This window comes from Dermacentor silvarum, chromosome 6 (assembly GCF_013339745.2).
Source record: "Dermacentor silvarum isolate Dsil-2018 chromosome 6, BIME_Dsil_1.4, whole genome shotgun sequence".
Lineage (NCBI taxonomy): Eukaryota > Metazoa > Arthropoda > Arachnida > Ixodida > Ixodidae > Dermacentor > Dermacentor silvarum.
In genome coordinates, this window is record NC_051159.1 from 94,174,160 (window position 1) to 94,299,177 (window position 125,018).

Consider the following 125,018-nt stretch of genomic DNA (forward strand, 5'->3'; position numbering starts at 1 on the left):
CACATGGGAAGAGCTTGAAACTTTTATAAATGCTGAATAATATGTGCAGCACACAGCTTGCCGTAATGGTCACTGTGCTCCACAGAAATTGTGAGTTTATCAACTAGGATGTCTGTATTGTGAACATAACTGATCATCAGGTTTCCTCCTTGAATCATATTTGTAAATAATTGAGCAATATTTTCTCTCGCAGGCATTACTTGATCCCTCCACATTTGGCACATCGCAGTAAGTGGCGGAGGAAAGGTGTCAAACTGCACATTTTCAACGATCACATATTTGTGGCCAAGCATATCCCAGGGTAAGAGCCTTACAGACATTTACATTCTAAACCACTTGCACTATCCCTTATATGAGGCAGTTCATGCACTCATATTGTTCATGTGTGTGGCAATAAGTGTCACAAATAGAACTAAACATGTAAATGCTTAATATGGCAGGTGATGATGCTAGCAGTGATGATGCCAATTGGAAGCTATTGCAAATGTGTACGCAAGGTTTTGCACAAGTTCTGGCAGAAACTGGAACTTGCCTGCTAATGTGCCTTTGATTTGTCAGTGTGATTCTTTAGCTTGCTTTCTTAGCCTATGAGGGAATTTACTGCATTTACTGTATGCTGTATTGTAAGAACCTGTTGTTAATAAAATTGTTGTACGTTTAACAGATTCTTATGATGTGATTAACATTGAGTGTCTTGATATGTAGTATTTTAAGCAAACATGGCAAGAAATTTCATCTCTGCTGTCATTTGTATCGATATTTGCATTTTCACTTTTAGAAACTGATGCCTGCTTAGTTTCTGAAAGTGTGACAATAAGAAATTATGGACTTAGGTATGCACATCCAGAAGTTGAAATGCCTAGAATAAATTTACTTCAAGAAAATTGGAAAGATCTAATATATTGCATTACCAACCAAAATAACATTGCTTTCATATTCTCACTCTTGCAGAGGAGTTCAGTGTCACGTTTGTTCAAGGCTACTGACCAGAAGGCTAGGAAAACAAGGTTACGTCTGCAGAGGTAGGTATTTCTGCTGTTATGGCCTTCTCTGTGTTAATGGGGATTTTGAAAGAAGGAAATATGGCATATTTGCTTTTTGCATGGTCTACCCTGCAGAGAGAAAGAGTACTGTGCGTCCTGTTCTTATGCCATGGCCTCTTGAACAATTTCAGGTTGTAACCTGCTTTGCCACAAGTCTTGCCATGTGAAAACAGAGAGTATATGCAACAACAGCTCTGTGGCGACCATGCAAATGTATGTATGAAATGCTTCCCTGCAATTTGACAAAATGACATTGACATTTTAAAGAGGATAAATATCAGTTGGTAACCTGTGTCTCTGCTTTGCAGTAAAATTATTACATGCAGTGAACTTTACAAGGGCACTTATTTTTAAGTTCTATCACTCACATTTAATGATGGCATTGACATAGTTCTAATCATCTTGAGAAATCAACCATAGCTTCGAAATTCCTGAGTTCAATCAAACAGAAGTTGAGCCTAGCAGTTGCTTAAAATGACTGTTTCAATTTCTTTCAACGCTAGAAAACATGTACCAGTTTTCTGTTAAACATATTGTAAGGGCTAACTCACAATCTGTACTCCCTTAAAACTGCGAAGAAAGATTAATTTTTCGGTTTCTTGTCACATACTTTATCACAAATGACATTTTATGTAGTGTACTACTACTCCTGCAGCCGATGAGGTATATGAATAAATATTCTCTTGTCATATGAAGGTACTTACATCCTGATGAGAGTATTTGCTCAAGACCTGCTAATAAAGTTAGCTTGTAATCATCAGAGCAGTCTAGCATAGTGCAGATGTTCCTGTGTATTTGTACATAGGAATGTGGAGAATGTATCTGCGAACAGCAGCCTTGGTGGCGATATATCTTGTTATTGTTATGATCAACCAAGAACCACTAGACATTTTTGTTGCATGAATATTTAAAAGAAAATTGCACAAAAATGTATTTGTATTGATTACGCCACTGCCACATGTTGATGCCAGCAGCTGAGTGGAACACACTCAGCAATTTTCGTAAAACTTGTGTGCACCTTTAATATACACATCACCACAGATCTCAAGCAACGCAGCTGTTTGCGTTTATGCTGATATACACTTGCAGTACCAGCATATTTGAGATTCAACTTCTTATATTGACACCACAAACACTGAGATGCTGAAGAACACATATGCTGAACACAATGCCAGGCTTTTCCTCATTGGCAGATTTTAGTGTCTATGTTGCTCCAGCATCATATTTCAAGCATTAAATTTTACAATGCAAGATTTGGTGGTTAATTTGCATGGTCCATTTGAAAGTTTTCTTCAGCATAAATGGGAAAACCTGCATATCACATCTGACAGAGTGTACATTATTTTACTTTCATTTGTGTATCTTTGAGATGTATTGATCTATGACTCAAATATCAATGTAATATTTTCACCAAGAACTTCTGCAAAGATGTCATACTGTAGCTGATCATAAGGCCTGAATTGTACAATAGGCACCAAATACCAGCGCCTCCTCTATTTTTTCAATGCCAGTGCAATCGCTCTCTGCAGTGAGAGCTGTTGGTTCGCCTTAGCTCAGTGAATTGCCGTGATGTGATGCTACCTGGAAGGCACGACTGCTAGCATCACGCGTGTGTCTGAGCGCACGCCACTGCCGTTCCGGACGAGAAGCTGTGGACACATCACGCGTCTGTCAGAATTACTTCCTCCGACTTCTGTCGTGAGGCGCCATTCAGAAGGTACTCTCCCCCACCACCGTAAAACAGGCACAAACGCTAGCTGACGGGGAGAGTAGGAAAGGGCGATCGGAGAGGGTGGTGAACGGTTGGATTGGTCACATCTGGCAGGCATTGAAAAAAATAGAGGAGATGCTGCAAATACTGTACTGCAGGGATCCTAGAGCACAGTGAGATACTCATGTACAATGTACGTTCAACATACATCTTTTTGTCGCAGCTATGAGTTACAGTTCTTTTATACTGCTTGTACCTTTCGAATACTATTGCTGTACAACTACTATCCAGGTATAGTAACTGGTAACTGTCATGAAATATCTTACACCAATTAATTTCACTGCTTGTTTAACAAAGCTTGGGATTTTAATTTTCTTTTCACAGGGATGTAAGTTGAAAATTTATTGCATTCTCTACGTATTTTGTTTTGCTATTTGTATATAAAGAATGCACTGGATGTTTAGCAATAATTATCTAGTGGTATAGAAGTGTGGTGCCTCAATACAGGGACGTGGACACACCTCTAGGCAACCAGTGTTCGTGACAAAAAAATTGGCCATCAATATAATGGGGTTATGCACCTTGCTTAAGTGGCTGCACTGCTTCGTGCATAAATTCATACTATTATTGAAACTATTGGAATATTCGGGTGGTCGTGTCAGAGCACTCTAACAGGGCCACAAAAATCTTGTAAAAGAGCAACTAAGCATTACTGCTAGCATAAGCGGACTTCACTGATGATAAGGAAGTGGGATCATCACTTTCATTCCCGTTTATCTTTTTGTTATGGTTTTTAAGTCGCTTTTATTCTGCTTCGTAGCTCAGCCAGAGCGCTCTGAAACAGCCACCCGAATATGCCATATGTGTGTGCAATATTTCGAGGAAGTAGCTTGGCTGATAACAGTCCCAAAATTCTGTCAAATGTGTGGTAGACAAACTTATATTGACGCCAAAAGTCTGGGAGACAATCATTCATTATACAGCATTAAAATTCTCGCATATTCCATAGAACTATCCCTGCCTAGCTGCCGCCGCACCCCTTATGAATTTGCTCGCATACTGTCCCAGTCATGCACAAGTATGAATATATTGCCTTTAATGGTATATTGTCCATATATAGTGTACTGTTTCCTAATATACTGCTTTAGGTATTATAACCTCATAATCTTATTATGACCTCTAGGTGTTATATGCCTCATCTCGCCCCTCATCAATAGGTACAATTGAAAAGCAGTTATGTTCTTGTCAGGCAATCAGTGAGCAGGTTTAAATTAACTTTGCTACATTTTTAAAGAATAACTGAGATTCGAGTCCTTGTCTGAGAAGATTTTTAATTTCGGTCCTGAATATTTCATCGAAACCTCTTCAAAATTGAAAAGTTACAAAATAAATTGAAGCATAATGTTTACTGCTCTATACCTTCTCACATCTCTTCAAGTGTTGTAAGCAAAACATATCAATACATTAATTTAGACTTTGTGTGCAACCGTTGTCTTGGTTATGTAAATAAAAAAAAATGTATTTTACAGCCACATGTAATGTGATAATTTTGTCTGCTTGAACACTCTTACATATCTCATTTAGTAGGTGACATCATATGTGTTTGTTGTGGAGTTGCAAACAAAGGGTTAAAATATACAATTTTCAAGATTTTTGTAAATTTTTGTGGAGAATTTGATGAGTCAAGCCAAAATTCTACTTCAAACTGTCAGGGAACCTAACATTATACTTTTTTCAGCGCAATAAATTTTATACAAATTGATTTATTGGTTGCATAATCATGGTATATCTGCATTTCATGAGAAGGACACAATGCACTATACCTTAATCTCAAATAACAATATCATAATCCTTGTTAGTGTATGGCTGTGTTGTTGAATGTGTTACATTCTGAGGTGCCGTGTTTTTCCCATTTCTCAACAATGAGCTGTTGATTACGGCAAAAACTAGGACCGCATTGCATTTGTGCATAGTGCTAGTTTGGGGTATCAATCTGCAGGCATGGGAGAGTAATCACAATTTCTGTTGATATATATATATATATATATATAAAGTCTACTTTCTTTTAAAACTTTGAAGAAATCAAGACCATTTCAGAGATTTGTCTTGTGAGCTGATAATGTATCTATTTTTGTGTACTGGAGCATAAACACTTATTGGTGCGGCTGAATTTTTTTTCTTAGGACTTAGTGCGCTGCAAGGATAAACTGGATATTGAGCCAGTATATATATATATATATATATATATATATTTTTTTTTTTTTGTATGTGTGTGCACACATATAATTACGGCACAGATATCTTGAGTTTGGGTTTGAAAAAAAAAAACATGTTACACTTTCTGTCCTTTTTTTTCTATTGTACTTTTGTAGGTTTAAGTTTTCATTTTTCTTTCGGGAGTCTGGAAGCTGCTGGGAGAAATGCACATGAATGATTTGTGACGTGAGGCAGGCTTACCTTTTGTTACCTGCACTTTTGGCCAATATGCAGCACGCTTATTTAAAAATCAGTACAACTGCTATTTTGCACTTCTTATATCATATTGATCTGTACTAAAGAACAAAAGGCTTTATCAATGTTCATCTTGTATATCATGTGGGACATTGGGGCATTGCTAATGCTAGCTACTGTATTTACACTTATGTTTATATGTGCATCCGTTTTGTTGTAGATTGAGGAATAAAATAAGATGTATACAGTGTACAGCTACTGTATTTCTTAGAAGCAGCATCAAATAAATTATTTTTAAGTTTCTTCCATGATTTATGTAAGAATTCTGTTCTCATTTTCTATAGTTCTTTATTTGATGCAGTATTTGTTTAGTGCAGAAGCGTGGAAAAATTTATGTAATAAAATATTTTCGGAATTGACAATAAGACTGTTGTGATGTTAACACCAGAACTCAATATGCTAATGCACTGCATATTTTTCTTTATATATTGCTTTGTTGTATGAAATGCTCACATACCTTTTAAACATGTGTCTGATTTGCAACTGCTGCCTTGCTATCCTAGTTTACAATTTCTGCATTCTCTCTGGTCATCTCTTCCCTTTTGTTGGGGGCTTAATACTAGCTGTCATAACTTGCAATTAGTTAAGGCTGTGTATGGACAAAATGGCGTGTATAAAAAGATTCTGCTATCTTTTTACAAAATACAAGAACTTGAAATATATATTCCTTTTGAAGATTGTGTCTCCTCGCAAATACTTATAGCTATACTTTTCACAGCACATCATTCCATTGATTTTAACAGCTTTCATGTTCTTGCAGTGGTCACCTTGTGTTCAGTGTTGCCAGGTTAGATTGGCAGAGTAGTATAGTAAATATGAACTTTGGCTATGATTAGAAGTAATTGGCATATTTCATTATTTTTTGGGCTCCATGTAAGTGAAGACAGCATGTATGCATGCTACCCATTAATTCAAGTTTGTACCGTTAAAGGGGTTGAGACACCAAATTTTGAGGCTATCAAAAGCCTGCTGTAGGCTTCCTCTGTATGCAAGGACACTCAACATGAAGTGCTGGACACAGCAAACGTTCAAAATATATTTTAATTCGCTTCCAAAGAGTGCCTAAATCCTAGTTCTCACGATCGAGACCCATCGCTAGCGCGATTGACACCGATGTCATTGTGTTGGAGGTGTAACGAAAGCTTTAGTGACGTCATACCACATTAGAGTGACGTACAATGAGCGGGGACCCACAGCACCGGGCAAGCCTAGAGAGCCTTGAATCTAGAGTGCAGTAAGCCGCATTGGACGTATTCGTAGAGTCGGAATTGGAGCTGCCGCAGCTAGTCATGACAACTGTAGGCGTGGTTTTGTTTGCCTGCGCTGGTACAGACCGTGTGTGCGAGAGTAGACGATGCAGAAGTGCGTGCGTGCCAGCTTTGTGGGTTCACGTGACCAAGTTTCTTAGACAATGATGTCACTGTTTACCTCGGCGCCCAGAAACCGAAACCGAAAATCGTTCACATAAATAATGCAATATTAAATTACTTACCAAGAATATATGAATCTTCGAGCATGTATCATGCTTCCTGGAGCAATAAGAAACGTTTGAAATAAAGAACGCGCAAGCCACAAATTTGATGTCTCAACCCCTTTAAGCCAGGCAGTAATGTAACCCTTTTCATTTAAGTTTTGTTGGGCGATACCCTAACTTGAGGATGCTAATACCACTTGATATATTGGCTTTAGGCCAACATCGACTCATTTCTTTTGGTGTTGCTTGCTTTGATTTATGAGAAGTGAGGTGATCCTTCCTAGAGGTGACTGGGTCATTCAGAATCTATACATGGGACTTGCACATATGTATGTATGTTGCCAACAGGTTTAAAGCATATAATAAAATTTAATAGAGCAATGAAGTGTTGGTAATGATGTTTATTCAAAGCCTTTACTATCTTAAGGATTGTGTGAGCATTGAATTTGTATGGAAATGAGAGCTAATTAACAAAGAATGGAATGGTGACGTTGAGCATATATTCGGTAGTGGGATATATTTCTGTTGCTTTTTTTATATTCTATCTTTGAATTTTGTTTTTTGTTTTTGAGCCCACCTTCTTATTTTATTTTGGCTGTGTTGTTTCAGGGAACCGGTGGAAGATACACATCCACCACACGTGAAGACAAGTTGATGCGAGCAATCAGAAACTGCTGCATAAGAACGTGACACTGCGCAAGACTTTCTTAAGTACAGAGCATGAAGTTACTTTGGTTGTTTCCATCCTCAGTTAAAGCGAATCACTTTGTGTTACTGCATTTTGCTCCATTTGTGGCCGTTTTCATTTACTGTGAACCAGTTTCCTTATAGCCTTCAGGCAGCTCCTGAACATTGACGCAAAAGGTTTTATGAAGTGCTTATCTTGAAACTATACGAAAGCTGGATGCCCGTCGATAGCTATTGATTTCAATCTGTAAGCATCAATGACGTGCACGAATTAAGTGTACTCAAACATCAAGTGTACTCAAACATCCACAGAATTGTGAAATTATTACAACCAGCCTTCAGTACCGTAAGAGTGCAACACTAAAGTTGCTCTCGATCTGGGAAATAAAAAAAAAAAAAACACTTTGATAAAATTTGTTCATTTCACTGAACACACGAGCATACAAAATTGCTTTCACATCAAATATTAACCATGAAGCACTGAAGCTGTAGACATTCGGAGTTTAAGACAACATGGTCAGATTGCTTGTTGGCCCTGCAGTGCCTTGAATAGAATGAGAGCCTTTGTAACACCCATCGTATCCACAGCACATGCTGATGTGTGCTGACTTGATAATCAGTCCATCGGCAAGATGCCCATGACATTACCAAATGGTCACCAGCTGCTAGGTCACCAGGCGCATCATGCTAGCTATCGTTATTGCAGTGAAGAGTTCCTCTTTTACTGCACACAATTTTTATTATGTGATGCGAAGGTCATTTTGCTGGCGCCAAGCCGGTCTACCTGACTGCAGCATGTTATGCACAAAGAATGAGCTTCTTTGTGTGATTGCAAATGTGACCGACTTGTTTCAATGTGATGACTGACATTCTTGGGTAATACGAAATCTGTGCAGCCCGGAAGCCCAACGTGAAGCAGTTCGATTTTCACCATGGTGGAAGCCATCAAATTAATTTCGTGCTCATTGCTTGCTTTTATGCATTCAATTGTTTTTTTATGCCAATTTTTTTTAACAGGTTGACTACACAGAGTTGTGTGATGACATACCTGAGACAAACTTGCAGTTGCTCATGACTGCCGTCAAGTCATAGTCGTGTACACAACATTCTCCCATCAGACATTTTTGCATTCATTGCCCTTTATAGGTCCTTCCCTGGACCTATAACGTGTAGCTTTGAAAGAGCAGTGCGAGGCCGCATATTTTGTCAAAGGAGGCTTGAGCGCATTTGGCATGATAATGTGAGCAATATCTGTAGTGCAATAAAAGTGTTGAAAATTTGCTAGTAAGGCATACTATAATGTGTTCTTTTATATATATTATATATATATGGATATTGATGTATATAAACTTAGCACGCTTTTTCGTTATCTTTAAAATGACAACAGCTTGTATGAATTTCACTTTATGTATGCCTGTTTATGTATGTGCTTACATGTTTTGAGACCTGTGTAAAATAAACTCAGGTGCAGTCTGTAAAATGTGTAATTGATTTAAAATGCTTTGACATTATTATAGCCTTTTTTTCCAATGAGAAAGCTATCGCTAATGATCTGTTACATTTTAAATTGAGTGAGAAAGCAGAAGGCAATCAGTCAATTAAAGCATTCAATGCAAAGAGAGAGTTTATTTTAGCAACATCTTATTTGAATTTGCATCAATGCAGCTATTTCAGTTTGCATGAGCAGGTATGTTCACTCGATTGGCATTACTTTGAGTAGTGGTTGCCACTGCGGTAAAAGCAAAATTCCAATACCATATCAAATGAGAACCATTTAGTCTAGTTTGGTTTATCTTTAGCTTATGCTGCTACTAATTTTGTCTGGAGCATGCTTTTCAGTGAATCACCAGTGCTCATGACTGGAGTTTCTTAATGAGAAATACATGTATAATGGATGCGCGCTGATAAAAGTTGTTGCACATGCATATTTCCTGTTGCAGAATAGCTGTTCAAACACACAAGCCAGGTGCATATTTGCAGCATTTTACTATGCCCTGTTTGAACACTGTTTTTGTTCAGGGTTGAGTATGTAGCATTGGTTGATTTGAACATGACTAAATTGTAGTGGGTTAAAAAAATGTTGAAAAAATGCCTGAAAAAAAAACTTATTTAGTGATATGATTTTTATAACTGGTTAACTATGGCAAATTTCGTACCAATGGTATGAAAAATAAATGTAAATAGTAGTAATATATATACAAAATAGCAACTCTGTGAGACATATTGGTATGCTAGCTTTCTGGATAGCATGGCATATTGGAAAAAGAAATGTGCACCTGGCCTAGAAGGAAGTGCCTGTAAGAATAGTAGTTCATGTTTTAGTAATTGCAGAGTTATAAGTGCAAACTCTGATGATGTGGTGTTATAAAGATACCTACCAGAAGAAGCATATGAGCTTAAGCAGACACGAAGAAATGATGAGAGCAAATTAATGGCTGTATCGTTCACCCTGTTGACCACGATTCAATAGCCATAGGGACTTACTACAAAGTTTGTATCATCGCCATGGGTGTGATTTAAACACACTGGGTAACATCAGAAATATTCCATGCTTATTTTGTCAACATTTTTTCTAGTCTTTATATGAAGTTAAAATGCCTTATTCACTACAGCAGTCATTTAATTCCTTCCATATAACCTCATATAAAGTGAGTGAAAATATCTTAATTGAAATGGCACACTTGACAACATTCCACTGGCTACTGAGCGACCGCACATGCTGGTTGTAATTGATCCATGTGGATGAATGTGCAACTAGCATTGCAAAAATTTGTTCAATAGCTAGAGAAAAGTTGATTTTGTGTGAAGAACAGGCATGGTAAAAAATTTCATGAAAGCTAACCCAATCGAAGAACAGTATAAGGGACTGTTATGAATGTTCAATAAAGTATGTCAATGTGTGCATGGAAACATAAAATTTCTGTTCAGGGCACTAGTTACACTTGGAAAGTGATGTGCTTAGGCTGCTCTCAAGATAGCTGACTTCTCGTTCGGGAACAATTGCTAGTGCTTTTTATTTCATTATTGCAATCGACTGCTTTTTAGTCGACGTGCGTAACTGCTGTGCATTTCATGAACAAAAGAATGTGTAAGTGCTATTTTAGGAGCTTGTTAATGTTTGCTCACGAGGTAAGCAGATAACTTTTCAAGAGCATGTTGCATAACTATCTATGCTGCTTTGTTAATGGTTCCAAAAATAAATTGTTGCACTGGTGCATACCATTCTCTGTCACTTCGCTTCCCCGAAGTGTATGTTTGTGAAAAATGTTCCAATATTTTTCACAGCCTCTAAATGTTTGTTACTTTTTATTTGCAATGGCCATATGATACTTATTTCTGTGAGATGTGTCAATATGTCAAGCGAACTGCGATGTTGTGATCCTGAATGCCACGTCCGGTCACCGGAAGAGTTTTTGGTGTGATTTTCCTTTTTGGTACTGCTACATCGAACGAATGTCTTCATGTTCGATTGAAATAAATAAGTAGGTTTTCATTTACTCATGTGACTGATGTCTCTGGACTACATTTCTTAAAACCAGAAAGGTTAATGAAAACTGCTTATTTACTTATGTGCTATGGCTCTCGTAAGAAACCTTGGCATATTTGTCAATTTTTGCTGTTTTGTGTTCGCATTCTTGTGCATGTCAGGTCCTAAAGTCCAGCAGCTTCGATGCTTTCAATATCATAAGAGGGTTTGGCCAGCTGCAAAGACTAAGATCCACGTGGTGCCATTACTCTTAATGCCTGTTCCATATTTGCAGCCATGGCTGTTAATATCACTTGCTGACACTTGCCTAACTAATAGATGAACGAACAGCTGCCATATTAGAACATCAGAGTGGCATACGTGTGATATGTAGACTGATTTTGCATGCTGCCAACAGTAAAATTTTCTTCTGCTTTCACTTAGGACAAAACTTATCCCAGACCTATAATTAATTTAAAAGTGCAGTCTAACTCTTTCATTGTCATGCCCATTTAAATCTATCACAGGCGATTGATGATTTCGATCACTGATTTCTGCACTTTGAAATCGTTTCTCAGGTACCTATGCTATCCAGAAGGTAGTCCAGGAAAAGGGCTCTAAAAATCAGGTTTAGCTTTGTCTGTGGCAGAAGTGAGTTGTTATGCTACATTTAGTAAATAGAGGCATGTGTGCTGTGACGAAAATTTTCCTTTCACCACATCTGAAAAAAGTGCATGCAGCTCGTGATTATGGTGCATCAACATCAAATTTTTTTGGCCATGGCACCAGTGGTAAGTCATGGGCGAACATTACAGTGTCAGTTTTATGGTCTTGCAGTGCTGAAGGATAATAATGTTGGCAGTTAAGGCTGAAAGCTGGGCTAGTTGATTTTGGTATGTTGACATATATTTACAGTGCGGGATAAACAAGCACGAAGAAGACAGGACAGGTGCTGCACAGCACCCAGATGATACTACACAGCACCCAGACGGCATGCACTGCCAGATGGCAAACACATGTCCATATTATCTTCATGTTGTGTGTTTTTGTCTTTAACATGATTAGTATTGTCTGGATACTTTTCGCACTTTTCAGTCTGCGGGTGTCCAATCAAAAGTATTCGGCAATTGTGCACTCTAAGAACAGTTGCACCCTTTGGGGCGTATTTTTGTCATAGAACAATAATCGTCATCTGACTTGCGTGGCTTTCCTTTCTTTAACGCTGTGCACCCGGCCCTTCTCGGTCATGAACGACAAGAGAGTTATCAGCGGGACACAGCGTTCTCGACAGGAAAGTAGCAAGTGCAGAGCTTTCAAGATAGGAAACGCAAGCAAGACAGATGACGATTATTGTTGTGTGGCAAAAATGCACCCCAAAGGGTGCAACTGTTTTTAGAGTGTGTGGGTGGTGCAGTCTAAAAATGTGGACCTAACCTCTTTCACAGCACTCTTCGATGAAACAAAAAATACTTAAAAATAATTTTTTGCTGCTGAGCAGAATCGAACCTGCGTCACTCAGGTGCTTCAAGCACAGCAGCCCGACGCTTTAGTATCACTGGAGGGATTAATACTCAGTGTTTGAACGCGCCTGTGCGCCACGCACCACAGAGGCCACGCATGGACTTCGCAGGCGTGCTGCTAGACGGCGCAGTGTGTCGAGAGGGAAGCGTTAGAGAGGAGCCCGACTGCGGTACAAGCATCGTACATGACGCGTTTCGGCGGCAGTACGGTGTGGCTACATTTTTCACTGCTAATCACATTAATGTTGACATTCATCGTGCGATGGATCCTGCGCGATTTTTTACGTGCTGCAATGTCAACATATCGGTTTAGTTTAGGTTTGTCCTGAGCAGTTTCATTCCTTTAAATTGCACTACAAAAGGTATGCCGAACCTCCAACATGCAAAATGGTATTTTCTTGATGCTTTAGAACCATTTGTCAGTTTGCCAGCTTTGGTCAGTTGTTCAGAATTGAGCTTGTCGAGCAGCTGCTGGATCTCGGCATACATCACGAAGATCTTCCTACGAAAAGAAATACCGGATTGAACTTCAGCACCAACCCAGGAAGATATAGAATAGGCGATACTGCAACATGTGAGCGTGAAGTCGAGAAAAAATTCGCAGTTTCGCCCGACAGGTGAAGCATTATAGTGATATCATGGTGTTACACAGCTACACGAAGTAAAATTCGTAGTTTTGTTGGCCGTATAAATTACTAGTAAACATTCCCTTACCAGAAAATTGGCTGTGGTTTAGGTCTGGTTAAACCTAGTCGAGTAGCGATAGCTACAGACCGTCGACTGCGCTTAGGCTTCGCTTGTAGTTAGGCATGTTGTTATTATACTTAGTGGTTTCCCACTAGGCTAAGAAAGGAGAGACGTTGTGGTCAACCAACGGGTAAAACCAACGGCAGGAGCTGTGACCGCGCGGCGACTGCGACGAGGCGAGTTGCCGGAGAATCGCGTCCCGTGGTGTGACGTCACACAGAGGGCGCGGTGAGCGCCGAACGGATTTACGAACGGATAGGAAGGGTGCCTCGATGCCAGCGCCGCCGTTCGAACGGACGAACGGCAGGAGCGGCGACCGCGACGAGCCGAGTTGCTGGAGAATCGAGGGCCGTGGTGTGACGTCACAGTGCGGCCACGGCTTGAAGTGCGGCGATGGCGAAGAGGCGAAAACCTGGCGTAATGTAGACAAAAATGTCGCAGTTGCGCCCGAAAGGCGAAGCAACAATTGCGATAGCAAATTAGTAGAGAGCTGTGCGGAGTAAGGATAGTTTTATCAGCAGTATAAACTTGGACATGCAGCAGCACCAGCAACGCGCAGAACTGTTGTCTACGCCGTCGGCGTTTTGCCCGCGTTCGCAACGAACGCGGGCGTTGCAATGGTGACTGTTACCGGCGCTTCTGGGGGCGGCTCGGAAGCTTTCGACGAGATCAGAACGGGACACTCGTCGAGCAGAGTCGAAGTATTTACCACCTTCTCGCCTCGGAACGTTTTTATATAAATATGCATTTGGTGCCGCAGCTAAACGTCGCCTCCCCCCCCCCCCCCCCCCCCCCACGGTCTTTCGCGCGACGGAAGAAGCCGCGTCTGCTCTCCGCCGTGCGTTCGCTCCCTGTGAAAGCGCGCGTCCCTCCCGCTCTTTCACTCGCACATACAGCATACGGCGCGCGGCGACGATTTCATCGCCGTTGGACTCTATACGGAACCTCACGGTGACAGTGACGCCAAAAATCCGCTCGGAGTGTCCATATAATTGCAATTGCTATCGCAATAATAAGCAAGCATGGTGTAAGGCAAACACGCACAGGCAAACATGAACAGAGCTCACTCGATTAGCGTCAACACTCGCTGTCACAAGGCGGGCTTGATGAAGAGCGCGAGCAAATGGGAGCGAACGCTTCGGCTGCCTCTCCCTTCGACTAACCTTCGACGCGTCTCCGACCCTTGGGATTACATGATTTCCAGCACTAGGCGTGCGCGAAGACAGCGCACATGTAGCCATATCAGCCATCTCAGCTCACCTCTATATTCGCCCTGCCGGATACTAATAAGATTGGGCACAGGCGGCGCACGGCTGGGCTAGAGGGGGAGGCGCACGCTCACCTGTACCCCCTAGTGCGCGAATTATCGCGTGACCTCGCAACATTAATTGTAGTGGTTTATTGAGGAAAATGACGCTTATTTCTGCTGCCCAATATGGGAGCACGGCGCAGCGTCAGGGGAAGGGGAAGTCGGAGATAGAGATGAGAGGAAGAGAAGAGAATGAGAAGCAGCAGGATTCTCATCCGATCATGGAGGAGGCCGGTGATGAAGGCGATGGCCTGCTGGGGGCGAGCGCTTATCAATGGCGATGATCCCGTTGACCTCCACAAACTCCCAGAGGCTATGGAGAGCTCGGAGGTGGGGAGGCGACGGGAACAGGAGGTCGCTGGTTGTCACAGCAGGTAGACCCTGTTGCCTGTAGACAATGATGACTTTTGAGCAGTCCTGTGCCAGCTGGCACTGGGCAAGCATAGAGAATGTGCTCGAGGGTCTAGGGGTCGCCGCAACGTTCGCAGGCCGGGGAGGTGGAGCGCCCTCTGGCGTGCAGACGCGCCGCCACCCAGACACAGCCCGTGCGGAGTCGAAGCATCGTTGCGCGTTCCCTCCTGGTAAGGCCACCATCTGGAAGTGGCCTGGGATCCAACATTGGGAGCGCATCAAGCCACCATTCTTCTTGGCTCACCCTCACATGTTTCCCATCGCAGCCACAGCGTACGGCGTGCAGAACGTCCTAGGTTCTAATCCTACTTAAACTTTTTACGGAACCTTACGCCAGCCACCCACCCAAGCAAAAAACACCGCATATCCACGATGTGAATGATGAGTGGGCGAAGCACCGGGGGATCCTTCGGGTAACCGTGAATCCCGCGTACATTGCCCACTCGAACATGCAAATGAGTGACTACACATGTGTACAGTATATAGAATGTTGTTTTATTGATCGTATATGGTATTGAGGTGCGGACTTCGTTTTCCTTTCATTAAGACTGCCTTGTGATCAGTGCAGCAGCACGGTGACGCCGGCAAGCGGACCCAGAGGCGGCGAGAGCGCGGGAAGCGGCGGCAAAACGCCGGAAGCGTTCTCTACCTAAGGTGGGTGGCGCGAGCTTCGCGTACACACACACACACACACACACGCACACGCACACGCACACACACACGCACACGCACACACACACACACGCACACACACACACACACACACACACACACACACACATATATATATATATATATATATATGTGTGTGTATGTATAATATATATATATATATATATATATATATATATATATATACTGTACATGTGTACAGCATGTACAGCGCTTATATAGCTCTTGTGCACCGCAGCGCCCCTAGCGGACTCCATGCAAACCAGAGCTACGGACAACTACGAGGGGGGGGGGGGGACAAGGCTCGGCCCTAAGGTGCTTCGCCCCTATAAAGGAGCTCGGCAGGACATCGGGCTGACGCCCATGGCCAGTTTAAGAGACGAAGGCCCGATCTCGGTCATCTGGGTCGGGCCGGGCTCGGTTTTTGCACGTGGCCAATGTCTGCCGGTGGTCGGCATCGGGCCGACGTCATGGCCACCGGTTACTTCATTGTGGCCGGGCTTGGCCGCCGTACGGGCTGACTACTTCCGCACGACGGTCACAACGCGGCTTGTCCACGGCCAGCATTCTTTTGCCGGCATGTATATGTGGGCTTTTTAGATGCGAAGCAGCTTATGGTCGGGGCTATGTCACTCTCTCCCTCCCTCCCTCCATCCATCCATCCGCCGTGCGGCGTCCACACCCGCACTGCGCATCCTCCTCCCCCTCCTCTCCTTGTCTCATCTCTCCTCTCGGCATTCCTCCTCTCCTCTCCGACGCTCCTCTCCTCTCCGGATTGCGCAACGAATGGCAACACCTGGGGCTGCGCGGCGCGTGATAATGCGAAGCAGCTCAGGTTAGAGGCGCGACGGTAGGCGCTGCATACTCCGCTGGGGGGCGCCACTGTAGCTCGCGGTATAATGACGCGCGCGCGCGCTCCGCTCCTCTAATTCTCCTCCCGCAACGCCGCGATGAGTGCCACGGACAGCGCCAGCGTCAATGCCAGTGTCAGCGCCGTGGTCGACCCCATGGGTGCTTCGCATACTACTCAGGGTTCCCCTACGGGAAGATGGTGGAATTTTTTGTTCTTTTATTGCGATAGCAATTATATGGACACTCCAAAGCAAATTTCTGCCGTCGCCGTCGCCGTCGCCGTGAGGTTCCGTATGACGTCAATGGAGATGAAATCGTCGCCGCGCGCCGCCGAACGCTGTATGTGCGAGTGAAAGGGCGCGAGGGACGCGCGCTTTCACGGCGAGTGAACGCACGGCGGAGAACAAACGCGTGTTCTGTGCCGTGCTCCCTCATGGGCTGCAGAAGTAGGCGTCTCTTTCCTCCTTTACCATATATGTAGAGCAAACGCGCCTTCTTCTGACGCATGAAAGGCCGTGGGGGGGGGGGGGGTATGGGGAGGGAAGGGAGGCGACGTTTAGCTGCGGCACCAAGTGCATATTTATATCAGAGGCTCCGGCAACAGTCACCAACGCCGCACGCATTTTGTGCGAACGCGGGCAAAACGCCGAGGGCGTCGACAACAGTTCTGCGTGTTGCCGGTGCTGCTGCATGTCCCAGTTTATACAGCTGATAAAGCTACTATCATTACTCCGTATAGCTCTCTACAAATTTGCTATCGCAATTGATGCTTCGCCTTTCAGGTGAAACTGCGACAACTTTTTTTTACTCATGCACTGAGTTCTGTTTTTTCTTATGTCGATTTTTAAGGCCCCTGGCGCAGATACCAAATATTCCGCTTCTTCAACAGAGTTACCTCAACTGCAGACATTACATTCTGGATAAGTTTCAAGTGCAGCAGCATTTAATTGAAAGTCGCGCTAATTATATTTTTAATTAATCGCTTTAGGGCACATGTCGTAATGGCGGAATGAGAGGCCGTCAGCGCGCAAGACTTATTCAGTCGGAACCATTTTTGTAACTATAGCACCAATTTCGAGATATACGAAGTAAAAAGTCAGCAAAATGAGTTGGTGTCCTGAATACTAACTACCCTCGAGCATTACATATATTCGCAGTGCAGCAAGAAAATACAGATGACACCAGGGCATTTTTGGCCCATATTTTGACGTATATATTGAAACTGGTACTAGTTACAAAATTGGTTCCAACTGAATAGGCCCTGTATGTTAACAGACTCATTTCCACCATAGCAGTATCTGCACTAAGGTGAATAATTAAAAAAATTGGCCCGATTTTGTAAATTAGTAACTTTGCACTACTACTCCTTTAGAAAGTAATGTCGACCTGTTAAATGCAACCCAGATGAAGAAACCGATTGCTGGTATCTGCAACAAGAATTAATATATATATATATATATATATATATATATATATATATATATATATATATGGTTTGACATAAGAAAGGGCACCCTGTATAATTCGCGTTTTAACTCATGCACACGTTTAGTGTCCTCAATCGCGCTATGTATATAGAAGGCGAGCGCTTTGTAGACAAATTATCGCTAGAGTACATTTCTGTTGACTTTTATTGAACTATTTAGATACAAACACAACAGAAACTGGAATACTTTGTTGTGAAATGCTGTAATAGTTGGTTAGTGGTTGTGACAAACATAACATGAGGATTAATCAATGACAGTCTTGTATGGGTACTTGAAAATGTCCTTCCTTGAATTGCGTAAGCCCGTTTACCAGAGAACTCTGCAGCCAGGTCACTTGACTGATTCTCCTATGGTCACGCTCTGGTATCTGAAATACAGACATGTACTACGTAAGTTTCAGAAATGGGGCATGTGTAACTATTGTTTGGGTGCTTGAATGTCGGACCAGATGCTTCGTGGCCTCTCAATAACTCTTTAAGCATTGTACTTAATTATGAACAGGTCCTGACAAATCCATGATTTTTCATGACAAAACCTAAATACGCATCGCCCATGCAAACGCAGTATCACATTATTCATCCTTTAAACAAGCGTCGCGAAAATCTGACGCTAGCGGAGCGAAATTCGCCTTTCTTCAAATTACCTTAGGCGGGTCACCACGACTGCAACGTACATACACCGTGCGCACGGCATACACAGGATGTCCCAACTATCATGCACCAAGATTTAAAAATATGCAAATGCCACGTAGCTGGACAGAACCAAGGTAATGTTGTTTGCCGTCGCTTGGAGATAGATACTCAGATTATTTTTTTGCATTCCGCCCAAATTCTGTGTGTAAGGAAGCCTGTTGCATCCTCGACTGCAAAAGCATCGCCACCCACACTCTCACGTGGTTCCCCGCTCACATGGGATCCATCATGGGAGGCTCCACAAATCTCAACGAGCTGGCCCTGGCCACTCCAAGGCGCGAGGTCTCGCTTTCCGCGACCATGGAGAACTCCCCGGCCGGCCCGCAGTGGTAGAGAACAGAGATCAACCGACAACATATAACGAAATTACGCAGCACTTTTATCTCGGCAGGAGAGACTTTCCCCTTCCTCACAAGAAGTTAAATAGAGCCCAGGCATTGACCCTCAGATTATTGCAAACAGGCTAGTATCCCAGCGCGGGAGAAAATCCCAGCGCGGGAGAAATGAGAGTGAGAGAAAGAAATTGCAGCAGCACGAACGAGGCAACGAGCGCCGCCCGCGTTTCCCCGTGTCCCCGCATTTGCTCCGAGCGCGTCCGGTGTCCGTGACTGTAGCAGGCGCCTCTGCCGTCGGCTCGGCAGGTTTCGACCAGCCACGCCCCGGCAAGTGTGGAGCCGCAGCTTGGCCGTGACGTCACCGGGGAGATAAAGCTCGGAGCTGCCGCGACGGCGGCAGAACTGAAAATTATGGGGTTTTACGTGCCAAAACCACGATCTGATTATGAGGCACGCCGTAGTGGGGGACTCCGGAAATTTGGACCACCTGGGGTTTTTTAACGTGCACCTAAATCTAAGTACACGAGTGTTTTCGCATTTCGCCCCCATCGAAATGCTGCCGCCGTGGCCGGGATTCGATACCGCGACCTCGTGCTCAGCAGCCCAACACCATAGCCACTGAGCAACCACGGCGGGTCGGCGGCAGAACTCTTGTTGACTCTGTGGCGAGTACACCCGTGAGCAAAAGTGTACGGACCACGGGTTGCGCGATAAAGGCGATTTTTTCCTCTGCCTGTGAACGCAACTTGATATTGAGCACAGCAGTCCAAACTTGGAATTGCTAACGTTTCAGTATACTTGTCAATTCCAGTTTATGCTCGTTGATTACGAAGAAATTCAGTTTTTTCGGTGACCCTGTGGTCCGTATACTTTTGCTCACGGGTGTACATGTACCCTTGACATGGGACGACTAAAGAAGATCCGGACACCCGAAGAAGAAGCCGTTCATCTTGAAGCGCGTCGCGCGGCCAAGCGAGAATCTGTGCGTCGGCGGCGAGCCGATTCGGAATACCGCGTGCCTAGCAGCACTTAGCATTTCCTAACAAAACTTAGCCAAAACCTAGTAAAACCTGAAAGAAAAGCTAGGTCGATCACCAGCTCCGGTGTTTACTACAGCCTTGAACCGCTAGTGCAAGCTGCCCGCGTTTTTTTTTTTTTTGTGTGGGGTTTATTTTTCGCACTGTTTGGTCATCCTGTATAGTCTTGCTTGCACATTAAGTGCGGATAATACGTGTACATTCGATCTTTGGGCAGTATTTTTCGAGTTGTGCGAAAGCTTATGTATATATGGGACCACAATATTGCAACTTTGTTTCTGTTTGATGAATTTGGGTGCGCCTTGCTTCTGGAACTGAATTTCTTAAGAATTCCCTCTGCTACAGAAACCAACACATGCATAAGTTACCTAGCCTGAGACAGACGGATGCGCTGTTGGCTAAGGCGATTGTCAATCAAATGGGGAGAAGATTTCCGCAGAGATATTGAAAACAAAGGTTTACGATTGCCCGCTTGACCAGTTTGGAATGTGAAGAATGATAGGTAAGCAATGGTTTGTTTTCACGAGGCTTGTAGCTCCAACAAACATAGCGGTCGCCAATGGTCAATTAAGTCCAGAAAATGTAACTTCCCTTCTACAGGCAGTTCATGAGCCACCTGTTGCGGCATGAGACACCGTTCAGCAACGTTAAGAACACTTTGCTTAAGTGGTTAGTGGAACAATCGCCAAAAAAAAAAATCAACATACAATTTGTTGCTTCCTTCTAGCAACGCAGACAGCATGTACAGAGAGGTATTAATCACTGAGAACAGGTGCGATGCACAACCGGATGTATATACCAGTTCTTTGAAGATGCGGCCTTCTGTCACATTTGGCAAACGTTGAGTTCAGATAAAAATGTAGTAATTCTGAAAATTCGCTGCCGGGTACACCGCTGTCGTGCGACAGTGCGAAACAAGCAGTGTGAAAGAACAGTGCGAAAAGAAGAACAAAAATAAGTTTGTTGATTGTGCGCAGTGCGTCATCTACCGCTTACCCGTGTCATGCGGGGGGTTCTGCGTAGGACAAACAAAGACGATGCCTGTATGATCGGCTACGGGAGCATAACAACGTAGGGAAATTTGACAGTGGGTGGCTGGCGTGACATTGTATAGAGTGCGGGCGCACGTCTCTGATTAGTGCAGTGTATCGTAGGCAGAGCCGGACAACAGCTGACGCGTGAGATAATAGAAGTTTTCATATTTGGCACTTAGCAGGTAGGTGCGGGAGCATTGCATCCTTGTCACTATCTCATAAGGAACTGGCTTATTTAAGAGGTCTGTACGCGTGCCGTCATATACACGAGGTCACACCTTTGTGGACATGCGCAGAAAGTCCATAAGAAGACATGGGCCTTTTACAGCGAAGCGGTTTACCTCTAGCCCCCGAATGCATCCCCGCATGCGGTCCCTGGGCGGCATGCTTCCGTATCGGCGACCGGAATGGAGACGATACGAATGCACAGGATTGTGTACATGGCCTGCGCTTCTGTGGTTACAACGTCACGCGCGTCACGTGCATGGGAGGTGCGGTGACCGCGGCGGCGCTTGTGCCGGGAGCAGTTTGTTCTAGGGAAACGAGATGGCGCTGACGGCGGCGCGCCATACGTCTCCTCAGCGACCGCGCACGAATACGAAGCCATTACCGCTTCCACCTTGCTTCTGTGCGATCAGCTGTCGGAAATACAATTGAGTTTTCGCTAATGCACTGCGCTCCATTCAGGCTGGTTTGAATCATGTAGACTGAAGACGCAGGGTGGATGGGAAGACGCAAGATCACGCAGGGTGGATGGGTTAACACGTGAGGCGCAAAGAACTACCGCTTGCCTGTCACGTGACTGTGGGGCATTTTTTTCGTGAGTTATTCTCCGTTGTATTTTTTAATTACTAGGCTTCATGATTGTCACGTGACGCTCCCTCCTGTAGTTTCTTTCCTCCATACCGACCTGCCGCAAAGGAACCATGACGTCAGGATCGCAGCGCCACTCGAGGGAGTCCTCACGGGCGCCGAACCCTTCAAGCCGAGGCACAGGATGAGCTGTCGTGGTACTTGCTGGTATCAGTTGACTACCTGTTGTCGCAGATGAAGAACCTTCGAGGGATTGAACCAACTTTTCCTCAAACACAACGCAGCAGTACCCTCAAGCGCTTCGGTGGAACGGCTCTGCAACATTGCCAACGAAGTGCTGACGAAAAAATCACCAGCACTTCCCCTCTCGAGAACATGGAGGTAAGCGAAACTTGTGGCAAGACCATGCTGTCGCAGGCGTTCAGCGTCGTTTGCCCTAAACTCAGGGTCGGCGGCTCTTCGCTGACGTTTGGCCTCAACATCGCGCTTCTGCAACTCGGGGTCCGCGGCTCTTCACTGACGTTTCTTCTGGGCTTCGGAAGCCCTCTCGCTAAAATCGACGCGTCAACGACGAGCCCTTTCACGAGCGAGTTCGCGGCGCCGTCGCTCAAACGCTGCCTGCTCCTCGGCGGAACACACCACGCGCGTCCTTCCCGTCCGGAGCCGAAACTGATATGAGGCGAGGGAAGCCCGGCGGAGCGCGCGCTAACCCCATTTCCTTTGCCTCCCAGCGACACACCAAACGACCCTGATTGGTCGAGAGCGTCACGTGATCCGGCGCCGGTGTAGCTTTCCCTGCACCAGCTCTACTATGGGAGCGGAGCTGAAATGTGCGGCCCCGGTATGAGCCACAAATGATTTCTTTATTTCTTTCTTCCTTTCTATCTTTGTTTCCTTCTTTCTTTCTTTCTCTCTCTTTTCTTCCTTCCTTATCTCTCTTCTTTGTTTCCTTCCTTCCTTAATTCCTTCTTCTTCCTTCCTTCCTTCCTTCCTTCCTTCCTTCCTTCCTTCCTTCCTTCCTTCCTTCCTTCCTTCCTTTCTTCTTTCTTTTTCTTGTCCCTGGCTCATATGCGCATATTCAACAATGCGGGTATGCGCCACCCGTGATTTTATTATTGTTAATCGTGACGTAACTGACGAGCATGTGATGTTATTGAAGTCATGACCTATCAGTCATGTTAGTCATACATTCGTACCATTCCATGCCAATTTGTTATTTAAACCAAGGGAACGAGACACGAGTCTTCGACACGTTTTCGATAGGGCTTTAGCGTGACACCACCGCCACCGCCGCCAAACCCTTGCGAGGCAACACAAGCTTCGCTTGAAAAACGTGTTTGTCTGTCAGGCACCAACATCGAGATGCAACTCTTGCTGAGTTTAAACAAGGGACTTAACTAAGTTGCGAATATGTGTTCTGGACATCTCTTTTTTCCACTCATACCGGAATATTGAATTAGCATTCATTAAACGCCTATGTATTGTTGCTTTCGATGTGGTTTCTTGTGCAAGAAATTTAATATATTGGTGCATGTAAGTAACTTCGTATTTGCACATCTGAAGCGCAGTATCCTGACTGCGCATTGAAGACCGAAGTAGAAAATGCCATATGTGTTGCACTTGTAATAGACGAGCACCAAAGTTGCCGCTAAACATGTCTGGAGTATGTCCGGTGCTCCCTGAAAAAATTCTTATAGGAGCGTTTCCTTGGATTCTTTTTATTTGCAGATAATCTGCTGCCGGCGATGTTCAAATTCGTATAATATACGTAGTTCGATATGAGTTTTAAATTGCTCATTTTATTTCACCTCGGGATTATCCGGCACTATATTTTAATTAAAGAATCATAAAATGTAACGTTAATGTAACGACACGTTCCAATGTTCGAAGTGTAACTGGAACGCGTTCCTTTCGGATTAAAGGAACTTGTAACGGGAACTCGTTTCAATATTTGGAAGGAACGAGGAACGAGCTTTCGTTCCTGTTTTAGAGGAGCGTGTACAACACTGCTTTAAAGTACCCATTTGTAACTAAAATGTTTGTTGTTTTACTATACGTGGTTCTATTTTTACTGAGTAATCGCGACGGAGCAGTTCGTGGATATGTGACTAATTTCGCGGTTAAATGATAGCGACATGCCCGATTAGTCAATAAACATTAGTTAAAAACCTAACAAAAGCAAAGAAACGTGTTTTCTTAAAGCATAAATGTTGCAAACGTTATACTTAGATGCTAGATGCCCTCGTATGTATGTTCATATGCATGTAACTTTTTACCTGAGAGTAAACTTGAAAACAGCAGCGCAAACCTGGAACGGTTGAAAAATTTGGTATCTCAATCAGATCACCGTGATCGTCGTTGCCGTAATCTTCGTCATTATCGTCACTGCTAAATAATAATCATCATTACTGAGACTCCGAGGTAAATTTAGCCCTGGGTCCTACAATTTCTTCTCCAGCGCTGCTTCTGAGGCACATATGTTACAAAAATATGTCAGCACATTTCCTGAATGCTAATCGCATTCTCATCTCACGAGAATCCCATCTCACAGCCACCGTGAGATGGGTTTCGCCGTAATTTTTTTCCATATTGACGTCATTATGGAACTATAGGTTTCCAATTCACTAGCATTCGGCTAGACTGAGGACGGAATAATTCTCACGGTAGGGTGGTTCGTAAGAATCAGCGTCGGCCACGCATATAATAGCGAACATATCATTCCGAAGGCAGATCTTGCGACAAAGCTTTGTGAATTCCGCCCAGGGATGATTCGGACGCCAAGATGCCCACGAACAGTGTATGAGGAGCAACTCCTAAGCAAGCCGTGCGCTACATCCCCTGCAGCAACAGCAGTTGCGACGACAGCAACCTCCCCGCTGTGTCGCCTTTGACAGTACAGACCGCAGGCAATGAAAAAGTACTAGAAAGGCTCGTCTCGAAAGAAGTTGGTATTGCGTGCCGTTCAACGTATCACGAACAGCTGCGCGAAAAAGGTGTCAGGACAAGCTGCTTTGCGGCTATAGCTTCAAACCTCTGTCTCTTACATGTAGATTTGTTTGATTCTTGATTTATTTTCTTTGATCCTTTTAGTCTTGTTTTTTTTTTTTTTTGTTTGCCACTAGTTGTCGAAACCGTTTCCTTTTTGCTCTTCCCTTGAAACGCTTTGTGCTGCGGAAATTGGGACTGATTCAAGTGCAAGCGGATGGGGTTCGACGCCGAGAATAGAACTGGAGTGTAAGGCAGCACGTTGTGATCGCAGCGCGCACTACTAAATGAAGCTATCGCTGGTAGTTTCCTGCGATCGGTGTCTAGTGGCAATTGTACTATGCATCACTCTGCTGCGATGAGAGTAAATCGTTGGAAAATTTCGCAAGAGGCTCTGACGGCGTTCCTCACAAAGGACTCATTTGGATTGTAGGCTGTTTCACTACAATCGCGGAATGCAGTGAAGCCTGGATTCAACTCATCATACATTGGCTGTAGAAGGAGCCTGGTCATACGCATGCGAAATGTTCGCAGCTCAGGATGGTTAACAGGTGCTTTGGCTATACATCGTATCGTTGAAATTGACAGTCGTGACTGACCAGTACAACTAGCTGCGCCATCCGGTTGCGAAACGTAATTGCCCCATGAAAGAGGTGATTCAATCAGCAGTTTTTCTTAATACAAAGAGTCTGCACGTAGTACGTGCTGTCTGTTGAAGGGGAACGGGCTACTGAGTGACAAGAATGAACAGCGGAAGGGAGACACACGATACCTGCTAGACAAGCGCTTTGGTCCAAGTGTTGTGTGTGTGTCTTCCGTTATTGGTTGTTGTGGCTCGTTTTCATTTCAGCATGCACAACTAACTAGCCCCAGTCCTAGCATGGATTGAGATCACGTGGAGGACGACCCTGACAGAACAAAACACAGAACAGAACAGTACACAGAACAGTAAACAGTACAGTAAACAGTACAGCGTACAGTAAACAGTAAACAGAACAGTAAACAGTAAACAGTAAACAGTAAACATAACAGTAAACAGAACAGTAAACAGAACAGTAAGCAGAACAGTAAACAGTAAACAGTAAACAGAACAAACAGAACAGAACAGAGAACAGAATAGAGAACAGAACAGAGAACAGAACAGAGAACAGAACAGAGAACAGAACAGAGAACAGAACAGAACAGAAAACAAAACAGAAAGCTTTAGGGTGCCTCCTTTTTCAGGGAGTCCCCGTAGCCGTCCGTAGCCGTCGCGGGCCGCACACATGTCGGGGTCGGAAGATCGTGGTCTTCCGCCCTGTCGCAGGCCCTCTGGACAGCCCGTAGTTGCTCCGAGAGGTCGCCTTAAGGGCTGCCTCCCAGTCCGTTAGAGTGGTAAGCGATGAGCTGCGTAACGCAGGACATTGCCTGAAAGCGCTCTGTACACATGCTCGAACAAAATATATCTGGTTGCTTTGGCACGCTATATATACATTATCCTCTTTTCTGGCATCCGCTTGCACCACAATTTCTATGTCCCCTGACAGAGATATTCGCACGTCGCACTCCTGCAGATCACTGGACGCCGTGAGCGCGAAATATTAAAGTTCTTCGATTCTGCAGTATATCGTAGCAGGGAATCCACATGGCGTGGCTTTCCATAATAACGGCGGGGGTGCAAGCTCTCATAAAAAAAGTATGCTTAAATCTCAACTTCTGTCAAAGCCTACATGTTAAAAAAAAAGAAAGTTGTCCTTGCTACCCAGTTGTCACACTATTTATTACCTTGGCACAACTGCAGTTGATAATGGTAGAGTTGAGTAGCATTACTAAGCAAGATAATCACTTTTATTAATGAGTTTCAGCTACCAGTTCTAAACCCAGTTAGCCACCACTGCAGACACAATATTTCTAGCCTTTAAACCCAACCTGGAATGTGCCATAGCTGGTCCTATTTACGCATTATGGGCAAGAATCTTTGTATCCGGGGATGCTAACTGCATTTGGAATTGGTAGCTGAAACTAATTAGTAAACGTGAGCACCTTTCTTAATCAGTAATTTTACCTAACTCTACCGTTACCAATTGCTGTTATACAAAGGTACTAAACAGTGTGAGAACTGGGTAGTAAGGAGAACTTCATTTTAAAAAAATAATGTACTCCCACCCCGCCTACCTACAACGAACCCGGTACTGGTGATGCCATTGTCACCAACATATACTATAGTTGACTAGTCCGAAAATTTTACCAAATATCTTTAATATAGCTGCTTCACTTTTCCAAGAAAGGAAGGCCCTTTTCTTTCTAATTTTTGCACCTACAAAGTGAATTTCGGAAAAATAAAGAGAGGGTTAAATTCGATTTCTATCAGAAAAGCTTTTCCGGAAACAATTTACAAAGTAAGATCTTGCTGAGTGATGCGCACCAGCCGATTTTAACAGTTCTGATTACGTTTTCAAGCGCTACTCTTCGAACACCACTTAATCAGTTAATTGAAGTGATCGGGCTAGAAATTTTTGTGCCTCTAGAGAGTGACGTGATCAGTGACGGTTTGTGATCGTCCTAAGTATCGCTTTCTTTTTTTCCTTTTCCCCTTCCGCGGTGCATTTAGCTGACAAACATGCTCCACCAGAGCTACAAACCAATATTTTCACATGAAAACCTTTATCTATGTACTGCCGAAAACAAACGTTTACGCACCACGGGATCTCATACAATGTTGAATTTCTGAGCAAAACCGGACACCACAATGTGGTTATAACATACTATAGTAGATGCTGGAAATGCGAATACCAGGCTTGCGTAGTGAGGTTGCGGATACATTCAGCTTTTAACACGAAAGTGTTTTATGCCGGGGTCCACCAAGACTTCACTGACGTATTTCCGTCACGGAAATACGTCATAGAACATAATACAAAGAAAGAAACCAGAAGAAAAAGTTCCACAAACATGCAAAATTTGGAAATCGAACCCACGACCTCTCGGTCCGCGACGATAGATCGCCGAGCGTTTAACCCATTGCGCCACAAACGCATTTGCAGAGAGCTACACAGACGCGCCTTATATATCTAACACTCCTCCGTGTACCCGCGCTCTTGCTCGGGGCGGTGCCGCCGCCTACGAGCAGAAAAGAGAAGTACTGCATTATGACACTAACGCGCACCGACAGTGAACGCTTCGGTGGTCTCAGCACTACGACGCCTCGATGCCAGCATTCGAAGGGACGCTGGCATCAAGAAGCACTACCAACGCCACCTAGGTGGCGTTCACCGTACTCAGCACAGCGGAGCGTGGCCTCCGCAATTAGCTCTCAAATGTTTCTTAAGTTGATCGCGGAGGCTGCAATTACGACGCGCTGTACGCGCTGATTTGACTCGGTGGCGATTCAGTTACGTGCTTTGTCTTGCGCGTTGTATTAGTGTGTCAGTTACGTGCTTCGTCTTTCGCGTTGTGCTAGCGTGTGCAGCGTAGTGCAGCTTCCATATGCACGACGGTTACTCATGGTCATCGACGTTGGTAGTCGTGATGGAGGAGACGTGCCACCAGGCGTCAGCGTGGGTGCATCAACGCCTAAGGGCGCTTTAGCCACAAAACACCAATAGACATTATATATCAATGTGCAATAAACATTACACTACTTCTGTGAAGACACGTTTCACTTTCGTGTTCTATACCGATTCCTATATAAGAGGGATCAACCACATTTTTTTGTCAAATCCAATGGTCCGTAAAATATAGTTGTGGACTATACGTGTGCGGATCGGCAGTGCGTACGCGTACATGCATGGTGCTGTGTGCGTTTTTATGTGTGTGCGTGTGTTGGCGAGCGAGCGCGCACGTCTCTTTATCTGCGTATATGTGTTAGGGCGTGTGCAAGCATGGAAGAAGGAAATAAAATATAGCAAGGAGCATCACAACAGCTCAGCCAGCCTTGGCAAGCCAACTCTACGTGAAACCGTTTCCTTCGCTTCTTCCCTCGAAAAATCTGCCCTACACGTGACCTCTGAGGCTTGGCGAATTGGCCGAGTATGTTTGCTTTCCAGCAGTTTTTAATCCATGCGCACTTGTTCGGCTGCTCGGCCTGCAGAGCGTCCATGCCGGGGACACTAAAACATACAGCGCACTCTGACGTGATGATCACGCATTGGGCCAACACGTGCGGCTCCATTCGTGTTGTGCAATGCACACTCCTGTAGTTCTTTCCTTCCTCCATGCCTGCAAGTTAGTGCAATCTTGAGGCTCAGCGCACATATGTTTGTTCACATGTGAGTAGCCGCTAGCTCCATTGGCGGACGCCAGCTCTTGCATCCTTATACGCCGTACTGTTTTGAAGACATCAGGTACACCTCTATCTTCACACGCTATGCACCGAAAGCCACGAGCTATGAAAGGGTGATTCATACTACATGGCACGGTTCCCAGCGTTTTTATCATGAGCATCGTTTTTCTGATGCCTGGTTAGCGCTGAAGCGAAATTGGAGAGCGCCTGAAAAGGACCCTTGTTGTGTAGTTTCTAAGGTAACACCAAAGAAAATGTTTTTTAGTATAGTCGGTTAAACTATCTTTCAGAACTCAATTTGCACTTGTTTGACGGAAATGAGTTGGTTATATCAGCGGAGAAAATTACAAGCATTATAAGAATTTAGTTCCCCAACCACGGCACGTGAAGGAATTCAAGGTATTTTCGCAGGCCAATAAGCTGCGTTAGTTCAGAATATGTTCTCGAAATTCTTCAGATTAAGTCCTTTGTTCCGTTAAAATGCAACTAAAATCTTTTTTTCATCAAATAATAAACAGCTTTGAGTAGACGCTGTATAACTCTCATGACGTTACGACCGGATCTACAAGGTACTCTTTTAAAGCGAAGCTTTATATGTCAGGTGAAATCGTATATGGCTAGGCTAAATCGCCTGTGTACAGAAAACTATCATCATCAGCATTGGATCGAGCGTCGTCGTCGTCTTCCGCAGCTAGATCGTTGGCGCCCCTCGGGTTGCGCTCGTGCTCGTGGTCGGCACGCGCTTGTGCCACTGCTCCCGCGTTCGTCGTCAGCTTCCACAGCTGGCTGCGTTGCCGCTCATCATTCCACCGTAGAATTCCACTTCTCTTCTGTCGTCGTAATGGGGAGACCGCTTTTACGAGGGTATGAGCCATTGCTTATAAGGGGGTATGTGCCATTCGTTGTCATACGTAATGGACAGATTTAATTTTGAAGCAATTTCATTTAGAAGAATCGCAAGCGGCAATGGCGGGCGAATGTTGCTAACCACGCCGCCAAGCAAACTCGAAAGATCGAACGTAAGCGACAGTTAACGGAGGACTGCGGGCATACCGTCAATGACGTCGTTCTCTCCGTCGCAGCCGAACGTGTGTGTAACCTCATAATTGAGAAATACTTTAATGAAACCTCGGGATTAACCCAGTGATAAACAGCGGGGACGTTTCAGCTTCGCTGGTTAACCATCTTCAAGGAGTGGAAGGGCCCACGAATTAATTTTTTTTCTTTAAACATGATATATATATGCACAGATGGCATTCACAGTGATGGCGAAAGGGGCGCCTTCAAAACTTGCGGAGACCTCGGTGTTTTGATGCGTCTTGCGAAGAGTGAGTGGACCGAACCATTCGACACTCACGCATCTCGCGCGCTGTACAAGGAACCGCGTTTGCTATGTTGGTGTGTGCGCCTAGAATTCACCGCCATATCAGTCGTGCTCGTAAAATGATCCGGCAAAACAGGTGTTAGAGCGGTCATCGACTCGGCGTCCGGGCGTACACACACACGGGGAGGCGCCCCGAAGCGCGCGCACATGCTCGCGAACACAACGGCTATTCAAACAAAGGTTGGCGATCGTATTTCTCGCCCGCGGAGCAGCCGCCTTCTCCCCAGCAGCGGAGGTGGTGACGGGGATCCGAGCGCGAGCTATATCGGGCAGCGTCCGGCACCGGCGGAGCTTTCAGAGCGGCGCTTGCGCGTTCGCCACTGATTCACGCAGCGATTCACACGGCCAATGGGGCAATCAGGCGCGTGTGTTGTATGTGCGTGTGTGTGCGCGCCTATGTGGACGCGTGCACCAAGTCCCTCTGGTCCTCATAATGGGGCAGAGATAAACGTAATCACCCAAGCCGCCTGCTGTATATTTGGGTGATGGTTCGATAGCCTTTCTGTATACCGTACACGTCACCGTGTGCTGCTGGAAAGTATACGACCAAGTGTGGATGCGAAAGAAAGGGACATGCGCGCGCGAATAACCTATATCGCCCGTGGGAATGGAAACGGAGTCCTGAGAGAACATCGCCACCCGGGGCGCCGTAAACGCAAACACGAGGGCCGCGCACCAAGGAGACTTCGGCACGTGCCCAGTTCTTTCTTTCGTCCCATGCCTGGCTGCCTGCCTTAAGAACAACATGTGGGCCCCGACAGCAGGGCGCCATCTAACGTCAACCGCGCCAAATGGCTTAACGCCCAAACAGAAGGGCGTTGGCAGTCGCTTCGTCGTCATGTCCCTATTTTTCAGGCGCAAGCATTTATATCCTGCAGCGTGAGGTGTCTTCGGTTTTCATATTTCGAAAATGTCGCGTGTGTTACTTGTTTTCACTTAGAGAAGAAAACTTCTGGTGTTTACTCGCGTTTTGCTTTTTCAGTAATAAATTTTTTCAAGGAAAAAGCTTAACAATTTTCCCATTTTTATTGATGCCCAGAAAAAAAACACTTCTGTGCCATCGGAGCTAAAAAAGACGGTATTTATACGTATTATAAACAATGCATTGATTCTGTCCATGTCAGGTATACAGGTATAGTTCCAAGCACTACATAGATCAGATTCACGCACGGATGGTTCTGTAATAAACAATATGTACTTGTTGATAAACAATCGCAACTTATTCCAACATGCTATATGCGTCGACAGCGATGATATAGGTAGCGCGTGATCGCGCTCTCATTCGCAGTATACACATTAGCAAGGGCGCTCCAGAGGGGAGGGAGTACACTGGTGGCCAGCCCCTCTTCCCTCTGCAAGATATGACGGCTGGCTGCAGTAGTAAGCGTGCAGTGAGCCCCCCGTCTCTGTATGATTTACGTTTTCTAATATTTAATATCAGCCAACTCGACCTTCATAGAGAATGCGTATCACTGCCAAAGCCACTTACAGGTGAAATCATTTCTTGTTTTTCCGTATAAATAAATAATGAATTAAATAAATAAAAACAAGAAGAAGAGGGGAGCGTTTGGTTGGCACAGCTTATGGAGGAAATGCCCGGAATAGAGTAAGGTCTTCGCGAGGAAGTTACCAGCTTTCACCCGAGTGCAGCTGCCCAGCTTCTACAAATTCGAGAGCTGCTTCATCGCGCTACATTTTTCTCGGCTTACGAAGCGGGTGCCGGCCTTAAGCAATGATCGCGACATCTCTCGCTTCGCACACAGCCGGTTTTCCGGCTCAGCTAACCAGCGTTGACTCGTCCGCGCAGCTACCAGCGCTTGAAGGCGCGCGCGTTTGTCTCTCTCGGTGGGCAGGAAATCCTGTCACACACCTCTATCCGGCTGCGTCTCAAAATAATCACCCGCTCAGACCGGACCCGCAGCGGGCAGTGCCAAGAGTTTTCATTTTTTTTAAATTCTTGTTTTGTTGGGCACGCACACATTTACGTTTATAACTATTGAGTTTTCTCCTGTGTCTGCGTCGTGACGCAAAGTCTCGGTTCAATCTATGGCTTATTCAGCTTGCGGTATTGCAGTTTGTTTGATTGATTATGTCGCTGCGTATTTTATGGCTTGCAGTCCACGTCGATTCGTAGACCTGTTCGAAGGAGGACAGCGCGACACAGGTCATCCGTGGGGGTCGCCTTGGGGCATCTCATCTTTTTTTTCCCCCCTTATGGCTCGCCGGCGTCGCTGGCTGAGGGTGTTCCTAAGGGCATCATAGAAATACCGGTCTCTGTGAACTTTGTTGGAAACAGTCCAGTCCGCAGTGTTTGAGTATGGACAACGCGTACCTAATCGTCTTGCTGGAGGGCCAGGGCCAGCTCATTTTACATTTCTCTGTCTAATCTAAATATCACTGCTTTGACTTTACTAGCATGCATATTACCAAATATGTGGCAAGACACGAATTTTCTCCCACGCGACTTCTTCACTGTCTTGAATTGCTTTTTCCAAATTTCTGGAAGAGATTTATTTAAGACAAGTGCTATTTGTTTCCGCTAAAACGTTTGGGTTGAACCACCACTTCTGACTGAGAATTTATTAAAACGGCAACGACTAATCTTGAGAAGGCATATCTTCATTGCTAAACTTCCCCAGCAAAACTGTGTTCTCGTAATGTTGCATACATCGGTGTAGATAGCTTCAATAAAATCACGACCTGTTAAGTTATATACTACACAGTTGCTCTTCTAGTGAGCTCCGGGACTTTCACAAATGTCACATTTTTCAAAAAAAAAATAATAATAAAAGAGCCGTCCACATGTCTCTCTAACCCCTCTGTTGCTTTGTAACGTCAATGACAAACCTGTAGCAATTGCAGATGTCACCTTTTCAGCCAGCTATTATGACTACATGCTTGTGCCACAGTTAGCATAATGTTCTCCTTATTCCTTGCTATCCGTGTCACGCTTATCGCCGCCCAACTTGACCTTTTAATGCGATAGCGTTTAGGGCCCCGTGTCGCAGAAAACCCAGCGTCGGCAACCGACGTGTGATCGCGGGTGGCAGAGAAAAATCATCCAGCCACATCGACGGCGCAGACCCTCCGCGTGGTGCAAGGTTTTGGTGAACAAAAATTGAATTTATAACAGTGAAATCCGTCAGAAAAATGGTAAAGTACGACTTTACCATTCGGCGTCGGATTCGCCGTTGGATTGTTTACCAATCGGCGTCGGATTGTAATTTGAATCTACGAGAAAACCTAATTCTGCTACGAGGAAACTCAAACCAGACCTGCGCGCGTCGGGGCAATAGCAAACAATTATTAAAATAATAAAGAAGGTGCTAGGGCCTTCACATTTTAATATAAAACCACTTATATTGCCCCTGGAAATTAAAACGTCTTTCCAGCAATGCATTTCAGTGTAAAAGTGAAGCCGACTTTAAGGGGATTGGTGTAAGCTTGGTTTTTGTAAGCTGGCTTTCCCACGTTCAGTGTTGCAGTTAATGAAGCCTACTTGCCGCAGAACGCGCGTTTCCTCTCCGCCGTGCGTTCGCTCCGCGTGAAAGTGCGCGTTGCTCGCGCGCTTTCACTCGCACATACAGCATACGGCGCGCGGCTGCGATTTCATCGCCGTTGACGTCATACGGAACCTCACGGTGACGGCGACGGCAGAAATCCGCCTTGAGTGTCCATATAATTGCTATCGCAATAAAACGTTGCGAGGCGAGAAGGTGGTAAAGACTTCCGACGCTGCTCGACGAGTTTCCCGTTCTGATCTCGTCGAAAACCTTCGAGCCGCCCCCAGAGGCACCGGCAACAGTCACCAACGCCGCGCGCGTTCGGTGCGAGCGCGGGCAATACGCCAACGGCGTCAACAACAGTTCTGCGCGTTGCTGGTGCTGCTGCATGTCCAAGTTTATACAGCTGATAAAACTACTATCCTTACATCGTATAGGTCTGCTCGGCCACCGACCACAGCGAAACGGCGAGAATGCGGCCAATGTAGCTCTCGCTACAAAAAATTACGCCTCCATTGCACCCTGTGAAAGTCGATGTACAGCAAAGCTGGTGCGGACGTTAGACGAGCACCACCACCACAAGCGACGTACGTCACGCACGCACGCATGTGTGCCGAAATGCAGCATATATCCATCCTGATTCTTCTAGGCCGTCCGGCAAGAGCAAGTGCCTTATTGAACTAAATTACTGTTAAAAATCAAATTGGGTCAGAAAATTCGTAAAGTATGACTTAAATACAAGCTGCTGACATGATAGTGTCGGATTGTTATTCGAATACAGGAGAAAACATAAATCTGTTACGTGGAAACTGAAAAACACATCACTTCAAACATAAATCCTCGACGAGGAGTCCAGGAGGCCGCTGGACTCCTGGACTGAGGGGACCACCCACTGCAGAGCGGAGGAGCTACCTACGCTCGCGTGCTCTTTGGATTAAAGTTTATTCTCTCTCTCTCTCTCTCTCAGTGCATGAATGAATAAGCATGGGTGGTGATTGTATGCAACGTATAGGCGCAATTTCTTTAATATTTGCTTTAAGTTTACTTGTAACACATCTAGTAGTTAGAAACCAAAGATGGCTTTTGAGCTTGAATTCATTTACAGGTTTGCAGGCAGTAGACAAGTTCTTGCTATGTTTAGACTAACTATCGCAGACCAACGGCATGACTGCCTGAGGCGCAAATAAGTGATGCGTATATCTTGTTGGAAAGACTTAGTTCCCACGAATGGCATTTGAAATACATAGAAAAATAAAAAAAAAATCCGGTACAATTAAAGCGATCCCACTTTTCTGTCTGATCCGTTACCTTGCTCAGTTCTAATTGGCAACGTTGACCTTTGAGTTGTCTACACTGCAATGTAATTAAACAATGTACTATTTCCTGGTACTTTCTGCGAAAAAAAAAAAAAAAAGTACGCAAGGTACACCACATGAAATTTGCTGCTGATGGCACTGTCGGTACAAATACACTGTAAAAAAATTATTGACGTGATGTAAATGGTTTCTAGTGCATCGGCGTTGCTTCCATGTCTGTGAATTAAGACCAAACAAAATAAATAACTGTAGTGATACGTCCCTCTAACGAGATCTACTGCGTCAATAATGCCGCATGGTGTGCGAAAACATTGTTTTAAACTCAGAGTTTAAGCTTTTCACATTATAAATGCAAGCCCGCAAGTCTCGTTCTGTTTCGTGTTTTTTTTTCTGCGTATTTTTATTTGACAATTTCGCTTCTTCAATCTCTCTTTATCGTTTAAAAGCTTATACAGTGCGGAAATTGGGTTTAATGCACAAGATTTACGCGGTGGACGCGAAGGGCGAGGTCGCTGTTTCTTGATGCTTGAGATCAATATTGTAAGATTTTAAAGGAAGCGTGTTTATGCTTTGTTTCACCAAAGCACACGCGCTTGCTCTAGAAGTTTTTTTGTGTGAAGCACCGCTTTCATTTCTTCCTTCAAAATTTCCGAGCATGTCTTTAGGGGAACGCGTAATTTAGTTAGACATTCGCGATACATCATAGATGGAGGCCTATAGAAAGAGCATTAATCTGTTCCTAAGAGTTCTTACTCATGCCTCAATCGCCTTCAGCTCAGGGACGCTTGCTGGCCAACAACACCGCCTTTATGCGAACGCGAGGACGCCAGAACGACGTACAGTGCTCGGGAAGATCAGTGGTTGGTCAACTGCTTCGGAAAAATAGCAGAAAGTGTGAAAGAGAGATAGAGAGAAATGATGCATGGAAAGGCAGCGATGTTAATCAGAGGTAGCTCCGGTGGGATACCTTGCATGGGGGGAAGGTGTATGAAAAGAAAAATAGTCGAATTGGGGAGGGAGAGAGAGAGACGAGCACATACAAAGTAACCGCGTACACTTAGATCGGTAGCGGGAGGCGCTTTTAATGTCTATCATGAAGGCCCGTAGACCGCAGGAACCTGAGTAGTGCGAATAACGCTTTCTGCGCGGAGTTTCATTGAAAGCGTGAAAAGGCCTAATATCACCCGGTAGTAAACGTTTTTTTTTCTTTCGTTCTTATTGTTTCTTTTTCTTTCTTGTTGTAGCGTTAACTTCAACATTTCAAACGAGAGAAGTGAATTGTGTTTATGGATGCGTTGTGATTCTGTCCAACATTGAAGCCCCCCATCCCCTCACATGTATCGTATTTTCGATAGTGTTCCTACTGCTCTGTTGCACCATGCTTTACTTGTTTACCATTTCTTGTGTGTGTTTCTATGGAAATTTTCCACCTGTTGTTTATATAACTTCTACTAAGCCCCCATTACTCAATGTCCCATCGGTACGTTAAAAAATAAAAATAAAATAAATTATGTGGCGCCGGCTACTCCTCTTCTCTTACATGATAGTTATCGCCGAGACTTGCCACTCGGTGGGACGCATGATCAGAAACTAATAGTCATACGAAAAGAATGCTTATGAAATACAGGCTTTGGGCGCCACAACATTACATAAGCAATTTTGTAGCTCTGCATTTGCTGTGCACAACTGGTGTTGACTAGTGTTTCGGTGCTTTTTTTATTATTTTTTTGTGCCGTATCTTGTTCGTTCCTTAGACATACGCAAACGCAAACAATCTTCGATCTTGCCGCGCCTTGATAGGCTAGTACCCTTTTACCCAGCTCACTTCAACATACCGTCGTAATTCAAGGGTATACGTCACGGGAGTGGAAGGCAAAACGCTGTGGCCAGCGCAGGGCAGAAAGCGATTGCACTTTTCCTTGTCCTGAAGAAGGGACTGACTCAGCACCGTATCTGTTCAGAATTCCTGCTGGATGCCACTGTAATGTAGTGAAGCAGAACGGCATAAAAAAGAAAACTAGGTATTTTTGTTTGTTTTGTTTTACAGTTTGTTGTTTCGACCTTCACAGCTCTCCACAGAGATACACTGGATACGAAAGACCAAACGAACACGCAGAAGGACGAATGATAGTGGGAGCCCAAATGGTAATAAACCAACTAGCGCATCGTATTGTCTCACGCCGGATATTTTAGTAGTGTTGGTGCTCTCACCCTTCTGCCCTCCGTTGCAAAAAAAAAAAAAAAAAAAGCGACCGCGTGTAGCAACGGGATCCATTGAAAAAAATATCTGAAAGTCCCGCATTTTCGGCCGGTACAGGATTTCTTTCTCGTTCAGGTTACTTTGTTGCATTTGTCATTGAAGTGACGGTAGCAAAAGTGCTCATTAAGGTGAAAAAATGGTGGCAGCGACTCTGCTTTTGCCCACAGTTGCCTTGCAGCACAATGGAGTGGAACTGTGTTTCTATGGTTCCGTGGTTGCGCTGCGGGCCCCTTCCGTTCCGGGTCAATGATGTCCGGGAGCATGTATCGCCGCAACATTTGCCCTATGTAACTACGCTACATCCAAAAAAAAAAAAAAGTGAGAGAGAGAGAGAGAGAGAGAGAGAGAGAGAGAGAGAGAGAGAGCGAAGAAGAAGCACAACCCCCTGTTGACGTCCAATTCATCACAGACCGCAGCTGCGTGTCAACTAGACGAGCGTACGCGATATGCGTCAGGACGAACGGGTTCAGCCAAAAGACAGGTCGCTATTCTCAGCTCTCTTCGCAACTCAATCCGCCGCATGGCGCACTTAATCAACTGAGTCCCAATTCAGCGGGAAATGGAAATGCATTCGCGAGTGCTGCCTTTTCCTTTTAACAAAGTCCAGAAGGTAGAGGCAATAAAGACAGAAAAACACAAAAAGTGTGGCATTTTCACATTTTTCACGGCAGGTATAGATCGAAGCACTTAACGCTGAATCTTTCCCGTTCTTATGGTGATGAAAACGCACCGTCCCTTACAGTGGATGCCGCTGTAGCGTCTCAAGCGCTATTCCTGGCGATTGCTTTGTATCTTCAGGCAAGACGACGTTAGACAAAAACAAACAAACAAACAACCAGAAATGATCAGGAGAGACCAGTTCATCAGATAAAATGTGTCGTCGAACAAGTGGCAATATGAGAGGCGAGACTGAGTCAGCTAGCAGCGTTTGACAGATGGTTGTATATGCATCACAGCGGATGAGAGAGTTAAAATAAAAAAAGTAAGAGTAAAATGTTCGAGCAAATAGCCAATCATGTGATGCGATGCCTCGCAGTCAACCCACCCGCTCTTTTCTGGTATCCCGATAGATTTGCTATGCGCTGCAGTAGCCGTGCATCGTGCTGCGTATAAGGACTGAGCGTACTACGTGCATTTTTGCATGTTTTTTTTTTTTTTAGATAAATGTACGGAGTTACCAACAGGCCCGTGATCTGCACTTTTTTTTTTGTTTAGATGCAGGGCTTGTGAACACACTGCCGCAGCATATGAAATCGATTTGAAAAATAAAATATCATAAATAACACAGCCAATGGTTGACTTCCTAACACTAGAGCAACTACGTTTGTAATCACACGAAAGCTCAAAAATACCAGAGAAAGTCTTTAACCAAAAGTTCGCTTATGATACGCCGATAGCTGAGAAAAGTTAGTATGAGCGACCAGTATATCACAACTGTGCTCTTATGCCTACCAACGAATTTGTCCACTAAGTGAAATGACGATGGAACATTTTATTCTATAAAGGTGTCACAATCTCGAACCACCAGTTGCCCTGAATGACCACATGCAAACAGCTGATATCACTTTGACGTTGCATGGTTGAATCTCGTCACTATGCGTATTGATTTAGCTAAAATAAACATTTCCTAATGATCCAAAATATAACGTTCGCAGACAACTTTACAATATACAATACACCATTCGGCATATGTATATAAAGAACGAGGAGGAGAACCTATGCACTCGATTTTTGTTAGTCCCAACCATACGAAGCCAATAGACAACGAAGCCAAGGAAAACACAGGAACAATTATTTGTAGTTTCAATTGAAGTTTCGAAATGATAAGTGAACGTGGCCGAAAAAACAACTTGCCGCCGGTTGGAGCCGAACCCAAAACCGGCGCCTTACGCGTGCGTTGTACCACCAAATGTGCTACGGCAGCATTGCCACTTAAACGCTCGATAACTTGTACCTTCAAGGCTGGATTGCTGTATTCACAGTGTATGCTCCTGACATCAGCAAGCTCCGAAGAAGTAGGCTAGCTGTGCCGAACCTTGTGCAACTGACGCAGCGGTTTCTTGTTTGAGATTTATTTCGCATCGCATGCCAACTGGCTTTAATCACTTCAGTGCGATATGCTTCCTAACTTTCGCTCATGCATTCTCGTGAAAATAATATTAGATTGGAAAGATTCCAGGTTATCGTCACGTACCAATACAAAAAAAAAGCAAAAAAAAAAAAGAAAACTGTGAAAATCACCACGTGTCTGTAGATAAAGACGCGTGCAGCAGATTCCTTTAATATTGCATGGCGTTTCGTGTGAGTCTACAGCCATTTAAGTCGATGTACTCAGCCTTTTTCTTGTGCTCTGGCGAAGACCGGGACCCAATCGAAAAGTTAGTACGAACTATTCATACGTGCCGTCTTGCTTTAGTGCCGTACTTTCACCGGATCCCAGGAATGTGTTCCTGGTTATTATATTGGCATGGATCTTGACAGCACCACTTTGTCTGAACATTTTGACCCGGGAAGAGTGGAAGCGCCAGCTTTCATCACGCAGACTGGCGCCGTCATTAGTAATATTGAACCAACGTCAGACCTTGTGCCTCAAGCAACCACTACGCTTTCTACATATCGGAACAAATTATCTAATGTCAAAGTCTGAAGAGTCAACTTTTGGAATGCACTGCCACCTCATAAGCCTTATTACCAAGCACTACCATTAAATCAGACGAATTCACGCAGTTCTCGTGCTCCGAAGAACGACAAACCGACGACGAGGCTACCGCAACTACGGCTCTGCCTACCATTTTCATCAAGAGGCTCTCCGATTTACCATTGCTTGTGCGATGTTTTCGCAGGAAGTCCCGCCTTGTGTACTTCCTGGACCATGGCTTTAAGTACTTGGGCGTAGCTCGTGTTCACATATAGCTGATGGTGTTCACCTTAGTGTCGAGGGAGTAGCGCTACTGGCTAGCCACACCCAAGCACTCTGCTTTAGGAAAAGTTTTGACATAACTACGTCATTCTGGTTGGACTCTGCACTTGTTACCGCCTCTAAGAGCGCCATTGAAGTTCTCGTCAGGTACCTTTTTTCTTTCTTTTCCTGGCCGGCGCTTTGCTTGCCAAAACCACGATCTGATTATGAGGTACGCTGTAGTGGGGGACGCCGGATTAATTCTGACCACTTGGGATCCTTTAACGCGTACCCAATGCTACGGTACACGGACGTTTTCGCATTTCGCGCCCATCGAAATCCCGGCCACCACGCCCGGGATTTGAACCCTCGACCTTGTGTTAAGCAGCACAACGTCATAGCCACCACGGCGTGTCCGTCACAAACCTGCCTTCAATTGACAACTTCTTTATTAACGGCCCCACAACGGAAAAGAAAATTTCCGACTATCTGTCGAAAAGTAGAGCGCCAAGAACGCCCCTTGCAGTATCAAAAGCAACCAATCCGCCGGCAACAAATCCAAAACACTCCCAAGCAAGACGCCTATACCTAGACCACCTGAGGTCGCCCCCAGTTTTTTTTTACCCCGGTCACCAAAGGGAACTCGAATTTCAAGCTCGCTTCGGAGCGATGCATGTTCTTCACCAGGATAACGTAAGGAGTGGTCGTCTTCGGTCCCCTCATGTCGTTACAGCTCCGGAAATAAACCCGTCAGGCAGTGCTATGCCCAACAAGTGTCTCGGGAAGCCATCGCCATGTGAGTATGTTTAACAACTCAAGAAACTTCCTTAGGATTAGAAAAAAATATTGGGCAAACACATTTTCTGTGAACTTGATGTTTGTGGTCTGAGCGGGTGCATGCATCTGAGGTTTCATTTGATTCATTTATTTTTTAATCAAGTGTGACATAACGTCATCCACCATATGATTCTTTTTCATTTTTTCATGTTAATCAGTATTTTTACAGGTGGGCGAATATCAAAGTTTTTCACTAAGAATCGAATACAAATAGCAAGTATCGTGTATCGAATATCCAAACGCAGACGCATAAAGATAAATACATCAGAAATGTTTACTTCTCTGTAATTAGGTACCACGCCTGTACTCACTACTAAAAAAAAGACACTTATTAGGGATAAAGAGTCAGTTTTAAGCACTAGATCAAATTGTCATCAAAAACTGCCTCTCAGCATCTTTAGCGTGTGATTGCAAACAAGCTTTTCAAGAAATAATGGCTGCTGTATGGAATGGAGATTTACTAAAATACTAAATAAATGGTTGCTGAAAAAGGATAAGAAGTTGGGGAAAAAGAAAAGGTGATCAAGGATTTCCGTGCCGCAAGCAGTTGTAACTGGGCCCATTGCAAGGAAAACACCACTGGCTGTACTGCAAAATATAAATATACTACATGACTGGCCGAAACCACATGTCCCCGAAGAGGACGTGAATTCCCCTGTTGCACCGAAATAACTTAGGTTAGTTGTTAAGCGAGCCATTCGAAATATTTCAGGCCGAAACTTGTCGATATGGGAGGATACCCTATAAAATTGGCATCCAAGGAACCAACGCGCATCGTAAAATAGCATGACATGTCATCGGCTAAGTTCCTGATCAACACAGAGAAGCATATTTTCGCTAAACACCAGCTAACTGAGCAGTCCTCGTTGTTGACCATGTATTAAAAAAAAAGTTGAATTTTTTACCACTAAATATCAGTTCTTGCATGATAACGTTAAACTGCAACGTCAGCAACCATGGAACATTTGCATGCATTGTAAGCAGCCAGGAATCTGACAAAAAGCATTTTTAATAACCCGTGTCCTAGCTTATGCGAAGAATAAATAAATGCATTATCTCGATGCCTTAGTTTCTGCCAAGCCACCCGTTGCTATAGCTAATTTCAATTGGCGAAAGACCGCGAAAACTTCGAACGAAATTTGCGGCAGCGGGGTACCTTTACGACCGACCTATTTTCGAAGAGAAGCCTAATAATTCACATCCAATTATACATTGGACTCCTCCTCCACGAACAAGACAAGTGGCTAGAACTTTAGAGGAAAGCCATGCTCCGGGATATAGATCGCGTCTACGAAAAATATGCGACGGTTAGATGTAGCCTTTACAAAAAAGAATCCGTAGCTATTAAGGGCGTGATCGGATATGCTCACGTCGTGCCGATGAAGAATAAGAAGGCACTGCCAAAGCCACTGGGTAAAAGTTAACTCTTTCAATAGTGCGTGTTGCTGGGCAAGTCGGTCGTACATCGTTAAGCGAGGTGCTGCGCGATGGACGAGAAAAGCACAAGGACGGGCGCCCTTGTGCGTTGTCCTTGTGCTTTTATCGTCCATGTTTGTTTCGCGCAGCACCTTGCTTAACGAGCTAACTATTTGTTGGGCGAACTTGCGCCCAGAAACACAAGTAATGCTATAGCATAACGATAGCAGTGAGCCGAATTGTCGGTCGTCGAGATCGGATCTACAGCGCATCGGCTATCTTTAGGTGACGCGTCGCGGATTCCAGCGTAATCGCTGGCACTCGCGTGCGTTCCAGAATGTACAGCACTATTCGCGTCGCGCATGTCATCTCATTACACGAGGTTCCGTCGCTATAGAATCGGCGACAACATTCGAGAGATTTCCGAAATATTAAGGACGCGTTTTGCGCCGAGCGGTAACTTTATAACATTTGTTAGCCGGTGAAAAAAATGACACCGGATAAACTGGCCAGCTCCCCCTGGCCAGTTTCTCAGGACCAATTAAAGTTCTTGTCACCGTCACCGGATAAACGGTATACGCGTGTCAATATAGTGATTAAGCAGACTAGCGAAGTTGATGTGATTGTTACAATGAACGAAAGTGAATATATCGCAGTAGCTCAGACGCAGTTGGTAGATCAGTATTTCTATAAGCGCAGGGGTTTTGATGCTATATTATATACAAGCGGGTACAAATGATTAGTTCAACAATCTCCTGAAGGTTTAGTTAAAGAAATGGTGAATGGCGAAACTATTCCATTCTATTGTTCCGCTTGGCCCTGTCGCCAGTCGTTTTTACCGGTTACCGGAAATTCATAGGACGTTGAGGACGAATAATCACGGTCGACGAATTGTTTAGGATATTGGTATAGTCACCGAAAATCTTTCCTGCTGCTTCGATACGTTTATTAACGAAATTTCGACAATCTTCTTGTTGTTTATTAAGGACACCAATCATCTGTTAAGATAAATTAATAATTTGAAAATAGCCAGGCTTGTTATAACGTATGTCGTAACTCTCTATATGAATGTCGCTCATGCTGATGGTATCCATTCAACTGTCAACGCTGTGAGGTTTCGGGCGCTCGAAGTGGTTGTGTGACGCCGTTCCATTGCGTTGCGTTTCCGAGATCTCTGTCTCCCGCCTCCCTGCCTGGACGGGGTGGCAGCGGGTCATAACACACTGTCACTCGGCTGTCATCCCGCCCACGGCAAGGTCAACGGACGTCCCCCATTGGCCGACCTTTTGGCGGGATTCGGGCCTTGCTTGCGTGCGTTCCGGGTACGCGGGCGCAAGACGGGGCCTGGGGAGGCCACATCCAGGCGTCGGAAGGTGCGTACGAGCTCCACTCTGCCGGCGGCGGCCCCCTTTGTCCGCCGCCACCCGATGGTTGCTTCGGCTAGAGTGTACTCTACTTCGACTCGTCGGGGTCCCGGCCTCGGCGGGTGCGCGCACTCTTCCATCGTCTCGATGTCCTGAGGCAGCGCATTCCTATCGTGCCCCCGTCTGTTTCTTTCTGTTTTCATTTCCTCTGCTGTGGTGGTGCGAGATGGCAGACGCTGGCCGAAGGATAGGGGGCCTCCCTCTGCTGAGTTCCTTGTGCTTTGTTTTCTCTGTCGCGGTGCGCCGTTGGCGGCCACCAGCGACCATCTGGCCAGGCCATGTTTTGTGTTGCAATTAGACTTATAGATTCGGGTGTGTTGTTTTAAACTTATGTTGTATTGAACCCCAGCTTAATAAACGTTCTTTGTTCCTTCTGGAGAGCTTCGCCTAGCTAGGGTCTCCCTTGCTGCGCGCGTGGGCTCGCCTTCCCCTAGCTGCATGGGACCGGCGGGTGCCAGCGCGCGCTGCGGTGCGTCGGCACACGGAGCGGGCCGGAGCACGTGTGGACGCGGCGCCCTACATGTATGCATGGCGGCTCGGAGTGCTCGAACCCGCGGTGGTCGTCGAGAGTGCGCGCCGTGAGCGTAGCGATGAGACCACAATGTGTACGATCCGCTCTACCCTGACAAACCTGTATGTCGTAGCACATTTTCTACACTTTCATTCATTCATTTCATTTCATTTTATTTCGGCATTATGGTACATTATAACATGTACAAAAATGCTGGGGGCACAGACTAAAAGCCAAGAAAAGGCTTGACGGGGTCTGTACCCGATAATTGCACTTTGACAGGGGCAACAACAACAACAAAAACGTTCCTAGCTTACAATGGCACAATGGCAAAACTTACAATGGTAAAAATATACATCGGAAAATAAAACTAACAGTGTTGAAATTAACATTGAAAAGCAAATATATACTTTTCTGCACGACATCAAAATTTATGAAAACTTGGAGAAACTTTCCAGTACAAAATCAAAACTTGATAGCAGCTGCATTACAGAAAACAATGCTGGTTGTTTAAAAGAGTAGGCAATGTATATGCGATCATTTGTCGGCCATAATTAGTACGGGTCCGTGGCGTAAACCAAAAAGTGATTCCGCGCGTGTCATAAACATGCAATCTTTCAGTCAAATTAGCAAGTTCTTTCAAGCACAGATTGTTTGTTTTAATGCCTTGTTTGTAGCGTTTTATTAGTAAAGATTCGTACAAGTCGTCAACAGGTATTACGTTTAGATTTTTACAGAGGGGCCTTGTGTGCGCGTTATACGGAGCATTGACAATCAAACGGACATCCCTTTTTTGTAATCTAGAAATCCTCAGAATGTTGGAAATTGTGGTGGTTCCCCAGACTAGGTAGCAATAGCACAGTTTTGAAAGGAAAAGTGAGTTATACAATAACAGTTTTACTTTCTCAGGTAAAAGAAAACGTGTGCGCGATAACATACCAACCGTGTGAGAAAGACTGGAACAAACAGAATCAGACTGCAAATCCCAGGACATGTTTTCATTAAAGAGTACACCAAGACATTTCACAGCAGGAACCACCTCAATTTTTGATGGACCAAGAAAAAGCGCTAAATCAAAGTTGACTTTCTTGCTTTTAGCTCTAAATAAAACCGCTTTTGTTTTTGACGTATTTATAGTTAGCGAGTTGTTCAAACTCCAGGTATGCAGTTTCGCGAGTACGTTATTTGCTCTGGTTTGAATTTCCGATAAATCTGATCCTAAAAAAAACAAACTAGTATCGTCAGCATAAACTATAAATTGGGTATTTTCATCTATTCTTACTACGTCGTTAATATATACATTAAAAAGTAGAGGCCCTAGGATGCTTCCCTGCGGTACTCCGCTTTTTAGGGACCGAAAGCTTGATTTATAGTTATTAAGTTGTACCTGCTGCTTGCGATCACTCAAGTAGCTTTGCATAAGTGTAAAAAATGCCCCACGGAATCCGTAATGCTGTAGCTTTTTTAAAAGTGTGGTATGATTAATCCGGTCAGAGGCTTTTGAATAATCGATAAATATTCCAACTATGTAAAGTTGACGCTCAAAACCACCTAGTATGATTTCTTTTTGAAGAAGTAACGCGGATTCTGTGGAACGTTTTTTACTAAAGCCGAATTGAAACGGCGTTATGATGTTATGGCGACTCAAAAAACTATTCATTCTTATGTGTATTAACTTTTCAATAGCTTTGGAAAAAATGGGCAGTATGGAAATAGGCCTGTAGTTTGATACATTATTTTTGTCACCGCCTTTGAAAATAACGGTAACTTTAGCAACTTGTAGCTGTCTCGGGAAATCGCCAGAAGAAAAGATTAGATTGATCACATGTGTTAGGGCTGGCGCGATGATGTCAAGTACGTACTTGACCGGTCGAATTTGTAGATCATCAGGGTCGGGGCAGTAGCTATTTTTGAGGGATAAGAACATTGCTACAACTTCTGGCTGGGAGACGGGAAACAAATACGCAGATTCACGTGTTCTCGAAGGCATATATTCCATGCAGGAAGTATTATGCACACTGCTTGCGACAGAGGCAAAAAAATTGTTAAAAAGGTCAGCTAGCTTACGGCCAGTGAATGTATCGTTATTTAATTTAATCTCAGTGGGGCCAGTGTTTTCTTTAGAATAACCTTCTAAGAAAGAATTCAGCCTTTTCCAGACAAGTTCCGGTTTTCTAGATACTTCGTGATTAAACAAGTTATAAAAGTATCGTTCTTTGTGTCTGCGCAAAAGGTTATTTGTTTTATTCCTATGTTTCTTAAACGCTTGTAAATCGGAGGCGCTTTTTGACCTAAGGAACCTTTGAAACAGTGCATTTTTATCGATGATAGCCTTCAAGCATTCCGAAGTAAGCCACGGCTTTCTTGCCTTACGGGGACGGGTCTTTTTGATGTAAGGAAAACTTACGGTGAAGGCTGTTTTAATTTTGTCTATTAGTAGTTCATACGCGCGAGTTGCGTTATCACTGCTGTGGATGGAGCGCCAGTCTGTAGCTATTAAAATTGAACGAAAACGCTGCAGTGTCTCCTGGTTTACGTTACGGTATGTGACAGACCTTTCATGTTTGTTTTTTGAGTTTGGTTTGTTAAAGCTTTGTATTATGTATATGGGCAAATGGTCACTAATATGTGATCCGAGAACTCCTGAGTCAATTGTCTGATTTTGACAGTTTGTTACAAAAGCATCAATACATGTTGACCTACTTAACTGTATACGTGTCGGTTGTTTTATCACGTTTACCAACGCATTTACTACGAGCATTTCCGTAAGTTGAGCCTGTGGCGCTGAGTTGCTCAAGAAATCAATGTTAAGATCACCTCCCAAAATTAGTTTGTAATTATTGTCGTTAATCCAAGCAAGAAATTCGTCTAAAAAAGATAAAAATGAAGGTAGCATCCCTCCAGGTGGGCGATACATAACTGATAAAATACCATATATGCACTTTACCGTAAGAATTTCGTAATCATCTGTAATTTGAGAATAATTCGAGAGCAGTTCGCTTTCAAATCTGTCTTGAACCATTAACGTAAGACCACCGCCTTTTTTACCGCGACGATTTAGAAAGTGAGACTTATAACCAGGCAATTGCAGTACCTCCAGTTCACTTGTATACCAAGTTTCGGTCATCATAATTACGTCAAAACGAAATTTAAAACTTTCTATAAAGGTTGTGATGACGTCTTCTTTGTTCCGGGCCGACTGGGCATTAAAATGAAGAGCAGAAATATGGCCGCTAACAGAGACAGGTATATTTAAATCACTTGGCGATTTTAGGGGCGAAGCTCCTTATAGCGGCACCCGTTCCGTCCCCGTCGTCGTAGTAGTAGTGTGTAACCAGTCTGAGAAAAATGAGAAAAAAAATTCCGAAGTTGTGTCCGTAGCGCGGAATCGAACCAGGGACCCCTCGCTTCCGAGCGCGCGGCGTTAGCCCACTACGCCACGAAGCGGACATGGACACACGCACCACGATGGCAATAAATACCCAACATTAACGAAAGGCCGCGTTTCTAGCGCGTTTCTAACACGTTTGTGCTAGCGCGTTACGGCCCGTGTAAGAAGCTGGTGTAAGACGCTGTGGCCTCTCCGCCTTACCTTCAACGCGTTTCGAACGCGCTGCCCAAAGCGGTGGCAAGTCAAGTTCAAGTCGAGGAGCGTTTATGAATACGGGGGGTATACTCTCTCAGCAGTCATGCGATGGCGTAGGCAAACGCGGTGCACGTTCCGGCATGTGTAAATGGCTGCGTAAGACGCTGTGGCCGCTCCCCCTTACTAGAGAGTACTGCACGTTTCTAACGCGTTTGTGCTAGCGTCCCCTTAAGCGGGAGATCCGATGATTCCCTCCGGAGCTTCGCCCACTCATCATCATTCACCCCGTGGATATGCTGTGATTTTTTTTTCAGCTAATTCTGAAGCTAAATAATTTTAGGTTTGACGGTGAGCACAATCCTCACGTTATTGATACATCGATCGGTATCAATATAGGGCCCAACAATGCAATTTTATTTATGGATGTTCTTGAAAGCGAGTATTTGGGTAGTCAGTCCTTGGGGAAATAATTCTCTACAAGTGCTTTATAGACAATATGTTTCTAATTTGGGAAGCATGGGAAGCATTATCTAATATTATTGCGATAGCAATTATATGGACACTCCAAAGCAGATTTCTGCCGTCGCCGTTGCCGTCGCCGTCGCCGTCGCCGTGAGGTTCCGTATGACGTCAATGGAGATGAAATCGTCGCCGCGCGCCGCCGAACGCTGTATGTGCAAGTGAAAGGGCGCGAGGGACGCGCGCTTTCACGGCGAGTGAACGCACGGCGGAGAACAAACGCGCGTTCTGTGCCGTGCTCCCTTAAGGGCTGCAGAAGTAGGCGTCTCTTTCCTCCTTTACAATCACCATATATGTAGAGCAAACGCGCCTTCTTCTGACGCACGAAAGGCCGTGGGAGGGAGGGGGGGGGGGCAGGGAAGGGAGGCGACGTTTAGCTGCGGCACCAAGTGCCTATTTATATCAGAGGCTCCGGCAACAGTCACCAACGCCGCACGCATTTTGTGCGAACGCGGGCAAAACGCCGACGGCGTCGACAACAGTGCTGTGTGTTGCCGGTGCTGCTGCATGTCCAAGTTTGAACAGCGGATAAAACTACTATCCTTACTCCGTATAGCTCTCTACTAAGTTGCTATCGCAATTGATGCTTCGCCTTTCGGGTGAAACTGCGACAACTTTTTCAAGACCGTCATCCTTCTTTATCAGTTTCGCATGAAAAAAATTTCTGGACGTCACTTTATCTCTTTCATTGAGAAAACTTAACGACTATACTTCGCATCAAAAAATGTCACAGTTTCGCCCTAAGGGCGAAGCAATGAATGCGATAGCAACACAGCAATGTCATACGAAGTAAGGTGAGCGGCTTTGGTAGCAACAACACGCAGAACTGTTGTCGACGCCATCGGCGTTTTGCCCGCGTTAGCTCAAAATGCGTGCGGCGTTGGTGACTGTTGCTGGAGCCTCTGATATAAATAGGCACTTGGTGCCGCAGCTAAACGTCGCCTCCCTTCCCTCCCCCTCCCCCACGGCCTCTCGCGCGTCCGAAGAAGGCGCGTTTGCTCTACATATATGGTGATTGTAAAGGAGAAAAGAGACGCCTACTTCTGCAGCCCTTAAGCGAGCACGGCGCAGAACGCGCGTTTGTTCTCCGCCGTGCGTTCACTCCCCGTGAAAGACGCGCCCCTCGCGCCCTTTCACTCGCACATACAGCGTTCGGCGCGCGGCGACGATTTCATCTCCAAATGACGTCATACGGAACCTCACGGCGACGGCGACGGCGACGGCGACGGCGACGCCGACGGCGACGGCGACGCCGACGGCAGAAATCTGCTTTTGAGTGTCCATATAATTGCTATCGCAATAAAACCGGTTGATCGGCACCAATACTTGCATTCCGAGAGCTGTCATTCTTTAAGCATTGCAAGACAGGCACACGTTATAGTCAGGCCTTGTGGTACAAGAGAATCTGCTCCAAACATCGGATTTCCTGCGCAACTGTACTGCCCTGTGGACTCCCTTCATTAAACAAAAATGTCCATAGGAAATCACTGATGACGCATTGCTGCGAGCGCAATTAGTGAGCCGCCTCAAGCTCGATCTCAATCTAACCTTGTTTTAACCTATTATGTTGGTGCACACAAAGTTAGGGCTAACAACACATTCCATTGGAAAGCGAACGGCTAGAGAAAATATTCGCAGCCCCACCCGGATTAGATTACAGAAGGCTTAAGAAATCACGGAGCTATGGTGACTTCAAAATAAATGTCGCAGTTTCACCCAACAGGTGAAGCATCAATTGCGGCAGCAAATTAGTAGATAGCTGTATTCGAAATAAGGATAGTAGTTTTATCGGCTGCATAAACTTGAACCCATTCGTTTACTAACTCAATGAACAAGCATGGTGTCAGTGCGCACAAGCAAACATGAATAGATCACACTTAATGGCCACACACAACCGCTGTCAAAACGCTGGCGTGAGCAAGCTCTCCAGCAGCAGCGAGCGAAGGTTCGTGCGGTCTATCGCTTCAACGGAAACTGAGCGGTGAAAGCGCAGCGCATACAAAGGTATGAGCCGTGTTGCCGATCGCTTTCAAGATACAGTGCGCGCGACCGCCCGCCGCCGCGCAAAGTAGAAGTACGCAGTTTGTTGCAGAGCAGAAGCCGCACCCCCTCCCTCCCGCGCTGCCTTCCTGCTTTCCTCCCTTCGCCTGCGAGATTCCTGTTCCCCTTGCGCCCAGTCGCAAGATAAGGATTTGGTGCCGCAGTACAACGTCGCCCACCCTCCCTCCCTCCCTTCCATCCCCCCACGGCATTTCGCGCAACAGAAGATGTCGCGTTTGCTCTCCGCCGTGCGTTCGCTCCCCGTGAAAGCGCGCGTCCCTCGCATGCTTTTACGCGCACATACAGCATACAGCACGCGGCGACGATTTTAGCGCCGTTCGACTTTATACGGAACCTCACGGCGCCGACGACGCCGACGGCAGAAGTCCGCTTGGACTGTCCATATAATTGCTATCGCAATAAAAACAGAGGCCTTTGGTGCGGTCCTTGCAAGAAGCCCCGGTGTCAAGTTCGTTATCAGATGGTTACAGCATTGCATCAAATTCTAGCTTGAAAACTAAAGGGAATTTTTATCGTGACAGATGCAAAGTTTTTTATTTACCCGAGTGCTTATGCTCTGAATTACAATGCGTTCGACAAACAAACATCCTTTAGGTACCGATTTATCAATCATAGGCCCATCGTAATTCTGTCTTGAACTTTCTCATATCAAAACACCAGAGTTCTTCGGCATCAGTTTAGTAAATTTAGAGGAACCATTTTAGAATATTCTTCTTCATATTTTCATATATACTATAGTACTTATTCTGGACTGTACGAACGCTTGCGACAGCGGAGATTCCTCTGCAACTGACTCTGCGAACGACTTTCTCTTCTCTTTCTTTCTTATCTATTATTCCCCTTTCCCCTCGCCAAGTGTAGGACAGCCAACCGGGCACGTCCTTGGTTAACCTCCCTACCTCTCCCTCTTCGTTTCTCTCTGTCTCTGTCGATTCGTATTGCCAACTGGCTATAATCTATATAAGTTTTCGCGCACGTATCCTCGTAAACTGATATTATATTTAAAAGGTGCCACGTTATTGTCATGCGCTAATTAAAAAAAAAGAAAATGAAAGAGAAGAAAAAAAGTTGCAGTGGCTTAGCTCGGCTATGCCAGGATATACGTAGCGTTAGCAAAGGTTCAGCTGATTATTCTTAGCTTTCCTGGTTGTCTCCTACGCTCAACCGCTAATTGCCAGGCAACTACTTCGGGATCCGATGAGTCAAGCTTCTCCATTCTTCTGCGCTGTTGAGCAGCATTTGCGCTCTCCTTCTCCGTGGCTATACCACACTGGCAAACGCCAGTCAGAAGCGCAGCGGCTCCAGCGCAGTGTCAGACGGCGACTCCACAGCGAGCGCGCGCCGGCGCCAGTGCGTCTACCACGGCTACGACGTCACTCCTCTGGAATGCGCAGACCGGCGGCGGTGAGTCGCGCGCGGCGGCGGCGGAGTGCGCGAGAGGTGCCGGCTCCGGTGCGCAAGCCGTGTGACATCACTGGTCCTTGCGCATGCGCAGCACGGCTCTTGATGTGCCGCGCGAAACGGGCTTGGCTAGGCCAATGTAGCTAACGCTACAAAAAAAAAAAAAAAAAAAAAAAAAAAAGTCATTCCTCGCTTGAGGCTTCGCGTGAACCATATAGCTATGGTTCAAGGACTCAGTTAAACAGCTTTTCAATTTTTCACAAATTTATAATTTTTGATCTGAGGTTCACCCTAGGCAAGGTTTAGCATCTCGTTGGCTTTGCATAGAGTCGCGCGCTAAGTGCAAGCTGTACTCTTGAGTTCGATGCGGAATGCTTTGTTTTCTAACCTCAACATGCAGGAGCAGCAGTCTTGAAGGCTTGTACCTTTTCTCTCTGCTTCTTGCAGTAATAAACTGTGGTCGATTTCAAAAAAGCTTTTTGTTCCAGAGTGCTCATTGCCATTGGTCTTCCGCCTTTGTTAATAATATGTCCAACATGAAAAATGGCTGGCATCAGCTCTTATTTACAGTTCTTGCGTTTTTTTTTCTTTGTGAATACCTGCCATGGGTCGCAACATACGATACATTTATCAGGCACTCGTCTATCATCAAAACATCGAAAGCGGTTGACAGATTGCATTGACCACAGAGACGACGAGACCGTCAGCGCGGTACAATCTCAAAGAGGAACTAACTTATCTAGCTGGAACCTCTTTCCAACCGTCTGCCTCGTTTTCGGCCTTCGTAGTTGTGACGCTGTTCCTGCGTGAGGACCCCGCTGATCCGCGGATGTTGCACGACTTCGGAACAACAATGTGACGATTGTCAGTCGCCGTGTTCCGGCAGCGTCGAAACACATCACACGGCTGCGGTTTGATACGATCTCCTACGTGTTTCCTTCGTGTCAACATTCCGTCTCCGCTTTTAGATTCGAATGCGCATACCGTGCGGAAGTGGCGTGACTTCTTTGACGCCTGGAGCCTGAGGGTCTCGCCGAGGCCGTTTATGCTATTATTTTTTTCTTCTGATACTGCCCGTGAGCCCACTTCCGGCTTTTTGTTTTCTTTAGCCGCTGTGTGCGTTTGCACCGGAACTGACCCGCTCGTATAGCTTCTCGTATCGGTCTCAGTGACTTGTTTTTACATTGCATCACTGCAATTCTGACTACTTAATATTTTTTTGTCCGATTGCCTCTTCCTTTACTCAGAAGGTCACCTTCATAGTTTTATGGCTGTGATATCATTCTCCTTGCGAATTCCTTAGGGGGGCTTTATGCTTTATTTGATTAATGTTTTTAGAATGTCAAGTGACGTTCTAAAAACGTTAATCAAAGAAAGCAATAGTGCTATTGACCCGGAGCATCTACGATGCAGGTATAAATTCCAGTGAGGGATTTACGAAGCAGGTCACGCGCACGCACGCACGCACGCACGCGCACGCACGCACGCACGCACGCACGCACGCACGCACGCACGCACGCACGCACACACACACACACACACACACACACACACACACACACACGCACACGCGCACGCACACGCACACGCACACGCACACGCACGCACGCGCGCGCGAACTACACCTGCCGATGTGGTGCACATAGTCAGCACGTCTACAGGTGGACAGCCGGCTCTACTCATAACAGGAGCCATCACGCAGGACATCTAGTTACGTGAGAGTTCAGTGTTCCTTGCAGAATTGCAGCCAGATAAGCCATACTTGAATGGAAAACGAATTAAACATCGTGGAATGATGTGTAAAACCAAGTATTTTTCTTTCTTGTATACGGCCGTACTCTGAGCACAACATGTGCTTCAGCGACGAATACTTCAAATTATGCCGTGTTATGACCTCTGTAACTCTTGGGTTGTTTGGCACATGCATCACTCACTAAATTGACCCACCACGATGCCGCGGTGGCTATGGCGTTCAGCCGCTGGCCACGCGGGCGCAATTTGTTGGAAGCCAACTGCAACAAATGCTCGTGTACTTAGATTTAGGCACGCGTTAACCCCGGGTGGCCAAAATTAATCAGGAGTCATTTACTACGGCGTCCTTCATAATCACCTGTGCAGTTTTTCGGGATGTTAAACTCTAATATGTAAAAAAAAAAACAACTAATCATTCACTAAATTGAGCCGCTCAATCTTTTTGATTCTTCCCACCTTGACGTGTTGATCGCTTATGCTTCTTAGTTTTTGGGAAGCGAAGAGAGAGAGATAAATGAGATAGGAAAGACCGGGAGGTTAACGAACCAGCAAAGGTCAGTAGGTTAATCCAAGCTGCAATCATATGCGCGTCGGCAATGTGGAAGGAGACAGGTTTACGAAGTCAAGCAGCGCTTTCCCGTTCTGCAGTGATGCGGAGCTCAGAACATGGCATAATGCAAAAGCGTTTTCAAAGCTCTCAACAGTGCTGATATTTAGCGTAATCATCCATTAACAAACAAAAGTATTGCAATACCACAGGAAAGGACGTTGCTATGCATACTAAAATGCTTATAGATCGAATCTGAGAAGAATAACGATCAAGAAAGGATCCATAGGCCGGAACAATGGTCTCCGGTTTACGTTTTCTTCGGTTGCGTCAGCATCCTGGTACTGCTGCTTATTCCTCCGCCTATACATACAGTTCCTGTTTGCAAAGATTAAAAAAAAAAGAACTTCCCTATGACGTACAGAGCACCTACGCCCGATAGAGTGAGACAAGCGTTCAGGAATGGCGCTTGTGCACAAACATTTCTTTCTTTAAATTGTTAAATATACGTCCTTGTTTTCTATATCTTTATCAAAGGAAACTCTCTTCCACTGCAACTCTGGTCTTTAGGAGAACGTTATCTAAAAGCTGCTGTTTCCCTTCCAGTATAAGAGAATAAATCGAGCAGCGCGAACGCCTAAGATTTGAATAGTGTTCGCAGACGTGAGTATCGAGTAGATCGGGGGTCACTGCACGTCTATTTGTTGATGTGAATTTGCGCGGGAGTTCCAGTTGTTGTTTTGAGCCCGGCACGCGTCTACGCAACATATTGGTCCATTTTTGAACATTCTCCTGTTTTCGTGGCATCAGCGATCCCCAGCTACCTTCAAATCCGGAAGACCTTGAAACTTTGGAGCAGTATTATGAGATCCCAGCAGTCTAACGATTTCAACAGTATTCGCGATCTTTAGTGTCATTAGAACTATACACTTTTGGTCCTGCATAACTTGCTTTGTACGCACGAATAATACGAAACGACTTTTTTTCGAACTTTACGCACAGATTTTTCTTGAGGTCGCCCCTTAATCACTTTTCTGAGAATTCTACGCCAGTGCTTGATACATCTTAATTCATCTTCGTCTACATTTCGGGACCTGCAATTACACATGCCTGCAGTGGTGCGGGCGTCATACTGCAGATAATAATTTTCCACGAACTGGATCAAGGTAAAGCGAGAGTTGTGAAATCCAAGCTATGCGTTCAGCTGCTGAGAGATTCAACTAATTCAACGCAATACCATCATTATTTACGAATTTGTGCTGTCATAAAGAAGGCTCGTAGCTGCGTCACCGCACTGAGGTCTTCTGAGACACCTGATTCAGCTTGGCCGAGCAGAATCGGGCCTCCAACGCTCTCGCCCCATACCGCACAGCCAGCGCGACCGCCACGCCCAACCTGCGCCGATCATTCCTTTTTGGCGGCCGCAGCGCCGGCAAACGACGAGCGCCGCACAACGAGCGCCCCCTTATCATCGCGGGTTCACTTTGGCGCGCGGTCGCGCATCGAGCAGACGACGCGCCTTCGGCCTCGTGCGCGCAGCGCGAGCGGCATCGCCTGCTCTAGTAGTCCTCTGTGCTTCCGCCTTTCTCTCTCTATTTCTACAACTCTATTCACTGGACCTTAGCCAACGCCGCCAGTGTTAACGCTGTTTACTCGCTGTCTAGCTAGACGCGCGAAGAAGCTTCCCTGTCCCAACGTGAACGTCGCGACAGTGTTTGTCTGCGGCGGCGCGGACTCGCAAGAACTCGCCGCCTTAAAGTGTGCCGACTGTCTCGCGACTAGTACTGTGTGTTCTGCGACAGCGTCGTGCGTGGACATTTCTGCGGATTGATCTACTCTCCTAGCTGTGCAACGTTCCACGCCTTACAGCCATCCTCCATCAAGAGAAAGCTTTTCTTTTTTTGGCTTCTCAGCACGGCTTTTCTGTCATGTAAGTCAGCCACACTTTCATGTTGTAGCGTATACGTATAGGGGTGCTCCTTGCCGGTGCTCCTTCCTCTCTCTGGTGCTACGTTGTGCGCTTTTTTTGCTTGATGACGCGTAAGATTATAAAAAGCACAAGCAGATATATCTTATACGTAAGGAATCATGCAATAATTATTGTTCTCGTATAGTTAGTAAGAACTTGATGATTACGTACAGACCTCGCCAGGAACTAAATTAACCCTTTTCCTAACTTGAAAGTGCGCTCCTCTGCAGTGCAGATTTGCTCAAATAATCACAGCATTGGTTATTCTTCAAAAGTAGGCGAGGTGCTAGCTGCACACCCTGGGGCTTGTCTATTGCGCATGATTACATCACGAGAAATATGTCTACATTTTTTTACGTCATAAGACAAACAAAAAGCGATCAGTGACCGTACGCACTGATCGCAAAAAGGACTTCGTTGCCATTTGTTAGACAAAATGCCCAGCAGTAAAGCTAGCTTTCCATTTGTGAAAAAAGGTCCACTAGCGTTAACTGATGGACGAACTAACCCAAGATATTAAAAAAACAAAGAAAAAAGATAGAAAGATTTCCTGCACTTTGTTGCCCTGAAAAAAAAAGTATCAGGCTGGAATATCAGATGAAACATAAGCGTCGCAAAGTTTAACAGAGGTCATGCCAAGTGAAGAGAGGTAAAGCAAATAGAGATGCGTAGTTTAAGGATTGCAGCAGCTGGGCATTCCACAGCAGCAACAACATTCTTAATCGACAGTTCTTCGGTATCCTGCGCAATTTTTCACTTGAGATGCTGAGAAGCTGAAACTTTCGTGACCTAAACCACCGTAAGAAGTTGGTAAATGATATGTCAAAGTTAAAAAAAAAGAAAACTTTGCGTGAAAGTTGCCAGATAAAAAGGGGCACGATTGATATATGAAATTTGTGTTCTGAAGTATTGACGATACAGGCAAGAGCCGTCCATCGTGAAATGTTCAAAAACATACCGTTACTGAACGGCGAACGGCCAATGAAATAAGCGGGACATCACATTCGAAAAAAAAAAGAAAAAAAAAACTTTTGCATTTGAGTATGTAGCCTATAGGACCGCGTTTTCTTTTGCTTATGGAAATAGACGAATGAGAAGCACGTTGTCGTTAGATGCTTATTTGTTTATAGCACCGTAAAGTTGGTCAAATGTTTTTTTAGGAGCTGCAAAAGTTAAATGACGGAACCTTCTTTAACTTTTGTTCGTGCAGCCGTGGTATTCCTCTCCACTCGAAAGAAAAGTAAAAAGAAAGCGTCTAAGGTATATTCATTAGATGATAAAAACTAATTCTCATAGAAATAATTTTCTACTCAAAGCTGCGTGTTTTGCTTTAAGAAAATATGTCGTGTGCGAAGACGAGAACGGAAATTGTTTCTTGTATCCCTATGAACTCCCGTAATTAAGGCACTACGAACATTTGGAAATGCTCCCTAAAATCAAGCATTAAACTAGACCGTGGTGTTTGAGCATTCAATAATAATTCCCTTTGGAACGATGCTTCCGCTCTGCGAAAATCAGAAAAAAAATGTTCCGCGAGTCGAGATTCCATAATGAGGGGCGTTTATTTAATCCTACGCCGCAGGCTTGTCTTAATCACTGTTCTACAAACTTGCGTTGTCTGTCAGATAACAGCGGCCATTTCAGCAAACCACGAGGTTAGGCATCCCCTCGGCGAGGAAGGATTATCCGGTAGCACGAGACGCTAGGAGGATAGCAATCGATTATTTAGGGAGAGTTTCGCTAGGGGTTAAGTATCTCCGGCAGAATAACTCGATTACTGCGCGTCCCATCTTTCCAGTCGTCAATTATTAACGCCTCGCGCCGCTGTGCTCAAAGCACCCATGCCAAAGCTGCCACGAGCACCAGAGATTCCGGTTTCCACTAAGACTGAACGTTCCTGAAACTTCGAAATTTCGCAGAGCTCCACGAGGTTAGCATTTGCTAGCATTTGCTAGCATTTGTTTACCCCTTGCACCCAAAGCTTCATCGTTAACGAGTCCATTATAAGCGCTGGGCTTCTCCTTTATGACGCCAGGCATTCTGTTGAGGTATGGACATTTTGGTAATGTCTAAATGGGAACACAAATGTGACAATTGTGTATCGCATTCGTGTCAATAGCGTGGTGATGCATCGAGGAGAATAATCATATTTATGTGTACGAAGAGAAAACTTACTAATAACCGGCATGCGCATCGACCTCAAAGGGGCCGACGGAAATTTATAAGTGCTCTCCCCGACTATTGTGCTATTCTCCTGATGATGTATGTTGTATGCTTTGTTGTTAACCGCGCTCGTTGCAACTTTTCGTTTTCTTTTTATTTTCTGCTGAACCGTTCGGGGTTATAAGGACGCCGAGAACCTTAAGTCCTTGAGCGTATTGAATGGTTGGTCCTCCTCACATGAGCCTCTTATGTTTTATAAAAAGTACTCTTCTTCTAAAACTCATCTAACCCATATAGGTACCGTGGCCATGCGCAATTTTATTTTCAAGCTAAAAATCGTTTTCACTTTCTTTTGTTCATTTAGTGTTATTCAACACCAGGCGTCGAATCATTGGCTCAGGGCTGCTCTCGGCTCTCCGTGAACGTATGCTGCCTGGAAACGGGCAGCGGGGAACTTAAGCGTCGGACATGTCACCCCCGTGCTCAATCACCGACACGCAACACTTGATGCCTCGCACGCGATCAGTCGAACATTGCTTTTAGCGTGACGCCTCTGCGAGAGCGATGCGCTGTTCTAGCCTTGACGTAGACGGGGTTCAAACGGTCTACTACAAAGCGCTGTTCGCTCGCGAGATGCGTTTGTTATTGGACGGCCGTTTTTGATAATAATATGATCGCTATCACAAACAATCGGTGCCTACACTTTGTTCATGTTCATTTCACCGATATGTTCTAACCTCTAACGCACTCCAGTGAGTACAGGTATAGATCGTTGTGAACGAACGTGGAACCACGTTTGTTTCTTTAAAATTAAATTCTAAGGTTTTACGTGGCAAAGCCACGATTTGATTATGAGGCACGTTGTAGTGGGGCACTCCGGATACATTCACTCTTAACCCCGTTCCATTTAAACCACCTGCGGTTCTTGAACGGCCACTCAATGAATGGTGGACGGGCGTATTTTCATTTCGTCCTCATCGAAATGAGGCTGCCGCGGCCGGGATTTGATCCCGCGACCTCGTGCTTAGCAGCCAAAGCCACTAAGCAACCACGGTGTATCACTTTCTTATTCTGCGTGTTTTCCTGATATTGCGCTCCTTCTATTTCGTCGATTGTGTTCTTCCCTTTACCCACCGTGGTGGCGTAGTGCCTTTGGCGTGGCGCTGCTAAGCTCGAGGGCGTTGGATTAAACCCCGACCGCGGTGGCCGCATTTCGATGGGGGTGATATGCAAAAACGCCCGTGTATCGGGCGCACTCCAAAGAGCTCCAGGTCAGACAGACAGACAAAGAACTTTAATGGAGGTCCTGAGAAGCTCTGTTGCCCCCTCTCAGGGAGGCGACGAAGCCGCGGGCCGCACCCACGTCGGGACGGGGAGACCAAGCTCCAGCGCCGCATCGTGGGCTCTCTGGACAGCCCAAAATTGGCGTGAATGGTCGGAGCTCCGAAGAGCAGAGCTCCACTCCTCTGCAGTGCATCGATGCGGGCCCCTCTGTAACGAGGGGCATCCCCAGAGCATGTGTTCCAAAGTACTACATTGTCCGCAGCTAGGGCAGTCTGGACTAAAGCAGTCTGGATTGATGTAGTGGAATAAATTCAGGTTGGGATATGATCCCGTCTGAAGCATGCGTAGTGTGACAGCTTGAGGTCTGGTTAGTGTCCCGTGTGGGGGAGGGTATAGTCTTCTACCAAGGTAGTAGTGTTTGGTAACCTCGTTGAAGGTGGAGAGAGTGTCACGGAACTCGACGAGCCCAGAATCGACGGAACCTCGACTTGCAGTGGCGTCCGCGCGGAGGGTTAGTTCGCGCGCTTGGACGTGTGCGATGTCATTGAGGTTGCGGAGGGAGTCGAGTTGGGGTTCGAGATGGGCCGGGAACCACGTGATTGTATGTGGCTGGATGACTTTGCCTTGGAGAATTCGATGAGCTTCCTTGGCGATGGCACCAGAGGCAAATGCCCGAACCGCCGCCCTCGAGTCAGTAAATATTTCAGCTCTCTCATCGTCGAGAAGTGCAAGAGCGACCGCAGCCTGCTCTGCCCTAGCCGGGGTGCTGTCTCTGATGGAGGCCGCACAAGTGACGTGCCCGTCGTGATTGACCACCGTTGCGACGAAGTCCGATGTGTGCTCGTACTGGGCCGCGTCAACGAAAGTGACCGTGTGAGGCGAGGCTTTTATGCTCCGGAGCAATGCCACAGCCCTAGCTTTGCGCCTGCTCGCATTGTGTTGTGGATGCACGTTTTTGGGAAAAGGAGCAACCGTAATGTTGTCCCGTAGGTAATCTGGCATTTCACATGTGCGTTCCATCGCTACAGTGGAGCCGATTCCTAAGATCGCGAGAATCTCCCTCCCAGCAGGGGTGCTAGAGAGTCGTGATACTTGAGCCGTTTCCTGAGCTTCGATGATTTCATCGAGTGTATTATGTACACCTAGTTGAAGAAGGCGGTCCGTGCTGGCGTTTATTGGTACTCCTATCACTTTTTTGATGCTTTTACGGATGAGCGTGTCCAGCTTGTGCCTTTCAGAAGCGTACCACTTGTGCATTGCAGCCACGTAAATTATGTGACTCATTAAGAATGCGTGGAATAGCCGTAGGAGATTGTCCTCCTTTAGACCGCCCCTCTTGTTGGAGATTCTATTGATTAATCCAATCATGCACTCCGTCTTGGTCGTGATTTTTCTGAGCGTCGTGATGTTACCTCCGGTGGACTCGATGAACATTCCCAGCACCTTTAGGGTGTCGACCCTAGGAATGCTCGCCCCGCTTTTGGTGTGTAGTTCTATGTCAACTTCGTCCAGGGGCTTCCAACCCCTGGGTTTAGGACCTTTGCGGACCGGTCTGTAGAGTAGTAGTTCAGACTTCGTTGTCGAGCATCGTAGGCCTGTGCCATCGAGGAAGGTTTCAGTACGGTCGACTGCTTCTTGTAGGCTGGATTCCACTTGCCCTTCGCTGCCGCCGGTGCACCAGATAGTGATGTCATCGGCGTATATCGTGTGGTGAACTCTTTCGATTCCCGACAGGGATACCGACAGTTGCCTGAGGGCTAGGTTGAACAACAGGGGCGATAGCACTGCTCCCTGAGGCGTGCCTTTCGGTCCGAGTGAATACCCTTCTGATTTCTGGTCTCCAAGCTTTAACGTGGCTTTGCGGTTCTCCAGGAATGATCTTACGTAACCGTGAAAGGCTTGTCCTAAGTTAAGATCCGAGATGGATTCCAGAATATGTCGGTGTGATATGTTGTCGAATGCCTTCTCTAGGTCAAGCCCGAGAATTCCCCGCACGTCTCTCGTATCTTGGTCTATGATTTGAGTCTTGATTAATTTCATTGCATCTTGTGTCGAGAGGCCTGGTCGGAAGCCCACCATGTTGTAGGGAAGGAGACCGCTCCGTTCGACATGCTTAGAAATCCGATTGTGAATTACGTGTTCCGCTACCTTTCCTACGCAGGATGTAAGGGAAATCGGTCTGAGGTTGGATAGGTTTGGAGCTTTGCCGGGCTTCGGAATGAGGATTACCAGAGCCTCTTTCCAACCTCGTGGGACTTCACCTGTTTGCCAGGCCTTGTTGATTTCTTCTGTAAGCCACGCTATGGAGTCGTCGTCAAGGTTTCTAAGAGCCTTATTGGTGATTTGATCAGGCCCTGGCGCGGACCTGGCATTGAGGCAGTGTAGGGCCTCCCTGACCTCGTAGACTTTGAAGGGGGCGTCCAACTCTGGGCACGAACCGCCCCTATACGTTGGGTAGTCGTCTGGGTTGGCCAAGCCCAGGGGGAGGTACCGGCAAGCGAGGTTATCCAGGGTTTTCGACACGTCTTCTTGGCGAGTGGTCTCATGTACGATTCTCTCTAGTACTTTACTTTGGTTGGATCTAGCATTGGTTGCGTCTAGGAGGTGCTTGAGGAGATTCCACTTGGCGCCCACTCTCATTTGTCCGTCAACCGAATTGCATATTTCATCCCACTGCTGTTGGCTTAGTACCCGACAGTGCTCCTCAATGGCTTTGTTAAGCTCTGCGATCTTTTTTCTAAGCCGCCGATTGAGCCTTTGCCCTTTCCACCTGTTCAGTAGCGATGTTTTTGCTTCGAGTAGGTGTGCCAGCCGACTATCCACCCGGTCGACTTCGAGGTTGGTCTTTATCTTCCTAGTCGCCGCTTTAATATCTGCCCTGAGCTGCTCGGTCCATTGATCCAGGTTAACTATCGTGCTCTGGTGCTCTTGCTGGCAGCGCGTTTTCCGGATTTTTCTAAAGGCTTCCCAGTCAGTAAACACAAATTCACGTAGAGGTTTACATCCAACCTCTAGGGTTGTGACCAGAATGTTATGATCACTTCCTAGATTCTCGTTGAGATTGGTCCAGGAGGCCGATTTGAAGCCCCTGACGAAGCACAGGTCGGGAGTAGTGTCGCGCGTACAGGAGTTTCCGGTTCTTGTGGGGAACGCCGGATCTGTGAGAAGGAGGAGGTTGTGGTTGGTTGTGACCTGCCACAAGTCTATCCCTTTGAGGCGGGACTGGGGATAGCCCCACGCTTGGTGCGGGGCGTTGCAGTCCCCTGCCACCAGTAACGGACACGCCTTGGCCCGGCTCACTGCCTTATTGATGATGTTGGTAAATCTCTGTTTATGGTCGTTGGGCGAGCTGTACATGTTGAGGATGAAGATGCTCTCTTTGAGGTACCTCCCAGGAATAATTTCAATGAGCAAATGCTCGACCTTGTTGGAGTTACAGCCAATGTCGTGTATGATAAAAGTGAATTGATTGGCTACCAGGGTACTGACGCCTCGTTTTCCTACCTCCTGACATGTGTGTGCTGTATAGCCGGGTATTGACACCGTGTTTATGAGAGTTTCCTGTAGTAGAATGACGTGTGGCTTTTTTACTGTGGACCGAATGAACTGTTGGAGGACATTCCTTTTTGGTTGGAAGCCTCTGCAGTTCCATTGCCATATTTCCATATTATTTTGGTGTACCGCCATGTTGTGTGTTAGTGTTGACACCAGTCTGGTGTCCTTGCATCAGGCACATGTTCGAGACTGCCGTCTCCAGCTTGTCGCACCTGGCCACTAGGGTATGTATTGCCTCTACAACCTTGTCTAATACAGCCTCAAGCTTGTCTAAACGGCTGTTGGTGGCGTTTTCGAATTTGTCAAAGCGGTTGGAGAGGGCGCTTTTCGACTGTCCGCCCGCCAGAGATAGTGCTCTCTTTTTGGTTTGACCATTAACCACAGGTTCTGCGACTGGAACTTCTACTGGAATCACCGGTTCTGCTACTTGAACTTCTATGGTATCCTCGACCACAGGGGTAGGCGGCAGCGCAGATTGACTCGTGCACTCTTCTCCCGTCTTCCGATCGTCTTTTTTGAGTGCGGCTACTTCAGACCGGAGCTGGTCAAGTGCCTGCTTTAGTAATCTGTTTTCCTTTTCTAGTTGTGTGATTCTATTATGCTCTGGAGATGGACCCCCCGTTACCTTTTTCGGTGGGGGCGGCGGGTTCCTGACTCGGTCGGCCCAGCTGGATCCCGGACTGCCGCCGCCGCTGCTGCTGCTGGTGTGCGCCCGAACGCGAGAGCGAGACCGCCCTCTGGAGCCGGATCTGGTTCGCGAAGCCGTGCGTCTCCGGGAAGTCGAGCGCTCCGCCGAGCGCCCGCGGGATCCGCCGCAGGTGCAGACGCGGTCACGTGAACGACTCCGTGACGTGGAACCTCCGATTAGCGCTGACTTCAAGGGAGCCGGCGAATTCGTCAGCCGGACTGTTTGCTTGTTTTGTCGTCGTCTTCTACGGCGTCGACGGACTACGTAGGGCATCTGGTAGCGTTGCTTGCAGGCCTTGTCTGCCGTGATGTGAGGCCCTCCACAGAGGGTGCATTTGGGAGAACATATGTGATTATCTTCGGGGTTGTTCATACCGCACCCCCTGCAGATGACATTTTCCGGTGCCGGACAGACATCGGCTCGATGACCTAGTCTACCACAGACGTAACAGATGTCGGTTTGGCGGCGGTAGAGTGAGCATTTCATCAGGCTTGGGCCGCATTTGATGTAATCGGGCACTTTAAGGCCGTCGAAGAGAATGATGACGGTGCTTGTGTTCTTAATTCGCCGCACCTCGAGAGCGCTGGGGTTCTTGGGCTGGATGATGAGGCGCTGTAATTCTTCCTGCTCTATGGCGGGATCGACGCCGTGGATGACCCCCTTGCATGAGTTCTCGGGGGCGGCGAAGTAAGCATTAAGCTCGTAGTTGGCTTCGCCAATGGTGATTGCCTCCACCCCTGCGTACGCCATGGCGTTACTTCTCAAGGGGGTGCTCACGATCATGATGTTTTGCATCATGTTGGGGCATATGATGTCCTCCGTGATATCAATCGCTTGTAGGTTTGCGGCGACGGTTAGGGCTTGGGCGACCCTAAGATGTCCCACCTTCTTGATGTCCAGGCCTCCGCGGGGGCGAACAATGACTCGAATGTGCTCCCTTGGCAAGTGGGGCAGCCTCGAAGCAGTAGTGATACGTTTCTTCACACTAGCCGGAGTACGGCTTCGTTTCTCGCCACGTGATGCGGGCGAGGCGCGGTCACCTTGCCTGGGCGCGTTCTTCGTAGCAGACTTGCGCTTGCTGACCGCCGTAGTCCATCCGACGCTGTTTTCAAACTCATCGGAGGAGATGTCCTCCCCTTCCACGGTGATTTGCATGGCCGTCGCCATCGTGACGACGCCGAGCGCGGATCCGCCTGAGAGCGCTAGGCTTAGCGCGCCCGCGTCGTGGTCACACTGACAGTCCTCTTGAAAATGGGGAAAAGTCCACCCACCGTAGCAAACTTGGTATCAGCGTGATCCTGAGAACGTTAGGCGTCGAGTGACACCAACTTTTTGACGCTGTGAGCAAAATATCCGGTCGAAAACATGTCAAGAAGCGGGAGCCGAAGTTCCCACGTCCGCACTCATCGGCTTCTTCTTCTTCCCTCAAAGAGCTCCAGGTGATAAAAATTAATCCGGAGTCCTTTCCTATACGGCGTACCTCGTAATCAGATCGTGGTTTTGGCACGTAAAACCTCAGAATTTAAGTTCATTTGAGGTGGCGTTTTAATGACATGAATTTAAAGAAGCGGTTTGTGTCTTTTGGTGGCGCCGGCTACTCTTCATCACAGAGTGAAAAAAAAAAGTAAATAATGAGAGTCTAAGGTGACGACGACACATGTTAAGTTCTGCACACGAGAGAAAGGAAGAAGCAAAAACAAGGACACGCAGATACGTGCACGATTCCACAAACGAAATGAATGCTGAGAAGAGCCCGAGAATTATGCGCAGGCATGCATAGTTTTGCAGACGAGGAGACCAACTCAACGGCGCATATATAGCTCATAACGATAGCCATTACTACATAACTATACACATGGCAGACGCGCATGACGCATATGTAATCTGTTGTCGTAGGATGTACATAACAGCCGCTGTTGCGTATTGTACAAGGACCTAGCGGCGAACGTCATTCGTACTGCTTGCCCGTTGATAGAGGCCGGGCATCAGCGCGTTGCGATTAATCGCAAACCAACCGACCAACTGACCGTCCGACTTGGTTCTATCGGGGAATTGATTCTATCGAGGAGATGCGTTGTAACAGTGGGAACAAGCCAGTAGCGCACCCAGGATTTCTGCCAGGGGGGGGGGGGGGGGGGGGTTGACAGTTTGCCAATACCATCTAACCAGCACTAATTTCGATTTCTTCACGGGAAATTGTCAAAAAAATGCGCTTTTTGCGAGTGTGCAGACGACTGCGCGTCTTACATCTTAGTTGCAGTACTCAAATGCGTAAGGAAAGAAAAGGGGTTAAACAAAAGCGGGGGTTAAGTCGGCCTCAGGGGGGGGTTACAACCCCCGAATCCCCCCCCGTCGGTGCGCCACTGGAACAAGCAGGTCCGCAAGCACAAAAGAACACGAGGATTGATCTCGCCCTTTCCCGTATCCGCTCCGTGCCTTTGTGATCACCTCTTGTCACTGGCGCGTACGAGCGTCGAGCTAACGCAGTTCGACGCTCGTGCGCCGCTGTGTCCTTCGCGATAAAACCACTCGATGGACGCTTTACGCCATAGGGGGCATTTGCTTCAACATGGGGGCTTTCGTCGTGGAGTCATAAGAAAGGAACGGAACGATAATTAAATGCGCTGGAGGGCAGCAGAGAGGTAGCACTCGACTCAATGATAACATATCGATTACATGTTCATTTCATTATTATCATGCACGCTCAGGACTCCAGAGTCTAGGAAAGGTAGCATCAAAATGACACTAATAGACATACAGCTTCATGCCGTTGTTGACGTAACAGTTAAAAAAAAAGGCAATGGTAAAACTATTCCGAGGAAATTTGTTTCTCATCAAAGCGGAAATAGTACGAAACGCAGCTTGGCAAGGGACCTTGGATAAAGTCGAGCGGCCCGTGCCACCCACAAGCCTGCTGAGAGGCTGGAATTTGATTGCGATAGCAGTTACACGGACACTCCAAGCCAATTTCCTTCGTCGTCGTCGCCGTCGACGTTTCCGCGAGGCTCTGCATATATTTAAGTATATGTATGCTATATGCCATGCCATGCTATATGCCATGATGTATATGTGGGTTATATTGCTACACTATTTTATCACTACAGCTGCTTATTCCAGACCTTAGATTCTTGACTAAATTATTCCTCAGATTTTGAGATTGGCAGCCCACAAACAAATCTCATGAAACATAACACTCACAGCGCATGTCTTTTATTGTAAATCTGCTCAGATTGATAAATATTAAAAGTGCAAAACAATATCAGAGATCCAAGCTGAAAGTGATGTAATTTTACTGGCGCGGCTCCTTGTGGTCAGCGTAGTGGAGTCTGTGCGATGTCATTACAGGCTATACAAGCGTGGTAAAGCTTTAAGGGTGCCAGAAATTTTGGCACACCCGCGTATATCGCAGTCGGACCCACGTATAGTTAGAAGAACGTCGAAGACGTTCAAGCGCAACGCTATACCTTGCTTGGGCCTTCGGGCAAAACTGCCAGCTTTTTTTCATCACGCTTCGTGACAGGCGTGGACATTCTGTAGGCAATACTATCACCCTTGCACTCACGGGAATGTATAAGAGATCAAGGCACATCTATTGGACTGCGTACTTTGGAGGTTAAAAGTTTGGCTCGAGGTTAAAATATGCCTACGATATTTTCGGTGTGCATGTGCGTGTATGTGCGTGTTTGTGTGCGTTTGGGGAAGAGAAAGAGAGAGACAGCGACGCAAATTGTTGCCGAGCAAGATTCCTGCACGCATCATTATCCGCTGACCAATACCAGCCAAATAACGTCCTGACTTGTCGTCAGACCGAAATCACGAGTCTGAAAGCCACTGATATATATATATATATATATGTAGCCGCCCTTTATGGCTTCTCTTTTTTTTTTAATTGTTGGAGAACGACGTTATGACGGCGAACGGTGGGGGCTCTGACCCCAGATACCGTGAAACTCCTGTTATTTGCTTCTGCATTTCCAGAAATGTTAATTTAAGCCAAGTGCATAATAATCGGTAGCCATCCACGCGTTCATTATGCTGTGAGCGCATATGACCATATGAATTATGCAGCTCGAGCAATAATGGGCGTAGTCGTAAGTGTGATTATACACATTTTATCTATGTCTATTGTAAACCCATTAGGCAGCGAGGTAATTGCGAGGTAAGATGCACACAGAGCCGCCTCGCCGTTATATGTATATGCACACTTGTATATGCACACTCTTGGACCAGTGTTCATAACGCGCTGGGCTCAACGTAGCTGAGATTGGAGAGTCGTATCAGACAACGTATTGTACATGTGAGCTTGCAATACGAGTTGAAAGCTTCACTGCTGAATTAAAGCTTCAAAAAAAAAAAAAAAAAAAAAGAGCAGTGGCGATTAAGGGGTAAATGCGAAAGAAACGCGTTAGCATTAAGTCGCACCTCTTTGATGTCCCGCATCCGCAATTTAAGCCATGTTCACCATGTTGCCAAGTGTTGCTCGGGAGCTCACTCGACACGCGTACTGCCTCTGCAAGAAGCGAAGTCCACCTGACGGAGCAGAACTCCGTCACTTGCATTATACACATACAGACCCTCTTCTAAGCTCGCCCATACCCTCTCTACCATGTGACCGGCTCCCCAGACACTTCAAACGCACGCACATTTTTCCTCTTTGGCGTTCCTGATGCTTGCGCATTAAAAAAAAAAAAAAAAAAAAAGAGGGTCTAGATGAGTACATTTGCACTGCGTCAAATCCTCATTTTTCGTCAGGTCAGAATCGTGTCGCCATGTTCTGGCACTTTGGTTGGCTTGCCGCCGCAAATTTGGAGTCATTCTTCTGGAGCGACGACGTTCCATTACCAAAACGCCATTTTTGAAGCACAATATTTTGCACATGCTATGGTTTTAGCTATGCTTCTTGTGAAAGTTTGACAAGCAATGTTGGCCCGCGATGGGCCTCAGTGTGGATCCGGATTGCCCAGTATAGCATACAGTAGGATAATAAAAATATTTTTTTCGCGGTATTTTGTCAAACGTAAAGTACCCTACACAACGCAACCCACAGAAACATATTTTATTTATCGAATGGTCTTGTTTTGCAATTGAGGAAGCATCGACATTCGTTATTATGGACGGCCGTGTTCAGAAAGCAGAAAAAGGCTCCACGTTAACGAGACTCTACTGTGTGGGTCGTAGACGGCTTTTATTGTTTGTTCGAGGTAACGAATACACCCTGTATTTCACATGAAAAAAAGAACGACGGTGAAAAAGAAAGAAAAAAAATCAGATCCCAAGCATTGTGGGGATCTACGGTAATGCGAAGCATTGGCGAACAACGCATGCGACCGTCTTTTTATTGGTAGCGCAGAAGGCTTTCCACCGAACATGCCTCATGACAGCTATCATTTGCAAAAAAAGATCATGCACCCAAAAGGGGCGCCGCATTACTCAAAATCCGCTTAACTGATCTAACCTTAAATCAAATAGCACAACGCATACCAAAGCACATCAGTCAGATCCGTAATCAACTAGAGACGAGATGAGAGACGTGTTTTCGAGAAATCTATTAGTTATAGAGTTGCGCACAATGTTTTTAGTTTTTTTTTCCTGGAAGGGGGCGCGCGAGGATAGGTAATGACTTCAGCAATTCTTTCTTTCCCCCCTAACCTTGTTCATCTTTTGCGAAGGAGAAGGAGTATTGTGCAGGACAGACAAACGTATGAAATCTCGTTACTCACCGCACAGCTTTGACTACAAGAAAAACCAACCTACCGACCTTATTTGGTGAACTAAATCAATCAACAAAGTAACTGTGGCGGCTGGGTTCTCTGGCCTAGCTCCAAAAGAAAGCTTGCTTCTAAAGAGAGCTTGCTCGAGCCCGCGAGACCGGGTGTACGTAAAAATTGTCAAGGAGCGTCGTTTTCGAAGCTGCATCCCGTTCTGATAACCAACTAGCAGAAGCGCTTTACCCTTTACTCACAACTTCGCTGCGTTCGCACTGTGAATTCCGAGGTTGGTGGGCAGGGTAATCGATGCAATGTCACAGTGGTTGATTTGACAGACTGCGAATATGCGTTGTATAGGCCTTGTGTTAGGGCGTCAACGCAACGGCCGTTGCCTTAATTACAAGTTTCTGAAAAATAGTAATATTGTGTTTGCATACTGAACTCTATTGGAATGAAATAAATTATCAGCCACTTGAAGAAGCCTTCAGTATACATTGTTCTGCCATAAACTAATTATTTGGGTACTGAATAAGTATCTTTGTAATTTCGGTATTTACAGAAATTATGTCAATAAGAAGTTTTCGAATACATTAGAAAATATCACTTTGAATTGACTATGGCGCTCAATCTTTTCGTGTGGCCATTTACCCCACGTCTAAAGCCCGCGAAAAAATTTTTTTTTTCATTCCCCATTTTTTAATTCTCGGGTTTGTCGTTTTTCTCGCCATTCCCCATGCTCACTTTTGTGAGCGTTCTTTCACTTAAATGCCTCGCTTAAATTTGTTGTGCCATTTAATAATTGTCTGTATGAATGTGTTGTTGTAGCTGGGCGGGTGAGAATTCCAGTCAGAATCATCATTCACTTTAGGTTTGTGCACTAGTTTGCTCTACTTTAACGAGATGTACTGTTCTTGCTAGCGATGTGCTTTCCCAAAATGTTTTTGAATATAATTAGTTTATGGTATCGTCCTATAACGCGGGAAATTGCCATTTGAAGCTAATGAACAGTGCCGCACAGTACTTTATAAAAGAGAAGAAAGAAAACGAGGGCGTATACTTTCATCTTGCGCGTGCTCTTACCCTTTGCACATGCAAACTAATTACTGGGTAATTATTACCAATTAGTGGCGCACTCTCTGCTCATACATGCAGCCACGTGTTGTTCTCTCTTTTTCTATGGATTTAAAATGTTAAGTCTGGGGATTTCCGTGCCGAAACCACGATTTGATTATGAGGCACGCCGTAGTGAGGGACTTCGGATTAATTTTGGCCATATGGGGTTGTGATCCCAATGCACGGTACTCGGACATTTTTGCATTTCGCCTCCATTGAAATGCGGCCGCCGCGGCCGGGATTTCGTCTCCCGCCCTCGGGCTTAGCAGTGCGATGCCAAAATTCTATAGATTAAAGCAACTTATGTTCATTTTCTCTTGACAGACAACATGAATACTCAGTGTAGTATATCCACTCGCTTACAATTAAGTCTTCTGGCGTACGAAAACCACCACGCTGATGTTATTTATCTTATCGACTGGAGAAAGGAAGGCTGATCGCAACACACATGGCTACACTTTGTAGTGTCATCGCCAATGTCACTCAAGACAATAAAGAGAGAGTTTGCAGTAGCAGAGGTGTGTATTACGTGTACCCATCGCTTTTTCGCCGTGTTAGGGTAGAATAGGGAACTGATAGCGCGATGTTTTGTTCGTGTGCCCGTCGGAGCTTGTGACCAGTCAGTGTTCCATGGGACGCCTTCTAGGAACAGCTGAACCGTGTGTTCCCGCTTTTCGTGTTTCCGCGTTGGCCCGCACAACAGCCCGAAGTCGGGAACTTCTTTGTAAACAGTGCCCGACGTGTTAAAAGGTGAGGCGTATGAAGAAGATAGCAGCCCTTTGTAGGGACGCATATCTTTTGCGAAAATAGAACGGGCGGGATGATATCTTGGCGCTGCTTTCTTGCGTAGACGCCTGCCCAAGACTTACGCTCGCTTCCTGCTGGCCCTTGTCGCGTTGCGCTGTAAAAAACACGCACCTCGGGGTCGGTGGTTATGGTTTTCTTTTTCCCGCTTCTTGACAGAGTGCAGCCATATTTTCATGGCGCGAAGATCGAAAACAGCGTCATTACGACTTACGCCGCGATAAAGCTACGCTGCGCAGAGGAACAGACGGTAGCAGTGTTGGAGCAGTGGGCGCTGATGAGATATATGGCACTCGAAACGAGCTTCGCAAGTAAACACAAACACTCTGATGACCGGGGCAAGTGCATATTCCGAAAGCGGGCGACGTGACCCCGGGGCACCTAGATCACCGTTCATATTTTACGCGCGCTGCGATGTGTTGCACAGAAGACATCTTTCTGCGCGGGATGACACATTTCCGCTGTACCCTTCGCTTTTGAGGTGTATTTCGTTTCAAATGGTTCAACACTTAAATTTGTCTCGCTGACGAAGCGAAGCCTGATTTGATGGGACAATCTAAGTGTAAGTACCGCCGCATATTGATTTCCTCCTTTTATTTCTTGGTCGCGAGGGAATCGGGAACTGTAGGAATATTGATACTGTTATAAAAGGAAAGGAACTGCGAAATAACAATTCTCCTCGTCTTGATCGTGAGCCTTCCAAGCAATTTGTTAATGGTTTCCTCTTCAAAGCAGTCGCTAGTAATTAGATTTTCGTATTCCTTCCCCGCAAAGCCTTTCTATTGTACAATAGTTCTTACCTCCACTGAGTCGTGAAATATATCGTTGTTCCTCATGTACATCCGTGGCCCTTGCGTTATTTCCTGAGGATTTATTTTCTTTTTTTTTTCAGACCATGTCACAACCGTGGTGCAACAGTGTACGCATGAATAGTATTTGACGTAACGTTAGGCTTAGCTAATGAAAAAAATGCAAATCAAACGCGCATCATGGAATCTATATGAAGCTCAGCTTTAGTGATTAATTGATTAGTTATTAATTTTGGAATAACGTGCCAAAACCAAGATATGATTATGAGGCACGCTGTAGTGGGGAACTCCGCATTAGTTTTGACTACCTGGGTTCTTTAATGTGCACCCAATGCACGGTACACGTGAGTTCTTGCATTTCGACCCCATCGAAATGCGGCCACCGCGGCCGGGATTTGATCCTGCGTCCTCGGGCTTAGCAGTGCAACGCCAAAGCCACTACGCCACCACGGCGGGTCAGCTTTAGTGAAGCGGAAATCCTATCCATCTAAATGTAATGGGTACAGTTGTGCTCATTCTCGTCTTATGCAGCATGTAATCTTATACAACGTTTATGTGTATGCGCTGCACAGGTCCCAATGTCATGTAATGTTTATATTTATGCCTAACACCGTTCACAAGCTGTGCCAAAATACAAAGACCAGTTCAGGCGGAGGCACACTGTCAGACATCGGTGCAGTGGTGTGACGAGGACCAAGCTGATGTTGGGACTTACGGTGGAAGAATGGCGAAGAGAGGTGTATGCATATAGATGACACCCATTCACTCCTGCATCAATTTTGGGAGATTGGCAAGAAAATGGTCCAATACCCAGGGGTACATATAGTATGTACCGCTGCATATGTGGACCAGAAACTGGGTAGGCCAAATAATTAAAAAAATGAAGAAATTAAAAGAAGCAAAATGTGCGACAATATGCATTGGTGTTCTAGCTACTTTTGTGCTTCAGAGAATAACACTGCGTTTTCTAAAAACTAAAAAAAAGCAACTGGAACACTAACGCATTTTGTCGGACACTTTAAATTTGAATATCTCGAAACTGTTGCAGTCCAGAGAATTAATTCCAAGTGGATACGCCTTGTGAACTCACCGGCTATAATTCGTGGATTGAAATATGTGCCGCAAATTAATAATTTTAAAGTTATTTACTGTAATTATGTTAATTACTCAAATAAGCATTTTGATTTCTCGTAGAAGTAATGGCCGCTTCATCGAGTATTTAGATAAAAGGCTAGAATTGTGCTATCTGCCACAGGCAATTAAAAAAAATTGCTGCGACAGATTTTTGCCTAGGTGGCCTGCCAATTCTGTTTGGCCTGGTAAATAAAATTTGGATTGAATTGAATAATGAGGCACTTGACTGGACGCTAGAGGGCTTGCGCCGACGCTAGATACTTCGCTTAAGACAAGGAATAACAGGGCGGATCTGAACGATCGTGTATATGTTATTTCGCCGCAATGTTATGTATTCGAGCGAATTCTACCAATTTTAGCGGGATTATATGTTCTAATATTTGATTATGTTAACTTTAAACCGTTACGGGCTGCAAATTAAAAACCTTTCACAACGATACCAAAAACCATCTCGTGCCTAAGCTTTTGTTGCATAAAATACTGACTGGTGCTCTGTCGCAGGCACCAAGCAGCTCTTTAGTTGCATAGGCCGTTTCGTTTTCCCGTTTATTGGGGAGCCACACATGCGCACTATGCGGATTCGTCATTGTTAAAATCGCAAGTGCAAATGAAAATTCAATTTCGGTGTACCTCAGCAGCGAACGACGTGATTGAGGGGGGATCGGAAGGAGATCATACACTGCGGCAGCCTACGGGGAACTTTTGGAATCTAGATAGAAAAAGTAATGATATCAACAAATCTAAGCTCGAAAAACCAGATGCGGGCGAGAACTGATGAGTCGTCGTCATTCTAAATGGCTTCTCTAAGGCAGCCGTGGACGATGTACCGGAGCCCAACATCAGGATGCACAGAGTAATCGTAATTCTGACATTCGCAATAGGAAGTTGATATAAGGCATACAAATCGAGATTTTGTTGAAACCACGGGCGATTGTCTTATGAATCGTCAATGTCTTAGGGACCATGAATTTCTTTCGTGAGGATATAATACTGTCAGATAAACGCAGTGATTTAGGGGCGAGATAAAAAATTGCAGAAGAACACTATATCTGTTGTATCAAATCTTGCCTATGGTATATCATGCGGGCACACAGAACCAAGGACACATCCCAAACTAGTGAAAGCCTTGTGGGCCCAAATACATAAAATCAAGCTACTTAGCGCTATTCCGTGTGTCTCCTCGTCCATTGTGGCCTTTTCGTCGGTATACTCGAAAACAAGCACATAGTAATTTGATGAATGTGTACAATCGCACGCACAAAATTCATGCTGTGTCGCTCACTCTTTATCGACATGCAAGAACCAATGAAGTCATGGAAGGTGACAGAAACGCTGAAATAAATGGGAATAAATGAGAACTAGCCAGCAGTAGGATTCCGACCCACGAGCTCCCCACTGTATCCAGCCGCATACTCCCCAATGAGGTATAGCATCCCCCTTTCCCGTGTTGCTTCTGTAGAGTCCTCTGAAATGTTCAACCTTCTCTCCAAGACGCAGACATCGCATGACACACTGGCAGTCATTCTTGTGAATGTTGAATATGCTTCGGTGAAGGCAACTCAGCCTGGGGCATTGACCAGCTATTGTGCCGCGGTCCTCAGCTTGACTGAGAGGTAATCTGTTTAATGGATCACTCTTCGTTCAGATGCTACTTGAACATCGATCTCAGCCCTCGTCGGCACAAAACGCAATGAAGGGGCTTCTGTGCTTCTTGAACTCGATTGGCCTTTGTGGACTCATATTACTGCGTGGCACTGTTCGCACTCGAGCGCGTATTCACCGCCATCGTCCTTCCTATCTCTCTGTCATCTTTCTATTCTCCTGCTCGATCCTATTCCCTTGCGTGGGGAAGCAAACCAGATGTTCTTTTTCTGGTCAACATGCATGGCACTTCTCCTTCCTTTCTTACCCTGGAAAGATCAACATCGATAAATGTCTCACAGTGTAGCTATACAGCCGAGAGTGCACTTGAGGGGCCAGAATCTCAGTTGGCAAATACGCAGTGCAGTTCAGCAGAAAGAGTGCTGAGTGAGCTGAGTCACCGGAATCACTTATGACGAAATGGCAGGGAATGATCAACTCGAGGTTTCCTCGATTTATCAAGTTAAATGTTTTAACAGTGGCACTTGAATAAATGTTATTATTCGACTGCTTTTTTTTATTCCGCTTGTTTTTTGTCGAAGAATGCCCTCAGAGGCGCCCTTTGGACCATGGACGCCCCCTCAAATAAAAGCAACCTAATAAAATAAAAAATCAGCCAGAGCTGTCAGTTAAGAAAAGGATGGTCTCTGGAGCTTTGTGGCGTTGCGAATTTGATTTTGCCATGAAACATCTCTCACGTCACAACAGGTCGTATTTCGCATTAAACAAATAAACCACTGTTTCTCGGCTCGAAGAGTTTAAACGTAAAAGGACCCGCTGTGGTCAGACATGCGCGCTTTAAAAAAATTCATGATTCATTTCGCTGCGTCTCCATTTGTTGGGAAATGTCCACGCAAGCATCTACTCTTGTTCCACCCTTCACAATTCATAAAATGCTTCAACACTTTGTTTTGCGTCGTCCCGCCATTCTCCCAGAGTATGTCGCTTATACTTCGGCCTGCTGCATAAATAGATACAGTGATCATACTTGAGCACTCGCACAACGGCTGCAGTAAAGTGTTCTTAGGAGAAAATTCGACTTGCATTTAACTCGGACATCGTAAAGAGTTGTTACATAGGCAGCGAATAATGTACGTTCCGCAGCCACTACTGCAGCATCAATGGAATCTTAAGCAGCATTGAATTACATGTGCTTGAACTTGCACCCAAAATCAGATACTCGCAAAATAGCGTACGATGAAACGCTGTCATTTTTGGCTCACTTACGGGTACTTATTATTCCTACCTAAATATATAAAAAAAAGAGTTTAATTCCTCCGCAGCGATTATCAGACAGCAATAATGTCACCTTGATCTTGAACGTGATAAGTAGTTTTTTAATTAATCTTCAATTTGGAGGAGCGCGTGCTTCAAAACTCGTTAAAGCAGTCAAAAAGTAATTTTATAAGGAATTTGTCGAATTGATTAACCTATGTACAGTGACTCTATAGCATAAACCACCCAAAACGTTAGCTCTACCGCGCAGTAGACTAAGTTCATATTGCTGAAAACATGCTCCTTGTTGAATTTCATTGGAATCCACCTGGAAGACATTCTGTAGGTATGAACTGTTCATGTGTCTACAACTTCCTACGGTCGAGAAATTGCGAAGCAAGAATGCATGTGCCCAAAAGGTTTGTCACAAACAAGGCACGTCAATGCAAATTTCAGTTAATGAATGATAATATTATTTAAACGAATTCTATCAGTTCAGCTATATTCACATGGTGCACTGAATATGCCATTCATTCCGCAGGCAGAGTGTGACGTGGGTCAGCGGCATCGAATCGTGTTGTGCATAAGGTTTCCGGAGACAGGCTGCCGGTAGTGGGACTATGCAATCCTTACTGATGTCACCCACTGAATGAGTCGGCAATTCAGCTCTTTATGCGCATGTATACATTTAATGAAGCTGAAGGAGTATAAAATGTCTGAATTCTGAGCTTGTTTTGAGGATGAAATACACAGAGAACAAGCTTTGAGCTTTTGAGTGCTACCAATTGTAATTTAGTGTCACTGTAGAATGCTGTGTAAAGTTAGGTAAAAAAAGAAAAAAAAAAGAAAAACGTTGTCGCCTGTTCTCACTATTTTTCACCTTTTTAGTTTAGAAAATGCGAGGCATCACTTCTTTTGGCGAGAAAGGGAGAGTTTTCTATTTTCCTTCTTATTCTTTTCTTCTTCTCCTTTTTTTTTGAAAATACGGTTTGTCTAGTTCTGTTTTTCTTTTCACTCTCACACTTTGTTTTCTTTTATGTTGAATAAACTAAAGGAGCTATGCTAAGAGCGTTAACTTGGGCATGCTGGTATACTACATGTATAATAATTTCTTTAGCGCACACACAAAAAAAAAAGACACGGGTCTGACGGCGCTGTGTCCGCGTTGTTCCTGTCAGTCCCGTGTCTTTTTGGCACGCTAAAGAAATTATGAAGCTATACTAAACTACTGTATATTTACTTAAACACGAAAGCAAAGGTGAGCCCTCAGATTTCTTGCTATTAGCAATGAATACGCAAGCGGATAATTACGTCAATGTTATTTCTTTTTCTCACTCGCAATATCCGCCGGACCCTGGTCAATCAATGTTTGATAAAATGAGCATCATTCTTTGCACAAGAGAGCACTCGTTCACTTTACCGAAACTTACGTAGCAGTTACAAAAACACGTTTTTTTTTTCTTGGCGTGGGTAACAATTCTTGTTCCTCCGGAAACATGAAGCATTACATACGAATCCTGAAGCTTAATCCGCGCCGTCCGTAAACGAGCACGCTGAATTTCGCTAAATGGACACGCTCGCGCTTACACTAATGACCGTACTCAGTGCCCAGGTGGCGCCCTCACGTTGAGGGCTCTTCTCAGAATAAAGTTTTACTTTTCCTTCATTAAATGGCACAGAGATTTACGGGCAACAGTTTGTCATTGATGTTGAAAATTTCCGGCTTGTTTTACTCGGTCCTTTGTTTCGAGGCTTCTGAATGTTGTTGCTAAATGGAGGCAGCTTACGGGGCATTCACAGAGAAACGAGTAACCGAAGACAAATCCTCTTCTTGGAAACATAGGTACGCGCAGTTTAACAAATTAAGAAAAGAAGTGATTTACATAATGTCTGGAAGGACAGTCATCTTCCCAGGCACATGTTTATATTTTTTTCGGAGTTTTAAGCATGGTCAACATACACGAGCTGTATGCTCAGCCGCAGCGGGTAAACATTAAAAATCCAGTAACATTATTGTGCGCACAAAACTAGCTAACCATTTTAAATATAACAACTACAATGATTCAGGCTTTCTCGCCTTTAGTATTTGCCTCCCGCCTGGAAAGCTTTGTATTCTTTCTGCAAATAAACATGCTTGTATTTGTATTGTATTTGTATTACGCTTAAGTAGGTGAACGCCGAGTATTTCTGCGCAGCAGGGGATTGAGCGCCTATGGCGGAGCAATTCCTTATGTTGAAAAATCGTGATTGCATTGAAACATTTGGCAACCTCAGCAGCTCCGAAATATGCTAATGGTTACTTTGCTGTGTCCCCTATTCCGGCCTTACGGACCATTCCCTCTCCACTCAAACATCGAACGTGGTTCCGCTCAGTCGCTTGCGCTGCACAAAAGGGCACTGACAGCTCCACGCCGAGATTTCTAAACTGCGACTGCCTTGTTACAAACCCAGAGAAGCGAGGCAACTGTGGGCTGCACGGCAGTTTTACTATTTCTTTAATAAAGCACTGTATGAACAGCCTGCGTCATACTTAACTGAATCATGCCATTAAGCGCCTTGTCGTTCCTCCTGCGCATTGTGCTTCATATTTCGGGTTGGGGCGCCTTGAAACTGCTAGCAATGCGTCGTCTTTCCGAGGCCTTCGATTTTGGTCCCAAAAGGATGCGATTGTTAGAAGTAAACTGCTTGGTATATTTACTGATTATTCGGGTTAAATCTGACGTCGAGCGCAAGTCGCCACTCTGACGCGTTATCTAGCCCAAAACATTCCTCTTATCTCTTCCCGACAGCCTGCGGATATGCAGGGTGGACGCGGCGTCCTAACCTCATGATGTGTCAGCGAGATTTGAAATTTGCACAAATGACTTTGCGAATCGCCCTCGCGTGAACAAACGGAACTTTGTAGGTGTTCCACTAACTCAGCGGTACCTTTCTGTAGTGATTTCGTCTTGGTTACATGGTTACATTTCTTGGAGTCCTCAGCACTCGCGCTTGATCGTATAGGCGTTTAATATACCAAGGCTGTGACAGGAAGGCTCCGTTCATAATTTTGCATTGTTCCGCTTAGAAAGCGAAATACAACGACAACACATTTTATGTCACTTTTGCAGTATCTCTATGAAACGGGCCTGCATGCTTATACTTAGTTGCATACTGATGTTATGCCGCATGGCAACCCAAGGGGAAAAAAAAAAACCCAAGTGCTGGAAGAAACCTAACAAACATTTTGTGGTTTCAGAGGAGGCTAGAACATCAGCTAAGAAGAAGCAAACACATTAAAATAGGCGCAATAACTCATTTTTTTATTTGTTGAATAGATGGAATGAAAGTACCTGAATTAATGTTTGCAGATAATGAGCTAGGTCACTTCCGTGAACCAGCATGAATGTTACACCGATAAGAATGACAGTTTTTGCGTGAGTCATATTTTAACAGGAACGAAAAGGGTGCTATCGCTTTCCAGTAGCCAGTTCCTTAGCTGCGATCCCTTTAGTCTTATGAAACAACCATAACAAAAATTTCGTCATCTTATCATAAAACTATGTTCGAGTAATCGTTGCTGAGTATTTTGGATGTCTAGCTTTAATAACGTGAAATCATTTCCCGTACAAGCTACAACACGGTATAGATGCAGTTGCGGTGCGCTTAACTTATTAGAGAACTGAACTACTTTTAGCTGTATGAAGAGGACCAAATATTAGTGACGCAGTCTATCTGATGCGCTTGACGGGAAAGATAAAGTTATTTTCAAGGTCACTGTATATTGAAACGTTGCTGAATTACACAAGACTTGTAATGCTTATGTTTTTATTTGTTACTTTTCCTTCGCTCCTCATTGGTTCCTCTGAGCACGGCATAAAAACATTTATACTAACGTACGCTTAATGCATTCTTGTTGAACGTTATACTTTTCGCGACTTTGCCGCGTAGAATGTGTAGCAAGTACTGTTCACTGTGGACATCACGTAAAAAAACTGTTGCAGACCTGTAGACCCTGATATAGATTTTATGGCGACCTTCGTGGTGCGCGCCTTAAGCTCGTTGCTTTACTCGCCCTTCCAAGAGACGCGGGCATCCATAAACTCCCAAAGTCCACGTAACTCAAGCTCGCTCAGTTGAATGTGCAGTGTGAAGGGTTAGGCGACAATTTAAATTCCGTGTACGCATATGAGAAAATCCGCTTGGCCTGGGAATATTATACGATGAAGTACCTTAAGCTAAGGATTACCGTTTCTTTGCAGCAGCGTTTTCAATCTCATCGACAGCGTTAAATAAATTATTTGTCGGCACAGTTCGGTGCTTATTCTCGTCGTATGTGTTTGGTTAAATTTGTAGAATGTTTGTGGCTTTTATTTCATATTAAGAATAAGGTCTCCATATTTGAGTTTATTTATCTATGGCTCAATCTGTAGTTCAATGTCTAATTTCGTTGTGCTGCAAGAAATTGCAGCAAAACAAAATCCTATATTGTAGCAGCATTTAAATTGCCGTTCAGGCTTCAGTACGAGATGTTCCGGCACCTAATGCCAGTCTCGCATTGCGATTCAGCTGCAAAGAGAATTCATAGCCGCTGCAGTGTAGGCAAGCGAAGGAACACGCACTGTCTTTATTTGTTTGTTTGTGCTGGCTCGACTGCAATACATCTCGAGCGACAAGGCCTTCCTTTCCATTCGCATTCATGAAAACGAAACTTGCCTAACTAACTTTTTATAGTTTTTTTTTTGTTGAGTTCTGTGAAATGTTGAAAGTTAGCTTTAAGCACCGTGTATAGAAGTTGTCAAACGTTGCTCGCACTTCGGTGCTGCAGTATACAAGCCCCTGAAGGCTTGGTTAAACTTTGGAAAACGATACGTGAGCACCAGGACAAAAGCAAAAACGCGTAGTCGCGGAACGCATCGCTCCGGGAGGATTTCTGCGCTTACCAAAACACGTCCTTTCGGCATCGCGAGGAAAGAACAAAAAGGGAGCCGTTTAACTTCGCTTTCTCGCGCCTCGCGCACTTCTTACTTTTTCCGGCAGCCAGTCGTCATTGCGTGCGCAGCTCTGTCCTTCATTTCTTTTGTCGTTCTCTTACTTTTTATTTCGGAGTTCCGGGCGCAGTTTCCGCTGGAAAGAGTAGCGTACACGCTTTCCCTCAGGCGTAAGCTTCCTGACCCGCTGGTTCGATTGTTTATTTCGTCTTGGAACCGCTTTCTGACGAGGATACACCGGCTGCCGAAAAGTTGTCCGATGATGCCTCGTTTGGATATGCGAGTATCATTTTAGGAATGTTATATGCTTTCGTTTCTTTCCCTTCGAAAGATTCTTCACTACATGGTATCCGCACATGACGTAGCGTCTAAACAGTCGCCACCTTTGTGGCTTTTTTCTCAGTTTAGGGCACAAAAGTGTGAACAGGAAGTAAGTTTGTGAGTGCTTGTGAATAGAATGCACGAAAAGGTAGAATAAAAAACAAAGGATTGAAACTGTTTAAAGCGCAGTTTACGTTTAAAGCGTTCGGACACTGAAAGCCACAAGCCAAACCCTACTAGTGTATTTGATGAGCATTGTAGGCATGGCACCGTCCTAAGTGTTTGCCACAGGCACTCAAGTAGCACTGCCGCCAGCTTTAGGAAGGGAAACGTGTAGCGTACGTCAACCGACTGCAGAAGCGTGTTCTGGCGAAACCTGTGGTGCTCTATTAGCGAATGCATGCTGATGGTCTATGTACACTGTGACTTAGCGAAGGAGCCTCTGTGTTTACTTCCCCTCCCACGAGCTTCCTGTCCACTTTAGCCTGTTTGCAAGGACATCTTAATTTCGAAGTTTGTAGTCCCTTCAGTCATGAATTATGACAGTTCGTCGGCAAACCTTTCAAAGTTGTATGTTTCCGCGGAAGCTCAGCGTGACTACAAAAACAAAAAATTCCATCCATTTCTAAGCCCGCCCTCATAATTACAATAAGTAACAATATATTGTGCTGATGCAGATGCTCCGTTCGATCTTTGCGAAGTGAGAGGAAATATTCATTGAAAGAACGTTTTAAAATTATTAATGAACAAAGGGCTTTCTGACGTAGGTAGTCACACCCGATGTCAGTTATTGACGATAGCAGTGCGTCAGAAAGAGAGAGAAACGAGAAGGGAAAGGTAGGGAGGTTAACCAAGGACGTGCCCGGTTGGCTACCCTGCGCTTGGGGAGAGGGAAGGGGGAAGAATAGGTAAGGATTCTTCAAGTTCGTCAGAGTTTTCATGAAATGTGGTAACGTTTATGCTAAGTCAATAACATACGAGTATGGTATTGTTTTAGGGTTTTAGCGTCATACAGGGCACCGTTTTTTGTCTGCAGAGGTGTTTGAACGTACACTACGTGTTGGTCTCGCACTTTCCTTTTTTTTTTCTTTTTTTTTTTTTTGCCACCACAGTCAGAAATAGGCCCCCAGACCCTCGAATAAACATATATACGATCTATAATGAAAAAGTTGCGTATCGGTTTGTGTACACGATGATTTACGGAGTTGCGATCGCTTGAAAAAAAAAAAGCGTCGTCCGAGGCATGCAGTGTATTGAGTCTGCGTTATTTTGCTTTCAAGCAAGCGTACGCGTTCTGAGAAACTCCACACTGGTACAGTTTGTTAAGGTTAAGTTTTACACCTTGCTTTGACGTCTTCCTTTTTTTCTTTAACGCAGGTATTCAAGGATTTCGCTCTTCACCGCGGTCTACTTTACCGCCTTCGGACCTTACGTCACATCCGAGGGCCTAGTGCCCGATCTTTGCAACCTTATCGACCAACCCATGTACTGCCGTTGTGACACCGCCGACATCACGGAGGAAGTGACTGAGGTTACGTGCTACGTGGGCCGCAAGCTGCCACCTGATCACATCGTCTTCGAATCCTTCAAGCGCCAGCCTGCCATTACCGCTGTAGCGTTCAATGCCTTCGGCAGCGACTACAAGCTTGAATTCGTCCCAACGCAAGCTTTGCGCCACACGCCGCACGTAGAGCGGCTAAAGGTCTCGCAAGCGGAGCTCGGGGACGTCAAGCCTCACTCGTTCCACAACCTCTCGCGTCTCGTCGTGCTCTCACTGGACTCGAACGAGATTACGAGCTTGGACGCCGACGCCATCGCGGACCTTCCCCGCCTGAAGAAGCTCGAGCTCGGAGACAACAAGCTGAGGAGGCTGCGCGCCGGCTCTCTGAAGAACCTTCCTTCCCTGACGCACCTGTTCCTCGAGCGCAACCAGCTGGAGGTGGTCGACGACGGCGCGTTCGAGGACCTGGGCGCCCTGCGGGAGCTGGAGTTGAGCGACAACGCCATCGAGAAACTGGGCGAGCAGAGCTTCCGCGGCCTGGGGCGCGTCGCCAGGCTCGACCTGTTCCGCAACAAGCTGACGCGGCTCGAGGCCCGCGTGTTCAGAGGCATGCCCCAGCTGGCCGAGCTGGACCTCAAGTACAACGCGCTGTCCGAGGTCGACCCGCTGGCCTTCGAGGGGCTGCCGCAGCTGACCGTGCTCTACATGTCGTACAACCGGCTGCGCGTGCTGCCCGCGCACATGTTCCGCGGGGCTCCCAACCTGGTGTCCGTGGACCTGTCGCAGAACCAGCTGCTCACGCTTACCTGGAGGACGGTCCAGGACCTGGCGAAAATCGACGCCGAGTCCTTCGACATGAGCCTCACTGGTGAGTCTGCCTTATTTCTCCCCTCTCATTGTGTCTGGGTAGTCGTGGCCACTCAACGATAACCGTGATGGAGGCGTGTTAGATATATCCGTTATGTGTTTACGTCCGAGGTTGCGCTGTTGACTTTTAAGGATGTTGCAGAAGAGAAGTTGCAAATAGCTTTGACCATAGAGAATACTCATCCTCCTGCACCCAAGTCCAGAAGCAGTTTTGTAGCGTTAGCTACACTGGCCTAGCCAAGCCCGTTTCGCGCGGCACATCAAGAGCTGTGCTGCGCATGCGCAAGGATCAGTGATGTCACACGGCTTGCGCACCGGAGCCACCGGAGCCGGCACCTCTCGCGCACTCCGCCGCCGCCGCGCGCGACTCACCGCCGCCGGTCTGCGCATTCCAGAGGAGTGACGTCGTAGCCGTGGTAGACGCACTGGCGCCGGCGCGCGCTCGCTGTGCAGTCGCCGTCTGACACTGCGCTGGAGCCGCTGCGCTTCTGACTGGCGTTTGCCAGTGTGGTATAGCCATGGAGAAGGAGAGCGCAAATGCTGCTCAACAGCGCAGAAGAACGGAGAAGCTTGACTCATCGGATCCCGAAATCAGCTGAACCTTTGCTAACGCTACGTATATCCTGGCATAGCCGAGCTAAGCCACTGCAACTTTTTTAATGATAACCTCACCATAAAATTGGCAGCCACGACGGGGTACCGGGTCGTCGTTTATTCGTCGTAGTATTCTTCGAAAGGATGCTATTAGGACTACGTGAACTTTAGGATGCAGAAAGAACTTCTGAAGGTGAGCAAACGTGCTATTTGCGACGCCCAGAAGAAATGGAAAAAAAATTGATCACACAGAAAGCACTGTATGCCTAAAGTACACTAAAAGTAATTTTTTACAAGCTATCCTGCTTGTAGGTTCATATGCGCCCAGCGTGCAGCGCACTTCACGAAAGGGATTCCGCTGTTTAATAACGAAGCTATCGCAATAAACGTCTACCAGCAAAGGTGGACAATAAAAAACGGCACCTGAGCGCAGAAAGGAAAAATGGGTCAGTTGTTCATTCATTATCGCCAAATAACAGAGTGTGAAATGTATTTTTTTGTTGTTGTGTTCCTTATTTAACGCGCTATTATTTGCTCGCCACTACTTATTGAACACGTGCAGTACTCATTGTATTCATCATTCTTTGAACATACCATGTGGCCGCACAGTTTCCGGTGTTTAATCCAAGTGATGCGAATACATGCTGCCGCATACAGGTATGTCTTTGTGTCTTGCGCGTGCACACACACGTGTTCATTTCATCGTCATCGTCATCAGCCTATTCATGTCCACTGCAGGACGCATACGTGCCTATATGTATGTGCACGTATGCGTGTTTGTAATACAGCGCAGAATTGTTGCCTCAGATGTTGTTCAAGCTGATTTGGGAATAGTCAAATCGAGCACGAATGAACATCTCCGGGACTCAGCCCCGTCTAGACACGTGTTTCACCCGATTTTGCTTCAGGAAAAGTGTTCATTTATTAGCGACTTAATCTACCGCTTGGAGACCGCCGGTGCTGCATGCAGCTTGAATTAGGACACGCTGTTTCTTGGCTGTAGAAGATTAGACCGAATACGAGCGTTTAGATCGGTCTCCGCGATATGAGCGTCACATTGCAGTGTGCAAGTACGCGGTCAGGCATATGCAAATTTGGTGCGCGAGGCCGCGCTGCACCGAAACGCAAGGAGGATAGCTGCTTTCCCGTCTCGGTCGCCCCGCTTGCCGCTGTTGACCTTGAGGCGCCCTACAGAGCAAAAGAATCCAGCTGCGCGGGGAGTAGCTCGCAGCCAGAGGACTACCGGCGTGGCGGAGAGGGGAAGATGGTGTACACAAACTGAACCCTCTTCCTCTCCTCGTTTGACATGACACACACGCGAGCACCTCCAGCGGCCTTCGCACAAACCTCCCGCTGAGATGGTGCAGCGGCTGCCAAGCGCTGCCTCCCCCAAAGCAGTGGCGAGTTCCCACGTCGACAGATCGGCTACTGTCGCAGTTGCCGGTAAATAAAAAAAAAGGAAAGAAAACAAAATAACGGTCGAAGGAGAGATGCTGCTGCCAATGGCTGTCTTTAGCATACAACTTACGCTGTCCCATCGGTCGCGGTTTCTAGCCAATAGAGCAAGGCTGGGCCCCACCATCCGATGCTCCCTTGCTTTCTATATTAGCTAGAGACGATCTTCTTCTTTATCTCCGTCGTCGCGTCAGGTTTCTGTGTACAAATGGGGACCAAAGAGTCTGCGGCTGCCCTGGCGAGTAAACGGCCGACCGGCGGCTTACTTTGAGAGAGGAAAAGAGCTCCTCTCTTCTCTCACACGGTCCTGCTTGTCGCTTTCGCTCATTATTGCCGAATGCTGTATACGGACGAGCATGCGGCAGCGGTGCGCGACAAAGCGAAGCCGCATTCAACCATGCCCGAGTACATCTTCTCGGCACCCGTCTTCCTTTCACTGTCTGAGCGCTAAAGGAGACCGAGCGGGCGCGTTGCTCTCCTCCCTCTCTCCACCTACCGTGGCCTGCGCAGCTGTTTACACCGATCCCTGTTTCGAAGTGATGTACCCTGGTCCGCGTATGCTACCAAAAGCAAACAAACGGAAGAGCGTGCACGGTTCTTCAGCCTGGTATCATGAACCCTGTTAGCTTCCCTCCATAGTGACCTACCTTCTTTCTTTTCCTTTTCTATTTGTTGGTTCTTAAGTAATATTTCTTGCTCTCATGTTCTCTGGCATTCTTCTTGCTATCGGCTTCGAGGTTTTTTCTATTGTTATTTTTATCTGCTGGTGCAGTGCTGGTGCATTATCCGTTGCTGGTGCACCCAACTGCCGCCATCAGGGTAGCGTCCAACCATTTGGCAAACTTTCAGAAACATCAACTAGATAGGTCGCATAAATGACATGGTAGAAACAGTCAGCCTGTGCTTACATTTATATTATCTCCTTATAAATTGTCTTTATCACGTGTCTGTTTTTTTCTTGTATGTAGTACTAGGCCTTTCTATTCTCTAAACTGTTTCATTCAATATGTGTGCGCGGCTGTGCGCGCGCGTGTTTGCTACGGTTCGCACACAGCGTCGAACAGACGGACCAACGATTCCTTTGAATGTCAAACAATGCTGTAATGTTAATGCAGATGTAGGTGCAGCCGAACACGGCGCATTGTATGATGATGCTCTGCCCTAAAGTATATAGTTCACTGATCTGACGATCGACCGGAAATGGTCCGTGTTAGATCGGGCTCATAAGTTGTTCTACACATGGTAAAACTTCAGCGCCCATAAAAAACGAACGACATGTGTAGTTTACAAACAAGCGCTTGCTTGTAAACTATACCTCTTTCCATCGTCTTTTACGGACGCTGCAGCACTACCATGAGTAATTGCCAACGTGCCCAGCTTTCAGCTGTCCTGTACTCTTCGACCAATCACTTTTACTTTATCCGTCTCATGAAATCAAAGCCGACGTTGCTGAATGGCAGAAAATCTTATTTGATTCAGATTTATTATGGGAAGTTCGTCTCATGATGGATAAACACCAAAGCGATTCAGTTGAGTTCGGTTGAATCTTAACTCCCTCGCTGTTTTCAAGAGCGTCCCATGGATAATTTAGTGACGTAGGTAGGTAGTGCTGCCACGGACACTCATGTGCCCACACATTTTTATAGGTACCGTTAGGCGGCAGAACATTTCTCACGTGTAGAGGAAGCTTACTTTAAAAGCTCTTTATCAGCAGCGGACGCCTTGTCCGAAATATTGCGATCTAGAGAGGCATAAACTCAAAAATAAACCAAAAGATAAAAACTCCTTCCCTTAAAAACAGGACATTCGGTAAAAACATTGCCGCTCAACACATGCCCAAGCGGACGACGGCACCTAAAGGAGCATACGAGTGCATCAATGTTAATGCTTCCCGGAAATACGTCTGCTTCGCTTTCCTGAAAATTCCCCTTTCCGGCTCTCTCAGCAGAGCAAATTTCTTTCGGAATTCTTGAGTGCTATGAGAAGTTCTCGCCTGCTTTCAGCACACTGACATAAGGACTAGAATCATAGGTGAACATTATGCGAGGACTGGGGTCTAATATAACTAATTATAACGTGAGATAAGGGTAGGTGGCCCAAACAAATGGTTTAGTGTGAATAAGGCAACTATAGGGACCGGGTGCCGTATAACAACGCGTCGAGTGGCGAGCGAAAAACGGAGAACCACGCGAGCGGAAGTCAGGGGCAGAAGAACGTCTTTCTTTATTCCGCGGGTCACGAGAAGCTCAGGTTGGAGCGCGCGAGATGTGAAAGGCAGCCAACGACGATGGCTGCTATAGAGCAACGATTACGTCTTTCCAAGCCGAAACATTGCTTCTTGCATGTGCGTGCATATGGTTGTGTGCGTGTGTACATGTGCCTGTGAATGCGTGTTTTTCTGTACATGCGTGTGAGTGTGTATGTTTGTGTTAATTCTACGCCGAGATACAGGGATCCAAGGCTGAATGGTTGCTGGCCTACTTTCGTGTCCATAGGAAGAAGCCAACAATTTTTCATTGGTTCCTTGCTGCAGTCTGCAAAGTTTCAACCAAGGTACGACAAACGCGAAGCATGCAGCCAAGGCGCATCAGCCATGACCTGATCCTGTTCGATAGAATCGAGATCTACATATATACACGGGCTGTCGGAACAGCGTTGAGTGGTTGTTCTATGTAAACAGCAGTGAATACGAAGCGGGCAAGAAGATTTGGTGAAGTCAGTCGGGTAAAAGTATCCGAAATGCATAAAGTCGTCGGGGACGCGACCGCAAATGCGAACGGTTGTCGAACCGCTGTCGAAGCGAGTGCCAATGCTTCCGTCTCCTTGATGGCGCGTGCGCACGTGTGAGTAGGAGCTGCATTTTGCATCGATCAACGTCACCGCAACAGAAGGAAGGCGCCAGTATTACATTTCCAAAATACACACGGAAGCTGACACGTGGGCTGTGTGTGTTTGTCCCTGAAATTCTAACAGCTAGAATAGTACTTAGATACGTATATAGCCGCTTCGCATTCACTGGGCAAGATGGCCTGTCTCAAGTCGCAACAAGTTGCGATTAGGGCAGGGATCGACACTATTTACATTTTGGTCTTCTTCAGTGCTACGGATGCATGTTGCAGAAGAAAGAAAGCAAATCCTTGAGACAGTCGACTTGAGCGATTGGCACACTGGTCCAAACTCACAGCAAAGCAAAACGTAACGACCTTCGATGAACTACACCGCTAAGGTTCGGTGTGCAGCCAAGAAACTCGTGCATACCTATGACCTCCCCCACCCTGTTCTTTCTTTTTCTTTAGTTTATACCTCAGCGTTTCACGTTTACCGCGTTACTGAATGCATATTAAGTCTGATATAACTTATATGGGTCATGGCTTTATACCTACATGTAAGTGTTTCTATTTAGGTGCTCCTTATTAAAAAAAAATGTTTTTTTGCTGCGTATCTTCCTATTTTCTTATAATAAGCTAATATCGATTATAAAAAAAAAAGCGTTTTAGAGAAAAGAACAATAGCGATCGTGACACAGAGACACTGATAGTATAATAATTTCACAGAAAATATAGTAAATTTGTTTGTGAAAAATGGTGATTTTCGCGCCAAACACCCGTATAACGAAATGCCTCCAAATGAGGGCACTTGCAGTGAGCCACTGTGACGCGAACACAGGTACCGCATCGGTTGTTTAATGCATTACTGAGTCTACGGCTTGTAGTTTCTGTATTGTGAGCCTCATGTGTCGCCTACGCTTTTCACTGCATGCTGTAAAGTGTTAGGTACGCCATCTGCCGAGGGGTTTAACAATAGACTGCGCTCAGATAGTGCATAGCGCACCATCCTTGTCGTTCTTTCTTGTCCGCGTTGCTTAAGCGCTTTGGTCACAGGCTCACTATTTTACCGAAGAGCATGCACCCTTCTGTAAGATTTCTGCGTTTAGTCTCCTGTGCTTCAATCACTCCGTATTGTACTGCTTTTGAAGAGCTTCATGACCTCACTTCACGACTTATCGAATCGCGTTTACGACGGCGGTAATCAATAGTAGCGGTGATTTAAAAAGTTCCTTCCACTATCATATTAGAATGAAAACAAAAACTTCGGTTTAGTATAAAAGCTCTCCAGCAGGCTGCAGTCTCCCGTACTACAAATCGTGTCCTGCGAGTTTGGACGCGCTTATAATTAATATGTTTGTAAATGCCCCCCTCTGCAGCCTTCGCAGTTGATAATTTTTCACAAGTGCCCTTGAGCTAACTCGTTCCGTCATTTCTCCAGCACGCAGAAGCTGGCAGAAGCAAACCACTTCATGCGAAATACTTCTGCCTATGCATAAGAATATATCCTCGACTCTATTCTCATCATTGTGAGGTTGACAAGCCTGCGAATGAATGAATAAATAAACCTTTATTTGAAACGGCTCTTCGTCCGTGCCGTCTGCCGCTTCGGTGCCGTGTGATGAGTTCAAATGTTGTGGGCTATGGTAAGTTGCAGCTCACCTTCGGATCCCCGAATCGGGCACCACTATTCGGCGGGAGCAAAAGAAAGAAAGCGCGCACACCTAAGCGTAATCAAAGAATGCACAAAACTAAGAATGCTGCATTCGTGGTGGGTAAGGCAGCGTGTATGCGGGATCAACGAAGCAGCTCGCTGCCTCCTGGCTGTCAGCTCGCATGTCGGTGCCCGTCGGCGAGTACGTCAGGCGGCGCCGCTTGCAACGACGCCTCGGGACGTCACTTCTCTGCAGAGCATGACTCCAACGCGGCTGTGGCTACGGCGGCAGTTTTGCTACTGCCGTTAACTCCCTCGTTTTTGTTATGTGAGATCTTGTCATCACAAAGTCGGGGAGGTCTGACAGGAATCAATATGAGGCATGGCACGCCTGCACGCGAGCCTGGCCGCTTCGCAGTTGAGCGGAGAGCAGCAGCGGCACACTTCAGCGATGAGCTGCGCGTTCCCCTGCCGATGGAGGGCGTCGAGAGCGGCTCTCTGAGGCTAGCAGTAGCAATAAGACGCCGTGTTGCGTGAGAACAAGCCGCTTATTTCCCGTTGCTTACTCCACGCTTTATGGCAGCGTACTTAATAACAAAGACAATTTATAAGACTAGCGTGTTGGACTTCGAGCAGCGCTTTGTCGAGAAAATACAGCTTTCCACGGTGCATGGTGTGACTCTTTCTCCTTTTATTTGCTCGCTACTTTCGAACTCCGGAACAACTTTAATCGATGCAAACTTGTTATGGGTGGCTCAACGAGTATTATAATAAGGCACGCAGAGGAAGGTTTAGTCAGACAATTTATATATATATAGAACACATTTCGAACGGACTGAAAACGGAATCAGCTTACCATGTTATGCGGAATGGTGCGAATAGAAAATACGATAACACGCATTTAAAAAGGTACAAGATGTTAAACTTAATGCCCCACCTCTTTTGTTTATTCTTTTAGTATGCGCTTTCAAGAGAACTTTCAGCGAATACCTGTTAACAAGTGGGGGCGCAGCGCAGATGTTGAGAGGTTATGAATGCCATTGGCGCGAAAGGCTGTTGGTGATTTGTAACGTATTGCCACAGACCAACGGAAAGATGTATCGGGGTGAATGTTTGCGTAGATATTGTGTACACAAGCCGCCGCAGTTGCTTAGGGACTTTGGCGTTCGGCATAAACTACTCTTCACATGTCGGCAAACTTGTGAACAGTGTAGTGCATAAACTTAAACGCTGCATTAGAATAAAGCTGGGACCTCTGCAGAGCATAAACACAAGCATTGTATGTGATTACACGTTGTATATAGGATGAAATTAAAGTTGTACCCATCGCATTTAGTTTTCAGCATTTCATTAACCACGTCACAAAAGCTTCAATTCACACATATTCGAATATACGCGCTGTATCTGCATTCTTTTTTTCTTTTCCTGTCCCCATGGCTGCGTTCACGTATACACTGATCCCGCCTGCTATAAGAATGGGTTCACAGAGACGAATCATACGACGAAGCAAGCGAGCCAGAAAACAGCGTGACTATAAATGAACGCGTGCCTTCGCCGATAAGGGCGCCACGCTTCGTTTCGATTGTCTTGGCATTGTTCGTGTTTGATGCCGAACATAACCAGCAGCAGCAATGTAATAAAACAAACTCCGAAGCTTTCTGTGAGCCGAGGAATTCTTCATCCTTTCCTCTAGGCGCCAGTTTGTTTTGTGGCAGCCACTGTGACGGCTCCGCGATAACTGGCACCTTCGATTTGCCACCGAGTAGCGCGGAGATTGTAACCGAATCCCTAGCTGCCGAGGTCGTCCTTCGGTATCCGCTTTTCTGTCCGTACCCGCCGCGGTGTAGCCGAGTGCTTATGGCGTTGCGCTGATCAACTCGATGGTTGCAGGTCCGATCCCTACCGCGGCGGCCGCTTTTCGATGGAGACGATAGGCAGAAACGCCCGTGTACTTAGATTGAGGTGCATGTTTAAGATCCGCAAGGGGTCAAAATTAACCTGGCGTCCCCCACGAAGACATGCCTTATAATCATTCGGTGTTTTTCGCACGTAAAACCCAAGAATGTAATTAAAAAAAAACTGTCTGATTTATTTGTAAATGTGTATAGGCAACACGGCTGCTATTTACAAAACGTCTGTTAATCTGACGTTGCTTGATAGGATTGTTTGCACAGCAGGAGATGCCTGCGATGCCTTGCCGTTTCTGTTTTGCGGAACCGTGTGAATAACTGGAGACAGAAAGAGACCTGACGGCATGAGAGAGAGCGAGAGATAGCAAAGAGAAGAAAGGCAGGGAGGTCAATCAAACGAGCGGTCGGCATGAATTCCTAATAGTTGCAGGCGCCTCATGTGACAACCGATTTTGCGAGATCTTGGAAGCGGGCTTTTTTGCGCAGCTGCAGCGCTGCCACGTGAAATAGACACACTTTCAACGGAACCGTTTCCTTTGTTCTAGTTTGTTATTTGATCTAGTTTTTCAAGCTTTTCAAAAATCTTCTGCACGCGAATTTGAAAGACCTTGTCACCTGCGTAGTTATATTTAATCTAGGTTTTATAAGAGGTCTCCTTCGTTATGTATTTTTTGTTTCATTTCGAAGATGTGCAAATTAAAATATTGGGTTGCAAAGTTGCTTGATGTTTCCCTCTTTACGGGCTAATTTGAGCCTCACAAGCAAAGTGCATTTACCGTTCTTACAATTATACCTTTGTCTTTGTTTAGAGCCCGATATGTAATGAACGTTCGCTACCCATTACCCGTCACCCCTCCCGCAAGACCGCGCCCGCTATACTCCACCAAAAAAACAGTCTACAATTTCATGTCCGAACATGTCGTTTATGAAGCCAAGAGGGCAAAAATACACACAAGAACAAAACCAAATCATGGCTCCAGCTTCACTCATGCACTTCGATCGCGGAAACACTGAAACATGTTATTTTTGTTTCTTGGAACGATATTGTTGCCTTTGCGCTATACTCATGGTTATCTGGCGCTGGTCCCTCGTGCTAAGGGATCTATTGGTTGGGACCACGCTCCGTACTTTCATCCTGCGTCGTTGTCGAGCCAGACGAATATGCCTCTGCAGTACGATCAATCAAACGGCTTCTTGCGAGCCCGTGTCGTACGCATGCAGCTTCCGCAGCCTGGCCGATTGGCATCCCGGCGCCTGTTACAGGCACGTACTCCAACGTCCTATTATTGACGCTCCTAGTTTCCGAGACCCGTTGCAGGCTGCGTTCATCCGGCTATACTAAGATGCCGTTGACTGGGTAGGTTGTGTTGACGTCGCAACGAGTGTATGTTTTTGTAGGTGAAGTTTGTTCTCACTGACGGCAGTATACGGAAATTGCTTGGTCGCAATGGCAAGTGCTCGCCGAACAAGTATATCTATTCGCAAGTTATAACAGTGAAGAAACCCAGCAACCTCGTGCGACATTGCGGAAGCACAGCCCAATTTAGATGCCGTTTCTTTCGAGCAGTTGTGTTAATAATTTTCTAATGCTAGAAATTAGGATACATATTTTCAAACTTCAATATATTGTCATAATCATTTATTATCATATTTCTTATTATTTTGCCCGCATATAACAGATACCATCAGGCCGATTTCCTGCAAATTTAAGCTGCGAGTCAGATCTCGTTATCTGAAGGCGCTGTTAAAACATGCATATATGCTGCTTTTGTGACAGCGATGAATTTCATTGAACCTGCATGCTTACAGGTTTCATGAATGGGGAGGTGCGCTTGGGCGAATTCACAGCTATGTATTTACAGAGTGAGAAAAGAAGTCGGAATCCGTGTTTCCTAGCGGTCGGCAAATGTTAGTCCTCGTCGTTTTTCAAGCGAAGCTTGTATTGCGTCACTCGTGTCGGTGTTGATGTTGGCTACGAAAAAACCCAGGCAGCGCGAAAATAAAAGTTGCTCGTCAGGCTGGGAGACCACCGCGCTAACCGATTCATCCACTGTCGGTTCATCATACGTGCATGCGCATGCGCATGCACAAATGCCGGACGCTGAAGAAATCCAAACATTCGCGCCAAGCAGCATAAGATCTTGACGTCACTGCCATTTCCGGTTGTGACGTCACTTTTTATTTTATTTATTTTTGCTTGTTGTTAGTTGTCCCCCCGATACGTAGATGGCGACGGTTGCAACGAGCCGCCATTTTCTTGACCCGTGGGCTTCGATGTTAGCTACGCTAGCAGTGTACATTTACCTTGGATGCGGTCCATTCTGGGTGACGAGGCCGGCGCGAAATGCAGCATGTCGCATCTCGACGCCGGCTGCAGCCGGGGCACGCCGACGCTACGTCGCGCGTCAACGCTACGTCGGACTATAAAATGGCCTTTAGAACCCGAATATCGTCCCGATACTCGGGGTTTGCTAAGTTTGGCTAAGAACCAGCCAAGCCAAACCAAAGTAAGCAAAAGAAAACAAACACAAAGCTAAGAACCAGCCAAGCCGAACCAAGTTAAGCAAAGTTAAAGCTAAGAACCCGCCAAGCCAAACCAAGTTAAGCAAAGGAAAGCAAAGTTAAAGCTATAGGGGAAGGGCCACCAGCTTCGCTGTTTGCCCAGTCTTCGCACCACTTAGTGTGAAGCTACCCCTATTTTTTTTATCAGGCAGCTTTAATTTGGAGGTAGTTCGCCACCGGCATAGTACATTGTCGGCATAAGAGCATTCGTTTATTTTCGTCAAAGTGGCGGGCTTTGCTCTTTAGGGGTTACCGCGCATGTTCCACACTACTCGTAATGTACAATTGTCTGCGCTTGTAAAGCGGCTTGTCACCACACGCGGTGCTTACTCTAGAGAGGTATACTTGGCCAGTTCAAGTATCACTGCGCGCCTAGTTACGGGCAACAACTTTTAGTGAGGCCACTGCTTCCCTAGACCAGGGCCTGCATTCACACCTTACGTAAGAGTGTTTTCTCATATACGCTGGCGTGTGGACACCGCCATTCATGACAGTAATCGTGACAACGCGTCGACCGCAGCGAAGGTGGGACAATCGATAAAGAAACTTACTAAAGAACAGTTTTCCGAACACCAGCCCAGGCGCTTGGACAGCGAAGACGAAAGTATAAACCTAATTAATGCTCTCGTATTACAGAAATGCAAGTGCAGTTTAGAAGAACGATGACGAAAATAAGTGGGGAGTGATGACAGTGTTTTTAACAGATTATGAGCCTAGTACGCTTAGCATCATCGGGTTCTGACGTCACCACAAAGGCGCAGCCGAAATCACCAGAGCCAGGGCTGGGAAGTCGTACTTCAGTGACGCTACACTAGCCCGGACTCGTTGCTAAGGCGTGAGCGGCAGCCCACGCTTGTGCCTTTCTTCAGCTGCACCGCTCTGAGTTTCTTATTCTTCCGTGGATCACTGCCACTAGAAAGGTAAATGCCTTTTGATGCAGCTGTCGTCCCGCATTGAACGGTTAGTCCCTGAATCTTGTCTGCATGGGTAGAATCTTTTGTCCTGGAGTTTCGCGTATTCTGTTCTGGTGCATCCGCGTTTGTGTGCTTGCGGCTCTCGAGGCATTAGCAATTCAAATTCTTATCTCTGCCTCGTCATGATTCTATGAGGAATAACGTAAAGCGTAGGAGCAAAGTCCCTTCTAGAGTGAAAACGTGAAAGCATTGTTGGGGACCAAATGCCGTTGGAACCGCATAATGCGCAAAGGGGCACGAGACAGCCACCAACTGCAAATGTGTCTCGTGGAATGCGTGCATACTCAGCATTGCAACATTTATGTGCACTGCTGGAGAGGCGAGCCGCTTACGAAAAAGACGAAGAAGGAATGACGCGAAAGCGAGCTCATAGCGGGCTGGCTTTGCCGTCGCACGCGTAAAAGCGTTATTTGGGAACATGCAAGTTCGTTCTCACTAGGCGGCTTTTGTGTTAGCGACAGGGCAAGCAGGCCAAGAGTCACTTGGAGAGTCGGACGGGCCAGCTCAGTAACAAGATTTCTGAATGCGCCCGCTTTGTGGCTGGACCGGACGCCGCAGATGTCGAACTGAGGAGCGTGCAACTATATTGTTGACCCGTCAGATCTGATGCTTGCGACGTGTCATCATTTCGCTTTATTTCTGTATTTTCAGTTTCCACTGCGCTTTCATTCTAGTGTAAAAGTTTCATAACATTATTAATCTAAAAAGTCATCGAGACACTCAGCCTTAATCACGAGGGTCCAGCAGCTTGAACAACGAGGAGACTAATCTGTAGAGGAGACTACTTCGCCACTATTCTGTTCACACTCCTTGTTTCTCGTCATAGACCCTGTAATCTGAGTAACTATGATTGCTGCCTACGGTACCACTGCATTTTACTTCTGTACAGTTTTTCGAGATGTCAACTATACTATGCACCGGGGAACGGTGCAGTGCAAAGTAAGATTTATTTATACATGTGGCGCGCCATGCGTCTACATGAATGCCTAAAAGCGAATCAAGGCTGCACAACTTGGGTACACAGAGTGAATAAATAATAACGCAATAAACATTGCTCATAAAACAAGAGGGTCGGACAGTTCGCAGCAGACATCACCGCGCTCTTTGTCTTCTGCGGAAACGGCACAAGTTGGTGCGAAAGAGAGAACGCAAAAAAGAAAGCTGAGGACAAATCAGCGCCATAGAAAAGCAGAACTCTACGCTCTCGCTTCGTGGCCAGTCTCATTCATTCCCATGCATATATTGCCGAACGATGTGTTGTTATTCTTTTCTTATTTTATAATATAACGGGTTATTTATTATTCTCCCCTTTGTTGAACATACCTTCCCGCTTCTCTCACCATAAAAGCCTAAAAGCCCCGCGCTGTTTTGCGTGGATCCCATTTGCGGCTAGAACATTGTTGAGTAGTGATACAAAAGCAAACACGAAACAAACTCGCCGAAAGTGCTGCCCAAGTTTTGGCGGCGCTTAACACATACACATCGTTCTCAGGAAAGCAGCCGCTGATGCTTAGAGAAAATAAATAAAAATAAAACGATCAAGCTGGGCTATGTATTTTCATACGCGAAGACAGTTTGCATCGCCCGCCCGCGTGGACAGCATAACAGACCGGACGTCTCCATAAGAGCAAGAAGACGAACGACGAGGCTGACCACAAAGCAGTGACCATAACCAGCGTCGTCGACACCGCCGCCCGCCCATCTGCGACGACGCGAAGCGCCGCAAGCTGACGCGAATATCCTGTTTCTCTCGCTTCTATATGTAGTACGTCGAGCGTGCGTCTCCCACCGCGGCTTTCAGGCTCGCTCGGCGCGCGCTTTTCGACGCAAAAACTTGCAGCCCAGCGAAGTGCTCTGGCTTCCGCTGGATGAGCGACCCAGAGTGCGTCGGTACACACGCCACTCACGTTCTGAACTTTGTGGTCTCTGCGAGAGGAAATGTAAAGAAATAAGAAGTAATAAAAGGCTTTCTGTAGCAGAACAAAAGAGAAAGATAGTTCGTGGCCGCCTCTCGAGACTTGATGGAGTGCGAGATGGCGATCTTTCCTTCTACAATAGGCTTTGCCTGTCAACACCTTAAGTCAGTTCATTGGTGCATGTTTTGGTCGGGAAAGAGTTTTCTGTGATGTACAGGTAAACTTGATAACCTACACATTACATGAAGCGCGTTCGCATGGAGTGCAAAAAGCAGTCCGACTCATTGCTGTCCTATTGCGATAGCAATTATATGAACACTCCAGGCGCACTTCTGCCGTCGGCGTCGCCGTCGCCGTGAGGTTGCGTATAAAGTTCGAGAGCGATAAAATCGTCACCAAGCGCCGTGTGCTGTACGTGCGAGTCAAAGCGTGCGAAGGTGAGCCGGTGATCGCGACTCAATCTTGCGCACGCAAGGGAGGGAAGCGGGGAGGAAGCGCGCAGTCTTCCGTCGCGCTTATGGCTGCGGGGTTAGGGGATGGAGGGGGGAGGGGGGGGGGGGCGTTCTACTCCGGGCGGCACGGAGCCCGGCCCCTGTATCTTGAAAGCCATCTGCAACGGGCACGGAGTCCGCCCTGCGCTGTGTTTTCGGGCCATAGTTCGCGTTGATGCGAGCGGCAGCACGAAAGTCAATGCGCTCGCTCCTGATGCCGCGCTTACTCACTACAGCCTTTTGACAGCGAGTTTCCGCGGTCACCGAGTGAGATGTGGTCATGTTAGCTTGTGCGCGCGTGACACCATGCTTGTTAATTTAGTTAGTATGCCTATGTTTACAAGTTTATACGACCGATAAAACTACTATCCCTGCTTCATATAGCTGTCCACCAATTTGCTATCGCAATCGATGCTTCGCCTACCGGGCGAAAGTTTGACCTTTTCTGGAAACGAAGTGAACAGACGATAGCCTACCCGTTTCATGCTTGGTATAACCAGCACCCTGGTATAATCCTGCCCGCATATGGCACGGGTATTACCCCGGTAAGCACTGAGCCGTTCATATATACGGCTCACCTCGCTCAGGGAAACGTGAATTTGGATCGAAATGAACGGTAGAATAATGGAACGTCGCCTGCAGTAGGATTAGAAAAAGAGCCGTGTGAATTAACTGTTAAGATACATGAACCAACATGTATTTGGTTGCTCAATTTTAGCGCATTTAGAGTGCGAAAACTGCTTGGAGTTTAGTGGGATCCAGAGGAAATTTTCGCATGAAGATGTGAATCTAGGTTTAGCATAGAGATTAGTTGAAGAGGTTGGAAGAACGTTTTTATTAATACTCAATTTGTATTATTTCTCAAACATAGGGTCTTTGCGCATGAAGGAACTTAGTATGGAGCCGATGACCAACAAAAAGCGAGGGAAAGTTACAGTAGAAATGCTGTTTATTTTCGCTAAGTCCACAGAGACGGCAGCGCTAAGGAGAAGCAAATGTCCGTTCCACACCCATACAATTGAGTTACAAACCCCCGAAAGTCAGAGTACAAGAGAAATCAACGGCACAGTCAGAGCTGTGCGAACTGACCTGCCCAAAGAGAAATCAGGAGGAAGGTGTTTATTGAAACGCTTGTTCACTCACATGGCAAGACGAGATAGAACTAAGTTTAGGGGAAGTCGCATTGCAGATAATCCGCTTAGCAGCGTAGAGAAAAGAACGCGTGTAACGCCTCTTTATGTAATCTTATTCTAGCGATGCGGTAAAACAAACAGCACAACTTCTGCGCACAATTTAGCTTTTTGGTGAGACTATATTCGTTCGGCCATAGCGAGCACTACTATAGAGCTCTGAATAAATTATATCGATTTACAGCTTTACAGCTGTAGTAAGATGTTATCGCGGGCGTGCGTGACGAGAATAATTTAATTTGGATGGCATAAAATTAAACCGTTGTCTTCGTTTCTGGGCATATCTGCGAGGACAACTAAAAAGCGCCAGCATGTTTTAAAAAGCATTGTAGATTTTATTTTAAGCACCAAATGCTTTTTCGTTCCATTGTGAACTGTTTCAAAAGGGAAATGCACAATCTAGAGAAAGCCGTCTTGAATTAGGTGAGAATTTGAAGCAGAGAGCATTCAAAGGTTACACGTGGTGCGTTCACTGTACGAAGAAAAAGAACTTCGCTCACTGGCGTGCCCATAGGGAACGAATCCAGACCAAGTCGTGTGTGTGTGTGTGTGTGTGTGTGTGTGTGTGTGTGTGTGTGTGTGTGTGTGTGTGTGTGTGTGTGTGTGTGTGTGTGTGTGTGTGTGTGTGTGTGTGTGTGTGTGTGTGTGTGTGTGTGTGTGTGTGTGTGTGTGTGTGTGTGTGTGTGTGTGTGTGTGTGTGTGTGTGTGTGTGTGTGTGTGTGTGTGTGTGTGTGTGTGTGTGTGTGTGTGTGTGTGTGTGTGTGTGTGTGTGTGTGTGTGTGTGTGTGTGTGTGTGTGTGTGTGTGTGTGTGTGTGTGTGTGTGTGTGTGTGTGTGTGTGTGTGTGTGTGTGTGTGTGTGTGTGTGTGTGTGTGTGTGTGTGTGTGTGTGTGTGTGTGTGTGTGTGTGTGTGTGTGTGTGTGTGTGTGTGTGTGTGTGTGTGTGTGTGTGTGTGTGTGTGTGTGTGTGTGTGTGTGTGTGTGTGTGTGTGTGTGTGTGTGTGTGTGTGTGTGTGTGTGTGTGTGTGTGTGTGTGTGTGTGTGTGTGTGTGTGTGTGTGTGTGTGTGTGTGTGTGTGTGTGTGTGTGTGTGTGTGTGTGTGTGTGTGTGTGTGTGTGTGTGTGTGTGTGTGTGTGTGTGTGTGTGTGTGTGTGTGTGTGTGTGTGTGTGTGTGTGTGTGTGTGTGTGTGTGTGTGTCATTTGCTTACAGTTTTTTTTTCTGGGAGCCTGGGGCGGAATTCACTAAGCTGCGCTGTTATTACGCAATTTCTTAGCCAAAAAGTTCTTACGCTGAGATAAGGGTGCAACCGAAGTGGCAGTGCATTTAACTTTCGGTGTCGTATTAGAGTGAGGAGGTAGCAAAGCTTCCTGAGAAATACTTTAATGTGCCGTCGGGATTAACCCAGTGATAAGCACTGGGCCCGCACGTTTCAGCTTCGCTGGTTAACCATCTGTACGGAGTGCTTGGGTGGCGATATTTTTTTATAGTACTTGAAGAATGGAATGATTGTACACTTTTATTTTCAATGACAGCGGTGAGCTCCCGGTCACGATTTGATAATGCCGTGTGCACTCCGACCCATTTTCATTATTCCGTAAGTTACCGTCTCATGATCACGGTTCCCTGTGAGTAATTGACCTAGATAATCTTACCCCTGTACATACTCTACAGCCTGACTGCCGATCATGAATTCGTGTTCGCCTGAAAGGTTATTCAACATTACCTTTGTTAACTTACTCTTACTCTTTCTTGGTTAAGGTCCTCAATCAATTGTTGCAATGTGCCCCCAGCGTTGCTGAACAGGACAATGTCGTTGGCAAGCTGAAGGTTGTTGAGATATTCGCCGTTGATCATCGCCCCTGGTCCTTCCCAGTCTAATAGCCTGAGTACTTCTTCTAAGCATGCAATTAAAATAACTGGATATATCGTGTCTCCTTGCCTGACCGTTTTTTCGATAAGTATTTTTCCACTTTTCTTGCGGCTAATTAAAACATGTGAGGCAACAACTATCACTGAGGCAGAGTCGAAGCCTGAGAAGTTGTCGATACGTGCGCTGCGGCTGAAGGCAAATGTGAAAGTTACACATAAATGAAGTAATTATTGAGTTGTCAGCCGTATGCTTCAAGTACCACGACCTTGATGTGAAGTTCGTTTAGTCCTTCAGAACAATTCATACGATATGCACTCGCACCGCTAATTACATACAAATGTCATCGCTTTGTCCAAACGCACTGAATTAAGTGATCGAACTGTGCGCCGCCGGGAGAGCGCACAAGCAGCATAATTCGAGTGACGTAAATGCTGATCTTGCTGGTATGGCACGTTTTAGTGAGCGCGCTTAGCGTCGGGCACGCTTCACATTGTTCACTTCGCGATACCAGTCCAGTGTAGCCGGATTTTTCGCGTCGTCATGTTGACCTGACTACTGCGCATCAGGCGCAAAGCATCGTAAGACTGTTGCCGGCTGGACGAAAATTCTTGCGCTAAAGATTCACAAACGCCTATGAAGGGTTTCTTAAGGAAGAGTAAGTGAGAGGAGGAAGCTATAGAAAGAACATCGCACGAAGCGACTCAAAGACGTGAGTTACGTCATTTCGCCCAGGACTGGTGTTAGGCTGGTGGTTTAGAATAAGCATCTTCAGCCAATCATAAGACGACGATGGCTGTCGTCAGCTGTCGCTTTTATTTGTCGCCTGGTCTTCTTATGGCCTGTTGCCTGTCACTGGCTTTGTGCTTGCAAAACAAGAGCAAAGTGGTGTTTTTACGAGCGTTATGCTGCGTGCTTTTTTACAAAAATCAAAGTGCCTCCAGTGATACTCGTCCGTGTGGTTATATGTATAAATCTGTGCGTTCGTCCGTGCGTGTGTGGGCGTGCGTAAGTGCGTGTGTGTGTTTTGACTCATGCGAGAATTGTTGGCTTCGTTCATGAGGTGTATTTTATTTCACAGCATCCCTCTGTTACAGCAGTCCATATGATTTTTGTATCAAGTGTGGCACGTGAGTTTAAGTCGCCATTTTTATGTCATCGTCTTGACGTCCCGCTTCATATCATAAGCAGGATTGCCATCCGTCGTACGCATAAAGTCGTTCACACCGTAGGCCACACAATGAGCAAAACCGTGGGCGCAGACACTACGTCGCTTCAACTTTGTGCTGAAATAAATCTATGAGCTATCTAATGGAAGGCTGAGGCTAACAGCACAGACGACGAGAGTGAATTCTGCAACAGCAACATGTTTTGATAATTAGAAACGTTTAGGCGTTTATTTTTCGGTTGTTTCATCTCGCATAGAGAATCATAACCTCAAAGCGTTGGAAGATCATCGCCAGCCATATGAGCAGGGAAAGCTCAAAACTAATAAAAAGAAATACGATAGAATTGTACTCAAAACACATCAATTACAAATTTTATGGTTTTCAGGGACGCGCACTACACTTACATTGGCTAACACCCGTAGAGTGTCATGACGAGTATGAGAATTCAGGCTTCTGCGCGCATACAGAAACACAGCCTATCAGACATTAGGCAGAAGTTCGCCGCACAGCATTAATGTTACTACTGCATTCCACAGCAGCGCACGCTCAATACAATTATGCACCGAAACAGCTCATACACTCAGATGACAAATCAGAGCACGCCACAAATATAAAAGCCGCGCAAGCCTCGGCTATCAGTTGCGGCCTCTGGCCAATCAGACGCAACAAGCGCGTTACAGCGCTTACCTGCGTGAGCTCGAGCGTGCGCAGATAGACAATGTTCGTAAGACTGCTACAACCTCTATAGTAGAATTTCTTCTTAAGTCGTCATCTGCGACGGCTGTTTAGCTTTTTGAATCGACTTACGCTTACTATTGGCGGAAGTACTGAAGTTCGCACCTGTGCTAACCTTACATATACGCATTTTTTCCACTACAGCGCTCGTCTTTGCAGCGGCGGACATCGCAAGCTTGCTGATCTTACGAACATTTAGCTTTGTGCATACGCTTATTTCGTAGATTTTTCTTATGCCAAATTTGTTCGTAAGTTGGCTTAGTGAATTCCGCCCCTGAATCTTTTGCCCTTCTCTTGCCGGTGGCAGCACTTCTGTAGTATATCATCTGATAACAACATTCAGAACACTCCATGCTCTTTCCAGTGTAGATAAAATCAAGGTAAAAGCTATACCTTGATTACACTTGTAATTTGTCAAAGCGCAGAGACATGTTCTAACAGTCCTTGGGACTTCTGTTTGAAACACCACTTACGAGGTCGCTGCCTGTTCGCACAGAAGCGCAGCTTCACGCCCATCTTTGATCCAGCTGCACGGCTACAACTGGACATCATCTACCTTATAGGTGATGATACTGCACACGCAATGAATTCAAATTATTGGCAGGACTAATACTTCACCCTGAACTGATTAACCCGACAACGGCAACTGCAGCTTCCATAATGGACACTGTGTTTCATGCATGCACTTACCAAGATCGCCCAAGTTGACTCGAAATATCTCAGTAGGAGAATAGCATCAATTCACCGGCGGTATCGGTTAGTGGACCAACCTATGCATGAGTCAACTATCTCTTAAGTAATACTGAATTTAATTCGGTTTCTTTCTCTTTTAATGCAGGCAACAAGTTCAGCTGTGACTGCCGGCTGTCCTGGATACTGCACCTGGAAAACGCCACGCGCAACGCCAAATTCCGTCGCGAACTGCGCCACGTCAAGTGCGAGTTTGAAAGTCCCGCTGCCGCACCAGTAAACATGACTGCCAACAACAAGGTAGTCCGGCTAAGCCTGAAACAGCTAGGATGCGCTGAGGACTACGAGAGACCGGCAGTGGGCACAAGACATCAAACGACGACTCTGCCGCCTGCGCGTCGTCCGCATGATGACGACGATGACGAAGCTGGCGGCCTGGGTTTCTCCGACGAATCCGCGCTTGGTACTCGTACAAGCCAAGACGGACGTCGCGAAGAAGTCTCGCCAATGACGAACGATGTCGAGGTGATTCTGAACCAGCGTAAATCAATTGAGAAAGATTCATCCGCGTCTCCGACTAGGCTTAAGCCCAACGCCGTCGGTTCAACAAGCATGCGCTGCCTGGCGGAATCTACGCTCGTGTCATTTTTGCTGGTATTGTGCGTATGTGCCAGTAACTGCTGCAGGTGATTAGGCCCATTGTGCCTGACATGAAGTCACAGTTTTATTTTCCTTTGAGCCGTGTGCTTTGCAGCTCTGATGACCCATTTTTAGACAGTATCGAAGCTGTCCGAGAGGAAGAACTAGAAGGGAGGCAGATGGAGTCACGGAGTAACTGGCGTTCAAGTTTTAATATCACTGTTTCTGTGTTCCCGAAATTGTACATAACTGAGAGAAGAAAAACAAACGTTTCAAGTAAGTAATGTTTAGCATCGGATTCGTCAGCTTTCCTTTCACGTAACTGTTGAAGCATCCAGTACCAGCTTGGAACCCTTGGAAACGTGTATGCATACTCAAGATTTAGACATGTTATTTTCCCTCGATACTGATGATTCGTAACTTGTCTTTCCACTTGGGGTCAAGTGAGAAGTCAGATAGTTAATGTACTTGTCCGAGTATCTGCAGTGTATTTACTGGCGCATTGAAGGTCTCTGTTCAAGGACGCTGGCCCGTAACGGCTCATGCTGGTGGGAAGGCGCGTTATAAGATGCCTGCGCCCTGTCTTGGGCGAAGGGGTTCGATCACGTGCGTGGTGTTTTTTCATCAAAGCACCCTCCGCAGTGAATTCGGTGGCATGTGTATCGATGTCTGAGCGCTTCTGGAACGCCGCTGCCGTATGCGCACAAATAAACGATTTAGTTCAGTGCTGTGTGGCCCCATCAAAATTCCCGCTCCCACTTGTATCGTGTGCCGCTATATGGAAGATACTCGCATTGTGTTGTCCTGTGCTTTCTATTTTTTTTTATTTATTTATTTTATTTAGAAAATACTGCAGGCCTTATAGGGGCCCTTGCAGGAGGGGCAGAAGTACACAAAAAACAACAACAACAACAAGGAAATGCAAGAGTACGTGAGTAGCAAAACAAAAATAACAACAATTAATTACAATGGAATTACAATTACAATTTTAGAAGCACTGCACCAAAACAAGATAAACAAGGAGCAACCATTTTTCAACTATCGCATATTCAGCTGTCAACACATTTAATGCTTTCAGGGTAATAAGAAGCGATATGGGCAAGTTATTCCATTCGGCTATAGTGCGAGGAAACAAGGAATATTTAAAGGTGTTGGTCCTGGCAAAATACGGAGTTAATGACTTGGCATGCCGGTGCCTTGTAAATCGCCCTGCTAGCGGTTGTATGTATTGTTGCGGATTAAGAGATAGCTGATTATTCTGAAGCAGATAGAGGAACTTAATCCTTTGAATTTTTCGTCGCAATTTTAGTGTTTGTATATTATTCATTTTCATTAAGTTTGAGGGAGAGTCAGTTGGACGGTATTTAGAAAATATAAAGCGTACAGCTTTTCGCTGAATTTTTTCTAATGCATCGATGTTGCGTTTCGTGTACGGGTCCCAAACAATTGCCGCGTATTCTAGTGTAGGCCTTATAATACAGTTGTAAGCCAACAGCTTGGTTTCCGGAGGTGCCATTTTTAATTTATGCCTGAGCATACCAAGTTTTCTTAAAGCTGAAGCACATGTAGTAGAGATATGCTTGTTCCAGGAAAGATCATGCGTTATGATAACGCCCAGGTACCTATATTCCTCGACTTCGGATAAGGGTTGAGAGGCAAGATCATAAGTAAACGGTAAAGGGTGCTTTTTTTTGTAATTCTCATAGAAACTGTTTTATTAGTGTTGAGCTCCATGTTCCACTGCTGGCACCAGTTATGAATGCGCTGAAGGGTAGAATTTAAGAGGACTTGGTCTTCGTGGCATTTAATTTCATTAAATAAAACACAATCATCAGCAAACAATCTTAATTGAACGGGGTGAGTGATTACTACTACAATATCATTAATATATATTAAAAATAACAAGGGGCCAAGCACGCTGCCTTGAGGAACACCGGAAGTAACTGGTGCTTCATCTGAAGGGCAGTCGCTTATGCTGACGAATTGTGTGCGCTTAGTTAAGTATGCAGATATCCAGCTGATTAAGTATGGCGGTAGTTTTATGATTTCGAGCTTTTCAATTAGTTTATGGTGACAAACAAGATCAAATGCTTTTCTGTAATCCAGGAATATAACATCAATCTGACCAGGTTTATCAAGAATGCTAGCAAAGCTATGGACGACTGAAGCCAACTGGGTGACGGTGGAAAACCCCTTCCTAAAGCCATGCTGTACCGGTGTGAGGATGCTGTTGTCACTTAAGAATTCTTTTATCTGGTTAGCTATAATATGTTCCAATAGTTTGCAGCAAGATGAAGTAAGAGAGATTGGTCGATAGTTGGTTATTAATGTCGCTTGGCCATTCTTAAGCACCGGTACAACCCGAGCGGTTCGCCAATCTTTGGGAAGGGTGGCGGAAGATAAAGATACACTAAAAATGCGCACTAGAAAACGTGCAATCATCTCTGCATAGCGGCGCAAAAAGGCGTTTGGGATGTTATCCGGTCCTGGTGATGATTTAGTTTTCGAATGAAGCCTCGATGAAAAGAACTAAACTGACCCGTGATTCAACGGTAGCTGCAAAATGTAACTCCACGTACAGAACTTTAAGTCTATGTGCGCGGATTCATATGTGCCCACTCCATTTATTATACCTGTCGTTTTGATAAAGCGTGCGTCGCCAACTGCCAGTGCTCTAAGAAGAGGAGTCATTCGATTTGTAGTATTTAGTCTGGTTTCCAAAAAGGCACTTCTAGCGGTGACCCGCAAGAAGTGCCTGAAGGCTGAAAACTAAACCCGGAAATTTGATTTGTCTTTCTGTGATGAACTGCACACGTTATCCCTCTACTCTGACAATTTGCATGCGTTTATCGCGCAGCCAATGCGACTGGAATATTTATGTTTGTACATAATAAACACTGCCACGTGGATTCGCGTGAACAGTAAGCAATGACCCTCGAAAGTTCTCTAAAGTGTCACAGGATTTTTTTTTTTCGGGGAGGCAAGGAAGGGAAGGAGGATGAAGCCCAGTCTTAGCGATCGGTGCATCTGCGGATACTCATCTAGTGACGGGTCAAGTGAACGACACAAATAGCTTCTACAAACGTTAGTTATTCAGGTAAGTGCCATTTCTATGCAATCCTTGTTACATTACTCCAGTTTTCTTATTTCATATTTTTGAAAAGTTCGGGTGGACACACGCTTCTTACGCTCCTTCGTTATACGCAGACAACAGACACAAGCTCCTAGTCTCCTGGAAGTTTTAGCTCTATTTATTTATTTACTTATTTATTACAACATGTGAGCACATCATTATAGTGAGGGCTGGGTGAAAACAAATACAGCCCATAATACTAATAAGCATAATAAGCGGCACATGACATTCATAAATGCAATAAAGCGGTTAAAAAAAAAACCACAACAAAAAATAACAAAAATAAAAAAATGAAAAAAAAAATGTTTGTGCGAAGACGTGTAGTTCATGATCTCCCACATATTTATTTTATCGTCGGTCGAACACAGACGAAATACCGAACGCCGCTGGCCCGATCGTTCCTCGCTCGAACTCTGACGCGCGGAGCTGCGTGCCTTGGCGCCACTTCGTTGTCGTCGGTTAAACGCCGATGACTCGCCATCCAATACAGAAAGGAGGGATTGAAATGTTACGTAACGCTATTCATTGCATTTTAAAAGAGAGCTGTATCACGAATCGTAATTAATGACGTGAGTAGATTATTCTATTCATTGTATGTTTATGAAAAGAATGACTGAGCACGCGACGGTGTTATGTCGGGTTATGTTGACTATATGGTAGTGGTACGGGATAAAAAAAAAAAAATGGCACTGGGTGAATCCAGCGCTATTTGCGAAGGATATTTGACAGGTAGCGCTGGCGGACACATGCCATGCTCTAAACCTGAGTACAAGTGCCACTGTATCTGCATCGAGCCTTGTAATTCACTTCGCCTTGAACACACACAGGCTGCCGTAGAATGAAAGGATATATGTTCTCTTGCATTCTTTTTGCGAGTAGTCATGTCCTCGTGATGCGGCTGATCTAGCTTTTTCAATAAAGGAGCTTTGGTGCAAACAGCGGCAAACAAGGGGCATTGACATCTTTCTAACGCAGGTGGTGCCCGCGAGCGCAGTTCAGGCTCAGCTGCCTGCATCGTAGCTGAATTCCCTTATAACCGCTCTTTCAGCTACTTTCTCCTATTCACATGCGACGTGTCGCACCGCACACTCGGAGCACACCTTTATTGTACGAGGAACTTACAAAAGCAAGCGTTGTACAATGAAAATCGAGGTCGCCTGAAAGTTTTCAGAAACCAAAGTAAACGAGGTAAGAGCTTGGCTCGTGTGCACGAAATCCCATTGAGAGCACGGAACTACACAGATCTGACGACAACGTACGAGTAGTTACTGTTGTTTCGGTTCAGTAGTTACAGTTACAGTAGTTACTGTTTTCGATTTTCGTGAAACACGCGTGTGAGAAAAACGACAAATTGAAACGTGCAAGTGTGGCGCGAAACCTCTTCGACGGTGTAGGACTTGTAAAGTGACGCACAGAAAAAAAAAAAAAGATTAGCATACGCTTTGGCCAAACAGCTGCGAATAAAAGGTTGCATAAAACTACGCATTTTGATTAAATAAATCTAGCCTGCCTAGAGACAGGGGGAGTCTGAGAGTTTCGAAGACCGTCCATGTAGTTTGAATTCCATACCTTGCATTACTATCTCATACATAAAGGAAGTTCTCCAGTTCTCCGTAGTGGGCGAACGCAATTATTAGAGAACAAAGCAGGCAAGTCAAAATAAAATGGTGCTCTTCACTCTATGGGGGAATGCTGCTGTCGCAGTAAATGAGTTCAGAGCCAAAGGAGTCGCTGAAGTCTGCTGTGTTTCTTTTTTCGCTATGTTAAGATAAGTCATTTTCCAATTTGCATAAATCCTCTTTGTCACACATATGATGGGTCGATTTGCTTAGAATCTTGAAGACAATTGTAAACGATCAGAAAACCATCGGTATCGAAACCGAAGCTGAAGTGGGCAGTTTGAAGAGCTGCTTTATGTGTTGACGTCAGATCCTACCCTTCAGAACGCCAATGACATCGGCTAAGCGTCCACCTTCAAGTGCCTACCATAGTTAAACTTTGCGAGGCCGGAAGCGTTCATCAAGGTCAAATATAAGATATTTAGGAAAATAAAAGAAACCTTTGAATATCATACACTATTCCATCTATGTGTGCCTTAGTACTCTACGTCTACAAGCCGAAGAATAATAATTGCTACGACGAGTGACCGTTGTCTGCTAGTAGTAGGCGCTGACATCAGCCAGCCTACGTTTATACCACATCACATTAACAAACGCGGCGAGCGAACACCAACATCTTCGGGTCGTTTGAGAAAAAATGGAAAAAGAACAAAGGTCAGCAATGCACTAGTTACCCGCAATTGCGAGCGACGACAATGTTACGAGATTCCGAGAGAAAGTATTCACCCTCTCTGCGAGGAAGTATAGCGAAACATGTATATTTTTACAAGCAGCGTAAAAATAGCAGAGCGCGAGTACTTAAACTGCAAAGAGATGAGGAAGTTCGGAGTTAACTCTGCGCGTCTTATCTCACCGCGACAGCTCGTGTAGCTGAAGAACGCCCACCGCAAGGCATTTTGTTGTCAGCGCTTGAGTTGGTGCCGGGTCCACGTATACTCCACACTGACGCGCTTCCTCATTTCTTAGAAGATATCTGCTCGCTCCTGGCCGAGCAGTTGTAGTTGTTTGCAGCCTTCAATTAACCTAGTCTACGCGCCGGGTGAGCGCATAGTCACTCGCTGCTCGAGCTCTCAAGTGTGCTGTTGCGATAAGACGGAATGCGACCACTAATAGCCCCATCAGGCGCGACAAGTCGCATGTTAAAGCTTACTACGTAAGTGGCTATTGAAAACTTATTGCTACTTAAATTTTTAGTATGTCCTGACCGTTGACTAAGGGAGCTAAAGTTAAGTGTAGACATGGTCTCATTACACGGACGTGGCCCACCACGATCGTAAGGTCATACGCTCAAGAGGAAGCTTACTTCATGAATTACTCAACCGCTGCGACATGTGTAGGCAGCGCTGCAAATCGGGTACGGTTGACGTCAGGGACGCTTTGTGCAGGGCGATGCCGCATTTCGCACGGTCTATAGCGGTCTATATTGGAGTGTGGGTGTTGAATGTGCAACTGTCGGCGACGTATAAACATTCGGATGCATGTGAACTCAGTCGGGACATGACTGTGCACCAATTGCATGGCGCGGTCGATGGTTCTTGTTGCGTTGTAGTGTAAGATTCAATTGCACTGACATAAATACCAAATTGGCGTGGTCAGGGTAACGAAGTCCATGAAGTAGCGGAGCACTGACATGATGACGCTCTTTCATTCACAAACCTATGATTTTACAGTAAAGCTCTTGTTTGGGCTAGTTGGTGCATTCTAGGACACATAACGAGGTAGCACGAGAAAACACGGACGAAAAAAAAAAAAGGTATGCACACAGTATGTATACTATACCTCATGACAAACTCTACTGTGCTGTGAAGGAGTGCATTGAACACAACGGCGAAGTTGCGTTTCGGAATGACGCTGGTGGGAGTACCAAACACTTAGCGACTTCTACTTGAACTCCACTGCTATAAACTATGACGGGCAATACTATGCTCAAAGAAAAGAATATGGATAGGGTCGTTGGTCGCCCCAGTGCTCAGTAACATTTACGTTGCTTGCGTTGACCGGCGGCTTGATGCATCTGTTTCCCAACTAGGTGTGCGGCGTGTGCTTAGGTACGTAGATGATTGCTTAGTGTTCGTTCATGCCTCTAGCATTCACAATTTTGACTATAATGTTTCAGTTATAATCGACAAATTTTCCCTAGCTTCTGCTGGTCTCAACTTCCTTGATGAGAAGCCAGTTAACAGCAGCCTTTAATTCCTTGATTTGCGACTGTATTTTACGCCCGGACATGCGTGCTGGATGTACAGTCCAAGAAAAGCTGTGTTAGCATATAGGAGCGCCCATTGGAACATTAAAGAAAGGGCCATGGTCATGCTTTGTTCTCGTTCCGCACTTGAAAAATCGTGTCTGCATAAGGTAGATGAAAGCCTTATACACCATGTTGAGCGCCTGAGTAATGCTAGGTACCCTTCACATCTAGTTTTAAGTTCTTCTGAGCGTGTTTTGCAAAGTTTGAAGGGGATTGAAAAGAAAAAGCAGCTTGGAGCTGAGGAAAAGCCACTTCATGCAATGCCCTACATTCACCGTATTTCACACAATGTTATGAAAGTTGCCAATCGGCTTGGGGTAAGAATGGTTTTTACCGCCCCATGCAAGTTGGCTAAAGTATGCGCAATGATGCCCAAAGAAAGGCGCATTAGGTGTAACAAACGGCACGCCAAACGCTTCACAGATTGTGTTTCAGGTGTCGTTTACAATATTCCTTTGTCCTGTGGAAGAGTATACATAGGGCAGACGGGACGCTGTTTTAATAAAAGGGCCCGAGAGCATCGCTTGGCTGTATGCAGCAAAACCGGTCGCCACCTCGATATTCATTACATGCAGGCGCTGTCGTGGTTGCAAGCCAATTTTCGAAGACACAGTCTTCTTGTCCTCATCGAAGGACAAACTGGAAAGAAAGGTCACTGAAGCTTACTTTATTGCTAAGAATACTGGCAAATGCGTAAGCATGAATTCTGTGAATTTACTTGCAAAGGAGCTGCAATTTTTAGATGCATGGATTGGTTTAGTTGACACACAGTGTTTCGTTGTATCATATATCTTCATGTTTGCTTTACGGCCTCACGCTTTCTCTTTCCTGTGTACATGTTTTCAAATCAAATAATCATAATAATAGATCTGTTTTACGTATCCGCGCATGTGAGTGACGCGATTCAATTGGTAGACAAGCTTACGGGTGGGGTCTCTGATAGGGCTATCATGGAAGCACTTTACTAATCTTTATCAAAGTTATATAACACTTGTTTACCTGATGTGTATTCATATAGGCTGCTCGCGTTCCTGCTCTGAAAATATGGTTGGGAGTTTGCGCCCGTCTTGTGTACATACCTTTCTTCGTCTGTGTTCTTTCGCGCTGCCCTGTTATGTGTTCCTCTATGATTTGAAACGGGCAATTTTGTTATTAGATGAAAATAGCAATGACTGTGGTTATCTCGATCTTTAGAAAACGCTGAATACACACGAATATGAAAACTGCGTTCTGTACGATACCTCCCAGGTTACGATTTGTAACAGAAAACGACTCTCCCGAGCAAATAAGAAAGCGCTGTCAACAACGTTCGCGATACCACTTCGCCGCTTAGCATCGACAAATCCTGGAGGGGTGCTTGCAAGGAAAGAACTGTGTGTATGCCGCCATGCGTACATCATCTTCTCTTACTCTTCAGATTTCCTTCGCATCTTTAGTGATCGATGCAGCCAAGAAAGTTATAATCAGCGCTTGTTCGAGCTTTTCTTCTTTTTTCTTTCTTGTTTGGGGATGTGACCGTATTCTGTAGTAAGCCATTTCACTTCCCAGTCTTATTTGCCGCACCGAGCGTCCGATTCAGGCGACTACCCATGCCCGGTGTCGCCCGAGCCGTTAACGAGCGCTGAAATGAATAGTAAAGTTCACACTGTTATGCGCCTCCTGGAGCTCAGTGCATCCGGTGCTTCCTGCGGCGCAAAAGAACGCTTCGCCCCCTAATCTTGGTCAGTCGCTTCTACAGTACGCAGCGGGATGTGTGTACTTTGTACAGAGTCTGCCCTCATAGAGCGTATACCATGCATGTGCGACGCTGGAAGACATTCTTTTACCGCGATAACGTTTAGGGCCCCGTGTCGCAGAAAATCCGCCGTCGGCAACCAGCGTGTGATCGCGGGTGGCAGAGAAAATCATCCAACCACATCGACCGCGCAGGCCCTCCACGTGGTGCAAGGTGTTGGGGAACAAAAATCAAATTTCTCACAGTGAAATCCGTCAGAAAAATGGTAAAGTATGACTTTACCACTCGGCGTCGGATTCGCCGTCGGATTGTTTACGAATCGGCGTCGGATTGCAATTTGAATGTACGAGAAAACCTAATTCTACTACGAGGAAACTCAGACACAAACCCCTTTTTCAGCATTTATATGAGGCCTGCGCTCGTCGGGTCAATGGCAAACAATAAAATAATTAAAAAAAAAAGATGCTAGGGCCTTCACATTTTAATATAAGACCACTTATATTGCCCCTGGAAAAGCGTCTCTCCAGCAATGGATTTCAGTTTAAAAGTGAAGCCGACTTCAAGGGGATCGGTGTAAGCTGGCTTTCCTACGTTCAGTGTTGCAGTGAATTAAGCCTACTTGCCGTATGCGAACGATGCGATGCGAACGGGTCCCGATAACACTATCGCGTTCTACTCTTAAAGGCGAAGCTTAAGAGTCCTCCAATTTTTAAAGCGAATGCCTTTAATGGCTCACGCTCGCGGTCGCGTCCGTCCGTGCGCTGGATTCGTGCCAACTGTGGCCTCTCCTCCGCGCAGCGGCGCCACATCCTCCCCTCCTTAGCAACCGGCGCGCCGGTGAATGGCGCAGCTGTTTAGCGTAGCTTGCACTGGAGGCGCAATGCTAAAGACAGCGGAGCTGATGGGCACCTAGCCAGCCCTGGCTTTTGGGCTTGGCTAAGCGCTACCAAGTCATCCCCAGCATTTTCCGGAATATATATATATATATATATATATATATATATATATATATATATATATATATATATATATATACTTAGTGACACGTCACCACGCTTTCATATATAAAAGGGATACCCGTCTAGCAACTCATTCAGTTCATTCTAAGACTTCCATGGGTAGACCACGGAAATTAATTAAAGACACAAGAAGAACAGCGTGAATACAATGCTCGACCATGTGTGGTGTTTGATACAGCTTCGCTGGACATTCACGTTCGCAGGGCGGGCGGATGAATTCGCTTTCATCCTCTGCTATGTATTTGCAATGTTCTTTCATGCATTTGTTAGTGGCACGAGCACCGAGTGACACTCTTTGTTTCTTGCGCAGCAACTTCCAGTTAGGGACTGACTTCCGGTTTGTCACAGAGGTAGGATGAATATAAAAATAAATCATAGAAAAATAAAAGCAGGTAGATATTGATGGTTCTACTTATGGTTGATGATAGATATTCATTAGAGCACATGTATAAAGAGCTGATTAAGTGTCAGTAATAATTAGAAACAATTAACGAAAGTCTAATTGCCGTTAACTAAAGCACACAATCGTACACTTTATTTCGACGTTAGGATGGATAGTTGGGCATGTTGGTTAAGCATGATCTGACGTGAAGGCGCGAAAACGACGACGGACGAAGAGAGAACACACGCACACATGTTTAATAAGAAAAAACGCCACTATTTTAAACAGGGAGCGCAATCACAGTTTCTCAGTGCGCATTCGCGTTCAGGTAAAGTAGTTCTTTGCGTGATAGTGATATTGAGGCAACACTTACGCACTTATCACCTGCCTCGAATGATCCTTTTGGCCTGAATTATTAAACTAACCCACTTGTCACGGCTTCTGGCAACCACAGGGCAGGCGTAGAAGTCTGGCTTACATTTGCAGTCTCTACAATGAATTGCCAGGTGGCCCTCCCTCCCATTATTGACTTTGTTATTATGTTGCCGCAGCCTGTCATTCAGGCACTGCTCGGTTTGGCCCACGTACTTTCTACAACAATCTAAAGGAATCTCATACACGACTCCTGCCTGACAACCTACGTATTTGTTATGTTTTGTGACACAGGCTGATGCCTTGCGGAAAAAAAGAGTTGGTCATTCTGCAGAGCTTGGAAAGCTTGCACGGGGCAGAAAACACGACATTTATGTTAGCTCGCTCGGCAATCTTTTTCAAATTATGCGACATGCGGTGTATGTGAGGTATGACGGCTACCTTTTCTTTTTCCGAGGTGGCTCCTGGTCCAGTTGGCGCATTCGCGACTTCTTCAGGATTGTTTCCGCTACGGAAACTAGAACAGGCTGCGGGTAGCCTGCCTCTTCCAGTCGGTCGATCTGGTTAGAAAACTCGCCGCAGCTCGATGTGGACAGGACTTCTTAACAACATTCAGCAGGCTCATTTTAGCAATGCTGCGTTTAACTAGCTTAGAGTGAGAGGAACTAAAAGGAAGCAGGGGTTTACTAGCCCGAGGTTCATGATACCAACAGACTTGCTACTTGCTAAACACAATCTAAGATCTAAAAACCTGATGGAGGAATCTACCGAACGTTCGTGGTTCACTTCTATGGGAGATAGAATCTGCCCGAAGGTTGTCAATGGTTGACTAACGACCAAGCCGGCGTCAATGAAATTCTTATCTACGAAAATTAGGAAGTCGTCAACAACTCTAAAAACTCTGACTACACCGCTACCCTCGAGACTGCTAGACATGGTTCTGCCAGCACGAGCTAATAATAAGTCGCTCAAGATCGGAGCTAAACACGAACCTAAGCAAACGCCGCTCTTTTGCAGGTACAAACTACTGTCCCATTCAATATAGGTGGACGCCAGGTAAAGTTCGAGCATAGCCAAGAATTTGTCTTGGCGAAGAGAGAACACACGCTCTCTCTTCGTCCTCTCTTCGAAGAGAGAACACATGTTCTCTCTTCGTCCGTCGTCATTTTCGTGCCTTCACTTCAGATCGTGCACTTTAGATGCCACCGCATCAGTAAAGGTATGGCTCCATGTGCGTGGCGGTTTCCCGCCAGTTCCGTTCGCTCGTTCCTCCTAGTTCGGCTTCCCGCCCGTTCCGTTCGCCATGGAAGTAGACGATGAAGACGCCGGGCCAAGTTTTGTGCACCGTCGAGTTTCCGACGACGAGAACGCCGGGCCAAGCGTAGTGTAGTGTAGTGTAGTGTAGTGTAGTGTAGTGTAGTGTAGTGTAGTGTAGTGTAGCACCGTCGAGTTTCCAACGACGAGAACGCCCGGCCAAGCGTAGTGTAGTGTAGTGTAGTGTAGTGTAGTGTAGTGTAGTGTAGTGTAGTGTAGTGTAGTGTAGTTGTAGTTTACATCGTTTACATCAAGAATTCACCAGCATTATCTATGTCTGTGTCGTACTTCACTTTAATAACACAAAGTTCACACAAGGAAAACACGAAGTTAACCCAAACCATACACCAGGGTACACCAACGCCGAGGTGCGAGTGCCACTAGCAGACACCTAAGCCAAGGATTAGGGTCGTTTCTCATTTTGTCCTTCTAGAGAAGGCAGGCGTACGTTGTGCCCCTTCATCAAAGCTTTTGATGTAGTCAGCTACTCACGGCTTATAGTCAAGCTTACGCATTTTGGCGTTGACTCGTTGGTTGTCAATTGTCTTTTATGCAGTTATCTTTTTGATTGATCATATTATGTTAACATCAATGGCCAAACGTCTCTGTGCATGGCAACTAACGGCGTCCCTCAAGGATCATTATTAAGACAACTACTTTTTAAAATGTTTAAGTATGACGTTTTTCCGATATTCATAAATCTGTCCATCTCTGACGCTACAAAATAAATGCATACTTGGTCAAGTTAACACATGTAATAGTTAGAATAGTGTAATAGCAGACGATTGGTAGCGTTAGAAAAAGCAAAAAGAAAGTAGAAAAAGAAGAAAGTCGGTTACGTCCCTGTCGCCGCGTCAAGGTTGCAACAAAAATGAAAAATAAAAAATAACACATGTAATCGTTATAATGATGTAATAATAGATTATTGGTAGAGTTAGAAAAAAAACTGGTTACGTCACTATCGCCGCATGAAGCTCGTTACACAAAAGGAAAATAAGCAAGTTAACACATATGTAATCGTTATAATAGTGTAATAGTAGATGATTGGTAGCGATGGGTAGAAGTGCTTGAGCTAGCTAAATAAGTAGCAGCCAAGCCAAACGCATTAGTAGACAATCCTCGGAATTTCTACACCATTTTTCTTTCTATTCACGTTAACTAGAACATTGCAATGTTCTAGTTGGATATCCCTGTTCGCTCTTTGATACATACCGTTCTATTCCTGTCTCTTAACATTAAGCCTAACGTTTTTCGTTCCATCGTTCTTTGCGCGGTGCTAAACTAGAGCACTGCACGGGCTCGGGCTCACCCGAAAGCCCGAGCCCGGCCCGGCCCGTGGGCCGGGTCGGGCCGGGTAGGGCAGTTTTTTCACGGGCTCGGGCCGGGCTCGGGCACGGCATGTGGTTTTTGACCCGGGCCCGGGCCGCGGGTTCGGGTATTCCGACGCGGGCCCGCGCCGGGCTCGGACTTTCTAGTGGTGTGCATGTAACGTGCTGCAAGTTATCCTCGCGCGTCTCGAATTTGAAAAATATGTTGCCCCGGCGCAGCTGGAAGCTAGCAGTGCGACTCCTGTGTACTTGCCTTTTCTTCTTCCGTCGTATTTTGCGCTGTTTGAACAGAATGTAAAATTCCAGAAAGACCGAAGTCCCCTCAAACCAAAGCACGCCCTTGTATTGCTTACCTAAATTAATGTAATTAATGCTTTCAGCGCGGTGCAAGCGCGTTCGCTACTTCCAGATTCTTCAAAGGCGAATTGGTAAAACGATGACTGGTATGATAAGATAATTGGTCACGCGGCTGAAATATGGCACTGCGTCCATCCATGATTGCACGCATGTTCTCAACCGCCCGCCTTACAGCAGCACATTACGCTGCACCATGGAGGAACGAGAAGCTTTCTTTCTCCATTTACTCCATCCATGCGCTGCGCTCAAGAACGGTCGTAGCTGCGCTTCGGCTAGAGTGTACTAGAATACGGTTGAGGTGCATGGGACGAGTGGCTGGGGCGGCGCATGCTTTGCAGTGAGGCGCCCGACGTGGAAAAATACTGTGGCGGCGCTGCGATAGAAGTGTATTGGGCCGCATCAAGAACGCGCCGTTGGAAACTGCTGGCGAGAGAGTTTTAGATTAGGGGGACGCAAGCGTTGGGGCCGCCTAGCGCTAGGGGATACAGTACTGCGCATGCGCAGATGGGACTGCGCAGGCGCAGTACCGTGGCCCCAAGCGCTAGCGGGCCCCAACGCTTGCGTCCCCCTAATCTAAACCTCTCTACTGCTCGGCAGGGTCATTCCTACTACTTTGCGCGCTGGTATTTGCGTTCAGACCGCTCAAATGGTGTTCATAATTGCATATGACATGTATTTATGCATTAAGAATAAATTCCTTTCATTCTCTTCTTTATTATTTTTTTTTTAATGCCGCTCGGTGGTCTTCTTCGGTCTCGGGCCGGGTTCGGGCCGGTAACGCAAATTATTTCCGGGCCCCGGCCGGGCCCGGGTCTCGCCATAAAACTTTCGGTTTGTTAACCTCTAAGTTTCTGCCTCACACGCCAGCACCGGTAGAATGCAATCATTGAATACTTTTTATTTCAACGAAAGTGGCAAGCTGCCTGTCAGCATTTGGAAATGCCTGCCGTAGGCACTCCAACCCACTTTTATTCTTCTGTAAGTTTCCTTCTTATGATAAGAATCCTGTGTGAGTGATTCAAATAGATAAACCTATTCCTGCGCAGACTCTAGAGGCTTACTGCACGGCGATCATGAATTCTTGTTCCCTTGTCCCGCTTTTGAACATTACCTTTGTCATCTGCACATTAATATTCAATGCTACTCTTACACTTTATGACCCCCCAACCTGTTGGCTCGTGGAGTTTAACAGCTTTCTCGTTGAGGGTCCTCAATCATCTTGTTGCAATTGATAACCAGTATTGCTGAACAGAACAAAGTCATCCGCAAATCAAAGGTTTTTGAGATATTCACCGTTGATCGTCACTCCTAAACTTTCCAATTATAGTAGCTTGAATACTTCTTCTAAGCGTGCAGAAAATATCATTGGAGAGATTGTGTCTCCTTACCTGACCATGATGCGTAATTTTCAACTTTTCTTCTGCGGAAACGAAGAAGCTGTGGAATTTTTGGATAGATATTCAGGCAAAGAATGTTTTGCCTAATAAGGGGGGCTAAGGTCAACAGTAAACGTTCTCGCGCCAGTGTCCCACACAGTAAATCAGCGCTTGGTCGTCAGGACGGCTCTTTGTCCCATTCGATTCACCCGCCACACACGCCACTTATCATCATCATTTCCTCGTGCTAAAGGAAACCGAGCGCCTGTGGGACGGTGGCGTCCTCTTGTGCTGGCAGTGAAAGGTGCGCGCAGTGCACGTGCTCGGTCGTCTCGGAATACTCGCCGCACACAGGACAGCACATGTCGGCGATAAAAGAGTCAAACATAGACTCTGGTATTCAAGCGTTGTTGTTTTGCCACCCACGCAGAGAAAATAAACGAGGAATCTGTGGTTGCAGCCTCCGAAATTGCAACGGCGCTCTTTTCCGAATGTGCAATCTTGGCGTCCATGGCGAGGCATTCGTAGCGCGGTTTGACAGTCTCGGATGCCATGGTATACTTCAGCTATGACTTCTCAGATGGCACCGCAAGGTTGGCGCTCAAGCGGTCACATTCTGCCTATATCACTATTTCTCAAACTGCAGGTCATGACCCAGCTATGAATAAACGGATACGGGCCGACTGACTGGAACAAAACAATAAAAAAAAAATGATATGCCCATTAAGATGTTGGCCCATTGAGGTCCAATCAATCCTCTCGGAAGCGATGGTTCGACGCATACATCACTTCCCGTGCACGTGTTGATGGCGATTTACGCGAAGAATAAACGGATACGCGAAGATAGGTTAGACCCTATAGCCCATAAACTATAGCCCATAAAAATATTGGCTGAGCAAGGGACCATTCACTAATCTCGAAAGCGTTTGTTCGGTGCATGCATCACTTCCAGACAGTAGCGCACCCAGGATCCCTGCCAGGGGGGGGGGGGGGGGGGGGGGGTGGCATTTGCCAATACCATCTAAAAAGCACTAATTTCGATTTCTTCACGCGAAATTGTCCAAAAAGGCGCTTTTTGCGAGTGTGCAGACGATTGCGCGTCTTACATCTTAATTGCAGTACTCAAATGCGTAAGGAAAGAAAGAGGTTAAACAAAAGGGGAGGTTAAGTCAGCCTCAGGCTGGGGTTCCAACCCCCGAATCCCCACCCCCCCGGTCGTTGCGCGACTGCTTCCAGAGCGAATGCTGCTAGTGATTTACGCGAGGAATAAACGGATACGCGGAGTTTGGTTAGCCCATAAGAATGAAAGAAAGGTAAGGCTAAAGCCCATCAAAATGTTGGCCTAGCCAGGTCCATTCACTCCTCTCGAAAGTAATTGTTCGGCGCATGCATCACTTCCCGAGCACATGCTGATGGTGATTTACGCGAGGAATAAACGGATACGCGGAGTTTGGTTCGCCCACAAAAATGAAAAAAAAAGTAAGGCTATAGCTCATAAAAATGTTGGCCAAGCCAGGTCCATTCACTCCTCTCGTAAGTATTGTTTGGCGCATGCATCACTTCCCGAGCACATGCTGATGGTGATTTGCGCGAGGAATAAACGGATACGCAGAGTTTGGTTAGCCCACAAGAATGAAAAAAAAGCAAGGCTATAGCTCATAAAAATGTTGGCCAAGCCAGGTCCATTCACTCCTCTCACAAGTAATTGTTTGGCACATGCATCACTTCCCGAGCACATGCTGATGGTGATTTGCGCGAGGAATAAACGGATACGCAGAGTTTGGTTAGCCCACAAGAATGAAAAAAAAAGCAAGGCTATAGCTCATAAAAATGTTGGCCAAGCCAGGTCCATTCACTCCTCTCGTAAGTATTGTTTGGCGCATGCATCACTTCCCGAGCACATGCTGATGGTGATTTGCGCGAGGAATAACCGGATACGCAGAGTTTGGTTAGCCCACAAGAATGAAAAAAAAAGTAAGGCTATAGCTCATAAAAATGTTGGCCAAGCCAGGTCCATTCACTCCTCTCGTAAGTATTGTTTGGCGCATGCATCACTTCCCGAGCACATGCTGATGGTGATTTGCGCGAGGAATAAACGGATACGCAGAGTTTGGTTAGCCCACAAGAATGAAAAAAAAGCAAGGCTATAGCTCATAAAAATGTTGGCCAAGCCAGGTCCATTCACTCCTCTCGTAAGTAATTGTTTGGCGCATGCATCACTTCCCGAGCACATGCTGATGGTGATTCACGCGAGGAATAAACGGATACGCAGAGTTTGGTTAGCCCACAAGAATGAAAAAAAAGCAAGGCTAAGCTCATAAAAATGTTGGCCAAGCCAGGTCCATTCACTCCTCTCGTAAGTATTGTTTTGGCGCATGCATCACTTCCCGAGCACATGCTGATGGTGATTTGCGCGAGGAATAAACGGATACGCAGAGTTTGGTTAGCCCACAAGAATTGAAAAAAAAAGCAAGGCTATAGCTCATAAAAATGTTGGCCAAGCCAGGTCCATTCACTCCTCTCGTAAGTATTGTTTGGCAGCATGCATCACTTCCCGAGCACATGCTGATGGTGATTTGACGCGAGGAATAACGGATACGCAGAGTTTGGTTAGCCCACAAGAATGAAAAAAAAGCAAGGCTATAGCTCATAAAAATGTTGGCCAAGCCAGGTCCATTCACTCCTCTCGTAAGTATTGTTTGGCGCATGCATCACTTCCCGAGCACATGCTGATGGTGATTTGCGCGAGGAATAAACGGATACGCAGAGTTTGGTTAGCCCACAAGAATGAAAAAAAAAGCAAGGCTATAGCTCATAAAAATGTTGGCCAAGCCAGGTCCATTCACTCCTCTCGTAAGTATTGTTTGGCGCATGCATCACTTCCCGAGCACATGCTGATGGTGATTTGCGCGAGGAATAAACGGATACGCAGAGTTTGGTTAGCCCACAAGAATGAAAAAAAAGCAAGGCTATAGCTCATAAAATGTTGGCCAAGCCAGGTCCATTCACTCCTCTCGTAAGTATTGTTTGGCGCATGCATCACTTCCCGAGCACATGCTGATGGTGATTTGCGCGAGGAATAAACGGATTACGCAGAGTTTGGTTAGCCCACAAGAATGAAAAAAAAAGCAAAGGCTATAGCTCATAAAAATGTTGGCCAAGCAGGTCCATTCACTCCTCTCGTAAGTATTGTTTGGCGCATGCATCACTTCCCGAGCACATGCTGATGGTGATTTGCGCGAGGAATAAACGGATACGCAGAGTTTGGTTAGCCACACAGAATGAAAAAAAAAGCAAGGCTATAGCTCATAAAATGTTGGCCAACGCCAGGTCCATTCACTCCTCTCGTAAGTAATTGTTTTGGCACATGCATCACTTCCCGAGCACATGCTGATGGTGATTCACGCGAGGAATAAACGGATACGCAGAGATTGGTTCGCCAACAAAAATGAAAAAAAGTAAGGCTATAGCTCATAAAAATGTTGGCCAAGCCAGGTCCATTCACTCCTCTCGTAAGTAATTGTTTGGCGCATGCATCACTTCCCGAGCACATGCTGATGGTGATTCACGCGAGGAATAAACGGATACGCAGAGATTGGTTCGCCAACAAAAATGAAAAAAAAGTAAGGCTATAGCTCATAAAAATGTTGGCAAAGCCAGGTCCATTCACTCCTCTCGTAAGTAATTGTTTGGCACATGCATCACTCCCCGAGCACACGCTGATGGTGATTTGCGCGAGGAATAAACGGATACGCAGAGATTGGTTCGCCAACAAAAATGAAAAAAAAGTAAGGCTATAGCTCATAAAAATGTTGGCCAAGCCAGGTCCATTCACTCCTCTCGTAAGTAATTTTTTGGCACATGCATCACTCCCCGAGCACACGCTGATGGTGATTTGCGCGAGGAATAAACGGATACGCAGAGTTTGGTTCGGCCAACAAAATTGAAAAAAAAAAAAAAAAGCAAGGCTATAGCTCATAAAAATGTTGGCCAAGCCAGGTCCATTCACTCCTCTCGTAAGTAATTTTTTGGCACATGCATCACTCCCCGAGCACACGCTGATGGTGATTTGCGCGAGGAATAAACGGATACGCAGAGATTGGTTCGCCAACAAAAATGAAAAAAAAAAAAGCAAGGCTATAGCTCATAAAAATGTTGGCCAAGCCAGGTCCATTCACTCCTCTCGTAAGTAATTTTTTGGCACATGCATCACTCCCCGAGCACACGCTGATGGTGATTTGCGCGAGGAATAAACGGATACGCAGAGTTGGTTCGCCAACAAAAATGAAAAAAAAAGCAAGGCTATAGCTCATAAAAATGTTGGCCAAGCCAGGTCCATTCACTCCTCTCGTAAGTAATTTTTTGGCACATGCATCACTCCCCGAGCACATGCTGATGGTGATTTGCGCGAGGAATAAACGGATACGCAGAGATTGGTTCGCCAACAAAAATGAAAAAAAAAAAGCAAGGCTATAGCTCATAAAAATGTTGGCCAAGCCAGGTCCATTCACTCCTCTCGTAAGTAATTTTTTGGCACATGCATCACTCCCCGAGCACACGCTGATGGTGATTTGCGCGAGGAATAAACGGATACGCAGAGATTGGTTCGCCAACAAAATGAAAAAAAAAAGGCAAGGGCTATAGCTCATAAAAATGTTGGCCAAGCCAGGTCCATTCACTCCTCTCGTAAGTAATTTTTGGCACATGCATCACTCCCCGAGCACACGCTGATGGTGATTTGCGCGAGGAATAAACGGATACGCAGAGATTGGTTCGCCAACAAAAATGAAAAAAAAAAGCAAGGCTATAGCTCATAAAAATGTTGGCCAAGCCAGGTCCATTCACTCCTCTCGTAAGTAATTTTTTGGAACATGCATCACTCCCCGAGCACACTGCGATGGTTGATTTGCGCGACGGATAAACGGATACGCAGAGATTGGTTCGCCCACAAAAATGAAAAAAAAAAAGCAAGGCTATAGCTCATAAAAATGTTGGCCAAGCCAGGTCCATTCACTCCTCTCGTAAGTAATTTTTTTGGCACATGCATCACTCCCCGAGCACACTGCTGATGGTGATTGCGCGAGGAATAAACGGATACGCAGAGATTGGTTCGCCACAAAAAGAAAAAAAAAGCAAGGCTATAGCTCATAACAATGTTGGCCAAGCCAGGTCCATTCACTCCTCTCGTAAGTAATTGTTTGGCACATGCATCACTTCCCGAGCACACGCCTGATGGTGATTTTGCGCGAGGAATAACGGATAA

The 125,018-nt window shown here is 45.8% G+C and overlaps 2 protein-coding genes across 4 annotated transcripts in view; both read left to right on the forward strand.

Moving 5' to 3' along the window:
* Positions 1–10,932, forward strand: part of LOC119456789 (uncharacterized) — a 72,940-nt gene extending 62,008 nt beyond the window's left edge. The window contains exons 19-22 of the mRNA XM_037718606.1: positions 194–301; positions 952–1,022; positions 1,175–1,256; positions 7,349–10,932. Coding sequence (XP_037574534.1) covers positions 194–301; positions 952–1,022; positions 1,175–1,256; positions 7,349–7,394 — 307 coding nt within the window. The 3' untranslated portion in view covers positions 7,395–10,932. The remainder of the gene's footprint in view (positions 1–193; positions 302–951; positions 1,023–1,174; positions 1,257–7,348) is intronic.
* A 28,874-nt stretch (positions 10,933–39,806) lies between these two features.
* Positions 39,807–105,705, forward strand: LOC119455710 (connectin-like). 3 transcript variants are annotated; one of them, XM_049669219.1, is made up of 4 exons: positions 39,807–39,885; positions 41,140–41,202; positions 83,212–84,203; positions 104,382–105,705. In XM_049669219.1, exons 1-4 carry the CDS (start codon positions 39,833–39,835, stop codon positions 104,921–104,923), a joined length of 1,650 nt encoding a protein of 549 aa, XP_049525176.1. In that variant the 5' UTR covers positions 39,807–39,832; the 3' UTR covers positions 104,924–105,705. The 3 variants fall into 3 exon arrangements, with proteins under 3 accessions (XP_049525176.1, XP_049525177.1, XP_037573064.1); XM_049669220.1 differs by lacking the exon at positions 41,140–41,202 and having other exon boundaries at positions 39,813–39,885; XM_037717136.2 differs by lacking the exons at positions 39,807–39,885; positions 41,140–41,202 and adding an exon at positions 55,953–56,390.
* The last annotated feature ends 19,313 nt before the right edge of the window (positions 105,706–125,018 follow it).

Excerpts from the sequence above, each read along its gene's own strand:
- LOC119455710 (XM_049669219.1), top strand. The coding sequence starts at position 39,833 with ATGTACTCAGCCTTTTTCTTGTGCTCTGGCGAAGACCGGGACCCAATC. Across the intron at positions 39,886-41,139 it reads GACCGGGACCCAATCGAAAA|CTCCGGAAATAAACCCGTCA; the intron begins GTTAGTACGAAC and ends ATGTCGTTACAG. Across the intron at positions 84,204-104,381 it reads CTTCGACATGAGCCTCACTG|GCAACAAGTTCAGCTGTGAC; the intron begins GTGAGTCTGCCT and ends CTTTTAATGCAG.